The 134523-nt window shown below is 41.5% G+C and overlaps 3 protein-coding genes across 5 annotated transcripts; all 3 read right to left on the reverse strand.

Moving 5' to 3' along the window:
- Positions 1–1026: 1026 nt before the first annotated feature.
- LOC119846415 (suppressor of tumorigenicity 14 protein-like) lies at positions 1027–27791 on the reverse strand. Its single transcript, XM_038380074.2, has 17 exons — positions 27708–27791; positions 27352–27520; positions 26595–26719; positions 25503–25570; positions 24098–24285; positions 23962–24000; positions 21604–21823; positions 20116–20258; positions 17500–17597; positions 15096–15208; positions 13983–14116; positions 13196–13300; positions 12721–12828; positions 7288–7407; positions 5187–5370; positions 3237–3344; positions 1027–1114 (listed from the first exon to the last, which is right to left on the reverse strand). The coding sequence occupies exons 1-17, from the start codon at positions 27789–27791 to the stop codon at positions 1084–1086; spliced, it is 2037 nt and encodes a 678-aa protein (XP_038236002.1). The 3' UTR covers positions 1027–1083.
- Positions 27792–35239: 7448 nt separating this feature from the next.
- On the reverse strand, positions 35240–104364 carry TMPRSS7 (transmembrane serine protease 7). Its single transcript, XM_043510395.1, has 16 exons — positions 104288–104364; positions 77725–77792; positions 75256–75449; positions 74131–74169; positions 71401–71629; positions 67012–67142; positions 63256–63368; positions 54196–54302; positions 46364–46500; positions 45161–45268; positions 43374–43484; positions 42361–42477; positions 38848–39025; positions 37637–37905; positions 36817–36953; positions 35240–35452 (listed from the first exon to the last, which is right to left on the reverse strand). Exons 2-16 carry the CDS (start codon positions 77790–77792, stop codon positions 35282–35284), a joined length of 2109 nt encoding a protein of 702 aa, XP_043366330.1. The 5' UTR covers positions 104288–104364; the 3' UTR covers positions 35240–35281.
- Positions 104365–107760: 3396 nt separating this feature from the next.
- On the reverse strand, positions 107761–119622 carry TAGLN3 (transgelin 3). 3 transcript variants are annotated; one of them, XM_038417473.2, is made up of 5 exons: positions 119499–119622; positions 118837–119018; positions 117765–117939; positions 111062–111164; positions 107761–108271 (listed from the first exon to the last, which is right to left on the reverse strand). In XM_038417473.2, the coding sequence occupies exons 1-5, from the start codon at positions 119554–119556 to the stop codon at positions 108130–108132; spliced, it is 660 nt and encodes a 219-aa protein (XP_038273401.2). In that variant the 5' UTR covers positions 119557–119622; the 3' UTR covers positions 107761–108129. The 3 variants fall into 3 exon arrangements, with proteins under 3 accessions (XP_038273401.2, XP_038273420.1, XP_038273410.1); XM_038417492.2 differs by having other exon boundaries at positions 119350–119558; XM_038417482.2 differs by having other exon boundaries at positions 119381–119557.
- Positions 119623–134523: the final 14901 nt, after the last annotated feature.

Genomic DNA, 134523 nt, shown 5'->3' on the forward strand with positions numbered 1-134523 from the left:
ATTGATAAAAATAAAAAATACTTAAAACAAACATCAATATAAGCCATCAAAATTATTTTTAAAAATGAAAATCTAATTCTGCCAAACCCAAATGGAACACAATGGCAACAACAAGGGGATGCAAAGGAGAAGAGAAGAAGATGAATGGTGACTTACCTCTCTTCTCCGAATCATCCCATTGAACAAGCAGCTGGTCATAGAGCAGTACAAGGACAGTAGAAAGAGATAAAAAGAGGGAATTCCACCTTGACTAGCCCATGAGTTCAAGAATAAGAAATTCATCATTAAGATTCCACAAAGAACCCTAACTCAAACTCCTTCATCGCTATATCCCTGTTCAGCCAAAACCAATAGAAGCCCTCTTATGGCAGAACAATCTCAACACACTGGATCTTACCTATTGTTTTGAAAGGCAGCATTTGTTTCAAAGCATGGGCGGCGGGTATCAAAGGCAGGGGAAGGCTGAGACTCCCCAAACAGCTTTGTGCGGCCCCACCCATGCTCCATTCCCAGGCCCGTTCCTGCTTCCCCGTGCTGTGCTGCAGGGGACTCTTCTCTTAGTGGCCAGCGCCCCAGATTGGGGCTGCAGTTAATGGGGACCAGCCTGCACTCTGGGCCGGGGGAGGGGGCTGCGCCGCCCACCCACCCGGCACTCCAGGGCATACCGCACGCTCATCCGCCTGGTGCTCTAGGGCTGGGGGTGGCCTCTGGGCTTTGGCAAGAGGGGCGGGACTCGGGCAGAAGGAGCAGGCCGGGCCAGGGGCTAGCCTCCCTGAGCCTGGGGTTCATCTGTCGCCCATTCAAAGGATGCGAGTATTGCCTGTCAAACTTACCTCCCTGCTTCTGAGATCCTTATGTTATGTTATTAATTAACCACATTTCCAAAACACTGTGCTCCATTACTGCATTAAAACCAAACATTCCTGATATACAAAGGAAATAAATAATGGTAGTTTTCCTACAGTTTTCACTTTTACCTGGCATGCATCAGTGCCACCATTAAGATTTCCAGCACACAGCATTCGAGATGTAATCAGATCATCATATAGCTTGTTGCAAATACTTTGATTAATTATTTTCACTTTAGCTTCTTGCAGTGTTTTGGCAAGGTAACCTAGAACAATATAAATGTAACATATGCCGGTTTTACAGTTCTGAGGAAAAAGCAGATACATCAGAAGGGAGGAATGTGTTTAGAATCTACCGATCCTAAGGATTACTATGTACTATAGCTTAAATTGCCATTCCCCACACAGCTTTTGAATTTCTGTTACTAATGCTGCTTTCATATAAGGAGGGCAGGAAAGTTTACAACCCTCTGCCATTGTTGCCTTCTTGCATTTCCTTAGTCCTTCCTTTGATAATGATTAGCCAAACCTTGAAGCAGAGGATGGCATGGAGATCTGCAGGAATTATCAGTACAACATGCGACATCCATTCCAAAATTTAACAAGTTTTTGGTTTTGTTCCATGCTTTGCCCTCACTTGAGCTTTTTAATATTTCTGTATTATTTGTATTGAAATTGTACCCAAAGGCCCCATTCAGGTCCTAGTATTTGGCAACCCGCTGCTGCTCCCAGCAGAGAGGGAATCGGGAAGGAAGATGTGGATAAAAACAAACCTGCTTGGACTAGTTATAATTCCCAATGATAGTAGCTGATTGCTAAATTGCATTATGGGCCAAATTTGGCACCCTGCAGAATACCAAACTGGTGTGAGTGTCAACTGTTTCACCATCAATATCTTTCATCTGTGCCACAATTTGTACTACCAGCCTGGACTGTAGGATCTTTTTAGGGCTGGGGAGGTAATTGAAATTATCAGAGGGGAAGATGTTCAAATATTTTAATTTCACAGTTTCAAATTAAGTTGAAATTATATATATATATATATATATATATAAATAAATATATATATATATATATATATATAAATTTTTATTGAAAAATGGACACTGTATAATAGCTGTTTTTATATTATAACTTCACTTAAAGTATATTTAGGTATAAATAATCAGTCTTGGGTTCAGATGTTAGATGAAAGGTATGTTAAGAAAGCCAAAGATACACTGGTAGATAAATTCGGGTCAAATGTAAAACCTTAGATTAGTGGTGGGCAACCTATAGCCCATCAGGGTAATCTGCTGGCAGGCTGTGAGACGGTTTGTTTACATTGCCCATCCGCAGGCACAGCTGCCCGCAGCTCCCAGTGGCTGCGGTTCACCATTCCCGGCCAATGGGAGCTGCGGGAAGCAGTGACCAGCATGTCCCTGCGGCCCGCACCGCTTCCCGCAGCTCCCATTAGCCAGGAACAGCGAACCATTCAGGAACCAGGAACAGGAACAGCGGAATACCCTGACAGGCCACAGGTTGAGATCCACTGTCCACTGTCTTAGATCATAATGCAATTTAAGAGATTAACTAAAAAAACTGCCATCTTGAAGCACTTGAATTCTAATTCTGGATCAGACACAGACTACTTCCTAGTTTGTGCTAGTCTCAACTTCTTTCCTATTTCCTCTATCTATAGAATTGTTTGTGAAATACGGTAGAAATTAAATGAGTTGTACATGTGAGAAACAAGTGCTAATCCAGGGTAATTATCTTTCTAATGGCCTATGACAGTCTTCAGTGCCTAATGGTAGGACTCATAATTGACATAAACTATTTCTACATGCCCGCATTAAGAAACTCCACAGATGTTCAGCTGCACCTGAGCCAAACCACTGAAGTTGCTTTGACAAAGAAGGAATATTCTAGCTTTTAAAAGACCAACCAAATCAGGGGTTCTCAGCGGGTCACAAGGTGGTTCCATGGGAGTCGTGAGCTGTCAACTCCTTGGGGTTGACAGCCCTGACCCCCCCCATTAAATTAGACACACCCCCGTTTTTAATTTATAAGGGGCTTCACAGTCAGCGGCTTGCTGTGTGAAAGGGGTCACCAATACAAAAAGTTTGAAAACCACTGTGCTAAGTAAACCGTGATTATATTTGTTTTTAGCATAATCACATCACTCTTACAGTTTAAAATTAGAGTCAAACTTGCAAGAAACATATCCAGGAAATGAACATACTATTTTCTTTTAGGGCTCCCCAGCCAGTTACATAGCAGACAGTTCCATAAAAAAATACTCTAGGACTGCTGGGTAAACAAATGGGCTGTACCAGCTCACTGAAGAATACTGGTGTCTCCATTTCCAACAGGGCAATGTCATAGTCTGAGATATATTGGTCATACCGTGGATGGACAATAATCCTTTTGATTGATCTCATAGCTACATGATTGCTGTTTTTGTTAATGATCCTTATGCCCATATACGCTTTCCAGCCAGAAGGCACAGAGTATCTGCAAAACAGACAATATTTATAAAATGCCCATCAGATAAACATCATCATGCCAGGTTGTTTGTTTAAGAGATATTTACAATATTTTATGAGAAATACCAAAGTTGGGGGGGGGGGGGAAGGAGCACAATATGAAATCAGTAGACAGATACATCTCATTTTTATTTTAAGTAGAATATTATTTTGCGGTTTTATTCATGGTTTCCAAAGGGATGCTTTCTGGGAGTAATATGACTAATACTTTGCACTTTTCATCTAAGGATCTTGAAGGACTTTACAGGATAGGCGAGTTATCCCCAGGTGACTGATGTGGAGAACTGAGGCACAGATATGTTAAGTGACTTACCCGGGTCTCACCGAGTTAGTGGCAGGGCTGGGATTCCCGGTCAGATTGAGCCAGTAATGATTGCTACAGTTCCAATTATATGGTAACCCTCATCATTTAAGCTTTCTTAAGAAATAAAGTTTCTGTTCCTTCTGACTGAGAACTAATACCACCATTGTCACTGCTGCACCAGCCAGCAAACCAACAGGAACAATAACTCCAACACATAAGCAACAATTGCTCATCTCCATCTCAATGAAGTGTTGACTCTGAAATCTAATAATACTTTAAAGACATGTTATTCATAATTGCAGCTGATAATCTATGCCTATTTTGTCTGATTTTTTTTATGCAAAGTGGGTAATTGTGCTTCCAAGTGGCCAGTTAGATGTATAGCTACCCTTTTTCTGAACATAATTGCAGTAATTACATTGTACAAATCTGAAAAATCAAGGTTCCTAAACGTCAACATTGCCAACTGTTTCACTACTTATTCTGGCAGAATTTCCAGCTGCTCAGATGATGCAGATGGAGTCTGAATAGAATATTGCCATTTTTATCCCTCACTATGACTCTTGTTGTGAACAGAACCCAGGAGTTCTGAGTCCTAGACTTCAGGTATTTCACCTAGCCATCCAATTAAAACCAGGATGGACTACAGCTTGCTACCAACATTGCACTGATGGGCCACCACTCACTCATTAGCTTGATAGGAGGATGGCATTTTAAACATAGAATGGGTACTTGGGATCCATCTACAGTTCAGGAAGTCCAGCTTTCCAAATCCCTCAAGGATACAGCACATGAGTAAGCTTGAGGACACTTTGCAGGATATTATGCATCACCATGCTTGTCTTCACTACACCACCAGCCCCTAACACCAGCTAGTTTCCATACTTTTCCACTAATCTCTAATCTTAATGGTTAGGAGTATTATTTTGGAAACATTTTTTTAAGCTGCATTTACAATTAACTCCATGGTTCAAAAGCAGGATTTACTTTCTGGTTACAGTGGTGGTATAGGTTTCAGAGTAGCAGCCGTGTTAGTCTGTATTTGCAAAAAGAAAAGGAGGACTTTAGAGACTAACAATAATTATTCTCAAAAAGAAAAGCAGTACTTGTGGCACCTTAGAGACTAACAAATTTATTAGAGCATAAGCTTTCGTGAGCTACAGCTCACTTCATCAGATGCATTCATCGGATGAAGTGAGCTGTAGCTCACGAAAGCTTATGCTCTAATAAATTTGCTAGTCTCTAAGGTGCCACAAGTACTGCTTTTCTTTTTGCGAATACAGACTAACACGGCTGCTACTCTGAAACCAATAATTATTCTGGATACTTTATACTTTTGATTATTGGATGAAACGTGCTCTGGGTCTACAAAACATACCAATGAGACCATATGCACAGAACTATGCATTGAAAGTCACTATGCCTGCATCATTGATACATAAATTAATGAAACTAAAACTGTTAAACTAAACTGTGTATACTCTGGATTGTACAACCTGTACTTACCTTATAGAATCAGAGTCCAGAAAACAATGGGCAGCAGATAACAGCCACCTATTTGAAACAACAGATGCACCACAAATATGGCCATACATTCCCATCTGCAAGCTTGCTTGCCAAGGCCACTTTCCAGATCTTGCATCTTCACCTCCAACAATTCTAGATTTTTTTAACAGGATTCTTCCACAAGCTAATAAAGAAAGTATTGAACAGGAGGATTAAGAATTTAATACACCTAAGGCATTGGGCCATTTTACTTAGGTTTATTAATACTTGGTTCTTATACTTTATTCTTCCAGCTGACAATCCCAAAGTGCTTCACAAAGGAATGTTAAGTAACATCATTCCTATGTTACACATAAGATGAAGTGACTGCAAGGCAGGGACAGGTCCTCAAGGAATCCATTTTGAAGCACTTGGAGGAGAGGATGGTGATCAGGAACAGGCAACATAGATTCACCAAGGGCAAATAATGCCTGACCAATCTGATTGCCTTCTATGATGAAATAACTGGCTCTGTGGATATGGGGAAAGTGGTAGACATGATATAGCTCAACTTTAGCAAAGCTTTTGATATGCTCTCCCACAGTATTCTTGCCAGCAAGTTAAAAAAGTATGGACTGGATGAATGGACTATAAGGTGGATAGAAAGCTAGCTGAATTGTCAGGCTCAGAGGGTAGCAATCAATGGCTCAATGTCTAGTTGGCAGCCGGTATCAAGTGGAGTGCCCCAGGTGTCAATCCTGGGACCAGTTTTGTTCAACATCTTCATTAATGATCTGGATGATGGGATGGATTGCACCCTCAGCAAGTTCACGGATGACACTAAGCTGGGGGGAGAGGTAGATATGCTGGAGGGTAGGGATAGGTTCCAGAGTGACCTAGACAAATTGGAGGATTGGGCCAAAAGAAATCTGATGAGGTTCAACAAAGACAAGTGCAGAGTCCTGCACTTAGGACAGAAGAATCCCATGCACTGCTACAGCGTGCCCTTGTTGCTAAGAAGGCTAATGGCATATTGGGCTGCATTAGTAGGAGCATTGCCAGCAGATTGAGGGAAGTGATTATTCCCCTCTATTCGGCACTGGTGAGGCCATATCGGCAGTATTGCGTCCAATTTTGGGCCCCCCCACTACAGCAAGGATGTGGACAAATTGGAGAGAGTCCAGCGGAGGGCAACAAAAATTATTAAGGTTCTGAGGCACATGACTTAGGAGGAGAGGCAGAGGGAACTGGGCTTATTTAGTCTGCAGAAGAGAAGAGTTAGGGGGGGATTTGATATCAGTCTTCAACTACCTGAAGGGGGGTTCCAAAGAGGATGGAGCTCGGCTGTTCTTGGTGGTGGCGGATGACAGAATAAGAAGCAATGGTCTCAAATTGCAGCAGGGGAGTCTAGGTTGGATATTAGGAAAAACTATTTCATTAGGATGGTGGTGACGCACCAGAATGGGTTACCTGGGGAGGTGGTGGAATCTCCATCCTTAGAGATTTTTAAGGCCTGGCTTGACAAAGCCCTGGCTGGGATAATTTGGTTGCAGTTGGTCCTGCTTTGAGCAGAGGGTTGGACTAGATGCCCTCGTGAGGTCTCATTGAACGCATGTCTACTAATCCTGCTCCAGTGTTCTATCCAAGCTAAGGTACAAAGTGGATGCTCTTGATAATACTAAACACACTATTTTTACAGGTATTACAGGTAAGATCTAACTTAAAAGGAAGCTTAAATATTAAATTTACTTTTCACCGCATATGTGACTTCTTAATTTTTTTTTTTAACTTCACTTGGCTTGGACACATCAGTTTCACTTAGTGCAGTATTTTAACTAATTGTCACTTTCTGGGCATCCTCAACTGGCCCAAGATTATTGTGTTTGGGTTGATGATAAATAGAGAAACATGTAAAGGAAATGTTTTCATACAAATATTATCAAGGAATTGTTTTTATTCATATGGGGTTTTATAAATCCTATCTTTTCTTTTTAAATGTATACTAAATTTGACCCAATTTTTGAGCCAAATGCATAAATATATATTTAAGTTTTCTGCAATAATTCACTCGTTAATTAACTTTCATTTAAAATGTATTTCAAATGAATTAAACTTCACATACCACAGTTCATTTCATCAGATCCATCTCCACAGTCTCTTATTCCATCACATTCTGGGTTTGGTTTTGTGGGGCATTTTCCATTCAGGCATTTATATGCATATGAGGAAGAACTTTTATAGGCTGAAAGAAAACATAACTGAGGTGAAAAAATGGAGTATAGGAGCGGAGGGAGGAAGGCAAGCTACTGGAGAGCTGGGCAGTGCAGTGCAGTGCAGATGCTGACAAGCATTACAAGAGAAGCCACGCAGGTATAGAAGTGAAGGGCAGGAGAATCCCTGCCCAACAGGGTGGACAGCCCTTCTGGGCCCTAGAGGTCTGAGGGAAGAGACCCCGCCAGAGGGGAGAGACTGAACTGGGTGTCTGGTCTGTTGCCACCACGCCTGGAGGGGCTACCAGAGACTGAGAGGCTCCCCTTCACATTGCCCCCCCTGCAACCTCCTGGTCAGGAAGGCTGGGAGGAACCTTGCTCTGACAGAGTGTAGACAGTAAATCCAGGGAAATGGGGGAAAATTCTGAGGGAAAAGAGGAATACCCCAGCCCGCTGCTAATCAGAAGCATGGGACCCACCGAGGTGGAGAGGAAGCTTTGTCACATTATTTATAAATATGGTTTGGACAAGGGCATTGAAGGTCATGACCTCTAAGGTCACGTCTGTATGGGGACACTCAAGACATTTAAGTCACCATATGAAGTTAATGTGCAAAAGTCAAAGTGCATAAGTCAAAGTGCATTAGTCCCATGTGGCTGCTGTCATTCAAGAATGAAGTGGCCTACGTTGCCAAAACAAAGCCACCCTGCTTTACCTCTAAATTGTGTAGCTTTAAGGCACTCTATTGCTTTTATTGCATCACCAATACTTTCAGCATTCCGAATACTTCCAACATCTGATCAGCCTGTTGTCCAATTATGTGGCAGTTCATCACCATAAAAGGGGCTTTGGGGGTTTCAAATTTGAGTAAATGACTTGCTTGTATGATAGCACCTCCTTTTCCAGGTACATTTTTAGAAATCCATTACAATTTATTACTTGGAAATCCTTCCAGAAACCTCAGCATCATGCATTTATTTATTATTATTATTGTTTTATGGTAACATCCCAAGTATACTGAGCTATTTGCAGACAGACAAGAGAGTACAAGCAACTCTGCCCCAAGCAACTCACAACCTACAGGAAAACAGAGATTAGGAGGAAGGAATATAACATGTAAGTAGAGCTATTTCTACACCATCAGATTGTTAGTGTTTATAAATATCCTAAACTTTATTGATCAGTATACTAAATGACATTTGTTTACAAGTTCTTATCCTATGCCCCGAATTATGGCATTTTTGTAGGTATCATTGTATTTGTGTAATGACAATTAAAGTAGTCAATGCCTCTTGCTGTTTTACTGTCCTAAAAGCTTGTCACTGTACTGCTTTGCATTGCTGAATGGAGCCAAGTTCCTAGACATTCCTTTTATATTATGTATCAACGGAAAGGGTAATATGTCATATTGTGGGTATTCAACTGTCCGGAAAAACTAACAGAAAACCTATGGCAAGTAAGAGAACAAAGTAGATATTTCAAAATCAGCCACTGTCTGTCATTCGTTAGACATTTAACTGTCCATCTGCCTTCATACTGTACAGCTCTTCCAGTCAAAAAACAAAAACAAAAAAACCACAGAAGTTGGAGATGGAAAATATCTGATTTAATCATCTTGCTCATTCTGGCCTTAAGTCAGAATAGCATTGTTCCCTGTACTATACTTGAGTGCTTTGTCTAGTCCAAATTTTAATGCATTAAAAATAGGATTTCTACTAGCTCTCTAGGGAAACTTTTTCAAATAATGGATACACATATTTTTGTGCATGTCTAGCAACTCGGATGGATATATATAGAGAGAGAGAGATAGAGAGGGTAAAGTAATAAGTTTCACATCCATGAAACAGTGAGTTGTCTGGAGACATGTGATTTCATTTGATTATACTGTGGAATCCCATTCTAGAAAGCACTACTTGCATCAAAGATGTTACTCTCACACATTCTTATAAGCCAAAAAGGTATACTGTTAATGTACTCATTTTATATTCTAAAGCTTCCTCCACATTACTGAAGGACACCAGAGACACACTTGGATTCTGAGACTAGGGCTTACTTTGGTAAGTTAAAAAAAAAAAAGCTATATTTATAGCTAGTTTCTCACAAGGCAGTTTTAAACTAACAATTTACTTCAGATTAATAGTCTTATACAGAGATTGCAATTCAGATACCTAAAAAAAAAAAATCAAACAAAAAGAAATTTACCCAACCATAACTGAGGCCTCTAGCATTTCCCTCTAAACATCCTGCCTGCAGAGAGTCTGTGGTCTTTAGTTTAGGGCAGAAACAAGTGACTCTCTTCTAATGATCCGTATCTCTTTATGGTGGCTCCTGTGATGAAATACACCCCATCACACTGGTAGAAAGGCTAGTGCCAGTTAGGCATGCCTGAAGGACATGCTCCACCTGGAGAAGGGGAGCTCAAAATGGGTAAAGTGAGCACAGAATGGGGGGCGGGAGGAGTTTGCCCACACTCCTAGGCACTGCCAGTATCAAGGGGAACCCAGCCCATGGCTCTGGCTAGCCTTTCCACCTTCCCTTTGCTCCCTTTTGGTTGGGGCAGACTGACAATATGAGCGTGATGCAGGCAAGGAGCCCTAGAAGGCTGCTTCGTGCCTACTACCTGTGGCAGGACCCAGGGACCTGGGTAAGTGAACTGTAATTAGACTCTGAGAATACCCCAGGAGTGATTAAACTCCCACTTGGAGGAGTGAGATTCCCCAGGAGTGGGGCTCCCATGGGGGATCCAGGGGCAAGAGACTCAATGACACTAAAACCAAGCCCAGGCTGAGGGTCAGCTGACCACAACTGCGGGAGAAGGCAGGCATGAAGCCCTGCACCTGATACAAAACCCTGAGACAGAAACAGATTCCACACCAGCCCTTTGAGAGGGGACTTCAGCTGTGATAAACCCTGAGCGCTGGTGTAAATGGATAGCAGAATGGCAATAGCAGCAAGCCAACTAGCAACAACAATTCCAGCAGCCAATGTTGCAGCATTGGATGACCCAGCAGCAGCTGTTGCAGGAGGTTGTATCCAGCAGCACAAATTCCAGAGGGACTTTCTGCAACAGTTAAGACCTGCCCCTACCTACCACAATTCCTGCACAGGGAGGCCCCACAGCGCTCAATCCCCTAGAGGGAACTTTGTCAACTGTGACGTTAAGTAAGATGGGCCCTAACAACAATCCCGAGGCATTCCGAACCACTGTTGAGAGGGTGGCGCTGTTCTCTCAATGGTCTCTGGAACTTTGGGGCTTAGTTTTAGCTCCATACAGGATGGGGCAGGCACAGCTGGCCTTCTGCAGCCTTGACCCAGAACCCGACAGAGATTAGAGTTGGGTGAAGGCCACTATTTTAGACTACCCGGCTATCCGTGAAGATGCCCACTGGCAGCACTTTAAGATGCCCACTGGCAGCACCAGGTGCCTGGTGGTGATACACTGATTACAGAGCATTGCTGGTGGCAGTTGCGCCCAGGCGAGAGCTCTGAGCCAGTCCAGGATGCAGAGTTTGTATCCAGGCTTCCAGCAAGGGGCCAGGAGTGGGTGCTCCAGCATCACCCCAAGTAATTTTCATACATGGTGCAGCTGATGGAGAATTTTCTTGCAGCTGATTGGTCACTAGATATGGGACTGTGCAGCCTCTGTCCGCTCACCAACTAGAGCCATTCCTCGTGCTGGATGCCTGCCAGCAGATACTGAACCCCAGGCATGACAGAAAATGTGTACAAATACCAACCCAGTGACCCAAGCTACCTGCCTGGATGAGGGGAAGACCTCGACAATACACGGGGGCAAGCTTCTCCATGGTCAATTCCGTCACAAAGTTTTACACTTACCCAATGACAAAGGTGGCTGAGCTTTTAGAGTGGTTGGGCCTGGTGCGATACCTCAGCATGGATGATCTTACAAAAAGCTATTGGCAGATCCCCTGGTCTCCATTCTCCCAGGAAGAGAATGTGTTCTCAACCCCCTTTGGCCATTTCCATTTTTAAAACCATGCCATTTGACCTCCAAGGGGGGTGGCAACAACTTTCCAGCACTTTATGAATTGAATCCTTGGACACCGCCACCAATACGCTGGGGCTTACCTTGACAACACTGTAGCCATAGCCGTATGTGGGATGACTACCCTAAGAGGGATTCTGGTTCCCTACAAGAGGCCAGCCTCAGAGCTAATCCTGCCAAGTTGGCCGAGACAGAAGTGTCTTACTTAGGGTATCAATTGGGAGGAGGCCTTGAGACACTGGTGCTAGATAAAGTCCACATATTAAATTCATGTCCCACATGTTGGCTCAGAAGACAGATACACTGCTTCCTCAGTCTGGAAGGATATTATTACTGGTTCATCTCCACCTTTGCACTGATTGCGGCTCCCCTGAATGATCTACTAAAAGGCAGAGACACCAAAAAGGTCTGGTGAGACGACTGATGAGATGAAGCTTTTAACAGTCTGAAGGCATGGCTGGTCTAGGTGCCTATCCTTGCCAATGCAGACTTCTCCTAGCAGTAGTTAATTCGCCAGAGGCCAGCCTGGAAGTGATGCTCTCCGAGGACTTTGAAGGCAAAGGGCACCCAATCCGATATTTAATCAGAAAGTTGTTCCCCAGGATGAGAACATATTCTATTATTGAGAAGAAAGCTCTGGCTATCAAGTGGACTGTGGATTCCCTGAGGTATTACCTGACCTGCTGATAGTTCCTTTTCCCTAGTCATAGAGCATGCATCCTTGTGATGGCTACATTCTATGAAGGACTCAGCCTCCCAGATTATGCAAATACTATTTTTTTCCCCAGGGGCTTGGGACAGGGGAAAACACTCAAGCAAGAAACATTTTGGTTTTTGCAGCAAAGACATTGACTTAGTTTCAATTTCATCTTCAGAACCTCAGACTCTCCTGCACTTTTGGAAGGAACATTCTGGCACTGACAGAGCCATGGATATGATGGTAAATCACTCTCTTCCATCGCTGACACCTTTGATTCTCCAACAATCTTTATTCCCACATGTATAAATACCATCACTCTTTTCTGTTCCTCCAGCAAGTTCATCTCTACCCTCGTCAGTATCCAAAACCATCCAGTTCACCCAGTCAATCTAAGGTTCAGTTGTTATGTAACATAATGGAGAGCATGTAGTGTGATCAACACATGCTAATAGTCTGAAAAGCATAACATGATGCATATGTATGAAAGTTCTAATTATCCTCACACCACACATATAACAATGCAGGCTATTCTATATATTTATCAGATGATTCACAAAAACTTTAGACAGTAAGAAAATGAACATATCCCTATCCCCCGACTCCCCACTGATATCCTAAACTATTTTTCAACACACTTACGGCAATCATTTTCATCACTATCCTCTCCGCAACTGTCGTCCCCTTTGCATGTCTTTGAACGGTTTTTACACTTCCCATCACCACAGTTAGACTCCTCTGGACTACAGCCTGAAGAAGAGAGATCTATAAATATGATGGCACTTCCCAGTCACAGCATCATTCATCCAAGGATCTGAAAACACTCAAGAACACAATATTCTGAAGTAGGCTAAGATTATCCTTTCCATGGTTTTAGTCCTGTCACAGGAAGCTCTGGAATAAATATGTAAAACATTATTGACTGTTTCTTGGAAGGTCTGGTTCTTATGCAATATATATTTTATTTTTGGTAGGTGCAGGGTTATATGGTATTATTGAAGGGTATTATTTCAAGTATTATTCCCTCTGATTGCATATTTAAAAAAAAAGTGTTTTACAGCCCTCCAAGTGCCTTGCTGAAGGTCTGTTTTTAAAAATAGAAATTGAATAAACTTACCACAGTCTAATTCATCACTGCCATCTGAGCAGTCTTTCCAGCCATTACACTGATTATTTAAAGGAATGCATTTTCTGTCTGTACATTTAAATTGTCTAGGACATGCTAGAAGAAATAAAGATAGAAGTAATGAAAATGGTGTGAGGGACCAAATATGCACTGAGGGCAGCAGTACCTCATTTATTTTTGTTCTATAAAATTCAACTAAGGCAAATGCCATCTTTCTTCTTCTTCTTTTTAAAAGGTCAGTGATTTTAACAGGCACTCTGATTTAACTGAATATAAATGAATGGATAGAATGGAGAATTTAAATCAGTATTAACCTTCTTATCATTGTAATTGAAGAGGTGGAAGCCACACAGTTCTGTTTGCTGTGAGCACTAATTATGCAGATGTTTAATGATTTAAATATACCAAGAATCTCCAACTGGACAGCAACACTAAGACTGAAACCTGTAGGTTATCATTACTAGAAAAATTTGTTAGTAACACGAGTGCCCTTGCATAATAACTGGAGCACGCCAGCCTCTAGATTCTTAGGGACAAGGTTTAATACTGTTTACCTGAAAATTTGCTCTCTGTGCCTGGGTCAAGTCAGAGAGACTCTTTTCCCCTCACCTCTGGACCAGACAGGCAGGATCAGCAACCAATCAGATTGAAGGACAACTCCTGTTCATTCCACAATTACTATGAGTTAGAATGTGGAACGCAGGTCTATGAAGCAAGGTTTCTCCCAAAGCTATAACATGGACCCCTTAAAAATTAAAGTGCGCTTGTATCCACTTACGGTCCACGTGACTGAAAGCTTTATATTCAATATAAAACCCTCTCTGCGTGACCAGTTCATCTGAATGGAAATTAATCGCAACTGAATAGCCATATTCCTTGTTTCTGTTGCTTTCAGCAATAGCTTTACAATATCTGTCAAGTGTAGAACAGAATAATTACAACTACAACCCACCTTCACCAAGTCTTTCACTAACACTTTTTGTATGTGTTATGTTACTGTATCTTGCCAACTAAGCTACCCTTACTATTATTACAGGTACAAAACTACTAACATTTAAAGAGGGTGATAAGGTTCGAATAAACATTTACATTAAACATGTGCTCCCAAAACTTATCTTTGGAGGTTGAAAATACAGCGTGTGTAACTTATTTTTTCCCCAAACTATTTTGCATGTAATGAATTTCCTGGTTCTCACTGAGACTGGAAGCCTAAAGTTCTAAAAATATAGCAAGAAGGTCAATATTGCAACCACATCCTCTGCCTTTGGAAAACTAAAAAAGCTTATTTAAGGGTTTTCAGCTCAGTTTTGCAAACCCAGCATTTTCACTTCCTAGATGTGGATCCAAACATTGCACTGCCACCTTGGCTTTTCTCCTTCTGAAGGATGAATGACTGACCACTTCTAATTTTGTTTTCAATAACCAAGGCAAAGAGCAATCATTAAAGAGACATTGGAAACAGAAAACAAATGACAAAGGATCTCACTCCATAGAAAAGAAGCTAGTTCAAGATGGCAGCCAGGAATTCACACCTCCAGTAAAACAATGCTAGATTCTGCACTAAACATCTCTTGAACCACCAACCTTTGTCATGAAATGTATAGATTAAGTATTTTTTTATTGATGTGAAATAGGCATGAGGCTTTTATTACCATTGGTGACAACTATTTGACCTGTTTGCTGCATGGCATAATTAGGAAAATTCATCCATTGAAAGCCTGAATAAAGGTGTCACCATGTCTGCAAAGTTGTATGTTTCTGCACTGGAAGTAGATGGAGAAATCCAAGATTTTAGTAGAGAATGTTTTGTAGAATGACAAATTGTGTCCTCGCTGAGTATCACCAATGAATGTCAATGTCAAATAAAATAGTGAGCCGTGTTTTAACTCACCTAACTCCATCAATTTCTAACCAGTCCTTATCGCATTTATTGGACCCTGGAGACTTCTCTTGAATTTGTATGACAAGGACTTTTAGCGACAACTTATACCCAGGCAGGGGTGCCTACAATCAAAGTGTTAAAGAAAATAAACAAAAACCAAACCAAACCAAGGAGTTTACATATGGTTAATACATTCTGTTCTATTACCTCACAATCAAGTGGTCAGCCATTCATTAATCACATTCCCGTCATCAGATTATAAAAGAAAATACCACCACCACCACCACCTGCTCCCAGCAATAGGCAAGAAAGGTATGTAATAAAAAGGAGATTTCCTAAGGCACAAATGGCAGTTAGACACCCAACTGCTTTGGTCTGTCAGGGAGCTGGAAGCCCAACTGCCATTTGTGTCTTTGAAATTTTCCTCCTAAACCTTTACAGTTAACAATATTGTTGCATAGATAGGGCCCTACCAAATTAGTGGTCCATTTTGGTCAATTTCACAGCAATAGGCTTTTTAAAAAAAGTCAATTTCACATCTGAAATGTCACAGTTTTCTAACCATGGGAGTCCTGTCCCAAATGAGGGTTGTGGGGGTATTGCAAGGCTATTGTAGGAGGGTTGTGGTATTTCCACCCTTACTTCTGTGCGGCTGCTGATAGAGGCGCTGCCTTCAGAGCTGGGCAGCAGGCAGCGCAGAACGAGGGTCACATGGTATTGGGGGGGCAGGGCCAGCCTTAAGGGTGAGGTGACAGTCCAGGGCCCTGTTGTCAGGTGGGGGGGCTGTGGTTCCCCCACCCAAACACTGCCAGCCCAAGGCCCCTTTAACCACGAAACCCCGGATCTGGAGCCGGGGAGGAGCAAGTATGGGGCAAGGGTGTCGGAACCTTTGTAGAAGTGGGGAGACAAGTGCCAGTTCCAGGGGGGGCCAGGAGCCATGCCTCTCCCCTCTAAACTGCAAGCCTTGGGCAGGCTCAGAGAGGCACTGGCAGGGGCTGCATGCCTGCCCGAGGCTTGCAGTTTGGGGAGGCAACATTGCCCCTTCACCCCATAACTATGCCCATGGTAAAAAGGGGGGGCATGGCCCTCAGTCCTCAGTTCTGGCACTGTTGCTAGGGGTGTTCCAGCCGGGGGCTCCTTCCATGTGCTGGGCTCCAGCTGCTAATCCCAGCCAGGTCAGACCCACCTCTGGGAACCTCCCCCGGCTGCAGGAAGCTCTACAGCTGCTGCCTATAATGACCCCTGGGGAGTGACCTGTACAGTGACCTGGCTGGGGAGCGATGGGGACAGGAAGTGGGGTGCAGGTGCGGAGCTTCCCTGCAGCTGGGGGGAGGTTTCTGGAGATGGGTCTGACCCTGCCCCAGGAGCAGCCTCCGCAGGACAAAAGGAAGTCCCATCCCTCCCCATCCCGGCCAGGACTAGCAGCTGGAGCCTGGTAGGATCCCCAGCTGAAGCACCCCCAGCCCTGCCCCTCCCTGGCAGATTTCACAGGGGAGACCAGATTTCACGGTCCGTCATGTGTTTTTCACAGCCATGAATTTGGTAGGCTATGCCTATGCATAGATTATAGTGTTATACTGTCAAGTGTTAATGGCTGCCATCAAGCAGAAGTCTGATCTACAGACAGTTTCAGGCCTTTATGTAATGATAGCCGGAAATAATAGTAAGCCACCGCCCAAGGCAATGGGGCTGCATGGCAAAGCCTATTAGAAGTTAAGGCCAGTGGACTGCAAAGTTTCCCTGGGACTGATTGCAAACATAAGGGGCAAAGGCACTGATCCACATAGATAGCCACACATTGCTGTAACCACAGGCAGAAAGCTCTGAGAAAGCCTGCAGGTAGTGGGAGAAGCAGAAGTTTACATGGCCCTGTGAGGAAGCCAAGAGGCAGAGCTTCTTTTGTGCACATCTTTAGGAAAAGCAGACTTAGATTTCTGAACAAGAAAGCTTCCTCCTGTTTGTTTCTACCAGGTTCAAGCAAACAGGACTATGTGCATCCTTTGTAAAGAAACAGGATTGTACCAAAGTAATACATGTCTTGTATCATCCATTTCTCTTCCTAGTGGAAATGATCCAGCAAGACCCCAAATAATCACTAACTGCTTAGGCCAAGAGGGTAATAATAGGATCTGCCAAGTTAGAACAAACTAATAGGTCTTCTAGTCCAATATTTTGTCACTACCACAGGCTAATTTGTCATCTCCTGCCCCACTTGCAGAGGTACCTAAAGCCTAGTCTGCAGCACAGATGAAAACATCCAATCAGTCGCCATATTTATGCACAATGGTTGCTAGCAGGGTTCTTGGCATGGATTCCCTTGTTTCATCCATAATGGAAGACACATTCTCCCATTTTTACTTCTGATAGGTAAAATGAAAACTTAATGAAATCACTACTATTTGCACACACTTACTCTGATTAGCCAGCTGCAGTCAATGTTTGGTGGATAGTAGCTTGGATAATAAGGAGAGCTCACTGTCCCATTCCAAGAGATGTAACGCCCACCACAGACTGGAAGAGAAAAATACTAATAAATCTACACAGTTACATAAATGGCACTTAAGAGGAGTATTTAATTCACTCTCTGTTCCTTCTCTAAGTATAGACTAGAGATAGGAGAATGGGCCATGACACTTGCCCTCTCACTTCATTCTATGTTCCCAAAGAATAACTATCCTGCATTGTCATCATTCTGGGATTTCCTATCACATCTCCTATTTCTAGATATAATTACAACAATTAACTTTCAAAAGAGAGCAGTAGGCGAATCCAAGTGCTGTTTTCCAGTATTAGCTAAGTAAGGGTATATTAGATATCCATGATAAGAGTAACCAAATATACTTTGCTTCCTATTACAAAGTACTTGCTGAACATTCATTTTGTTGTTTCATATTGGATATGATATTCTTGTGTCTTCAACTGTTGTGTATGTGCATCTACCCCAGCAGCAGAAGTCTTTCAGTGGCAGGTGAAGTGAACATTTCCTCCCTCTTGTATCTACCACACTGCCTCATCCCCTCCCTTCTCCTGCTATGTATAGTGGTTCAAAGTTTTGCTCTCTCTTGTCTTCAGCAGGGTTACACAAGTGCTGAACGAAGTCAGAATAGTATATAGTCCTGCATGCTTTGGGAGGCCCTTAGAACCAGAGGTGCAACACAAATGAGAGATTATATTAATGTATTATTAAGACAAGGCAAAATTCCTCACTCAGTACAACAAATATAAGTCTGCAATAATATCACTGAAGTCAATGACTGACACTGATGTCAAACTGGTTTAAGTAAAAGTAGACTCAGGCCCCTGGCTTTGCTAAGTGCCAATATGGTTGAATACAATATGGTTGTGCATAGCAAATATTGGTACTGCTTCATCCATCTTTCCAAGAATAATATTTCTGCAGTTATACCCCAAGACACGCTTTGTTCATTTCAGTAGGGAGGCCACCTACTGATTTACTGCTTGAAGATAATATAGCTTTTTTGACAAATTAAACAGAAGGTATATTTTAGTAGTAATAGGAAATACTCTTGCATGACATTTTTCACTACTACTATAGCAGACTACATTCACAGGTTTTATTCCTTTCTGGTTCCATCTGTGGGTTATAGAAGGAGTAACAAAGGAAGATCAACCCGTCCATCCGCAAAGAACAATTTTATTCAAATAAAAAGAGAAGCTATTCGACCTAACACTCTCATTTGCAACTTCACTGTGGGAGGAAAGAACAAACATTCTACACAAAGAGGATACAAGAATGGAAAATCCCCCAGTGCACTCTTTGTAAATACAGTGGCCTCCAAGGAGGCATTCACATATACACACCACACCTGTGAATGTACCTCAACATTGATATGCAGAAACAACCTCTCCGAATGGTCATTGAACTCTCTGAGGAGCTTGCCATAGAATGAAGATGGCATTTTTATGATGTTAATGCTGAATCATTAAAAAGTAGATGGAGATCTTCAATTAATTTCATGTAAGCCAAACAGTTTGTGTATCTTTAAGACTTGTGCTGCACTTGAACTGGTGACTGCAAAGCTCCACTTCCTACTGACAATACTTGTAATCATCCAGTCCCTGTCCCCCAATTCCTATTGACTGTTTTCTTGAGGCAATATAGCAGTGTGAGAATTAAGAAACCAAGAGTAATTGTATTTATGTATTATATTTAAAATTGCATTCATTTCCATGGCAAAATTTGTGTGTCTAGTAATTTTGGGTGCCCAACTTGGGCAATCTTGAAGGGGTCCGATTTTCAAAAGTCAGGTGCCTCTGAGCATTTACTTAAAGTAAGACCATTGAGCGTATTAAGTTGGGCATTAAGTTAAGCAAAAACCGATGTACACAAAATTATCTGTCACCTTTGAAAATTTAGCTTTGTAGGGGCTATTCCCTATAATTTATTCGATAGGGACAAAAGACGTGGGACATTAATTCTGTCCATTAATATCTATGATCCCTTATTTATCAGAAGAAAGGGGAAAAATTCAGTAATGGCAAGCGAGTAAATAATTATTGGTATTAGTTTAACTTCAGAAGTGTCTGCAGCAAAATGTAGATGATTCAAGCCATGGCAACTCAAAGTATTCCATGCTAGCCAGACAGAATTGCAAGCTTACCCCATCCACACTCTACCAGTGTGCCTCATACTGGAGCTGGCAGGAGTACCAAGAGATGCAAGATTGTATAGGAGCCTTGTGCCTCTTTACTGAGATTGCCAATGTGCTCTCTTGGGAGTAGTATATGTGAAGAGTAAACATGACATTTAGTGAGTTAGAGCCAGGGGCAAATGCAACCATTAGGAGAGATGGTCTAGTAGTAACCAGAAAGGAAGATTAATCCTACCAAATGGAAGGATCTCAAATCTCATCCTCTGCTCAGCTACCTGAAATCATCTTCAGGGAGATCAGAATGGAAATTTCTTTTTTCCGGAAATAATAACCTCCAAGAAGTAATGTCCTAAATTAATAGTAGCTAAAAGTATGAACTTGCCTAATTCAAATACATAATTGATTTGAATACATACCAACTTTAGGAATAGCTTGGAAGTATGCTTTTAGCATGTTACTCTCTTTTCTTCTGTCCAGTGAGAAGGTGACCAGCATAACATTACTTGATGAAGTTAACCGTATGACAGGAGGACTCCAGGCCCCTGGTACTCCACACCATCTGAAATATACACAAACTGAATTAGATAACATTCTGTATTCCTGTCCCTCTCTGAAATAAGACTGCAATTCTTCCAATACATTCAGCTGAACTTGGCATAACTCCCCTAGACACTTGCTTTTCTTTTATCCCATCAGCGAACTGTTTGTCATTTGTGTTAGCACCCAATACGTTGACCTGTAGTTTCCCAATCTCAGATTTCATTTACTCAAACCGAGGGTCTGGGGCAGTTTTAAGATATGTGGTCTCACTGCCAAAAGGATACTGCTAATAGGTATGTAGAGATTTGCAGTTTTACAAAGCCATCAGATATGTTAAGCCTGTACATAGTGATAGTACCTAGAAGCCAATTAGGCTGGGACTCCATTGTGTTAGGTGCTGTACAAACAGAGTAAGTGACAGTCCCCTGAATTTTGGGGGGTAGACAGAAATACACATTCGGTCAGTGAACAAGTGTGACAGATTATTAGTACCCAATAGAAACAGCAAAACAAGTGAAAAAAAGTATTTCCCGCACTTGAATTGTACATTGCAGATAGTGGGATTGGAGAGAGTCTATCTTTCCTTTTATGTACTTAATTTCTCCCAGTATATCAGCTCCGATTTTTGAGACTCCTGTTGGCAAACATGAGTGCCCAGGTGAGTTCAATGTACTTTGTACGAGATAAATACATGTATCGAAATTAAAATGTCTTCTCTGATATGAAGCTTTAACTGACAATATCACAAGCCTCTTGATACTAACATCAATTGAATCCAAGCCAACACGTTTCTTCATTGCTTTCTAAATAGTCAAATTACTGCTTGTAAAACACGATGGGTTGACAGCCCTTGAAATTGATCTCTACCCACAGAACGGATACAGCATGGACAGTAGTGACACAGAGTTCTCCACAATGCTCATCCTGTGCGTCTCAGTGCTGATTTGGAGGGAATGAGGGACTACTAGTAGGCAATGGGTCAACCAGTCTGTGCCCTTTTCAATCCCTGGCCTCCTTGCTGAGTGCATAAACAAAGGTGAACGTGAACGCCAAATATTAGCAGATACTTATGAGTCCAGATATCTCTTTGATAGGAACTGCAACAAGACTACCTACTTATTTCAGGTAGGTTACCAAAGAGACCTCACATGGTACTGAGTTCTGGTCACTGCTAAACCAGGCTGGATCTTGACCTAGCCTTCTAAAGCTTGTATGTTTCATTATCAATCCCTTGAGCCATGCAAGCCTCCTTTTTAGAAAAAATAAAAATGTGTTCATGAAAGGTCAGGTAGGGGATGCATACAGATAAGATTTGGTGTATATTTTGCCAGAGAAAAAAAAGTAGCTTTCCTTTATGATCATACCTTGTAATGATCTTGTTCTGAAGAGGAAGAAGAAAATCATATGCAGATAATCTGTGTGATGCACAACTCCCTGGAGTGACACCATGCAGAGTAAGGACTACAAGTCTCACAATATAGTTAGAAGGAACACGCAGCCTCCACTGATAAAAAGATTTCTTGGGATTCATCAAAATTAAAGTCCTGTTGTTACCTGGCTTTGCATACAAGTCGAAGGATACCGCTATACAAAAGACAAACTAGATCAGTGTCTGAAAAAATGTAGACAAAAGGGTAAATAAGAAATTAATTGGGGAAATCTCTGTCCAGATCCTCATGAGCAGTTGTCCACATCACTAAAAGACCACCCCAGCTGGCATTCTTGTCAGTCTCAGCAGAGAGAACAAGGACCGAAGGCATGCTGTGATTCATTCTCATACCCAGAGGTGGCCCCCTTTGGGACAAAGCTGAAGCACAGTGGTATGGTAAGGGGAGCTCTGGGTACCCGGCCTGTGAATATAAAGCCTAATTTCTACTTCTGTTAATCCAACATCTTTCACGAATGCTAACTGCATTAGCAAGTGCAATTAGGCTACAATCCGTTCTAACCAACTGAAGAATTATCACAGCAACCAAAGTGCACACAAAAGATGAAATCCTCAAAATTAGGGCTTTTTTCCATAACTCAATAACTTTGTATGTGACCCTCCAAAAAATTCAACACATTAAACCTAACACAACATAACTGATCTCACTGTAAGGCTGAAAGCACATGCACCTTAAGTTTAGCCCCAAGTGAATTGTTTTATTCATTTCCTTCAGTCAATTGGGTCTTATGTTGCAGCATGGGGTTAATTCATTCAGAAGAGATACTCTGCCATCATCAAAATATCTTTCAGGTACAAGTCTCCAGACACAGAACTACTTCTCCAAGACAAGAGACCCTTCAGTTACAGATCCGTGTCCAATAGCTCCCTCTTGTCTCTCACCTTTTATTTGACTCTGCCTGCACTCTTCTCTTTCTTTTGCAAATCTTCAGACTACTGCTGGTGCATTGTTCGTTTATGGCATTACCTTGACTCCACCAAGGCAGAAACTCTATACACACCGACATCTGCAGTGTTTGATTATTGCAAGTCGGTGTCCCCACTATCCCTGCCATCAATCCAACATATACAGAGGCTGCTGCAACCTGCCTTCTCACAAATACTGGCTCCCCATTCATTTCACATTCTTCACAGCTCCCAATTCATCTCACATTCCATTAGCCTGACAAGCCATATCTTCAATTCTTGCCATATCATTTGAACTCTCAGCTGAAAAAACCTTGTCTATGCCTCTTCATTTCTCTCCCTCTACTATTCTTGACACTATAAAGCACTTTGGGATAGCATCGGTGTAGAAAATAACATACAAAAGGATCGCTAATTATAACAGCCAAAATTTTCTAAACTGGCTGTCTAGAGTTAAGTTCTTCAGTATATATTTAAGCAATATATAAGTGGTTTGATTTTTAGGTGCTGAGCAGCTCCAACTTCCAGTACAAGTCACTGGGAGCTCCTGGTTCTCATCCACACCTTTGACATCTACACCTTTGTATTCGGGTTGCTAAATATGGCTTTAAAAGCTGAACATGCGAGAAAGTTTTGACCAGCAATTATAAAAAATACTCTCTCACTTAGTCTATTACAGTGTACTCCTGTTCATCCAATTATCTGTATCTCCACATTACCTGAATCCCTTTGTTGGCCTGCAGCGTGAGATACTTGTCCTCTGCAGCCTGCATCTCATGCTAGGGCACAAGGAAGGAATTTGGATAACACAGAGGTCCAGATAATAGGTCAGAGACATCCCACCCACTTCCCCTCCCCCCGGCCAGGACTATGAAGAAAATCCACCCCTAGCTGTGGAGAAGGCCACCCTGCTGCTGAACAGCTCCTGCGGCAGTGCAGGAAGCCCTCTGCAGCCCCGTTGTCACAGGAGTGAATAAGGCAGGCAGAGCAGAGACCCTGTCCAGGTCTGCAAGGTGGAGGAGGAGGAGGAAGAACCCTTACTGTGGGAAAGGCCACCCCGCTGCTGAATGGCTCCTGCACTCTCAATTATCTGAACTCCCAACTACCCAAATAAAATCCACATCTCCCATGCTATTCGGATAATCAGGAATTTACCATATTTAACGTGAAAACTCTTCAGGGCAGTGACTGTCTACTTCTCTCTTAGTACAGAGCTTACCATAAATGGGACCCAATTCTCACTAGGCCCTTAGACATTACCAGAATAAATATAATTAATAATTATTATCATGGTGCTGCCACTGTTTTATTGTTAGAGAAAACTTAGTTTTGCAAGTAGTAAAGTTGTGTATTTAAGAATAGCAATTACCTGACTTCAGTGTCACATCATAGTCTGAAGAATCTGAAACTTAAATTAAAAAAGGGACATTTGTCAGCTATGTGCGCAAAACACAACCTGAAGGAGTTAAGACTTTTTTTTTTTAAAACAACAGTTAGGTTGTTACCAAAAAGCTCCATTGTTAAGAGATCAAAATCCTCTTCCACAGGAAAGGATTCAGCAGAAGAATTAGTAGTCTGAAGTGTATGTTTTCTGATTATTTTCAGTGAGGTTAGTTTTTTGAAAGAATGTGCTATCTCTTGCGGTGCCCAGAATGTATTCCAGTAGTAAGCTCGGAGACCATCTTCTCCTTCACTGTAGGGGGAAACAATACATTATAAATGGATTTCAGTTGTCATTTGCAGTTTGATTTTGATTAGTTCTGTAGTCTCAGCTAGCATACGTCAATATTAACTTTCTGCACAACTGTTTTGCTACTGCTGTATAAAAAGGTACAAAGCCCTCTTCTTGCAAAGTTCCTCTTTTCCCATAGACTAGACCGAAAGAAGTTGGATACAGGTAGATCCATCACTAAAACAGTTAAGCATGAATGCTGAGAACAATTCCCTTAAAGAGAAAGCCTTTTAAACTGTTCTATAGACTCCTAATTACTTTTTTATTTTATTTGCCATCATGCATTCAAACTCTAGAGCAATTTTTTCCTAAGGGCCACCTATGTGGTGGCTTTTTGATAAACTTTGAATTGTCTTGTCTGCTCCCATTGAAGTCAATGGTAAAACTCCTGTAATACTATGAAGTCAAGTTGCATTTGCCTTTTGAAAAATGCCACCACAAAAGTATACTTATATTCTGCCCAGCCAGAGAACCACATAGTCCCTTGTTCAAATTATTTGTGTGAAGAGGAAAAAATAGTCTGTATGCGTATGTACATGAAGAAGCCATAGCTGGATCAACTGATTTATGTGCATAAAAAGGCAGATGATCATGCCTCTTGATCGCTAGACTCCATCCCAAAATGGCCAGTAGCTCAGTCTTTCAAAAAATTACAGATGGAAATGACTGTAAGACCATTCTACTCTATGAGCTGGTTTTCCTGGCAGGTACTTATGTACAGTGCCCCACCAGAATATACACCTGTATATTTTGTTTTAGGATGTCAGAAAAGGTGTTGCACTGGAAGGTATCTTACATAAACAGGTTATTCAAAAGAGTGGAAAAGAAAGAAAAATGTCTGTTGAAAACTGCTTTGTAAGATCTGAAGTAGGTGGATATACTTAAAAGCAAACCCTTCAACCAGCATGAAACCAATCCACAACCAACAAACTTGGATTTTGTTTAATAGTTTTCCTCAGTAACAAACAAAGTATTGAAAGCAAAAACCTTAAGTATTTATCTCATAGCATTTACCCCTTGGTTTTAAGTATGCTACAATACTTGACTTTATTTCCCATATTATAAAATTCTACATATCCCTCCCAGGAAAGCCATTAAAAACAGCACACAACACAACACAAAACACACACACACACACACACACACACTTTATTTAGTACATCTAGAAAAGGACTTACCTAAACGCAGCAACAACAGATTTCAAGTAATATTTCCCTAACGTAGAAGACTCATATAGTTCTGAAAACTGATAATTAAATAATTAGAAAGCTAAATATAAGAACAAAAGAAATTGTTAAATTTGATTGTCAGCTAATCATAAACTTTTTGAAGTATCATGCCATAAACACTTCACCAGTAAATTGCATTTGAAAGTGACTACAGAGTATAAAGAGTTTCGAGTCAGGTAAGAATGGTAAGCAATGTACACATTTCAACTTCCATTTCAGTTTGAACAAAGTTGAAATGAACTCTTCTTTAGCCAAGAAAAAAAAGTGTGTGTAAGGAAATATAAAAAATTTCAAAACTAGATTATGTGTTTTAATTATTTAAAATCTGTGACATTTCTGGTTTATAATCCAGTCACGGACAACTCGTGTTGGCCATGCACAAAGCAGTTTTGAGACACAAGATTAACTCTGTTGGGAAATACAGGCTAACAGAGGGCGGCTTTGTGCTTAAAGACCTCTGTTAGCATGGACCCAGGAAACAGTATTGATCTCACAAATACAAACTTGAATGAGAAGCGCAAGAAAGCAAGCATTGTTGTGCTGGTAAGGAGTGGGGAACCAGAAAAGAGTGTGTGCAATAATTTAAAATTGTAATTAAAAAACCCACACCCAAGCAGCAACAAATCAATACAGGGTATCTAGGCTGAACAAAAAAATTCGCTTATAGTTCTTTTACAAAAGCTGAATGTTTTCAGCTTTGAACTACCCTTTTAAAAAAAACAACAACAAATATTGCTATTTAGTGTAAGACAACAAGGTTGAATTTGGCTAGTTACATTCCTAATGCACTGTGGCAGTGTAACAGGTTTAATTGTCTCCCATCCACTTGCCCCATCTTAAAGAGGGCACTTGTCTTAAGCTTTGTAACTTGACTCTCTCCCAGACTAATCCTAGATTTTATTACTTTGAAAGAAAAGAACAAATACCCGTGACTCATACCTCAGCTTTCTACTATACCTTTGAATTTTGAAGAAAGGATTTCAATTAAACAAGTGATAAAATATTTTTGAGTTACAGGTTATGTCACCTGTGAGTACTTACATAGTTCTGGATTGCTTCTGCTTGCCTTATAAATTTCTGTGACTTTGGATCAGTGAGGTCACTTGTATAGGTCAAGTTACGTATTTCTACACTTCCACCAATATAGATAAAGGAGAATGCTGGAGCTACAGAAACAGGATCATGCATTAGCAAGGTTAATAGCCTAGCCTTGCTCCAAACGTTCAAGAACCAGATGCTTGTGAAAGAACTGATTTAACCTTGATGTTACTCAACAGAATTATGTGAAAATAAGGCATGTTAATGAATCAAACTATTGCCATTCAATGGCTGAGGATAATACTCAATATAGAATAATACTGTATTTGTAGGGGAGTAGGCAGCGCACAAGTGTTGGCAATGTTGGATTTCTACTTATACATTCAATTTGCTAAAAATCTAAGTTTCCAACATTACTGGCTCACAAGGATAGAAATTTGATGAGTTTAGGCTGGGATTTTAAAAGGGCGAGTTTCTATAGGATCCAAATCCCATTGAAAAGATGACTGAATTGCAATGGCATGCGGGCGCTAACTCCCTTAACTGCAGCCCTACTGCTTATGGACTCTACCAAGTGTCCAAGCACAATCCACACCTTCATGATTCTCGAACTACTGCTAATCAACACATAGTTACTGCCTTTGAATTAACATTTATTCATCAGCCTACTTTTTAAGTTGTACCTGTCCAAATACGGAATGGATTCAGCACTTAAATGGGTATTGAAAAATAAATGGGGTTATTGAGGAATGGCACTTACATAATGAATAGTACAGGACCAACACGAGTACAGTGACTGCTAAGGAAGTCAGAGGTAACATTCCTAGAAGCCATCTTCTCCAGAAATGTAAATTCATCCGCTTGAAGAAAGAATGTTGCACACATGAGATTTCTTTTTGAGGAGACTGGAGATGATGAAAATTCAGACTCTGTTAAAGAAAAACAAGTGGAAAATATCAATATCTCAGACAACAAATCAGGTGCTGTTTTCATTGCCCAATTTATAACTCTTGCTTCATTTATGAGCTATTTTCCAAACGTGAACAGTCAGCTACATCCAAGAGTAAAATATGTTTATTGTGCTTTGTGCAATAAAGCTTAGTTGCAATCTCTTACCTGTCCAGATCCATGTTCAGAATCATTGGGAGCTGGTATGTTGTATACCACAGGGATCCGTTTGGAGGGGAAAGACTGCATCATTATTCTTTAAAGGCTTGCTTCAGACAATTCTAAACATCAAAATCCTGAAAGGAACTTGAATAAGGTGCACTTTTTCCTATTGCCTCTCTCATTTCACCTTCGGTATACTGCTTAAAGAGAGAGCCAGTCTGCATTCAAGGTAGGTGGGAAGGAAGAGTCATCACTGCTGTAACTCTTTGTTTTCCACGCAGGCTTAATAGATCCCTCCAAAGGAATGATAGATCAATTATTCATCTCCTTAGAAATACATGAGCTAGAGAAACTTTCAGTTACTTTTCCAAACAGTGTGTGTACAATAAATGATCAAAAACAAATTAAATCCAAGCTGATCTAAATGCAGCAGCTTCTATTGAACACCTGATAGAAACCCTGGAGATATTCACAGGAATCTGTGGTGCACCATTTCTGAGGAAAAATGGACTTCTACAATTCTAAACAACAATGTAGTGCCTATGTCACAGAACAGAAGTACTAACAATACTTTTCTTAGTGTTCAAGTTTACCTTTTTGGAGTAAATTGCTTTACTACAATTGAAATGAAATTCTGCATATGCCAATAAAGAAAATGTAGGCAGAGATGCTGAAACTAGGAGGTGCTGGGGATGCAGCAGCACCCCCTAGCTTGGAGTGGTTTGCATAACATACAGGGTTTACAGTTTGGTTCAATGGCTCACAGCACCCCCCCCCCATACAAACTGTTCCAGTATCCATGAGCGTAGGGTGCTTAAAATATTAAAGGTCCTGGTACTAAAGTTAATTCAGGGAAAAAGTAAATCCAAAAGTGATTTAGAATGCAGAAGGAATTTGCTTGAATGCAATCTAGTCCCTCTCATGACTCAGGAATGCAAAAAAGAACCACACAAATGTTTCTCTTTCAAGTCCTCCTCCCCTTTCCATCTACTCCCATTTTATACATGGCTCACTGATTGACTGGTATTTGTCTGACTTAAGTTAGAAGAAACTTTCAGATAGAAGAAATGCATTAGGGAAGAAGGCCTCTTAGATTTTCTTTCTTTTTTTTTTTAATAGTGTTAGCCCTAAATAAACTAAACAATACTCATGAAGAAAAATGCATGAGAAGCCTTGTTTCTAGTTTATAGTACCCAATTTGCTGCAGTCATTACTTAAACAAAATTTACATGGATTTTTAATGACTTTTGCATAAGTATGGTCTACAGATCAGGCATATAGCTGGTTGAATGCAAAACAATTCTTAACCACCCTACTAAAGTTCAGCAAGATCCTTGCATAAAAACTAGTGTATGTGCAAACTATTAAACATTATACTCAATTTAGGGAAATTGAGGCTGGGAAGTATGGTGACTTTCTTAAGAAAGAAAAGGAGTACTTGTGGGCACCTTAGAAACTAACAAATTTATTGATGCATCCGATGAAGTGAGCTGTAGCTCACGAAAGCTAATGCTCAAATAAATTTGTTGGTCTCTAAGGTGCCACAAGTACTCCTTTTCTTTTTTGTGAATACAGACTAACACGGCTGCTACTCTGAAACCTGACTTTCTTAAGGTTACTTAAGGAGCTGGAATAGAAATAGGAAGTTTGAATTCTAATCCTTTGCTCCAGCCACTTACATTTGTCCCGTTTTAGGAATTTGTATACTACAAAGGTTCGGGTCCTATAGATTAGAGAAGAGTAAGTTATAATTCCCTACACCGTAATTTATTAGTTGAATGGAGATTTAAGTTTCAGATTTCAAAGATGCAAAGCGCAACGAAGTGCCCAAATCTCATTTGGTCCTCTCATAATCTCCCCTTTAGTGCACTTTTCAGTTCTACCCTGATCATTTATCTGCTGGAGTTTATGCATCAGGTGAATCACAAAGGCATGTGGACATGTGTAAGGAGGCTTCATCAAAGAAATAGGTTTAAAGATTAGGGTTTGGAGAAGAAGGGCAATAATACACAGGCACTACAGTGCCTTAGAGCTAGCATACCATTTAGTGAAAAAACAAGCCTCAAAGCTGCTTGTAATTTAGATATAACCACCACTATTCAATGCCTCAGAGGAGGTATTGCTATTCCACAGCACATTTTAAAACTTCGTTTATGAATTGGTTGCTTCTTCAGAGTACATTTAAGAATGATATGAAAATGTATTATATTAAGGCCCCTAGCTTGAAAGCCTCATAGACTTTAACAGCACTATTCAGTGCACACATTAAATATGTATTTATTAGGGCTGTCGATTAATCACAGTTAACTCACACAATTAACTCAAAAAAATTAATCACGATTGATTGCAGTTTTAATCCCACTGTTAAACAATAGAATACCAATTGAAATTTATTAAATATTTTGGATGGTTTTCTACATTTTCATATATAGTATTCTGTGTTGTAACTGAAATCAAAGTGTATAAATATTTGCACTGTAAAAATGATAAACAAAAAAATAGTATTTTTCAATTCACTTCATACAAGTACTTTAGGGCACTCTCTTTGTCATGAAAGTGCAATTTACAAATGTAGATTTTTTTTTGTTTCATAACTGCACTCAAAAACAAAACAATATAAAACTTCAGAGCCTACAAGTCCATTCAGTCCTACCTCTTGTTCAGCCAATCACGAAGACAAACAAGTTTGTTTACATTTACAGGAGATAATGCTGTCCTTTTCTGATTTCCAATGTCACCTGAAATGAGAAAAGACATTTGCATGGCTCTTTTGTAGCCAGCATTGCAATGTATGTACCAGATATGCTAAACATTCATATGCCCCTTCATGCTTCAGCCACCATTCCAGAGGACATTTTTCCATGCTGATGATGCTCATTAAAAAAAATAAAATAAAAATGAGTTAATTAAGTTTGTGACTGAACTCCTTGGGGGAGAATAGTATGTCCCCTGCTCCGTTTTACCCATGTTCTGCCATATATTTCATTTTATAACAGTCTCGGATGATGACCCAGCATATGTTGTTAATTTTAAAAATACTTTTCACTGCAGATTTCACAAAACGCAAAGAAGGTACCAATATGAGATTTTTAAAGATAGCTACAGCACTTGACCCAAAGTTTAAGAATCTGAAATGCCTTCCAAAATCTGAGAGGGACAAGGTGTGGAGCACGCTTTCAGAACTCTTAAAAGAGCAACACTCCAATATGAAAACTACAGAAACTGAACCACCAAAAAGGAAAATCAACCTTTTGCTGTTGCATCTGACTCAGATAATGAAAATGAATGTGTCAGTCTGCACTGCTTTGGATGGTTATCGAGCAGAACCTTTCATCAGCATGGATGCATGTCCCCTGCAATGGTGGTTAAAGCATGAAGGGACATATGAATCTTTAGCGTACCTGGCACATAAATATCTTGTGACACCGGGTACACCGGTTACAAAAGTGCCATGAGAACACCTGTTCTCACTTTCAGGTGACATTGTAAACAAGAAGCAGGCAGCATTATCTCCTGCAAATGTAAATAACCTTGTTTGTCTGAGTGATTGGCTGAACAAGAAGGAGGACGGAATGGACACTGAAGGCTCTAAAATTTTACACTGTTTTATTTTTGAATGCAGTTATTTTTTGTTAATAATTCTACATTTGTAAGCTCAACTTTCATGATAAAGAGATTGCACTACAGTACTTGTATTAGGTGAACTGAAAAATATTATTTCTTATGGGGTTTTTTACAGTGCAAGTATTTGTAATCAAAATTAAATATAAAGTGAGCACTGTACACTTTATATTCTGTGTTGTAATTGAAATAAATATATTTGAAAAATGTTGTAAACATCCAAAAAATATGTAAATAAATGGTATTCTATTATTGTTTAACAGTGTGATTAATAACAATTTTTTTAATTGCTTGACAGCCCTAGTATTTATGTCTTTGCAGGATTAGAACCTTTGATTTCAAGTTGAATGCTGGAGCTAGTTGCAATTTTTCCTCAATGAAATTGCTTAAAATATGGCCTTTTCAAAAATGGACTCAAATGTTAACTTTTTTAAAAAGTATTTATTTATTTATTTATTTATTTTACAGTTTTTCAACAAACTTTAAGTGAAATGTTTTTTCTGGCAGCTGTCCCAAAAATATTTCTCCCCCCAAAAAATATTTCTCCCCCCATTTTTTCAAGTTTGGGTTTTTTCCTTCTGTTTCAAATTTGCCTGGTTTGATCCATCAGCTTAGTGAAATTTTCCTCTCCCCACCTCAAAGCTAACAAGTTTGATTTTAGAATGTTTCCCCACTTATCAATCCCTTCCTTCTCCCCCCACCCCCTTCCAATCATTTAAAAATATTCAGTGAGAAATTTGGACCTTTATGGGAAACAGAACAAAGATAAAAAGAAAAGGAGTACTTGTGGCACCTTAGAGACTAACGAAAGCTTATGCTCAAATAAATTTGTTAGTATCTAATGTGCCACAAGTACTCCTTTTCTTTTTGCGAATACAGACTAACACGGCTGCTACTCTGAAACCTGTCAGAATAAACATAGTTTCAAATTGGCATAACATCCACAAAATTTAATTTTCATTCTGCAACCAGGTCTAGTAACTATGCCCCATATCAGAATATATAAAACTTGTTTTCACAAAGACAATTATTATTATTAATAAATTACAACTATAATACTATACAATTAATTATTATTAATTACTATTAAGCACTGCAATAGTGTCTAGAGGCCAGAGCTCATTAGTGCTTAGCAATGTACAAATACATAACAATTCATCGCTAATGAAAATATTGGCCTATAGATTAGTATCAAATGTAACCAATCCATATATAAATTGGTACAGGCATATTTTGAGATCTAAACCTTCAGACTGTCTTAACTGGTAATACTCATAGTAGTATTCATTATTTCTTATGGTGGTAGTATCACCATCTAAGTAGACAATCTACAAATGAAGTACTAGTGTCAGAATCCAACCTAAAGTCAAAATGATGGGCAGTAGATTTTAGTATGTCTAAACTAGTTCTGGGATTAGAGTCTTCACCCTCAATATTTTAAACATCTTTTTAGTACATGCTACATCTATATGTCTGATACTTTCAGTGTAAATTCAGGATAAAAGCCTCAGATTCCATTAGATTGTATTCATAACACTTTTTATTCATTCTTGACAAATATCTGTAGTAGCAATTGTGTTCTCAAGAGCTTTTAGAGAGAAAAAAAGTGTCAAATATATGTACAAACACAGTCACATAAGCACTCTTGCAGGGTAGGGTTGTCAGCTGTTTTGAAACTGCAGTTCTCAGCTAGCAGAGCAGAAGGACTTGTTTCTCCCAGTAAATTAGTATACTTGTTCCATTGATAGGTATTTACCAGTAGATGGCCAATGATAATCTCTGGAAAGTGGCTTTTGGAATTCAGACTGCTCGTGCCTGAGGAGGAGCAAAAAAAAAAAAAAAACGAAACTAGTCTATCATCATTTACCCTCTTTTACTCTCAACTCTTCTGCCATGCTTTCCAATGTCAGTCTGGTCTCCTTCACTTGATGTTGTCTTCTTGCTGGAAGAGGTGAAGAAAGGAAGATTAGTGGGCACAAATACTAAGGTGGATGCTACTTCATGCTCCCACCATGCAGGACATCAACAGCTATGGGGAATGGGTTGATTGTGACATAAGTACTGATCTTATCTCCTGCTTCCTGACAGAAGGCGCCATTATTGCTGATTGTTTAGACTATTACCTGGTAATATTGGAGAAATGGGAAGAACAAGGAAAAGACTCACAGGTCACAAGAAAGATTGGCTTGATTTATTTAGGCTGCTCATTGGCCTGGCTTTTCTTTTTGTTTTTGCATGCTTGAAGAGAAATACAACTGCTGCCATGGGTCCCAACTTTTCCTCTTGTTTGCACTAAGACTGGTTCTTGCTCACCTGCTCAGAGTCAAACTGATTGCCATGTGTGGGGTCAGGAAGGAGTTTTCCTCCAGGTCAGACTGGAAATGACCTAAGGTTGTCTTTTTTTTTTTTTCGCCTTCCTCTGCAGTCTGTGGGCCTGGGTCACTTGCCAGGATTATCTGGTTATATCTCACTTAATCATTTCCCTGCCATTGCAGGGGCTTCAAACACAGGTGCACCTTGGTCCCTCCTATTCTCTGCCTGTGGCACATAATAGTTTATGGAGGAGATGGTATGATGGGATAATGTGATTTTGGTAATTAATTGATCTTTAAATATTCAGGGTAAATAGGCCTAATCCCCTGAGATTGGATATTAGATGAATGGGATCTGAGTTACCCAGGAAAGAATTTTCTGTAGTATCTGGCAGGTGAATCTTGCCCATATGCTCAGGGTTTAGCTGATCGCCATATTTGGGGTCGGGAAGGAATTTTCCTCCAGGGTAGATTGGAAGAGGCCCTGGAGGTTTTTCGCCTTCCTCTGTAGCATGGGGCACGGGTCACTTGAGGGAGGATTCTCTGCTCCTTGAAGTTTTTAAACCATGATTTGAGGACTTCAATAGCACAGACATAAGTGAGGTTTTTCGTAGGAGTGGGTGGGTGAAATTCTGTGGCCTGCATTGTGCAGGAGGTCGGACTAGATGATCAGAATGGTCCCTTCTGACCTTAGTATCTATGAATAGTCTAGTCTCCTGTGGGCTGTAATCTCATTTTGGTTGTTGAGTTAGCATCTTGATGCTGGGAGGTGGCCTGCGATACACAGGAAGTCAGACTAGATCACGTGTCTCAGACACGTGACCTGGAGTTATTTCCTGTGGCCGCCAAGCTCTCCTCACCCGCCGCCTCGCCTCCCCTCCCCCCCAGCGCGCCACGTCCCTGCTCCTCTGCCTACCTCCAGGCGCTTCCTGCCACCAAACAGCTGTTTGGCAGTGTTTAGGGCTTTCCAGCAGGGAGGGAGGAGGAGCGGGGAGCCGCGCGCTATGGGGAGGAGGCGGGGAAGAGGCGGGGCCAGGGCCAGGATTTGTGGAAGAGGTTAGAAGGGGGCAGGGAGGGAGCAGAGTTGGTGTGGGGACTTTGGGGAAGGGGTTCGGATGGAGTGGGGCTTCATGGAAGGGGTGGGGCTGGGGCAGTGGGGGGCGGGTGTCAGTGATGTGTCCCTCAGGCCAATGTACTAGTCCTCATGTGGACCACATGGTGATTTAAGTTTGAGATCCCTGGGCTAGATGATCTGGTGGTCCCTTCTGGCCTTCAACTCTATGACTCTTCTGCCAAAACTGCACAACTGTTGTGACTTGCATGGTCATTTCCCATTGCAGTCATTGCTCTGTCCATATTGCTTTCAAAAGTTGACACTTATTCGTCCTAGCATGCCTGTGGTCTACCTTAAACATCCCTTGCACTAGGCTTTCCAGACATGCAAAATACAATCTCACCCTCCAGCTAAACAGATGCCCTGTATTTTCTATTGCAACAAGTAGAATTTGTGGTCATTTTGAAGATAAGGCATTTGTGTGATCTGTGATGCATGCAAAAAAATTGAACATCCATCAACATTTATTAATATGATTTTAATGGAGATAATCCAAATACAATATACTTTGTTGCCATTTGACCATTTCCAGATTACAAAACCAAAGGCACATATTTGTGAATCCACGGAGAAAACTTTGACACCCTTGTGTATACACCAGGGAAATTTGGTCTTCCACAGCCATAACCCCAGCTAACAATGCCAGTCAAAAACCATTTTCCATCGCTGTTGCTTCGACATGACAGGGGTCCCCCAGAATCACCCTAAGAAAAGAATATTTTAGTTTAGATATTCTATGGTAAAAAGAGTAATAAAACCTAGGCAAAATTCCACAGTATATACTTGGGCAACAACTCCATGGAGCTCAGTGGAAATTTTGCTTAATGACAGAAAAACTTGGCCCATTAGGTCTGACTAGGAATAAAAGAAATGAATTCAATTAAATATAATGCAGATCAGACGTATCCATTTGTATCATCTATACAATGTGTTTCAGAGACATGTACTAATTTCATCCAATATTTTGAAGGAAACAATTTAAATGTTGTGTTTCAACTTCACTGTTTTGAATTTTATCTTATACAATACACTAATAAAACAGAAGTCATTTTGATAAGGTCATTTCAATGTTACCAAAACAAAAGTTCAGAAATTTCAATGTTTTTGTCCCAATTTGGAAATTCCAAGTTTTGACTAGCTCTAAGAATCACAAAAAACAGACAGCTACAATTTGCACCAGTGGTGCTTACTCTAGCTTTCAATAGGACAAGGCATCAATGCTGCAAATTGTGGCTTTCCTTGACTATGTTTGGCCACTCACCCACATAGCTGCAGTAGTGTTAATTCCTGATTGGTGGACTGGGGCAAATTCCTTATGTAGGCAAGGCCTTAGATACTTATTGTTTCATTATCACTTTCCAACACTAGCAAAAGGACAGGACAGGTTTATAGGTCAATCCCACTTCCATCCTGGCCAGGACAGGATTTAAAAACACTCAGATTCTGGCCCTCAAATTTTAAAAGAGCAGATATACTCATCTTAGTGCCTGAGCAAAGTGACTGTACAAATGACATTACAGAATTCCATGTTTATTGTCTTTCAGTGACTCCACATCAAGTATGCTATTCACTTGTGAAATTATGCTTGCTTGCTTGCTTGCTTGCACTTCAGCTGTCAACCTTGTAATCCCAACCTGGCATCCAAGAGTCAGGCTAGGTTCAGGCTTTCTTTTAAGTCTTCATCTGTTTGAAGGCAGTATTTATCCTGAAACCTTGTGATCCTGACTTGCATTTGTATGACCCATTGGCCCTGTAACTGAAACTTAGCAAACAGTGCTATTGATGCACACAAAGAAGTAGGTCTCAGCTTCTTCTTTGCTGTGTTGGTTTTGTAGTACTAACCAGAGTAATAATATTTCCTTTCCCACCACTGCCAACACATTTAATGCTAGTGAAGTCAGCACACAGATGGCAGATTTACTGATAAAAACGTCTTTTGCACAGCTGTTTTTCAGAGCAGAACTATACACACATCAAGACAGTTAGCCAATAGTTCTTTACCACTTATAAAGCAACAATGAAAGATCAAAGAGAATGATTTAATTTGAGCTGTATTTAAAAAACCTACTTTGCAGCCATCTTTTGTCCCAGACATCACCCCCGCACATAGCATCCGGGCTGTGATAATCCCATATGTGGAATGACACAATGTTTGGTCAACAATTTCTACCTCAGCTTTCTGCAGAATTGCTGAACCCTGGTCATCTGGAAAACACATTGAAAGAAAGCCAACCTGATTTAATAGACTTCAAAAATACTGCTCATGTATTTGACAGTTAGTGTGTTAGCTTCTGGAGACTCCCTGCCCAACAGTTTAATTCCTGTTGCTCCAGATCTAGGCAATTATCTCAATGCAACCCATGAAGATAATGTATTGTTCAATACAAATGTAAGTTCTATAAAACTTGTGTTAAACAATTAAGTTCCTTTCTTTTAAAACGTACATCCACCTAACACCATAGAAAGATTAGTTCCATGTGTGTTTAATCCAAACTACATAAACACATGAGATTTTTAGTTCTACCTGGTTCTACAGAAACTCTAGCCGGTTGAGTTCTCCAAGCAGGATGTCAAGTTACCATCAGAACGAACAGTCTTAGTGTCTGGAGTTAACCTCCCTAAGACACTTCTAGAAGCTTAAGCCCTTCAGACAGGAAGAACAGAACAAACACACTACAGGGCAGTAGGAAATAAGGAATCCTGCCCCGTCCTTCCATTTGAGTGTAGTCCTGCTTAATGCAGGAAAGAGTGAAGACTAACCAGACACAAGTCAAATTCAACCTTGGAGTGAGCCAGTACAACTTCACTTGAGTCAATGGAACTCATTTTGCATTTGTTTACAACGGAATTCAGTTTGGACCTATGAGTGAATGAAAGTAAGAGCTCACTTGCTTCTTGCCTTTGACCCCAGCCTGTTATCCAGCACTTCTCGCCACTGTGTGTTTTATGTGAAAGTGGAGGTATGCAGATCGGTTGAATAACGTGTTTCATTGTGTCAGGCCATGGCAGGCTTAGCTGTAGCAGTGCAACATCATAGTCATAGTTTCTGCTGTTATAGTATTCGTGAACAATGATTCTTCTCACCGCAGACACAAACTTGGCGTTCCCTTGAGTGTGCATGCCTAAGTGTGCAGTCCAGGTTCGAGGATCGGATAGCCTAATTGACAATGGATTAACGTACAATCAATCTTCAAGACAAATTCTTGGAAACATCTTCATGACACAATGCCCAGGAAAACCCTGGTGTTGAATTATAAAATAGCAATTTTTAAACCCAAAAGAAGAAAACCAAAACCACAAAATATGGAATTAACAGAATACGTGCTGGTATCACATTTTACCCAAAATGCTTTTGCTGCAGCTTCCTATTCCCTTTTTAAGCTTCCTTGTTGTCTTACCTACATAGTAATTCTTTGGGACAAGGACCTTGTCCTCACACCTCCCTGTAAAGACGTCTAACTTGCTGTTAGCAGCACACTGTTAGTAATACCACCTTGTAGATACCTGCATCTAAGGCCTTTTCTACACTTGTGGCAGCATATAGGGTATGTGTAGTTACACGCTACAGTGAAAAGCGGGCTGTGTCCACACTGTGATGCGTAGGTAGCTACACGTGGCTCTGATAGTGGGAATGCAGCAAGACACTAGTCTGCTAAAGTTCGCATGGTAGACATGAGAGGCCCTGCTTGGGCATGTAGAAAGGTGCGTAGGATATATACCTTAAGGTTCTGGCATGTCTTTACCTGCCTAAGCAGATCCTCAGCGGCTACGCTGTTATTTATACTCATGCTGTGAGGGCATACAGCGTACATACTCAACACGCCACCAAAACTTAATTTAGACTATGTGAAATGAAAGGTAAATTTAAAAACTGGACCTCCCAACATCATTAGGATTTCTGTACATGTGAAGTGCAGGGGAATTATTTTTGTAAGATGATACTGGTTAAACCCCCTCATTATTTAATTCATAGTATTAAATGAACTGAAATCAAGTGACAGTGTTCAGTTAAGTCACCCTGTGCCATATCTATCAGAAACCACCACATTCAGAGGTACTGAAAATGCTTCAGGTGCATTAAGTGGATGTCATTGTTTACCTGTTTCCTTGAAAACAATGAGCTGCCGATAGAAGCCACTCCCTAGAGATCACCGATGCCCCACAATAAGCAACTCCAACAAAATGGAGGCTGACTTGCCAGGGCCATTCACCTTCTAGTGCATCAGAGCCTCCTATGATTCGATGGTAGATATCACTGATTTTACTACTGCCGCAGCCTTTAAAAGAAGATTGATAAGTTTATTATTTCTAGGACACTAACACCATCATGTGCAAGGATGCTTCCCAAACGGAGGAAGAAAGAATCCTTCTTCCCACCATCATCTTCAACAAAGGTATCTTGAAATACATTTCACTGAAAGGCCCTGAACCAAAAACCCTGGAGACAAGGGTCCTAGATTTATCTTACCTATTCATGGAAAGAAAAGATGGTCTTGTGGTTACTGCACTGGACTGGGGAGTTCTGGGTTCTCCTCCTAGCTTTGCCACAGACTTCCAGAGCAATTGTGAGCCAGTCACTCACGCTCTGTGCCTCAATTCACCATCTGCAAAGCAGAGATAACCCTTCCCTACCTCGCAGAGATGTTAGGAGAATAAATTTACTGTGGGTGGGTTTCAATATATAAACTAGATACGGAGGGGAGGAGACCAGCTACCATTCCTACCCCCCTCTGAAGTTCCTGAACTGAGCTGGAGGCATCCCTTTTGGAGGAGCTACACAGCATTACTGAACTACTCTAATTGTTGCCCTTCTCTTGAAACGGTGAAGAAAGCAGCAGTTGAGTGGCAGCCACAGTGGGGGGTTTATGACTTGGATACTTGTCCACTCAGGAATGGATTGGGGCCAAAAAAGTTTATTTCACACAGACGGCACATGCAATGGTCAATAACCTAGCATAGAAATCACTGTTGCCAGCTCCTCTAATCTTATGAATACAACAATTTTGGCCCCTGCTACTGGCAGTCTCACAATGACATGAAAAGCTCCATGCATCATGTGACTTATGACACAAGGGAGAAAGATTTCCCCCTTCCCGCCAGGCCCTGTTACCTAGAAGACGATGCACTAAACTACAAATCTATATACCATGAGCTCTCATCCCAGCTCTCCACTGATGAGTGTTAATGTTTCTAGGCATTTCACCACCTCTATTATGAGCCACTCTTTTTAGGAGTTTCAGACCTTTCAGGGGTTAACTATCATTCACCCATCTCAAAGATGAGGTAATTAAGAGCTTGCACAAGGTCACTTCAGAAAGATTGGGGACTAGAACACAAGTCTCCATTATAAGAGAGCTTAGTCTCACCCATTTTGCCACAGGTCATTCAGAAGAAAAATGGCAAATCAGGTGCTTCAATTAGCTACATGAACTATTTGGCTCTGTCTCACTCACTAGCAGTTAGATCACTCAGATGTTTATGACACTCCTACTACTTCCATGCTAAGAGTTCTGCGGGGGCTTTTAAGCTCAAGTGCTAAAGGCTCATGCTTTTAGATCCATCAGTCCTTGGTTCAGCTCCCAAAGATGACTCAAACAGGAGGCTTGTTACATGTCTCCCTCTATAGACTGGTTTACAGCAAAGATAACAGCCTGCCTTCCCTCTCACCAGTTATTCCTATAACTGGAAGAGGTCTGTGGAGGGATCTGAAGGTTGTGCACTTATGGTGTATGCAGGGGTAAAAAAAACATATTTCTGTATCCAAGTTAACATAAGGAGCCTAGGATATTTTATGTAGCAGACCACTGGATTTAGAAATGAATTTGTTGTATTAATATTTGTTTTCCTGTTGTCTGCATTTTCAGTGTGTGTGTTTTGGTTAATGGGAGCCATCACTTTAAGAACGGGATATAGCCAATAGCGTATTTGAAACACAGCAACGTGTGGAACATTCTGCCTGAAGTCCCCTGAGAGGAGTGGAGGACCGTACCTGCCTCCAAAAAAGTCAGAAGTGAGTTAGCAAACTTACCTTTTCCACCAAGCAATGCCTCCTTTTCGAAGATTGTTTGGTGGGCAGCCCTATACAAAAGGATCTTGGCTAGTTCCATTCCCAGCTCCCATATCACAAACTCATTGCCATGCTTTGCATAAGAAGGCAAGCTCTTCAGGTGAGAGATGCTTTTGTGTTTGTACAGTGCGTAACAATGAGGTTCCAACCTTATTTGAGTCCCCTGGCTAGAACTCATTTTAAAAAGGGGACAAAAATAGTCTCAGTATAAATTAGCAGGAGCTGGCAACATTAATTTGGCAGGTGCATTGGGGTGGGCAAGTGGAGTTCAAAAGTCAGATGACAGACAAACACCGTGATTTAAATGTTAAGTGTCATGATTTTTTGGTGTCCAGCTTATGTTTTGGGATTGGCAATACTGGGAGGTGTATGTGAACGACTTGCCAGGTTAAAGAGATACGAATATTCTCTGACTTATATTTGTAGCTAACAGATTGGAAAACAAACCAAGATTCTACTTTCTCATCATGCCAACGTAAGACTTTTATTATTATTGATTACATGTATTGCAGTAGCACCTCGGATCCCAATCACAGAACTGTTGTAGGCACATTACTAACCTAACATGGAACTTTCCCTGCTAAAAGGCGTGAACCTAAACTAAGTAATGGAAGAATAATACAATAAATGAAATAAACAGATGCCACTGAGATAGCACAGATCTTCATTATAGAGCATCTCTTTTTTATAGAGCATCTCTTTTTTCATGCTTTGATCTGAATTAAAATAGTTCATGTTGCCATTTAAGTTCCAAATGGTGCCAATTAACACTTGACCTTGAAAGAGGCAGGTTACACTTCTCAGAGCGATTTGTCTAAGACCACCTGCAAATTCAGGCAGATATTATTGCATTGGTTTAATCACTATATTCCATGCTGTACTTTTTCCTGTGCATAGAGGACTACTATCCTATGATGTCAGCCATGCATCTTTCATTAGCACACAGCTCATAGTAAAAAAGTTAGATTTTATGTAACTTTTCAAGATAACTGTTTATCCTTGGCAGCTCTCCCTTCTCCCTCCAAATTTACCATGATCCTCAGAAAATTCAAATTACCAATGGTTTGCTGAGGCATCCATCCTCTTAATAGGATTGTATCATCATGTAATGGGAACGATATCCTCTAAATTAAGTGACTGAGGAAGCTGGTGCATCAATTAAAAAACTCTGTAGTGTTGGCAAATTTTTAACTCGAATAGATCTGATTCTTTGACTGGCTACCCAACTTCACTCTGCAACTCGCCCTGCTCTTTAGCTTCCCAGACAAGAATCTATTTTAAACCTGAAGATTAAAACCACATGCACAAGTTTGAGTTAAGGCTCCTCACAATACAAACACTTAAAAAACTATGGAAGTTCCATAACAACACAAATCAGACCTAATGTCACTTGATTTCCAAACTTCAACTTATTAACAATGTACTAAACGTGTTCTGAACACACTTACCACTGAGTAGAAAGTGTGTGTACTTTAAATAGGAAAAAATGTAATTTAAATATAAAAAGCTAAAATTTGAAGATTAATAGTTGAGAGAGCCTCTTACTGCAGTTGCTTTCATCACTTCCATCAAGACAGTCTGCTGTTCCATCACACTTTGCATTTTGCTTTCTAATGCAAATATTATCTCTGCACTTGAAAGTTTGGTTGCTGCAAGGAATACCTGAAACAGGAAACAAAATGGAACCATATGCTTCTGGAATGTCAATCCAGCAGCGGGGACTAAGAAATAGTCTCCACTGGTTGGCTAAACCCCCACTACAAACCCCCCCCCCATTAGATATTCAGCTTATACTAGCAAAAACTGAACAGAGTAAGCCATACCAGCAAAAGAAAATTTTCCTCGTATAAGCAGCATCTCCAATAAGACTTTTGGTGACATAGCTATGCTGGGAGGTGTGATTTTTTTTCATGCTCCTAACCAGCAAAGTTATGCTGTAAAAATTTAAGTGTAGGCAAGGCCTAAGTGTAGACTGGAAAACAATGAAAGTCATTAGCAAAGACGTCAATACTTTTATTACAACAGCATAAAATAATCATATTTTAGGTAAGGTGTATTCCAACCTCTAAGTCCTTCATATCTTTTCCTATTCCTTCTTGGGTCACATTAAATAAATGAAACACTCATTTCTTGACAACTCAGAAATATCCTATGAAATTTCACATGGCTAGAATAAAAGTTAAATAGCCTAACACATGGCTAGACTGAAAAAAATATTTTTGTAGCATTTCCCCAATTTTGGTCCTTTGGTGTCTTGCTGATCTGAGAAATATCTGTGTTTCAAACAAAACTATGCTGACTCCTAATAAGACTTACCTCTTACATAGCTCTTTACAGGCATTGAATCCTGAGAGCAGCCTCAGAGGTTTGTTGGGCTTTTTTACAAGCATCTCAGGAAGCTAAGCATCATTTCATGCCTACACAAAAACAATTGTCTAAGGATTTTCATGTTAGAGCTTGTCTATGCCCTTTAGAGTAATATCATTTGGGCCAGATATTCCAACTAGAGTTGGGTAAATGATGGAGAGGAAACATACATGACCAAAAAGTGATCATACTTTTGGTGCAGTTCTGCTCATCTCTGCCATCCTCACAGTCATGTATTCCATTGCAGGCAAGTGAAGTATACTGCATCAAGAAGCTGGCATTACAACTCTCTTTGGGCACAGCTGGAGTAGGAAGAAAGCAGGAGATCAGCAACGCAAATATCATGGCTAAGTTTGGAGGTCTGTGTAGAGTTTTATTAATACCACCACCATTTAAAAGATTTATACATCTTCCTCTATCACCAGGTTCTTCACAAAGGTAAGTATTATTACTGTCTTATGCATGAGGAAACCAAAGAGAAGAACACTAAGTAAATCACTCCAGGTCACAAAACTAGTCAGTGGCAGATTCAGAAAGTAAATCCACATTGGTTGTAATTATTGAGCCTACAAATTTATCCTAACTGTGATCTCAGCTGTAAAAATTGAATGTAAGTTCATAAGATGTCACAATAACCTGTAACAACAAATGATGATACGAAAAGATACAAAAGGGAAACAAAGACTGAATTAGTCCAACTAAAAAGGCCTACTGATATAACTCCAGGACTGTGTTATGACCATGCCTGGTAAACAAGGAAAGTGTGGAACAGGATATTAGGGAACCGATATTGGTGTGTTGGAAACTAAGTCTAGGTGGTGGCCAAAACAACGAGAGGATGGGCTATTCCATCCATTGCTGCTTTTGGGCTCCTTAAAGAGGGAGAGAAGTCACCATGGTTGCCCACCATCTCCTGGGACATCGGACCTTCATCCTCCTAATCTGAAAAATGTCCTGACCAGACTGGGCCAGAGAGAGGAACCCAGATAACATCGCTGCCTCCCCTGGCTCCAGCTGAATCCCAACCACCACCTGGGATGAATCGGGATTAGATTTTAACAAGAACAAACAGCTCCAGCCAATCACAACTAATTTCTTCTCTTTCCCCACAAAGGACAAATATTAACATCTTTAATACCATCTAAGAGACTGTCAAATAAGGGCATTTTCCTTCTGAAACCTCTCTCTAGCTAGAGAGAAAGGAAACAAGCAATAATATTAAAATTAAAGTCATAATACTTTACATTTCAAATGCTTTAACTATTTTTCCTTCTTTTCTTTCTCTTTAATAAAAAAGTTAAAAGGATTTATAATCATGTGTTTACCATGGTACTAAACAGGCGGAGTTCTCGATATACCAAACTCCAACCCTTGTTTAACACTGTTTAAAGCTACACGGTTTCAGGATAATGGTAACAACTTCTACTCTTTGGGCCTGTATATTCCATCTCAATTAATACAGTACACCCTATTGATTTTAACTGTAACTGGTTATTTCCAATCTGATGTTCAGCCATCCCTTCCATTATAGTCTTCAGATAATGCATCCTTAATGACTGAAGGCTAGTGCACTAATCCGCTATATAGTCTGTCCCCATCAGCACCCATTAATGCGCATTTAGAATAAAGTCGCATTGCTAAGATGAAGAGGATGAGGAAGTGGGTGGGACATAGAATGTTTTAATTTAACAACGTCATCCTCCAGAGGAAAATAAACATGACTTCTTTCAGTTATTTTTGGGTAACTGGTTGACCTATATCCCCTTGCTCTTTAATATCACCATCGTGGCTGTAGCAAATAAACAAGGCTCAAAAATTTTTCACAATTGTTTAAGCAACCAAATCTGAATTAATCTTAGGCCTGCAAAAACAGTCTGGAAATCTCAAGTTTTCTAGTACTATCTTCTTTAAATTCCAACAGAAAAAATGTTAACACATACTTTGGGTTTCTGTTTGCAAAAAATAAGTAAATACTAACCACAAAAGAGTTCATCGCTTTCATCAAAGCAGTCATTTACCCCATCACAGCGCTGAGCCTGCTCAATGCATAAGCCAGTGGAACATTTGAAGTACTCAGCTAGACATGCTGAAGGCAAAATGGATAATCTATCAATTCTCTGCTTCCAAATATTTGTAATTCACAACAGGAAAGTAACACCATTAAAATATTATAATAAAACAAAGTAAAATAGCTCATCTTAACTAATTAGCCTCTCAGAGTTTGTATGGTAACTTTTGTTAGTTTCTAAGGTGACACAAATACTCCTGTTCTTTTTGCGGATACAGACTAACACGGCTTCTACTCTGAAACCTGTTAAAAAGTATTGTTAGCTGTGTTATTACTGCCCCCTTAACTTACTGGAAAGCATTTAATGTTAGCCATACTCTTACACCCTACTCTTCACTCAACTTTCACCACAGAAACAAGAATGTCCTGGTTCTTTTTTTAATATTCAGATTCCTTTCTGATGTCCATTTCTGTTTATCCATGTCAAATACAAATATCACTGCAGTATGGACCAGTGTAGAAGATGGGCATAAGAAAGTTTAGAGTACAAGATTTACAGACACAGTCCCTCTCAATTAAATAGATCTCAGTTGGGATTTTTCCATACTATAGCCTCATGTATTTCCCTCTCCCTCACATACATCTGTTCTGTGTTACGCTGCCCAATAAAGATTCCCTATGATTTTACACCAACTACCTACAACTTTGGCTGTTCATAGCTGGCTCTTTAGTTATGATTGCTGCATGGTACAGTATGCAAACCCATAGAAAAAACTGTAAGGTCAGAGTTTGTTAACTGGAGCACTGTTTAATTGAGGGAGCTCTCTGGAGCAGCAACAACAAAGTAACACAGCAGAGACAGGCATTAACAATGGCTTTGGTGTGTGCGGAGGTGACAGAATGGCAAATTTAGCTGACATTTTAGAACACTGTGAACCAGTTGATAAATCTCAGGGTAGGTCATCGACTTATTTTAGGTTTAAAGTCTTTTACTTAAGGTTAGTAAAGAAAACAGGATTTACTTGGAATATTTATTCTCAAGTTAATTCAGTTTCTCTGGAAATCCAAAACTCATTTGTCATGAATCTTAATAAAACTAAACTTGTGATAAATATTTTAATTCAAAAAGGGATTTTATAAACATGCATGGAAAAAAATTGAAATCCATCTTACGTTGGCTGGTGTTGTAGCTCCCATATTCCACCAGAAGCGGCTGCTCTGAAAACTTGGAACTACACTGAAGCTCAACATTAACTACAGAGCTTGCAACATGGAAAACTGTTTGGTGATCAATGTAGTAGCCACAGTACCTAAAAATGAGTGATGATAACCTTAGTTAAAAAGCTGCTTTTGAACTGAAGTGTTTCACATACTATTTAAGTACAACATCGCCGAAGTGCAGCCACCTAGTACACAGTATAGTTGCCTAACAGATTTTAGCCTAGGAGACAAGGGAAAATGAGAAGTGTGATTTATGCCTCACAGAGCAGATGAGACTTTTTTTTTGAGGGGATGGGGGAGAAGAGGTCTCATCTGAAAGACACATGCACATTAAGCTACATAGCTGAATGTACTTCTCACTGAATTACGGAGGGGGAAATCGAACCTACTACACTATTCCCAGCCTCAAGCATTCAAAAAAAAAATCATGGGACTGACTTAAAAATTGAGAGACTTTATTTAAACAACACATTCAGGATTTTTGCCTTATAGGTTTTGAGCCCTTAGGCTCTCACTGCATGCCTTCAAGCTGTTCCCTGCAGGAGTGAGCTAGAAACTTAATTTTCTTTAATGAATACTGAGAATTTGCATGTAGTCTCTTGACTCCAGGAGCTGGGGCTTGAACATATACACCAAAAATCCCAAGACCTGTGATAAAATCATGAGAGTTGGCAACACTGCTACTGGGATTTGAACCTAAGATCTCAGTAAGCCCGTGATTTTAGATAAGGTACGGTGATTCGTTGTGCAGCCAAAGTGCTCGGGCACCATCAGGGAGGAAAAGGGAAATCATCATAAGCCATCTACACAAAGTTCCCATCACTGCAGGAACAGGCTTTAATGGATAAAGTGAACTAAAAAATGATAACACTCCAGATTTAAGGTAGAAAAGAAACTTTTGCAACTATGTTAAACTGCTGACCCAGAAGGTACATATGAAGTGTTCATCTTCATTGGAACATAACTCTTAACGTGGATAAAAGTGCTCTAACTGCATTCGTTGCTATGTCCAGAAGCACCGGCACCTGGCAATTAGGTTTTTAAGTTCCAGAAATACTTTTTTTCTTATTGAAACTGTGCTGGGGGAAAAGGAGAAGCTCAGCATTGTGGATTGACTGGGATAGGGAAAGAAGGCTGCTTTCTTAAATCTTAGTACTATTTTACTATGGCTAGCCTTCTCCTTGTCAGTTTGACCAGTGCCATTTGTAAGAGAAAACTTAATAGCAACAGGCAGCTCCTTAAGTCTCCAGTGTATTGATCATAGAATCACAGAACTGGAAGGGACCTTGAGAAGTCATCTAGTCCAGTCCCCTGCACTCATGGCAGGACTAAGTATTATCTAGACGAGTGGTTCTCAACTCTGGTCCACTGCTTGTTCAGGGAAAGCCCCTGGTGCACCGGGCCGGTTTGTTTACCTGCTGCATCCGCAAGTTTGGCTGATTGCGGCTCCCACTGGCCGCGGTTTGCTGCTCCAGGTCAATGGGGGGCTGTGGGAAGGGCAGCCAGCATGTCCCTCAGCCCGCACCGCTTTCTACAGCCCCCCATTGACCTAGAGCGGCAAACCGCAGCCAGCGGGAGCTGTGATCAGCCGAACCTGCAGACACAGCAGGTAAACAAACTGGCCCGGCCCAGCCCACCAGGGGTTTTCCTGAACAAGCAGTGGACCACAGTTGAGAACCACCAATCTAGACACTGACAGGTGTTTGTCTAACCTGCTTTTAAAAAATCTCCAATGAAGGAGATTCCACAACCACCCTAGGAAACTTATTCCAGTGCTTAACCACCCTGACAGTTAGAAAGTTTTCCTAATGTCCCTTGCTGCAATTTAAGCCCATTGCTTCTTGTCCTATCCTCAGGAGGTTAAGAACAGCAATTCTTCTCCCTCGTGGTAGTGTCTGAAACATTCCACTGCATGTACAGTAGAAAGGTTTGGTAAATATAACAGGACCAAAATCTGAAACAGAATCTAACAACTTAGGGAGATTTCTTATGAGCTGGGTGTCGTGCAGTTAGCTATGAGAGTTGACTTGTTTGTACTGCACCTTTAACTTTCCAGCAGTCTTCCTGCCAACAGGAGATGCTATTCTGAGAGGTAGAGCTGATGCAGTGCAGAAGAGAACACACGTGCTGTCTCCTGGAGACTTAGTCTGTTTTGTTCTTTCAGTTAGTGTGAAATAATTCAAAATGGAACTAGATTATAATTCTGTTCATGGCAAAATAAATACTGGAACCCAAAAACTTCACCATGAAAAGTGAAGGTTTTGAAAACATTAAGAAAATGTTACATTGAAAGTATGTTTGGTATAGACATGACAAACAAACTGGTGGAAAGAAGTTCTCCAAATAGTCTTCTGGTGACCAGCCTAAGTGGCCCCCATATCTTCATAAAAATGTAGCATTCCAGCTGCCCTCTTATTCCTAAGGAGAGGGCAGGAAACAGTCAGAAGGATAAAGGAGGGCATGGATGTTTTGAGAGAAAGGGTACCAAGGAAAAAATAAGTTACCTGGCAAGCAACCACCAAGCCCACATCTACTATTAATATTCAAGGGCTTTTCCCTTTGAAAGCAAAGTCTTTAAACAAGTGGACTGAATGAAAGATGGAGAACTGCCTTGGGTGCACATCTAGTTTAAGCTGCCATCTTGGCAAACAGCTTCTCTGGATTTCTGCCTAGATGCCACTTACTGAATCTGAGAAAGCTAAATCGCCCATAGATGCCAAGAAACACTTAAGCCAGCCCGTCCAGCTGCATTTCTATGGCACCTTTAATCAAAAGATGCCACAGAGGCTGCACATGATCTGTAGACACTGCCATAAAACAATATTTATATTTAGCATGTGTATATACACACACACACACACACACACACACTATATTATATAAATATATATAAAAAGAATGCCATCCATCAGCCTTTTAGATTCATTGTAAAAATAGAGCAAGCTTTTGAAAGTGGAAAAAATTCTGAGCAACATTTAAGCATTGAGGCTCGTCTAGAATTTGACAGTAATAAAGGAAAACTTCCCCAAACTTACAGTTTATCATGAGGAATAATCTGTCAGCTTTAAGGCCTTATCTACATTAGCAAAATGCCCACCATTATCAAGAGGTGATAGCAACGAAACCAGTTGAATTGATGCTGAACGCCTTTAATTTGCAAGCATAGCCAAGAGTAGAACTGTTTCAAAAACTACTTTGGTTAATACCTATTAAACTCAAGAAAGGATCGTAGGAATTATTGGATTTGAGGCACTGTTTGAGAAGGACTAATTTGTAGGCTTGAACTAGAAGTTACATTTTATTCATTTTGTTTATTATGGTACTTCTGTTGTATTAATTTAGGCTCAATATCTGGGCCAAATATCTGTTTAATGTTGGACAGCGACTGGGTTATGTAAACACTTTTAAACAAGGTTTGGTATACAGAGACCTCAGCCAGCTTAATACCATGGCATACACATCGTTAATAATTTTAACCTTTTATTAAAGATACAGAAAAAAGTAAGACTGGTGTTGACATTCACTTGCAACCTCACTGCTTGAAAAACACCAGGACAGCACAGAGTCTTACTTTGAGACCTGGCAAACTTCTAACAGCATCGGGCCTTTTAGGGCACTGCTTTTAGTTGTCACTTTTTAGTCACAGGCTTACAGCAGTGTTACAGAATATATAGGTTGGCCAGCTAAGCCAGACACTTATGAAACAGAAGAAAAAGGGAGAGAGATAGGCAAGAGAAAAAAGAAGGTAGGGAAGGAAAAGAACATATTTAGGTGCACAGGCGGAGAAAAGGGGGCAAAGTCTCACATCTCAGTTAGTGTTTAGGATTTAGCTGAAGCCAGCATTGATGGGGATGTCATGAGAGTCCCCCTCTGGCCAGGATATTTCTCAGGATGACGAAGGTCCGGGGGGTCTCAAGAGATGGTGGGATGGCAGCCATAATGGTGGAAGCTTGCTCTAGTAGCAAATTATTCCCTCAAAGTCTCTTTCAGAACCTCAAAAGGGAGTGATGGGTAGAACTCCCCATCCTCATTATTTTGTCCAGCAATTAGGCCTAGGTTCTGACACACCAATTTTCATTCACTGATCTCCAGTCCCCAACTCCTCTTGTTTACCAGGTATAATCTTAACACTGGCCTTGAGTTATATCAGAAGACCTTTTTGTTTGGCACAATTCAATCAGTCTATTTCGTACCTTTTCCTCCACATCACCATTTATCATTACAAGTTATTGTGACATCTTATGAACTTACACCTCACTTTTTACATTTGAGCTTACAATTAGGGTAAATTTCTAGGCTCAGTTATCACAATAGGACCTGAACCCCATTGTGCTAGATGCTGTATAAACAGATAAGAGTATATTCAATACAGAAGATGGCAGAGAAGTTAAGAAGTTAATCAGTCCACTTCTCATGAGGATTCAAGGAACTAATGGACATTAACTGGTGTCTGTGTGCACCACAACCATCTGCTGTATAGAATGGGAAAAGTTGTTCCTGTGAGGGGCTTTGGTGCAATAAAGCTACCATGCAAAGCAAAATTAAGTATGAAGGAGATTCTGCTCCAGCAGCAAATGGAAAGAGGTGTATGGCTTTTTAAATGGCACAAGAACAGCTATGCAAAGTGTGAGTTGTAAAACCCCAAACCATGTTCACACGGCTGAGCAGAAGGGAGCTCGTGCAAGTACATTGTTGACCAAGCCCCCCCCAGTTCTGTTGTCCTACTACTAGGAGCAGGGACTTCCTGCATTTCGTCAGGGCCAATAGGAGTGCATGTGGTTCATTTGCCACATGCTTGCTAACATCCCCCACAGCAAGAGAGGGCCTGCCAGAATGCGCACACAACAGGAGGTTTATTAGACGTCTAATTCCTCCCTACTAGCTGCTCACAGCTACAGTATATTCCAAGGCCTTACTCCAATCCTCAAAACCATGCCAGTCTCCAGCAGCGTTTTAACCAGATTCACCCAACATAGTTAACGCTGTCATTAGAACTGGTCAAAAGTGCATTTATTTTCCCTCCTGTGGGCTATTTTGACCCCAGAAAAAAAACAGAAAAACCACCCAACCTTGCATTGAAAAACTGAAAATTTTTCAGTTTTTGGCAAAACACGCAAAGTTTTCTATGCAAGCAGACACTTGCTGCAAAAGTTTGTTTAGTTAAACACCTGGTTTTCCTTTGAAAAGCAGTTTCAATGGAAAATTTGACCCAGCCCTAGCTGTAATATCACCAGGTTACCAAGATCAGGAATATGATCCCAGTCCTCACATTCGAAAATTAAACCACTAAAATAAAGTTACCATGGGCCATACTTTAAAAAAAAAATCCTGTGAATCAGAAGGCAAGCAGCTGGACCATAATTATTTTAAAAGAGGTTCTTCATGGAGAGATTCCCACTAATAAAGGCCCACCCCAGCTTCTTTTTCAGATATCACATTGGATATGAAATCGTCCCAGAAGTCTTCTTACATCCTAAATCCTTCAAGGTACTGTGACAATCTGTATCCCTATGTTGACCCTTTTTACAGTTTTGCACAAAGTATGCCTTGTGAGGTATAATTTGAAAACTCATACTTTGCTGATCATTACTGTCCTGTAAAATATGTTTGACAACATTGTATGTAAAGTTATAAAATTCTACTCTATGACACTGCTGAGACACGTTCCAAGTTTAGAAAAGCAGGCACAAACCAGTTCCTCAGAGACGAAAGGCAAACTGATGCCTCAGACAGGTGTCAACAAAATCAAATCGACTATCACCTGGTTAAGAGACCATTCTTTGGCAGGAAAAAAGGATGTGGGCAAGAAATCTACATTTTGGCAAGGAAATAGCCAGAGGTTCCTGTCCCCACAGACTTGGTCTCCTGAACCTCAACTGGAGGAGATTTTCAAAGAAAAAGAGAACTATAAGTAAGGGGAACAGATGCCCCAAAATACTCCCCCCTTTCTCACTGCATCAACACCTTCTAAAAGACAAGGCAAGTAACATGGAACTGGAGGAGGGATCCTGGCTGAAAGGACTCCAGCCAGTAAGACTCCTGAAGCATGTGGTGAGAGAGACCTTTGCTTTGAATTCATTTAGCTTACGTTGGATATTAGTTTGTGGTTTACTTTTTATTTTCTTAAAAAGAACAGGAGTACTTATGGCACCTTAGAGACTAGATGAAGTGAGCTGTAGCTCACGAAAGCTTATGCTCAAATAAATTTGTTAGTCTCTAAGGTGCCACAAGTCCTTCTGTTCTTTTCGCGGATACAGACTAACACGGCTGCTACTCTGAAACCTTTTTATTTTCTTGTAACCAATTCTGACTTTTGCGCCTCATTACTTGTAATCATTTAAAAATCTATCTTTCTGTAGTTAATAAACTTGTTTTATTTTTTTATCTAAACCAGTGTGATCAGACTGAAGTGTTTGGGAAACTCCATTTAAAATAACTGTATTTGTGCATATATCATTTTCTATTAATAAAATGATGGACTTTCTATGAGGTTGTGTTGTTCAGGAGGGAGCTGGGCAGTACAAGACACACATTGCTGGGGGAAGTCTAGGACTGGGAATTTGCTGGTGCTGCTCTGCAGTGTAATACAAGAGTGGTAGGATATAGCACTCATACTGTATAGCTGGAAGTAATTTACATGATGGTGGCTGCGTGTGAGCAGACCAGGAGTGGTTATTCACAGCAAAGCAGTGTAAAAGGCACCCCAGTCTGGAGAATTGAGGGGGACACAGCTGTTCAACAGTCCAAATTGTACCCTGGGGAATTTCACAGGTACTCTATAACTAGTTCAGGAAAAAATGAAGTCCTCCGGATGTCTATTTGATATGGGAAGTACTTAGTGTCCATGTAGTACAGTAACCAGCTTCCATAAAAAGTCAATGCCAGAAGCTTCAGAAGGAGGTTGAGCCTCTCATTTAAATACTTAACTGTATAGGATTATAACAATGGGAAGGCATTTTTTCTAGCTAGTGAACTTTTCATATCCTCAAGTAGGCCCAAACTTGGACTAGTTTCCAAAGCAGGTTCAGAAGTTAAAGTTTGAGTTAACAGCTAACTGGATTTGATGTTCCAGTAAAGCAAGATTGAGGGGGTGGGGGAGAGGGGGGAACCCAACAAGTAAAGAGTGAAGGGAAAGGTAAAAACAAACAAACAAAAAAAACCCCGCAACAGAGTGACAAATGGATGCAAAGAGCCTGTGGGGAAAAACTAAAGAATCAGCAATATTCTAATGACAGGTACATAGTAAATGTACCACACACAGGGCACCCAACTATGCCAGCTTAGCACTTTGGGTAGGGGATGGGGATAGGGACAGAAGAACCACACCTTCCCTAATAAAGTCCTCATGTTACCTGATATGCTTTCACTAGACTCCAATAAGATTCAATATCTCTTTTGAGCAATCATGAAATTAAATTACAGGTTAAGAAGTTGTACAAAAAATTCAGTTTGATTAACCCAGTGAACCCAAAGCTATTTTGCATGGTTCACAGGACATCTGTCTTCATAACATTCTCCCATTCCTATCTCTTACATGAGGGGAGAGAGAGAGAGAGAGTGCCCTTCTCTTCAGCCCAGCTGTTCTTTTAATTAGAAAAATATCTGATTTTAGGTTTATAGTTATACAAATCATTCCAAACAAAGCGGCATGTTACAGATGCTATGTTTGTTGCTGAATCTCTCTTCTTCCCCCTTTTTCTAAGAATTACTTAACCAAGATCCCTCAGTAGCATGAATGAATGTACCGACAATTCCTAGTTTAATAACCATGTGGAAATACTTACATGTGTTCATTAATTCTCCACCATCCCCACTCACAGGCCTTGATGCTCTTCTCACTGATAGTGTAGTTATGAAACTTCAGTGCTATACCCAGGCTCTTTTGAGGAGTCTGTAGCATACAAGCAGGAAAGCTGGTAAAAACATTTTGTGCACACAGGGAATTAAAATCTTTAGATTTGTCTTAACAATTATTATGCTCTTGGGATACCAAGCTACAGGGAAGCACTGGCTTGCACAGCTCAACAGAGAGCACCTGAGCAGGCCTGATGGTTTTTCAGCTGCCAGCAAAAACTCAGGTTGGCAAAGGCCAGGTGCAGCTGCAGGCTTTCCATCCCTCTTAAGCAAACAATCCTTTTATCTTCTGACCATATATGGAATGCGGCTTTCAAACTGAGATCAAAGATCTCTGGCTATTCCAGCTTCATTAGTGCAGGGGCAGACAGCCATGGCTGACTGACAGCTAAGACACTGAAGTACATACTGAGTTCTCCATAACATCATGCTTTTAGGTAGCACATTGCATCCAGAGGATTTCAAAGCATTTTAAAACCCAGATTATGCCTAAGGATATCACAGACATATGTAATCAAAAGAGGTTCCATTTTACAGGAACAGAAGGCAAGTGACTAGAAGCTAGTAGTCATGATCTCATCCCTATCTTTTACTGATGAGAGAAGTATAATGTGGCCACACGCACAGCATTTGCACAGTACAGCACTGACAGTGCTTGGCTAAAGTTAGTTCCTACATACCAAAAAGCAATTCCTGTGTATGTTGTGAATGGCCTTTTGAGTTAAGAATAGTAGGGGACAAGCATGTCCCCTCAGCAGTCTGGAGCCAGTTCACTATAGCTCCAGTTCTTCTCCCTTCATACTTGGTCATTCCAAATTTTCTTGTCTAGTTTCCAACAATATAACAGCCACTCAATCTGTTCCCTTTATCTCTTATTCCTTGCCTGGTTCTCTAGCTCCCTTACTTATCTCCTCCACGTTATCTATATATGCAGTTCTTTTTCACTATTCACAATGCAGTACTTCATTTTATTTGCTTTCTCACTTTTTGCTGACTTCAGTTTGAACATTCTAATATGCACATAAAAACACCACTAACTCCTGCCTCTTCAGTGAGTTACTCCTTCCCTCCCCCCCCAACTCCGTGAGTGTGATTGATGGCTCTTTCTGACGCTTTGATTTTCTCTCCTTTAACTCACTTTAGGTTTCCATCCCTTTCCACTCTACCAATACTGCATTTACCAAAGTTCCCAGTTGTTTCCACGCTTTCTATTGAGGCTCACATCTCTCCTCTGCTTAAGTATCCTAACAGCTCAAGACCAATGTGGAAAAAATCTTAACTCCCTCCCATCACCGTGAAAAAACACCATTGTCCTCCTCAATACACGTTTGAAAGCTTTTGTTTGGTTTTGACTCTTTCCTCCCACATCAAAACTATTAACTCTCGATGGATTTCCTCCACTCTATCTCTAGAGAGTTCAACTTATCTCTGGTTTCAAAGTAGCAGCTGTGTTAGTCTGTATTCGCAAAAGAAAAGGAGTACTTGTGGCACCTTAGAAACTAACAAATTTAAGCTATATCTATATTTTGGCTCTTCCACATGAACCCTGCTCCCAAGCTACTCAAAATCCTACCACCAAAAAAAGAGCAGCTACTTCCCATTCTGAATCTCTTCACCTTACTTCCTCATCCAATTCAAAATTTGTCACCACTTTTAATACACTATTGCTGTGTAGATCACTGCTCTTAGTTATTTCATAGATTCATAGATTCATAGATACTAAGGTCAGAAGGGACCATTCTGATCATCTAGTCCGACCTCCTGCACAGCGCAGGCCACAGAATCTCACCCACCCACTCCTATGAAAAACCTCACCTATGTCTGAGCTATTGAAGTCCTTAAATCATGGTTTAAAGACTTCAAGGAGCAGAGAAGCCTCCCTCAAGTCAACCATGCCCCATGCTACAGAGGAAGGCGAAAAACCTCCAGGGCCTCTCCAATCTGCCCTGGAGGAAAATTCCTTCCCAACCCCAAATATGGCAATCAGCTAAACCCTGAGCATATGGGCAAGATTCACCAGCCAGATACTACAGAAAATTCTTTCCTGGGTAACTCAGATCCCATCCATCTAATATCCCACCTCAGGGGATTTGGCCTATTTACCCTGAATATTTAAAGATCAATTACTTACCAAAATCCCATTATCCCATCATACCATTTCCTCCATAAACTTATCAAGTAGAATCTTAAAACCAGATAGATCTTTTGCCCCCATTGCTTCCCTTGGAAGGCTATTCCAAAACTTCACTCCTCTGATGGTTAAAAACCTTCGTCTGATTTCAAGTCTAAACTTCCTGGTAGCCAGTTTATACCCATTTGTTCTTGTGTCCACATTGGTGCTGAGCTTAAATAATTCCTCTCCCTCTCCTGTATTTATCCCTCTGATATATTTATAGAGAGCAATCATATTTCCCCTCAACCTTCTTTTAGTTAGGCTAAACAAGCCGAGCTCCTTAAGTCTCCTTTCATAAGACAAGTTTTCCATTCCTCGGATCATCCTAGTAGCCCTTCTCTGTACCTGCTCCAGTTTGAATTCATCCTTTTTAAACATGGGAGACCAGAACTGCACACAGTATTCTAGGTGAGGTCTCACCAGTGCCTTGTATAATGGTACTAAAACCTCCTTATCCCTACTGGAAATACCTCTCCTGATGCATCCCAAAACCGCCTTAGCTTTTTTCACAGCCATATCACATTGGCAGCTCATAGTCATCCTATGATCAACCAATGCTCCAAGGTCCTTCTCCTCTTCCGTTACTTCTAATTGATGCGTCCCCAACTTACAAATAAAATTCTTGTTATTAATCCCTAAATGCATAACCTTATACTTCTCACTATTAAATTTCATCCTATTACTATTACTCCAGTTTACAAGGTCATCCAGCTCCTCCTGTATAATATCCCGATCCTTCTCTGAATTGGCAATACCTCCCAGCTTTGTATCATCTGCAAACTTTATTAGCACACTCCCACTTTTTGTGCCAAGGTCAGTAATAAAAAGATTAAATAAGATTGGTCCCAAAACCGATTCCTGAGGAACTCCACTGGTAACCTCCCTCCAACCTGACAGTTCGCCTTTCAGTAGGACCCGTTGCAGTCTCCCCTTTAACCAATTCCTTATCCACCTTTTGATGTTCATATTGATCCCCATCTTCTCCAATTTAACTAATAATTCCCCATGTGGCACGGTATCAAATGCCTTACTGAAATCTAGGTAAATTAGATCCACTGCATTTCCTTTATCTAAAAAATCTGTTACTTTTTCAAAAAAGGAGATTAGGTTGGTTTGGCACGATCTACCTTTTGTAAAACCATGTTGTATTTTGTCCCATTTACCATTGACTTCAATGTCCTTAACTAATTTCTCCTTCAAAATTTTTTCCAGGACCTTGCATACTACAGATGTCAAACTAACTGGCCTGTAGTTACCCGGATCACTTTTTTTCCCTTTCTTAAAAATAGGAACTATATTAGCAATTCTCCAATCATTCGGTACTACTCCTGAGTTTACAGATTCATTAAAAATTCTTGCTAATGGGCTTGCAATTTCAGGTGCCAATTCCTTTAATATTCTTGGATGAAGATTATCTGGGCCCCCCGATTTAGTCCCATTAAGCTGTTTCAGTTTCGCTTCTACCTCAGATATGGTAATATCTACCTCTATATCCTCATTCCCATTTGTCATGCTACCATTATCCCTAAGATCCTCTTTAGCCTTATTAAAGACTGAGGCAAAGTATTTGTTTAGATATTGGGCCATGGCTAGATTATCTTTAATCTCCACTCCATCCTCAGTGTTAAGCAGCCCCACTTCTTCTTTCTTAGTTTTCTTCTTATTTATATGGCTATAGACCCTTTTACTATTGGTTTTAATTCCCTTTGCAAGGTCCAACTTTACTCGACTTTTAGCCTGTCTCACTTTATCCCTACATGTTCTGACCTCAATTAGGTAGATTTCCTTGCTGATCCCTCCCATCTTCCACTCCCTGTATGCTTTCTGCTTCTTCTTAATCACCTCTCTAAGATGTTTGCTCATCCAGCTTGATCTACAACTCCTTCCTATGAATTTTTTCCCCTTTCTTGGGATACAGGCTTCCGATAGCTTCTGCAGCTTTGATTTAAAGTAATCCCAGGCCTCCTCTACCTTTAGATCCATAAGTTCTTCAGTCCAATCCACTTCCCTAACTAATTTCCTTAATTTTTGAAAGTCAGCCCTTTTGAAATCAAAAACCCTAGTTGCAGATTTATTTTTGTTAATCCTTCCATTTAGTTTGAACTGAATTAGCTCATGATCACTTGAGCCAAGATTGTCCCCTACAACCATTTCTTCTATGAGGTCCTCGCTACTCACCAAAATTTAAATCTAAAATGGCATCCCCTCTAGTCGGTTCAGCAACTACTTGATGAAGGAATCCATCAGCTATCGCATCTAGGAAAATCTGAGCCCTATTATTATTACTAGCACTGGTCCTCCAGTCTATATCTGGGAAGTTAAAGTCTCCCATGATCACGCAGTTTCCATTAGTATTTACTTTATTAAAGACATTAAAAAGGGCTCTATCCATATCCAAATTAGATCCCGGAGGTCTATAGCACACCCAAAGCACTATCGTAGGAGAGGCTTTACTAGTTGTCTTCCTCAATGTAATTTTTGCCCAGACGGACTCTGTCTTATCCATCACATCGCTTCTTATTTCTTTACATTCTACCCTCATCATTGATATACAATGCTACTCCACCATCATTTCCTTTGATGCCCTCCTGCTATCTACACTGACTCGCTCTTTGTTTGTTCCCTAATACCTTAACAAGTTCCAAGGGTACAAGGTTAGTTAAACAGAGTTGTTGGGCTTCCATTTTCCAGAAGGGACCAGGATACATTGCAGAATGCAAAGGAAGGGACTTACAAGCTGGAGATCATTCTTTAGTTCTCTGGTAAAGCACAGAGTCTAGTGTCCCTGCAGCTCTCATGATAGAACTCTCTTTTTCCTCTAGATAAACTCCTCCCCACATTCATGCTGGACAATAGTTAGGCTGCTGGTGTACCGAGAACACTAGCTGTCATGCTGACCAATATTGTCTCATTGATTCCTTGTGCTCCCCAGTTTGTCTGTATCCATCTGCTGGCTGATCCTTAGATTGTAAACTCTTTGGGGCAGGGGCCATTTTGTAGTTGTGTTTGTGCAGCGCTTAGCACAATGGGGACCTCGTCTATGATGGGGACTGCTAGGCATTACCACAATACAAATAATGATAGTTAAAATGAAAAAAAAGTTCTAAAATACTTAGAAAAGTGACCAAAGTTTTCCCAAAAAAATGTGGAAATTGGTCTGTCTACACAGTGAAACAAGTGCAACATTTTGAATCTTTTTTTTTTGGTTGTTTTATTTTTAAACCAGCTATTTTCTTTGTAATAACCTGAGCCCAATACTTCCTATACTAAGATCCAGTTTTCAGTTGCTTACAACTTCAAACCTAAACTGTGTGTGGGCTGAAGTTTTCTGTGCTGGAAGTCTGATACAGGCTAAATATTTCTGGCAAAATATTTCAGCGGTTTCAGAGAACAAAAACTAGGGCAAAATGTTTTGCCCATGTTAAAAAACTGACAACCAGAACTGGGTGAAAAAAATTTTGCCAATATTTTAATGATCGAAAAATGCAATTTCAGTAGCAGCAAAACTATTAGTGAATTTACTGAATAGTTTCAACCAAACCAAAAAATTCAAAATATACCAGTAATGTTGAAATGTATAGTTATATTTCAGTATTACCAAAACATTTCAATTTTTCAGGATGGAGTCACAAAGTGGGGGAGGGGGAGGAAGAGGAGGTGGTGGTTCCACTGGCCTCCTTATAATCTTTAGCCCAGGGGATAGGGCACTAACTGAGGATGTGGGAGACCTGGATTCAATTGCCCCCTGTACCTGAGGTGGAGAAGGGATTTTAACTTGTGTTTCCCACATTTGAGAAGAATGCCTTAGTCACTGAGCTATGAGATATTCTGGCATGGGTCTCTCTATTCTATTCTACACAGGTTTTTATATCATGCTCATGATGGTAGTATTTGAGCACCTTCCAGTTGTGAGTTAAACCAGGAGACTGCACATCTATCATGTGGGATTTGTTCCCTCAGGCTGTCTACAGTTTGAGCTATGGGCATAATTCCCAGCTTGAGGAAAGATACCCAGGCTAGTTCTGACAGAACTAATACACTAAAAATAGAGCATAGCCACAGTGACATGCTGCCCTGAGTACGTGTCTCAGACAAGTACTCAGGGTGGATGGCCCCTCATACTGCCACAGCTATACTCTTTTTAGTGCACTAGCTCTGATCGAGCTAATGCAGGTACGTCTCCTCAAGCTGGGAATTACACTCCACCTCTAAGAGTAGGCATTCCCACACTCTCCAGTTGAAGCAGTTTCACTTTGTATAAATAATTAATATGACTGGAGCAGGGACTTGAACATGGGTCTCCCCCACCCATGACTGCTGTAATCTCCAAGCTACAGACTCAGTCTCTTTTCCTGGTGAAGTGACTATTCACTGACATCACAAATAACTAGGACTTGTCACTATGAATCCTGAAATGTACTATGCACGAAGAGTGCCTGCAGATCCATGGATATGAGAGGAGAACACAGAGGCGTTCAAAGTAATATTACTACAATTCAAGGTGTACACAAGACTCCACTTTTATTAAATGACCATCCAAAAAGGTACCTAGTATTTTGCAACATTTGTTACCTGCATTTATCAGCCACCTCTTCAACACAAGTAAAGACTGTGCAGAATCAGTCTGAGATGTTTTAGAAGACTGGCTGAACTGTTTGGAGTTGAGATGATCAGAAGGCAAACACTGTCTACACATAGCTTGTGGACAGGTGTCACTGCACTTCACACTGTTTTGCATTGCTTTATATTTGTATACATTAGCACCGGGGGCCAGATTTTCCAAAAGAGCTGAGCTTCTCTTTAGGCAGCAAAGTGAGTGTTGGATGCTAAGGTGTTGAAAAATCTTGCCTTATGCATTAAAATGAGAGGTGCTTAACTCTGGTGCAGAGGTGAAAGTAAGCCAGTACGGTCCGGTACAGAGTACCGGTAAAAAAAGATGCAGTAGTGTACGGGCAAACTTGCAGCTAATGCCTCAGGAACTTCTGTTTAATGGCATCTTGCCCCTGGTGGGGCTGTTGGTCCAATTCCTACACTGAAGAGCTATCTTTTCTGAGAGATCCATCCATACTGGACATATACATTTAGAACATACCTGGAATAAGAGTAGATTTAGATTTAGCTATTAGATCTAGCAAGTCAGATATCAAGGATTGTTTAATCTCCCTCCCAGGCACATAAAAGTGTGCAGGGGGCACACCAATGGGTGGCTATTAGAAGGGGAAGACCGGGGTGAATGAAGGACAACTAGAATAGCTGCCATGAAATATACAAGATACTTAGAGAAAGTTTTGTCAATTTCAGCCTCCGCACTCTGCAGGACACCGACACCCACAAAACAAAAAGAGACCTGAGCCCCTATGTCCTAAGAACATTTCAGGTGTTTAATTCAATATATAAAGAGGGTGGAATGAAAACTACTATTTCTTTCAAAGGAGGCACAATAGTTTTCTGGAATATCCAGTTTTCCCCTTCAGTCCCTTTGTGGTTTTGTCCATGGGGCTATTTGCTTTCCTTGTGGATCTTTAGTTGTTTTACCAAAATTGCTTTGCCCAAAATAAACCCCGATCATCTGAACACATCTTCCCATGTTCTCCTTGTTGTTTTTTTTTGGTTTTTTTTTTTTGTTTTTTTTTAAAAACAGTAACATTTCAAAGAGGATCTGCAAGCAGTTTGGACATCACAACCATAATCCTCTGCTGGGGAGGGAATAGGATAGATTTGAACTTGGAAATTGTTCCTGATTTTGATTGTATTTTTTGTGTATTATATTATTGAAGATCGCCTCATCCAGGGGGCAGAAAAGAACTGCCCAGGCTTTGGTACCTCCACCCCAACAACCTTGAGTGAAATTAACAAGGAAGCCAGAAATCGCCCCGAATCCGCGGTTCAGACCGCAGAATGAACAGCTAAATTTAAACTGTTCTTATGGACGCAGCAGGCTACCTGGGGAGGCTTCTCCCTCAGCCAGTCCTCCTGCTCCCTGCTACAAGCTAGAGGGGAGCCCCTGCAAACCCTGCTGAGTGCAGGGGTCAGGGGAACGGGGAGCCTAGCCCCGTCGGCAGCCTGGCTGGAGGAGAAGGAGGGAGGACAAGGAGAAAAATGTGACAGTGAGTTTTCAGGCTTATTCCAATAGTAAAGTTTTATTACAGCCAGTACTGATAGTAGTAATAGTAGCTTTATTTTTTATGCAATAATAGGGATCCATGAAGTATGTAAGAGAGGAGGGTTGCTTGTGTTTGGACCGTCCCGGTAAGAAATGTAACTTATTTCCACTCCTGGCCCTGCCCCTTCCTCCTGAGGCCCCGCCCCTTCGGGAGAGTGGGACCTGTACCAGTAAGAGCTGTATTTTACTTTCACCCCTGCTCTGGTGGAAAATGTGATATCAGCTGCATGAATGCTGAGCACTTAGAATCTGGCCCCACATCCCAGGTGAATGGCAGCAGACAGAACACACTTTCTGTTACACAAGTGACTTCACACATGCACATTTTAAATTATTTATGTCTAAGCATTTTATGAATAATTCTTGTTAACAAATAAATCTGATTTAATCTCCTGGCTTTTCAAGTAAAATTCGCAGCCACTGTTATTGCAGATCTGCTTGTCTGTTTCAAGATGCTACTTTCTGTTAGGCCTTTCAGTGGTTACTTTCTAGAGGTGCCAGTGCATTGCATGTATTCAGCAATAACCATTCTACAAGATGACTATCCCATTTCTCAGAAAGCACGTCACTACCTAGCAAAAGCCTCCCTTTGGCCTGCTCTAAGGATTCTGTTGCCTAAATTATGCAAAATGCCTAAAGAAGAACAGACATTACCTGAAAATTCCACGTACAAATGCATTTTGGAGGATAGTAGCTTGGATAATATGGACTCACAATTCGCCCCTCAAAGCCAGTTTTCTCTTTTGTCAATATTGTTTTTCCACATTCTAAAAAGAGAAATATTTTGGTGAGGTTTCACATTATTTTAAATATCCCAGTTTTGGAGCCTGTTGGATAAGTGTCTAAGTTAGTTTCTGTCCTTTGGTACACAACAGGACAACTTAAATGTTCTGTTCTGGCCCACCCACAAAAAATCAGAGGCCAGAGCTGTATAAAAATAGTAGCAGCAGAGTGGCACTGAAAATGCAGACACCGAACTGGCAAGCTCCAAGAATGCTGCCTCAGAAAATCCACTCCATGTCTCTCCCAAAACAAGAAAGTCACCAGATCACATTAACTGTTCAGTCCTCAACAGCTGCCAACTAACAACCTCAAGCCAACACACTGCAGCTCAAACGTAGAGGTGGCTCACAGAAGGCATTTTACAAGACCTTGTCAAACTGATGAGCTGTATTTTGTGTTTGTAAAAAAAAAACAAAACAAAAAAAACCCCACACAGTGAGTTTATGTCTGAAAGTTTACTTTTTAAAAGTTTAATCACTCTGTTATACGGATCTAAAATATTACCAATTAGTATATTTGCAACCAAAACACATCTGCATTGTAGTAGTGCATGAGAATCTGTTTTATAAAGCCCAGAAGGACCACTGAAATTATATTGTCTGATCGCCTATATAACACAGGCATTAGGAACTTCTCAAAATAATAACTGTTTGAACTAAAGCATATCTTGATTTCCAAAATTGCTATTGCAGGAGAATCCACCAGGACCTTCAGTAAGTTGTTCCAATGGTTAAACATCTTCAATATTAAAAATTTGCACTTATTTCCACTCTATGTTTGTCTAGCTTCAGCTTCCAGCCATTGGACTAAGTTAGACCTTCATCTGCTAGATCGTAGAGCCCTTTTTCATCACATTTCTGTTCCCCAAGCAAGTACTTTTAGCCTGATGAAGTCACCTCTTAATCTCAAAGAGAAATTGAAAAGAAATGGATTACTTACAAAGGTCTAAAACCTGCTTGTCTATATTCATTGCCCAAACAGAGAAATTTAAAATGTAAACAAGATATGAAGAGTTAAACAACAAAATTCAGCTTTAATGCTGAATACTTTAGTACTCAACACCTTCAGCCTTAGTATTGCCAGTCAGACTCCAGCCTGTCGGAGCAGCTGCACAAGTGCTAAAGCAGGGACCCAGGAATGCTAATGATCTCAGAGACTGCATTTGCTCTGCCCTGTGCTGATTGGCTGTTTGCTCCAACCCCTCCCTCACCATCTCTTCACCTCAGCTTCACGCCATACCTGCCCCTGCAACATCCCCTCTCTTTTCAGTTTCCTTTTCATGTAACTTGTCCCCTCCTTACTCCCCCAACTCATACCCCACAAGCCAAGAATAAAATTGTGGCACCAACATGTTTGCCACCATCATATCATTCACTCTACTTGTCCATTATACCCATTTCCCCTACCCTGTGTCTGTCTCATTTATATTATGAGCTCTTTGGGGGCAGAGACTGTCTAGTGCACTGTATTTGTACAGCACCTAGCACAATGGGGCCCCATTCCTGGTTGCCTCTTAAGCATTCCTCTTATAAACATGATTAATTAAAATAACATGTCCAAACACAGGATTTGTTTATGTTTATAAATGGACAGTGGCCCTTCAGTTGGTCAAAAATCTGCAGCAACTTCTTGTCCTACCCATAGTACTACACTGTGATCCTGAAAAGCTGCCTGCAGTGTTCTTAACAGGAAGCTGTGAATGGGAGGAATAGTTTACACTTGTGTGCCTTATTTATAGACATTTTTCCATACCCTCAGTAGGTAACACAATCAAATCACCTTTCTGCTCTCCTTGTGCCCTGGCTAGGATCTCACCCTGATTAGACAGAGTTGCTACACCCTTTCCCAACAACAGGCAAATACAAGCACCAGAATTGTCTGGTCTCTGGGATTTTACATAGACACTAACTGGATGCGACCTAGTTACAGTGCCATTCTCCCTAGCAGACACAAACTTAGAACCATTCCCTTCCTGGGCTTTAGTTGAATCCAGAACCAACTCTGAGACAACTGCACTATTCTCAACCATCACAGGCTGAAAGGCCCCTTCTGTCTGCTCCACAGACAAAGAAGACCCGGACACACTTTATCCTTTACCAGACACACAGCTTGGGATCTCAATCCCCTTGTCCCAGCACACAAAGCTGTTCACAGACAACTGCTTGGAGATCAGGGTAGCTCCCGCCATAGGCAAGTCAATACCCCTGACAGACACAGGCATATTTCCTTCACTGTCACAATTCTCCACCCAGCTAACAGGTAAGGTACAGGGACACTCATCTTCCACTCTCCTCGCCTTCCCACACTGCTGACTAGACAAAGCCATCAGCTCATAAGGCTGCCTAGGCTCATCCAAACTTTCCTTACCAAGCACCTTGCCACTCCCAACTGATACCCTGCCCTGCCTGTGTCTCCCCCCACTCAACTGGAGTCTCAGCTCCCACTGTGCTCAGCGCTGCCTTTGCTGTCCCAGCGGGGGTAGGCAGCGAGCTCGCTGCTTCCCTCACTACATCAGAGCCAGTGTGAGCCCCCGCTCTGGTGTGCAAGGGGGCAGGGAGCATCTCTCTGTCCCAGCCAGCCCCAGGGGTCTGGTTACAGGCAGGCAGGTAGCCTAAGCCTAGCAGCTCCTCCCCGCTGCCAGCCAGGTCATCTGCATTTTCACTGACCATTTCCCTCTCCGCCGATTGGTTCCCTCGATTCAAATTCAAACCCTTGGCCCTTACAGGATCAGGGCCTGGATCCTGTCCCAAAGAGACACAGTCACTCCTCAAGGAGGGTCTCGCAGCTGGTATCTTGGAAAACCCCAACGACCAGCCAGCCCCACCCCTCCTGGGTATGCACAGGGATCTGGGCCATAGACAGAGCGAGGGGCTTCATTCCTGGGACCCTCACACAGCTCACCCAGCCCCTCAGCATCTGAAGCTGCACCACCCAGGGCCTGACAACAGTTCTCTCTGTCTCAGGATCTTGCCACCCCAGGAACGTCTCCCCATTGACCATCACCTTCCGCTCCCACTGGGGGTCCGAGGGGCCTGACCCAGGAAACTCCACACAAAAATATAGGTTGGGGTCAGGAGTGGGAGCATGTCCACCTCCCCACCCTTCTGGCTGACAGAGTCTATGGCCTTGAGACCCAGCAAGGGAGCTAGACACTGGGGCTTTTCCGCAGGGTCCCCCTGGTTCAAATCGCCAGCCTGCTCAAAGGCAGTGAGGTCGGCATAGACAGTCACTCAGTTAACACAACAACTCCATCTACTGGCATATTGGAGTATAGGACTTGTGATTAGTTTGAAATACAAGTTCAGTCAAGTTGTTTTCAAATGTACTTCCAAGACTGCTTCACTTAACAATAGATAATCCAAACAAGCATGACCACAGGAAGGGGAAAAAAAATAGGGAAATTTTATCATGCTGGGAGTCAGCATGATAAAAAAAAAAATTCAGAAGAGAGAGAAGTGGGTGCTGAAGCACATGAGAGAGAGATTGAGATGATATAAGAGGTAGAAGAGAAAGAAGGACTAAAAGAAACTGATCAGGAGTTATCCAAATTCATTAGTCAGCCGATGGGGTTTGAGTGGAAAATACAAATTCCATGAAAAATACAAATTCATTTAAATAATAACTTACTTTCTTGTGTAATGACCTCAAAGTACCCGTGAACTTCTTTCAGTTGCTGTATTTTTGTTGACTTAAACGTTACCAGCATCAGGTTATTTGTGGAAACAAATGACATTAATGAGATGGTTGGTTCACAAATTCTAAAGGGGAAAACAGTGACACATGAATAGTATTGTTATTAAAAGCACATCAATCTTGTTATTAAAATGTGCAAAGTTTCCACGGACAACCAAGTTTATAAAGTCATCTTCCGTCCAAACTCTACTTTAAAATCACTGATCTGGCCTCTAGAACAGAGTTGGGCAAACTACGGCCCGCGGGCCACATCCAACCTGTGGGACCCTCCTGCCTGGCCCCTGAGCTCCTGGCCCAAGAGGCTAGCCCCTGGCCCTCCCCCGCTGTCCTTCCTCCCCTGCAGCCTCAGTGCGCCGTGCCACCGGCGCAATGCTCTGGGCGGCCGGGCAGCACAGTTGCAAAGCCAAAGCCCGACCCAGTGCTCTGGCGGGCACGGCTGTAGCACCGCCAGTCACCAGTGCTCCAGGCAGTGTGGTAAGGAGGCGGGGGGGTTGGATAGAGGGCAGGGGAGTTGGGGGTGGTGGTCAGGGGGCGGGGGTGGGGATAGGGGGCGGGGCAGTCAGAGGGCAGGGAACAGGGGGGTTGGATGGGGCGGGGTCCTGGGGGGGCAGTCAGAAAGGAGAGGAGGGGTTAGATGGGGTGGTGGGGGGGCAGTCAGGGGACAGGGAGAAGGGGGTTTTGGATGGGGCAGGGGTCCTGGGGGGCAAGTCAGGAAAGGGGGGGGGGATTGGAGGGGCAGCAGGGAGGTCCAGGGGTGGTCAGGGGACAGGGAGTGGTGAATAGGATAGGAGCCCCAGGGGTGCCATCAGGGGGTGAGAAGCGGGGGGTGTGGGGTGTCGGATAGGAGGCAGGGGCCGGGCCATGCCTGGCTGTTTGGAGAGACACAGCCTCCCCTAACCGGCCCTCCATACAATTTTGGAAACCTGATGTGGCCCTCAGGCCAAAAAGTTTGCCCACCCCTGTTCTAGAAGGACATGTGCTTTCATACTATTTTCTGGTCAGCAAACAGTGAAGCTAGCTCATGGTTTGCTACTATTGCTTTTAGCGGGGGCGGGGAGGTGTTTGGGGGTTTTCCATTTTAATACTGAAAATAAACCAGACAATGCACAAGTACTTCTGATCAGCTGCACCATATTATTCTTTTTAGTTATAAAAGGACACTCCTCAGAAATCTGGCCCGTCAACTCTGTTGGCATTTCAAAGAGCAACACACACATTTGATCCCCACAACTTCTAGTGATACATATGCCCTTTCATATTCTAGTCTTACTCACATTTCCAGCCCTCAAATCTTGCTTTCAAACTAAATATAATTGCCAAAGTCTGCTGTTCTATGGAACTCAAAGCTGAACGAGTCATTCAGAGACTTCACAGGACTCATCTCAGCTGCAGCCATAAACAAAGCTGGTGCTGGGAAAGTTTCCTAAATTCCTTTTCTTATTCGTTAAACATCCCAGCTCTCCTTCCTTTCTTGTCATCATTTGATTCAGCTCCCCATCTCTTCTGTTCAGCTGCTTGACCATTTTGCCACCAAATGTCTCAGTCATTTATGCGATCACCAGACATTCTCCATAACAGTTCCTCCCCCTTCTTCCTCACTCCGACTGACTGACAGAGATTGGGGACATGTCACTTAATCCCCTAAGGTCTCTTCCTTTTCCTCCCTCAGGCAGTGCTGACATTTTTGATTCCCTCTGGATTTTTAAAGACACAAAGAGCAGAATGGCTCAAATTAAGTTCTTATCTATCCAGGTAGGTTAGATTTTCTGCCACAGAAATAAGATTTTTTTTTATTCATATTGACACTATTGAAATGTTTGCCAAGAAAATAATATTTTAAGAACTGGGTATGACAGAAGCCAGTATCCTGGACTCGCCTTATGAAACAAAGATAAAAATTTGCTGAATTAAGTTAAATCCCACTGACCTAAAGCCTAGAGTGGGCACCCTAGCAGGCCCATGGGCAGGGGGGAGAGGACAGGTACCATTTGTGATGCTGGCAGGCCAAATGCCAACACTTGCACAGGCTACAGGCATTAGCTCAGAACTGACAACCTCATAGCCGGAGACCAGGCCAGATCACCTGTATGTGAGTTTTGCTCAAAACAGATATTAGTCTCTAAAGAATGTATTTAGTGTTTAGACTCTATGAAATGCTTGTATGTTGCTTCATGTATCAATCTCACTTATAATTTAAAAATTATAAGGTAATATTTAAGTGTTTGTTCTGAAATTGTAAACCCCACAATCAGGAGAGAAGCATTACCAAAGTGTGAAATACTAGTTTGCCACAGGAGTGGTTATCTCCTGCCCAACGGAAGAAGGCGCATAGACACCATTCAAACCATTGTGGACCAAAGGACTGTTGATTGCTCCCCTCTGCAACCCACGAAGAGGAGAAGTGAGCATGAACTCAACCCATCATCATAAATTCTGAGGGAAGAGAATAAAAATCTCGGACAAGAGGAAACTGCATCTTTTTGGTTGTTTGAACGCTGAAGTGTCAGAGATTCTAAACTGAACTCAGAAATCCCCAGCGGCTGCTTCCTGGGTGCGCCCTGAAAGACACTTTGGATAGACAGATCACTACAACTCTGTCACTCTTACTTTAACCTGTAAATAAGTCAGTCCTTTTTTCTAGTTAATAAACCTTTAAATAAATTTATTACAGGACTGGCTACTGGTATTGTCTTTGGTGTAGGATCTTCTAGAGTATCAACTGATCTGGGGTAAGTGATTGGTCTCTTGGAAGCAACCTGAATATGGTGTGACTTTTTGTTAAAGTGGCCATTTACCACTAAGTCCAGTTTGTCTGGGTGGCAAGATAGTCCCCTTAGACTTCTCCAGTCTATCTGTGACTCCATGGTAAGACTGCTATAGTGATCCAGACGTTCACATTTGTTACTGGCTTGGTGAAATCTAATTACAGAACTCATCAAGTTTGGAGGGTCTGCCTTCTTTTCTGAGAGTATGCCCTGAGGTAGGCACACTCGGTCATGAGCCACTCCAGACAGGGTACCAGCTGTAAGGCGAGCACCTGGGGTGTGGGGGTGGAGACAAGTGAGTGGGAGGGTGGGGCCTCAGGGGAAAAGGGCAGCATGACGGGGGGGGCCAAGGTTCAGGCTCTGGTGGTTTCCCCCCCCCCCCCACACACACACACACACACTCTTACACTTTTAGGATGCTTTCGCCCTTCTGACTCCAGGCAGCTTGACACCATTTCCCTGAACTCTTACATTGGTTAGTGAGACACACAAGAGTACAAATGACAAAACCAGTAAGAAAAACAAATAGTCTTATCATCTTTCTAAGAACCAAACCATTTACATTCTGAAGCCGTTCACAGTCTGGCTGGCTCGGGGAAGTTGTATTGGCCTTTCACAGTTCACTTACAGAAAAAAGTGTAACAAGGATGTTGCCACTAATAGTGGTCTGGTAGCCTGTATGAACTGAGCCAGTGATCTCAGTAAAGTTTCCAGAGGATGGGTATTCAGAATACAAAATCCTCCACCCTTTTACTGGGCAGGAAAAAGGGATTTAAAGGGCTACAAAACTAAGCTTTCCATCTGTACTAGTGTTCCCTCCAGGTCAGAGTTGAATCACTTGAGCAGAGCAGAGTGGGAGAAGCTGACACTGCCCATATTACTCCTGTACTCTATATTATTATTCTAATAGTATCCAGTGGACCCAATCAGGGCACAAGAACCCATTGTGCTAGGTACCATACAAACACAGAACAAAAATATCTGTCTGACCCTCCAAAAAAACTCTGATCACCAACTCTCTCCAGCTACAAAAATTCAAGTACTCAAACTTTTAAATAAGGTATAAACTGTACAATCCTTAAAATACAAATATTACTTTCACTTGAAAACCATAGGACAGCTGAGAAAAGATCATGCAGTGGAACTGGAGTATTGTCAGCAGAACCAAGCTAGCAGTTTTTAGAGCAATGCAAGGCTATCAGTTTTCACACAAGAAAGCAAAGTTTCTTGTCATCTCCTAATTTATTCAAAGGATGAAATTTTTAAATTTCTTCCAGTCTACTCATGCTTCCTGAAAGGAAATAGAAATTCTGTCCAATAACAAGCTGCATATTTTCACATTTTTGCATCTAAGTTAATAATTTACCATTTTCCAAATGCCTTTTCATTAGCAAGACCAGTTTTTCCACTCATTTCTTCATGTAAGATAATGAAGTTCATTATCATCATTTGTACAAAACACAAAACTTAGTGAGTACTTAAACTAAAAAGTAAAAACACAAAAAACCTCATGAAAAGCTTGCAGAACCAAAGAATTCTCATTTAAATATATACATACCGGTAGAGTATCTTACTTTTGATTGGCATCAAGGAGTCATAAATGGTCAGTGAGTCAGTGATGCAGTTATCTGCTTCAATGTGAATAGATGCTATAGAGAGACGAATTAGATGGCCCACTAATGCAATCAATTTGAAATAACAAATAATTCTCCCTGAGGTAGCAGTGATGTCTAGTGGAAAGTGCCGATGCAGACGATCTGCATATAGATCATATATGCAATTTGTTCCTGTAGAAATACCACATTTTCAACATTAATATTGACTCACTGAACCTAGTCAAGTCGGGATTGGGTGGGGGAGAAGGAGAGTGAAACAAGATGGGCAAATGTAACAAGTGTATTCATAAAGTTTCTTGTGAACAGAATATGCCAATATATCCCACTGGCTTTTAAAGCCTCATTTATCCACAAGTCTATGATTAAAGACCGTTATAGCCACAAGAAAATTAGGAGAGAATAAAAGCATGGTGCATGCCAACATGAATAAATATTTGAAGAAGCATTTGCACTAGAAGTACTGTCATTTTGAAAAGCTGCTATTTGCATGATACATTTGACATACACAAGGGTTCACGGGTCAACAGAAAGAAGAGGTAAATTCTAATGGTTCATTGTGAAAAGTTTGCCCAGCCACAAGGCAGAAATCCGTGAGATTTCTGGTCTCCACTGTGCACCATTGATTTCTAAGCTTCAGAACATCTAAAGTGCACTGTTGTATTGCTGTCATTAAGGTTTCTGAACTGAAGTGTCCATCTGCTTAGATATTGCTCTTTTATGTGTTAAAAGAAACAGACTAACAATTCTGCCGGCAAGTCTACAACGCAAATAATACAAATTATTAGGGTTTAGTGCAACATTCCCAAGAAAGCCCCAAATCACATATATAACTTGTCTGGTTTCAGTTTATGACAAAAATTGAAATTTGAACAAAGCTCATTGGAAAGTACCACTGAAGTTTGCAAACTTTAATTTAAGTTAAGATGATCCAGTTTATGTTACTGTCAAGCCCTTAGTTTCAATTCAAAAATCTTTGGGATTTTCAATTTATTCATACCTGAAACTCTTAGCACAATTCTTTAGAAGGAAAGAGGGGGAAGGTGTGAATACAAAAGAATTGGGCCCACACAAGATAATTACCTCAATCTTTACAAATGAAAAGGGTACATTTTCCTCAGCTCAGATAGTTACCCCCTTGAAACATCAATGAAAATATTACTGGAATATTTGTGAATGCATCTGTGGGTGAACCCAAAAGCAGCTGTATTACTATGTTGCAACTGGTAAACCAAATTAAATATTTCTCTTAACATGACGAGTAGCAGCAAGCTCCTAGCAAGGTTGCCAACAAGTCTTCTTTGCAAAAGTGTAAATTATTAGAGCTGAGAGACTAATCAGTGGTGAGTCAATGCAGGAAAAAGCAGATATTTCTGAGGCTTTCAAATGTCCGTGAATATTCTTGAAATATTTATTCACATCAATGATTGAACAACATAAATGTCACATACCTTCAACATAAACTCAATTTCTCTCTCACATAGTTGATTTTTTTTTCAGAATTAGTGCAGTTATTAGTCACCAAAAATCAGTTTTTGATTCATAACAGATGTTCATTCCACCCACTGCCCCCAGTACAAGATCAGCTTTGCTAACAATTAATTTTTATTAATTTCATTTGACTATAGTAATTTTGTGGGTTATTTTAGTAATTGTGAAAGTAAATCATTTCAATAACTAACTGAAGTCAGGCATGAAACAAGATAGCACCAATGCAAGTTTTCCTAGACCACTCTGGCAAATTAATTTCAATGTTCACCTGCAGCCCCATGGTATTCCAGTATCTAGCTTCTTTTAGATACCAATTACCAATTGCTCTCACATACACAGTGAGTGTATCGTGTGGACAGAGGAGGACTAGAACGTGATGTCATCTTTTCCATTCATGTTTAGGAGAGAGAATCTCAAACATCTGTTTGTAACAAATGGTCCTCTTTTTCCTTCTCCCCTCCCTCTTTTCCCATCTAGAGGAGTCACATACAGGACTAAATTAATGCAAGATCTGATCTTCATGTTATTGCCATTACCATGGAGTTGGAACACACATCTTGTACTATTTCAGTCCCATAAATGTCTCCTTTACATACTTAAAAAAGCATGTAGAAAGAACTCTGTAGATCCCCCGTGCCAACTGCTGCTATGGCCTAGAATGAATCCAAGAAACAATCAAGTACATGAACATTTTAGCAAATGAGATCTGAGTTTCAAGCAACTCCGATTTATGGCAAGAGTGTGAAACCAAGTGAGGATCTGCATGGTGTCAACCCCTAAGGTCAGGAAAAACTAAGCAGTTTTGAGCAACTTTTGCTTTAAGTTATGGGATTCATTCAGACACTAAACTCATTATGTAATTTCAGAGGGAACAAAGTGGAGGACAATAATACACCCCAAAAACCTAAGCCCCTGGAGTTTCACACAGATATAATTATAAAGCATATATCGATACTGGTTTGTGATGTCTATCAAAATACCATCAAACAATATTTTCAGAGACAGATTCTGTGCTTGGGCACAAGCAGGACTCCCCATTGACTGCAATGGCAGTTCCGCACATACATGCCACGGCTGAATTTTACCCTTGTAGAACAAAACTGAGCAAATGCACATCTCATTACAAGGGAATAAAACATAGTGAATATTGAAACAAAACAAACAACAACCACCACCAAAATTACCTGTTCCAGTTGTTGAAGAATAATCTGATCGAAGCCCAGCTGCACTGGAAAAGAAATTGAAGTGAACCTGCTCATATTTTACATGGAATTCAAAAAATCTAATATTTAAATCTAGCCAAATCCATATAAACTTAGTAATGACTACACTTTACATATTTCAGCGATCAGTTTCATAATACTCTGCTGACAGTGTCTGATGCCTGAATAGGCTGAGCAGAGAAAGAGCAGTGAGAATTCTGTGGAATAAATTCATATAATTTTAGTAATTCCAGCTCTCACAGTTTTAAGGGAGATTCAACACTGAGAAAATCCGATGCATCCTATAACCTGTCCAATTGCTGATTATCAGAAACCCTATTTGCTTCTCAGGCTACACACCTGCAGAGTGTGCTATCTGGCCACTATGGAGGCAGAACACACAGTTTTGTGTTAGATCTTAGGGGCCCACACTGCTCAACTAGCACATGTTGTAATCTGATTTAGGGCAATGTCATCAGTGAATGCACTGAACGATGCATCACCTGTGTCCTTGTCCTCACTAAAATCTAAAAGGCCCCCAACTGCGTGAGCTGCTGAGCACTCAACTGCCACTGAAGGCAGTAGGAGTTGAGCATGCTCAGCACCTTCAAGATCAGGCCCTTAATACAGGATAGGAACTTCCTGGGTCATCAGTCACATCAGAAGTCTCTCACCGCCTTCCACAATCAGGGCACAGTCCCCTTTCTAGGCAAACATAGATGAGAAAGGTCCTCACCAAAAAAGCATGGTCCTTTGCCTTTGTTCTTAAAAAACCAACAACCCTTAGATTAAAGGCAAACAGATTGAACTAATGTTAGTGTGGGACTGGGATTTGTGTCTTACAAAATCAGGAAGTTCACTCTTATGGTGCCAACAAATTAAACTGAATTCAAACCTTCCCAAAGTTGAGGAGCCTTGGGATTCAGTGCTTCGGTTCATCTTCCACCTGAAATGGGACCTTGATGTAGCTTTTTGCTTTTATCGTAAATTAATAGTGGGGCTGGGGATAGGAGACCTGGTAGTTTTATAACAGTTGCTATTCTAGGATAACAAACTTCTAATACATGAAGTAATTCATTAAGGATGAAGACATATACAAATACTGACCACTCAATACAATGGAGTCCATGTCGACTGCAAGCCCTTGAAGGCTTCCCACTGAGGTCCGGTTGATGATACTTGTCTGAACAGAGTCCTTTAAAATGGCAGCCACACAGTCCTCGCAGAACACTTGGCCTTTAGCCTGAGGTACCACAAATACGATCCAAAAATGAATAAGAAGGCCTCCATTGTTGTTGTTACTGAAATTAAATGTACACATATATTCTGTCATATTGCAATGTTCCTCAAACTGGACATTTACATGGGCTTCTGGATAGTGATTTAGAAGAGTATGGTTCCCATTTTATATCTGGGTACATTGTTTTGACACACTGGGCAGTCTCACTCTCTCTTCAGAAGACACGATTTGAGATCATAAACTATTAGAGTAACTTTCAGAGGGCCCCCACCTTCTATTGAGACAAATGGAAATCTTTCCACCTGATTTGGAGTTGGCTTGGTTCCCTAAGGAATGAAGTAGGAATGAAGGAAAGATCATCTCTCCCATAATGTTATCCTTGAACAACCACTTTGTGGTATCCTAAAACAGTTTCTACTACTATTTAATCCTATCTTTAGGTTTCATAAGAGCACTGAGCCTCTATCTATCTTCTGTCTGAAGCCTGGTCTACATTTTAAAGTTATATCAATATAACTATGTGGCTGGGGTGTGGTTTTACCACCAACTTAGTTAAACTGATACAAGCCCAAGCTGGGACAGAGTTATACTGGTAGAAAGGTACCTTACTAGTATAATTAAATCTGGTCTATATATTAAAAAGTTTTTCTGGCACAACTGTGTCAGTTAAGAGTGTGTTAAAATAAATAAAAAAGAATTTACTTATTTATTTTTATCGCACCTCATACAGCTAAAGCTATTCCAGCAAAAGCCCTAGTGTAGATGGAGATATTCTGGCAAAAAGTGTCATTTTGTCAGTGTAGAATGTTTTTTTCAGGGAACTGGTATAATTCTAAGTTGGTAAAACAACTCTTTTGCTGGAATAAGCTGAATCTGCGCTAGAGAGTTTTCTCATACAGCTATATTGGCAGACTCTTTTCAGTGCAGGCAAGGTTCATTCTCTTTCCCCTACAGGAATAGCTATATCAATATAAAATATCTTTATAGCAGTGTAACTGCATCCACACTAAGGGTATGTCTACACTACAAAATTATGTCAATCTAAGTTACATCAATGTACAACCACCACAGTAATAAAATGGCTTTTGCATGTCCATGCTATGCTCCCGGTATCAGCAGGAGCACTTTACCAATTTAATTGTCAGCATGGGGGTGTGGGAAGGCTTCTGAAAGCCATCAAGTCGATGTAAGCAACACAGTGTCTACACTAACACTGCATTGACCTAACCAGGTCAACCCAAGCGCTACATCTCTCACAGAGCTGGAGTTAAGTTGACATAGCGGGTGCAACATTTTAGTGTAGACGCTTACAGATTTAGGTCAATGTAAGCTGCCTTGTGATGACTTAACTCTGTAGTGCAGACCAGAGCTAAGGGGTTGTACTGCTTTAAACTACACCAATAGACAAACTATTAGTTTATTTCGTTCAACTGGTGCAAATCCCCAGGTAGACACCAGTTCAGTTTAACAGACGCTTATTTCAAGTTAGCTTAAACCAATTTCTAACAGACAAACTAAACTAAAGTAAGCCTAGTTCAAATGGATATAAAACAGTGTATACGGACCCTTTTGCATCGGTTAACTAAATCAGTAGGGTAAATTCACCTCTTTAGTTTCAAGTGGCAACCAAGATTTCAGTTCATGATGGTTTCGCTTCCCCACAAGCCCGCCCACAAGTTCCAAACCCTTGATCTTTGTCTACACAGAAATTTGCACTGGTATAATTCATAGATTCATAGATACTAAGGTCAGAAGGGACCATTCTGATCATCTAGTCCAACCTCCTGCACAGCGCAGGCCACAGAATCTCACCCACCCACTCCTATGAAAAACCTCACCTATGTCTGAGCTATTGAAGTCCTTAAATCATGGTTTAAAGACTTCAAGGAGCAGAGAAGCCTCCCTCAAGTCAACCATGCCCCATGCTACAGAGGAAGGCGAAAAACCTCCAGGGCCTCTCCAATCTGCCCTGGAGGAAAATTCCTTCCCGACCCCAAATATGGCGATCAGCTAAACCCTGAGCATATGGGCAAGATTCACCAGCCAGAAACCTGTTTAGACACCTTTATGGGCTTAAGATGGTTGTACAGCATTAGCTAACCCCTAGCTGGGTTTAAGTGTAACCACGCACGAAGTGGCACTGGTTTAACTGAGTTTAAACAGATTTAGTTTTATCAGTGCAAATGTGTGCATGGACCAGGCAGAACCAAACAACTCTGAGTGAATTTCACACAAAATTTAGTTTGTATGGTGAACTACATTCCCCAGGATTACGGCGTTCAAGCATCATCATCACACCTGACAAAGACATGCACACACACTGCATTGAGTTTTACCTGACATCGGAAACAATGGACTGTTTATAAAATTTGGAGAAGGCAGAGGTTGTGTAAACCAAGTTCATCTGGAAGAGAAAAAAAATGTTATGTGGATGAAAAAGTTAGTGCTCCTACAAGTCAGCTACAGCTTATAATTTCCAGACAGATCTTAAGGAGAATGGGCACGTGCTCAGTATGCTAAACATGTATTAACTATGTGTAGCCATGACTTAACTGACTTAACTGCACCTTCCGTGCAATAACTTGTTTATATTGTACTTACATTTCAGTGTATAGTATATAGATCAATAGTTATTTTACAATCAATTTATTTTATAATTATATGGTAAAAATGAGAAAGTAAGCCATTTTTCAGTAACCGTGTACTGTGACATCTGTGTCTGATTTTGTAAGCAAGTAGATCAAGTGAGGTGAAACTTGGGGGTATGCAAGACAAATCAGACTCCTGAAAGGGGTACAGTAGCCTGGAAAGGTTGAGAAGCCACTGTCTTAGAATGTTCCAAAATAGAGTTATAACTTGGTTTTGCTACCGTATTGTTGGAAGAAGCATACTACACTTCACCACTAGATGGCATATGCCTGAAGTAGTTTTGAGCCCCTTTCATTCCTGAAGACAACATTTAATTCAGCATAGACATGAATGGCTGGACACTGTGGCCATCTCTTTTGGAGGAAGGCCATGAGCTACAAAATCAAGGAGGGACTGATATTTTGTTCATGCCCAATTTATAATGTTAAATGTAAGAAACTAAATAATAATGTCAGGAAACACTAATTAAAAACCTGTAAATCCAAGGGAGTTGTGAATGTTCAATACTTCTCCAGATTAGGCTTGAAGTGATTTATTAACAGTTAGGTCTTTTCACTGAGGGGAAGGAAGGTAACTTGATGAGTTTCCCCTATTTCACTGCCTCTCTTATGAAAGCCATATACTGCAGTGACCTTTGAGCCAGACTGGAAGAACAAAGGGGCATCATTTCAAAAACATGTTACAGAATACAGGGGCAAAAGAACTTCCCCTCCTTACTCGGTGTGTCACATTAGACTATTCCATTTAATTTTCTCTATATTTACATGAACACTTGCCTTCTCAAACAGATAAGATTCAGGTGAAAAAGAAGCAGTCACCACATGGCCTCTAAAACAGATTCTTTTCCTTTTAAAAAGCCCTATTCCTCCTACCCTCCCCAAAATTAAATTCTGTGGAATGGTAAAGATCAGAACTGGGTGTGACAAGGGGATGAAGGCCACTTATGAGAGTGAGACACAAACAGAGCTCACACCTGGATTTAGAACCTCCAATAATCAAGCAGGTTTGTCACTTTTTTTTCCAGGCATGTCTACACTCAAATACCCCACCAAAAACATGTGAAACAGAACAAGTAAGTTTAACTTACCCACTTGCAAGTATTTTGTGAGCCAGATCCTATAATTACCCTCCTCCTCATCATGCTGCTATTTATTACAGAAGTGCAATACATCCATATATATATGGAAATAAGTTGCCAGTAGATAGAGCTCCAGAGCATGTAACAGATGATGGGTTTTGCAGGAACAAGAATACTAGAGATGCACTGCAAATGGCTTCCAATGACTGCTCTTGTCAGCATTGCAAACTCTCAACATTTTATCCTTAGTCTCTCATTATATTTAGTTGACAATAAATAGCTCTTATATGAACATGTAACTATTTCATTTTTAAACGTTTCTGGTCCTCCTAGCTGCAGGAAAAACTGCAATACAGTAACAAAAAGGCTGAAACATCAAAAAGCAAATAAAAAAGACCTAGTGTTACTCTTCAAAATCTCCTGATTTGTTGCAGCCTGATTCATGATTGCTGAATGCTTGTGGCTGACAATACTGCCATCTCTGAACCCCAGACTTCTCTCTCTCTAAATCTTCACTATTTTCCTAGAACAACTGCTTTCATGTCTCCATTTTCCTCTTACTCACAAACTCTTGTGTTTGACCATTTTCCCTGAGTTCAGTAGTTCCACCATACTACAGAATGCTCCCGGTGTGTCTGACTGGAGCAAAGCGTTTTGGGAAGAATATGCTTCTTCAAAACAGGCAAGCATTAGGAGGAAATTAAATGCATTCAATAGCTCTAAGGACATTACTGATGCTGCAGGCCAGGAAACAGTCAACAGATATCAAGTTAATAAAAAGTCTTCACATTCAATATCTCAAGCTTAATATTAAATGGCAGTTCATTTTTGCAGAGTGACCCTAAAAAAGGGGTTTATGGGGTTCCATGTTGGTTTCTTTTCAGTGTCTCCCATATCAAGTACATCCATTAATGGATGCAGGACTGTGTGAAAGGTTTGTAAACTTAAATAGACCCATCCTGAGTTTAATTTGTAACAAACAAGACTCAAAAGAAACCAGGTTTTTCCTTCCTTCCACATGGCTGGTGAAACAAAGGCAGATAGGAGACTAAGGGAGTTAGCCAGCTGATATTCTACACAGAAGCACTCATTATGGGAGGAAAATGGCACGTCACCAACACCACTACTAGCTCTTCATCTGCTGTGGGATCCCCCCACCAGACAGGCATCTTGACCCTAGAGGCTTACACCCTAGGCCAGGGGTGGGCAAACTACAGATTAAGTTGTAATTAAGTAGATTAAACAAAATAAGAACACCACACATCAAAAACGTAGACAGACACAGAATTGGTAAATAAGTTGCCACAGGAACAAAAGGTAAGGAGAAAAAAGAGTTCAGACAAGATGGCAGTTTCTCAAGGAGACGCTATTACAGGCACAACTGCAAGCTATACGGATATGAAGAAAAGATAGGAAGAATAAGAACAGACCAATATGGCTCCATCAAAAAGTGGAAATATGGATAAATTGCTAAGGAGAAATGCAGAAGAATAGCTCGAGCGATAGGGATAAAATCAGAAAGACAAAGGCACACAACGAGTTAAACCTAGCAAGGGACATAAAAGGCAATAAAAGAGTTTCTTTAAATACATTAGGAGCAAGAGAAAGATGCAGGAAAGAGTAGGTCCTCTACTTAGTGGGGAAGATGAAGTGAGCTGTAGCTCACGAAAGCTTATGCTCAAATAAATTTGTTAGTCTCTAAGGGGCCACAAGTACTCCTTTTCTAATAACTGATGATATCAAGAAGGCAAAAGATATTTAATGCCTATTTTGCTTCAGTCTTCAAAAAAAAAAAAAGGTAAATGTTGACCCGATGCTAATATTAACTGTGTGAAGTAACAAGGAAGGAAGGAGTTCAAGCCAAAATAGAGAATGAACAGGTTAAAGTTAGATGCATTCAGTCAGCAGGGCCTGAAGAAATTCATCCTAGAGTACTTAAGGAACTAGCTGATGCCATCTTGGAATTAATAGCAATTATCTTTGAGAACTCTCAGAGGACGGGTGAGATCCCAGATAACTGAAGACAGGCAGACATAGTGCCTATCTTTAAAAGGGAAACAAAGAGGACCTGGAAATGTATACACTAGTGAGCTTAACTTCAATACCCAGAAAGATACTGAAAAAATTATTAAACAATAATTTGTAAGCACCTAAAGGATAACAAGGTTTTAATGAATAGACATCATGGATTTGTCAAGGACAAATCATGCCAAACTAACTTAATTTCTTCCGCTGGCAGGCTTACTGGCCTAGTGGATGGGGGAAGCAGTAGATATATTTATTTTAGTAAGGCTTTTGACACAGTCTCACATCTCATAAGCTAAGTATGGAAATGCAGTTTAGATAAAACTACTATAAAAGGCGGGTGCATAACTGGCTGAAAGACCATACTAAAAGAGTTATTATCAATGGTTTGCTATCAAACTGGGAGAATGACATCTGTAGTAGCGGGTCAGTCCTGGGTCTGGTACTATTCAATAATTTAATTAAGTGACTTGGATATTGGAGTGGAGAGTATGCTTATAAAACTTGCAGATGACACCAAGCTGGGAAGGGTTGCAAGCACTTGGGAGAGCAGAATATTGATCTTCACAAATTGGAGAATTGGTCTGAATTCAACAAGATTAAATTCAATAAAAACCAAGGGGAAAAAAATCAAATGCACAACTACACAAGAAGAAATTACTAGTTAGATAGCAGTACTGCTGAAGAGTATCTGGGGGTAAAGATGATCACAAAGTCAACAATGTGATGCAATTGCAAAAAAAGGCTAATATTTGTATTGTAAGGTGTATTAACAGGAATATTAGATGCAAGACATGAGGAACAGGGGGTAATTGTCCCACTCTACTCAGCATTGGTGAGGCCTCCGCTGGACTACTGCGTGCAATTCTGGGTGGAAAGATGTGGACAAATTGCAGAGAGTCAAGGAGAGCAACAACAACAACAGAGGGTAAAAGGTTTAGAAAACCTGACCTATGAGGAAAGGTTAAAAAACTGGACTTGTTTCTCGATTGAGAAAAGACAACTGCGGTAGGAGCAGGGGAAGACTTGATAACAGTGTTCAAAATCTGTTCAAGGGCTGTTATAAAGAAGACAGTGATCAATTGTTCTCCATGTCCACTGAAGGTAGGACACGTAGTAATGGGCGCAATCCGCAGCTTGGGAGATTTAGGTTGGATATTAGAAAAGAGTTAAACACTGGAATAGGCTTCCAAGGGAGATTGTGGAATCCCGATCATCTGCGATTTTTATAAAACAGATTAGACAAACACCTGTCAGGAATGATCTAGGTTTACTTGGTCCTGCCTCAGAGCAGCAGGCTGGACATGATGACTTCTGAAGGTCCCTTCTAGCCCTACATTTCTAGGATTACTCCAGGTGGCAAACCCTTTATACAGCCAGTGTCATTGCCAAAACTGAAGCTTTTTCTAATATCATTCATGGCTCTGAACTGTTTGCTAACACTGTAACATGATCTATGTTCTTACCACTTGCTGCACATTCTGTGCCACTGAGAGGAATTCTCTTGACTCCTTCTGCCTATATTCCGGGAGAAAGTCTATGTTGGCGACACGAAATAATCCAACGAAATACAAGGCATCTTTGTTTTCTGCTTCAACTGCAAAACAGATAGAGGAAGGTTAATTTCTTTTTTTAAAATCCTTTTTTAATAGCAACTCAGCTAGGGGAAGTATGTAACCCACACACCTTCTGGGTGTAGTGTTCTGTCCCATCTAGTGGCACCAAGACCACTTAAAGAGAGATAAAATAAGTCTGCTCTACAGTCTTAGCTAACAGACAGCTGGATTTTAGCTCATGCAGTAGGGGCTCATGCACTAAGCTTCAGAGGTCCCCGGTTCAATCCTGCCTGCCGATGACCGGGGTCTGTCAGTGTTACACGAGCATTCAAGTTAGCATGGTTAGCCACCATGAGGAGAGAATGCTTTGCATCTCTATAAAGTGACCACTTGAAGTGGCTGATGCTTGGAGCTGCAATGAGTTATTCCAGCAACAGTCATGTTCAACATTGAGCTAAAGCAAAAGTCACTGTGATGCAGGATCCTAGGGTACATCTACACTGCAGTTAGACACCTGCAGCTGACCCATGCCAGCTGACTAGGCCTCGCATAAAGAGGCATTTCATTGTGGTGTAGATGGTCAGGCTTGGGCTGCAGCCCAAGTTCTGGGACCCTTCCACCTCGCAGGGTCCTACAACCTGGACTCCAGCCTGAGCCAGAACATCTACACACAATTAAATGCCCCTTAGTTGAAGCCCGGCAAGCCCAACTCAGCTGGCATGGGCCAGCCATGGGTGTCTAATTGCAGTGCAGACATATTATAAGGGACAAAGGAAAGCATCCTAAAAAACTGTTGTGAATCAATTCATGTGCAATGCAGGAAGAGACCTCGGATCAACTGAGGCCCTAAAAGCAATTTACTGAGTGCCTTCATTAACATACTGATGTGTGAAATATGCATGAGCTTTCAGTAACTCACCAATGAAGAGCCACAGTAAGGTCCAAGTTATAACACCTATCACAAACAGCACCAGTGTAAAAAGAATTATTTTATTTTGAAAATTCCATATTGTTCTCTTTACTTTCCTCGTAGATTTGGATTTGCCATGGTTTTTCCTTGCAAGTATCTTCTTTGCCAACTTCTCTTCTGCATTTACTATTTGGATTGAAATATTTGATACCTAAAACAAACAATCAAACAAAATCAATGTACAGTGAGCCACGGGGAACATTTCAAACAGCGCTTTAGCAAACCTGCACCCAGAAGAGCAGAAATTTTTCTTTTTACATTTTCCCCCGAAGTTACTAAACAAACCCAATTTATTATTAAGTCAGCACTATATCTAGGAACCTCCCCTCACCCCCCACCTCCCGCATGGTGTGGGGCCCAGTTGGGCTAAGCACATACAAACACAAAAAAAGATGGTTCCAAACAATTTACAATCTAAACTGTATGTATGCAACCCACACTGCATTTGTGTATGACCAGCCCCCACATGTGGGGGGGGGAGTATCATTTTGGCAGGAACAGAAAAGTAAAGAGACAGCAGCTACTGCAGCTTAGGGTAGTAGAAATAAAAAAGCATCATGAACAATGTCGCCTATCACAGTGCAATTGTGGATAGAGCTGTGAGAAAGCAAGTTTTGCTCTGAGAATTCTTTGCTGACCAATTCTATTTTGGGGTGGAGCTTAGCAAATAGGTATCAGGAAATCCTTTCCAGTCCCTTGGAGTATTGGTTATGTCCTTACCTTTTTGTGTATTTCAGCAGACAAGCAATAGAATGCAAGGAGGAGCAGCAGAAGGCAGAGTGGAAGCTCAGTTAGGAGGCATTAGCGCAAATTGGGGCAGAGAAGGAGATTGGAGTACAAAACTAAATTTTTCCCCTCCAGAAACTGCCTTTAATCAGAAAAACCATTTTGGGAAGAAATACTATGTATTTTGCTTGTTGCAAATCCAGAAAAGTTCACACTGGTTCTATCTACACCAGAGGTTTGCTTTTCTGTGCAGCTCTGGTTAAGAGCAGCACGCACATCTGTAGCTTAACCACCAGCCTAAGCCAGACTTAATTGGCTTTTCAGTTACAAAAGCAGTTGTATATTAACTTCCCTAATATGTTACTCCTTTTAGGAGAAGGGCTTTTGACATCATTACAGAAGGAACAGATATAATACAATATAAGATCCAGAAAATCGGCAACAGTCAGATAGGACGGGCAGTTCTCACATGCCTCCAGCCTCTTAGGCCATCTTTAACTTTGTTTACCACAGACATAGCAAAATAGGAAGATATGAAATGCCTGTATTTAACCATTAAACATCTAGCATTGAACCAGTCTATGTCATGTCAGTTTCTAAATAATTAGCAATTTTCTATACCCTTATGGAAAAGCACTCCAGGCTTAACAGGCACATCTCTTTCTTTAAGCTATCCTATTGAATACAATAATCGAGAAAGCTTAAAAATAGAAAAAGGATATTGTTGTCTATTTGACAGCTGCAGTCAAAAGTTTTCAAGTAACTAGTAAATGTGGGTGTCCAACACGACAGCTTAAGGATCCTATCTTCAGAAAACACTTAGGACCCATCATCTTTTAAAAAAAAAAAAAGAGTCAGGCTCTTTTAAGATATCAAATAGGACACCCAAAATTCACTAATTGCACTTACAGGTCAAGATTGATTTCTATAGAAGCCTAGCCATCTTGTTCCTATTAATTTCTTTCGGGCCTAACTGTAAAGATGGGCATGTTTAAAAGAATTTTAGTGTCGAAAGGAGATGCACATACTCCCTCAAACTATAGGAATGCATGATGGCTGCCTAGTATTTGCATTGTTAATGAGTGCATGTGTATTCATACTTCAAATTTGATCAGTCTGTTAGCTACCATCATTTTATCTGGGAGAAAGAAAAAAAAAGAACTTAACGTATCAAGCCTTTTGTGCATGGCAAGCTTTTGTGCATAATGCCGGAGCACCGAGTTGATAACAGCAGCGCTAATTATTATTATTTCAAACAGCGCTAAGCTGTATATTTACAATATGATTTATTGAGAAGAGGTATTTAGTTTAACCCAAAACATTTCATAGTAATAGAAGCAATAAGAGTTTAAAACATCATGGATTAGGTTTTCTATTTTATTCACACCATGCATCTTTCTCCTGCTTCTGGTCAATTTTTGCACTATATAATGCAGTTCAGCTAATAAAGCAATTTAACTATCACAATACACTAAATTATTTAATGACTCCTCATTCCCTCCGCCACATGTAATCTCCAATACAGTAATAGCCTTAGTTATACATTTGAAAGGTAGCTATGCTGGATTTCTTTCCTGGAAATAGATTTCTTAGCAGAAATCTGCTCCTTGTCATGAAACCAGTCTATCCCTTTCATATTGTCACATTGACATTTGACATTTCAATTCTGTCAGTAAATGATCATTGCAGTGCATCAGAAGACACACGAATAGATTGAATTTTTAACTCAAAGTGATAAAACAAAATTAACAGTAAAAATGTAGAGGTTGTCAATTTATGAATAGGTTTAACCCTCTATGCACAGTGCACAGGTCTGGTACAATAGTGGAGGGCACTTAAATCACCTACTTACACTTAGGTCATCTTCAGGTTTGGTGGACGTGTGACTGTTTTGTTCATCCATTCTGGAAACTTACTTGTCAAGTTCACACCAGGTTTAAGAGAGATGCTGCACCTATTCCTAGGCCATATTCCCAGCTCTGTTCCAAAGAGAACTGATACTAGTATCCAGGACAACTTGCTAAGGAAGGCATCAATTTACATTCATGAATTTCCAATTGTAATTTCATCTGCCTTGTTGCTCTGTTGTGATCATTAAAAGGACACTATCAAGTAACTTTAGCCCCCAAATGTTTGGGACCGGAGGTGAGGGAGGGTGGTGTCTGTTGTTTTTTGGGATTTTTTTTATAAAGAGTTTTAACAGACTCCTGCAGCATGTTAATGCACCAAAATCAGAATATTGACATTAACTGAAAAAGAATTAGAAACAAACAGACTTAATTAGCTGCAATGAAGACAGCAAGAAGTGAACAGATGGGTAAGTTACATCACTTAAGATACAGAAATTCTTTCAAAAGTATGAAGAGTTATTAGTAACAGGTAAGGATTTTTATTGACAAAAATTTGACTATAGTTTCTAAAAGCAAGTCAAATAAATAAGTACTTTGACTTGGTTTTTTTTAACATGCATTTTGTTTTGTACTGTGATATACAAATAAGTTGATTCAAGTAAGCCTCAAGTATCTTATATTGTTAAATAAAGCAGCCTAAGAATTGGGATTTTTAAAAGTCTCTTCAGGGATAATTTTTTTAATATATATTTCATATATTTTTATAGTGACACTCAGGCAGTGTTTTCAAAACAGTAGGGTTTACTAGTCAACTACAACACAGCATTGGAAGTCCTTAGGTTAGCACAGAGAAATGAAGATTAAAGCATAGCCCATTTAGGTCAACCCAGAACCATTAACAAGCCAAGATATAGTGTACTCCATTTTCAGGCTCTATCCCACTCTCTCCTTTGGGTAGTGACTAAGGAAAGATCTCACTAGCTTCTTCCAGAAGCCAACTCTTATCCCCCACCTCACTCCTCGAAGTGCTTTGTTCCTGAGATCTCAGCTTACCTTCTCTGCTGAGAAGCAGGGAAGTCCTCCTCCATCTGGATCATTGGTTACCAGGTGTCAATGTCCTGGTGATTGGGCTTTCTGTCATCTTCTCGTATTTTCCACTGATATAGGTTGGCCTTGGCCACGGCCATTTTTTCTGTTGGGTTGTTTTTGTTTTTTGGTTGGTGACCAATTCAATCCACTCAGACAGCTAGGCCACACACACACACACACACACACACACACACACACACACACACACACACACACACACCTTTTAGTCTGCCCTGAGAGCAAACAATCCCTTCTCCACCACCACTACCAGGAAGTAATGCAAAATATAGGGGGAAACTGAGGCATACACAGGATTCATTAAAAAATTACAAAAATTCCCATTTGTCACAAGTACCATCCCATTTTCTCTTAGTAATGAAATATTTTATAGCCTTCTTTACAAAAAACTATGGTCTCCTTCACATCCAATGCTATATCTACAACAGCTATCTGTGTTTCTAAATGGTGAATTATTTCAAGACCTGCTGTGAGTAAGGTATAATGTCTAATGTTATAAGTGTACTAAAGAAATCCACTACATCTGATAACATTTAGAGATTCCTTAGATCTTCTTCAGAGATAAATCTCTATTAAAGTTTTCCACAAAAAAGGAAAATTTGGCAAAAGCTATTTGCAAACCTTGGTCAAATTGGGAGAACAGTTTCAACCAAAAATAATAAGAATAAAGAATAAGAATAAGAATAATTTTTTTGAAAAAAATTTAAACTATTTCTTTCAGTCCTTTTTACAACAGCTGCTCACTTAAAAGAAAACAAAACTCTAATTTTTTCAAGAAAGCAAAAAATGCGGAGAGGGGGGAGGGATGAGACGGGGGATGACACAAACCTGAAATGAAAAGCTGATAAAACATGGTTACAGTAAGAAAAGAAAAAAGAAAAGAAAAGTAGTTTTGGTTTGAAGCAAACTGATTTTTTTGCCCCGGATTCTTCAGTTCAGCCTCCCCAAAAACAATCACACACAAAAAAAGGGGCAATTATTCATTAAGCTCTATTAAAAAGACTAGTACCCCAACAGTGGATGGGTAAGGAAGAACTAAGAATTTGACAGACTTTCCAACAACAGTCTTGCAGAAAAAAAGAGTTCCATAGGCAGTGACAATGGATCAGATGAACAATCTATCTAGTCCAGTATACTGTTTCAGGCAGTAACCAGTACTAGATGATTCAGAAGAAAGCGTACAATGTACTTAAAAGTAAGTTTCTTCTCACATCTGTCCGATAGGAATTGGCTTATGCCCTGACGCAGAAATATTGTGTTTCCTTTCTGTTCATTTTCAGCTTAACGTAACCATAGTTGCTTTCACCCATGTAAATTGAAAATGTAAACTCTTGGACTCAATTATGCCTAGGTAACCTAGAAAAACCTTATGGCTTATTACTGCAAACAGGAAGGATGAAGATAAAACTCAATTAAGATTGTTTTCAGAGGTGAAAGTAAGCCGGTATGGTAAGAAAATGTCAACCATACCGGCTGGGCTGCTGATGGGCGGGTGAGGTGCAAAAGGGGAAGCTGCGCTGGGGTTCTGGCAGCGATTTAAAGGGCCTGGTGCTCCCAGCCGTCGCTGCTGCTACCGCCCCTGGCACCGGAGCCCCGGGCAATGCAGGCCAGGCAGCGCTGAAAGGCTGGCTGAGAGATTTTGGCCCAGCCCTGCCCCTTCTGCCTTGCCCAGGACCCCGGCCATCCTGCGTACCAGTAGTCATTTAAGTTACTTTCACCCCTGGCTATTTAGATATTTTAAGTCCTCCAGGGAAGAAGCATCTCTTACAATGTGGTTGTACAACTCCTAGCCTGTTTAACTCCTGATCCACACCTCCAGGAGCTACTAGAATATTAACAAAAAGAAAAGGAGTACTTGTGGCACCTTAGAGACTAACAAATTTATTTGAGCATAAGCTTTCGTGAGCTACAGCTCACTTCATCGGATGCATTTGGTGGAAAATACAGAGGGGAGATTTATATACACACACAGAGAACATGAAACAATGGGTTTTATCATACACACTGTAAGGAGAGTGATCACTTAAGATGAGCCATCACCAGCAGCGGGGCGGGGGGGAAAGAGGAAAACCTTTCATGGTGACAAGCAAGGTAGGCTATTTCCAGCAGTTAACAAGAACATCTGAGGAACAGTGGGGGGTGAAGTGGGGGGGGAGAAATAACATGGGGAAATAGTTTTACTTAGTGTAATGACGCATCCATTCCCAGTCTCTATTCAAGCCTGAGTTAATTGTATCCAGTTTGCAAATTAATTCCAATTCAGCAGTCTCTCGTTGGAGTCTGTTTTTGAAGTTTTTTTTTGTTGAAGGATAGCCACCCTCAGGTCTGTAATCGAGTGACCAGAGAGATTGAAGTGTTCTCCAACTGATTTTTGAATGTTATAATTCTTGACGTCTGATTTGTGTCCACTTATTCTTTTACGTAGAGACTGTCCAGTTTCACCAATGTACATGGCAGAGAGGCATTGCTGGCACATGATGGCATATATCACATTGGTAGATGCGCAGGTGAACGAGCCTCTGATAGTGTGGCTGATGTGATTAGGCCCTATGATGGTGTCCCCTGAATAGATATGTGGGCAGAGTTGGCAACGGGCTTTGTTGCAAGGATAGGTTCCTGGATTAGTGGTTCTGTTGTGTGGTGTGTGGTTGCTGGTGAGTATTTGCTTCAGATTGGGCGGCTGTCTGTAAGCAAGGACTGACCTGTCTCCCAAGATCTGTGAGAGTGATGGGTCATCCTTCAGGATAGGTTGTAGATCCTTGATGATGCGTTGGAGAGGATTTAGTTGGGGGCTGAAGGTGATGGCTAGTGGCGTTCTGTTGTTTTCTTTGTTGGGCCTGTCCTGTAGTAGGTGACTTCTGGGTACTCTTCTGGCTCTGTCAATCTGTTTCTTCACTTCAGCAGGTGGGTATTGTAGTTGTAAGAATGCATGATAGAGACCTTGTAGGTGTTTGTCTCTGTCTGAGGGGTTGGAGCAAATGCGGTTATATCGTAGAGCTTGGCTGTAGACAATGGATCGTGTGGTATGATCTGGATGAAAGCTAGAGGCATGTAGGTAGGAATAGCAGTCAGTAGGTTTCCGATATAGGGTGGTGTTTATGTGACCATCGCTTATTAGCACCGTAGTGTCCAGGAAGTGAATCTCTTGTGTGGACTGGTCCAGGCTGAGGTTGATGGTGGGATGGAAATTGTTGAAATCATAGTGGAATTCCTCAAGGGTTTCTTTTCCATGGGTCCAGATGATGAAGATGTCATCAATGTAATGCAAGTAGAGTAGGGGCATTAGGAGACGAGAGCTGAGGAAGCGTTGTTCTAAGTCAGCCATAAAAATGTTGTCATACTGTGGGACCATGCAGGTACCCATCGCAGTGCCGCTGATTTGAAGGTATACATTGTCCCCAAATGTGAAATAGTTATGGGTGAGGACAAAGTCACAAAGTTCAGCCACCAGGTTAGCCGTGACATTATCGGGGATACAGTTCCTGACGGCTTGTAGTCCATCTTTGTGTGGAATGTTGGTGCAGAGGGCTTCTACATCCATAGTGGCTAGGATGGTGTTTTTAGGAAGATCACCAATGGACTGTAGTTTCCTCAGGAAGTCAGTGGTGTCTCGAAGACAGCTGGGAGTGCTGGTAACGTAGGGCCTGAGGAGGGAGTCTACATAGACAGACAATCCTGCTGTCAGGGTGCCAATGCCTGAGATGATGGGGCATCCAGGATTTCCAGGTTTATGGATCTTGGGTAGCAGATAGAATACCCCTGATCGAGGTTCTAGGGGTGTGTCTATGCGGACATCGAAAATAGGATTCTAGGTCACCACAGAACTGTATCATGTTCATGGGGGTGGAGGGGCAAAAGGAGAGGCCCCGAGATAGGACAGATTCTTCTGCTGGGTTAAGAGTGTAGTTGGATAGATTAACAATATTGCTGGGTGGGTTACATTGGTCAAACTGGACAGTCTCTACGTAAAAGAATAAATGGACACAAATCAGACGTCAAGAATTATAACATTCAAAAACCAGTTGGAGAACACTTCAATCTCTCCGGTCACTCGATTACAGACCTAAAAGTGGCAATACTTCAACAAAAAAACTTCAAAAACAGACTCCAATGAGAGACTGCTGAATTGGAATTAATTTGCAAACTGGATACAATTAACTTAGGCTTGAATAGAGACTGGGAATGGATGAGCCATTACACAAAATGAAACTATTTCCCCATGTTATTTCTCCCCCCCCACCTCACCCCCCACTGTTCCTCAGATGTTCTTGTTAACTGCTGGAAATAGCCTACCTTGCTTGTCACCATGAAAGATTTTCCTCTCCCCCGCCCCCCCGCTGCTGGTGATGGCTCATCTTAAGTGATCGCTCTCCTTACAGTGTGTATGATAAAACCCATTGTTTCATGTTCTCTGTGTGTGTATATAAATCTCCCCTCTGTATTTTCCACCAAATGCATCCGATGAAGTGAGCTGTAGCTCACGAAAGCTTATGCTCAAATAAATTCGTTAGTCTCTAAGGTGCCACAAGTACTCCTTTTCTTTTTGCAAATACAGACTAACACGGCTGCTACTTTGAAACCTAGAATATAAACAATATATTGAGGAGTGAGTCCCACAGATCAATGATACATTGTCAATGTTTTCAGTATTTTGGACACACCTGTTCCTGTGTGTATTTTACAAGCTTCAAGAACTGTGACAAAAGAACCACTGGTTTTATATTTGAGGCAAAGACTGCCAACTAAAGTTGCAAGTGAAACTAAATGAGGCCAAGTCAAGAGGTGTACCAATATTGGTTTGTTTCTGACTTCCAATCTCCCCTACCTCTTGGAAATATTATGAAGTATTCTAAGTAAATTTTACACCTTGTATGAAAACCATACAGCTTATTTTCAATTTTACTCTTGAATCCAGTAGTTGTATGGGAGCCTCAAAATAATAGACTCTCCTTCTCTTCCACTTAAGCTCTTAGTTAACTTGTCACTTTTCTTACTTAAGAAGAAGAGTAAGAAAGAGTACTTTCTCCCCAAAGACCTTTGATGAAACGAAATATATTCTGATGGACAACACCATCTTGACAACTGGCATCTGCAATGAAAAGCTATCGATCCCTTGTCAGAAAGATCCAGACCCTATGCCAATAGTTGACAGAATGCACAGTCTGAAATAAAGCAGCCGACTTACTCTGCAGTTTCCCTGAGTGCTAACAGATCAATTAACTCCACTTGCACAGATTTAAAAAACTCAGTTTGGTTATTTGTATCCCATCATCATTTTCAATTAAGGCAGAAAGGGCAAGTGAGCACATCTCCTAACGAAGTGCCCATTCATCTCTTTGTGACATTCTAAGGACAGACTTAATCAGTTAATATTTATGCATCACTTACCTCTTATTGCGCCCACCAGCTGATTTTATTCTTGGATTTCTCTGTTATTCAGATGAAGTTACATATTTTCAATTGACTAGGTGCAGCAAAGCAAGCAATAACTTGAGCGAAAATGATTGGACCATAAAGAAAGCAAAATTCTGCCCTGTACAGGGTTGGAGAGCTCATCTGAACCTGGTGAGGTCACAACATTACACCTGTGTGTGATGGGGCCTCTTCCCCACACTGCCAGAAAAGGGGTTGAAAGCAGCCCTAGGGAGGCTGTGAAGGAGGCAGCCAGTCAGGGAAGGGCTCATAGGAGCAGCCAATCAGGGCCAGGCTGGCCCATAGAAGAAGGGCTGCAGAACAGAGCAGTTTCAGTCATGCCCTGGAGCTTGAAAAGGGAGGAGGAGTGGCTGCCTTGCAGGCGAAGGACAGCAAGCACCCTGGACCAAACTGTGCTGCAGGCAGAGACCCAGAGAGCTAAAGGCAGCTCCTGGCAGGCGACTGGGATCTGCAGACTGAGGCCCTAATACAAGGGCAAAAAGGGTGCTGGAGCCATTGAAGGAAGTGGCTAGACAGTAGACTGCAGGTTCCCCTGAAATGGGGGAAACAGAGTGTGGCACAGTCAGAGGGCAGTGTCACTGAAGAGGACACCTCAGTCCTGGAAGTGACGTGAGGTCAGGAGCAGAGATGACAGCAGGTAACAGCCCTGGAAGAGGGCGCAGTGCTAATTCCCCAAACAGCCAGCAGGAGGCACTGCAGTGGTGAGTCACGCCCCCATCACACCTTGCTATGGGATTTGCTGCATTTTCCAGAACATAAGAGTGGGATTTTCCAAGGAGCTCAGCATTGCCATGACACCAGCTCAGTGAAGTCAATGATAAAATTCCCCACTCACTTCACAAGAAGAATGTGGGTGCTTTTGAGAAGTCCCCTATAAGATGCTATTCATACTGCCTATCAAAGTCTTTCTGTTATTTCATCTAGTGAAGATGTGCTGACATTCAAGCTCTTTCTACTCAATTGCACAACTTTAGAAAGGTCAGGCCTGGTTGGAACTTCAATAGGAGACAGACATGCCAAGAACATCCATAAGCTACAGGGTGTGGATATCAGTGATTTATTGTAGTGGACTCCCTCCTGGTAAATCAGTACTCCAGACTGGTGTTGGGAGGCACTATTCTGCTCACGCATCCATCACTTGTCAGAAATGAGGTTGCAAATAAGGCCCTAATAAATTTGTGATATTGCAGATCCTGCAATACTAAGTTTCCACCACAGTTTTGACAGTGGAAGCCCCCTGCCATCAGCGCTGCACATGGTGGGGCTCCTGTTATCAGCTTTTCCAAATTACCACAAATAGTAATCATCCATTGTTACTTTTCCACGCTTTGTCTGCAACTCAGCTGCAATTATTTGACAATTATCCTGCAATTCAAGTAGGGCCTTACTTATAAAAGATCCCAAGGCATTTCCCATAGATATCAGAGCATGCACAACATTAGTGTCCTGACCAAACTGTAAATACCTTTTTGCCCCTCTGCAGTTGTCTCTGAAATTTGACTTTTTCACCAAAGTGAATGTGAAATGGCTTTAACATGCCAGGAAGGAAACCACTCCATTGCAAGTTCTGCCTTGATTAAATCCCTGTCCAACTCTGCTGATCAACAGGCCCCCCAGTAAACTCTGAATTGCCTTTTCCTTCAACCCCACCTTCTTTTTGTTTTCTTTCTGTACTCATATTAGGGTGATGGGCACAGTATAAAATCCTATATAGAAGGGAGCTTGTTTCCACGTTAGAATATCAGGTCCTTGCTTCATTGTTTCAGCTTAAAGAATTTGACAAGATCCTGAGAGCACTTACCCATAGACTTCCCATAGAGTTATTTCCCTCAGCTTCCACGGCAGGGAAGAACTCTTCACTTTCGTTTTCTGCTGTCAGGGTGCGAGGGAGAGGGCACACAGCCTGCCATCAGCTTCCCTCAGGAATGCTGTGAGCCACATATATATTACACCAGAGTCAGTGTCCACAGTTCAAGAAGGAGGTTGATAAATTGGAGAAGGTCAGAGAAGACCTATGAGAATGACTAAAGGATTGGAAAATATGCCTTATACCGATAAAGCTAAATGGATAGACTCAAGGAGCTTAATCAGAGAAAAGGTTACTGGGGACTTGATCAGCCTTTAAAGCCCAAATCCACAAGTGAGCTTCAAGTCAATGGAAGGTTGTGGTTATTCCATGTAAGCCTATGTACCTACATGGAGAACCAAAATCAGTTAATACAGGAAAAGTCAGTTTGGCAGAGAAAGATGTAACAAGACCCAATGGCTGGAAGCTGAAGCTAGACAAATTCAGACTAGAAATAAGGCACACATTTTTAACAACTTTGCAAGGGCTGTGGTGGATACTCCATTACTGGGAATCTTTAAAATCAAGATTTTTCTTAAACAAACAACCCATCCAAACAAACAACTCTGTGTATACTCTAGTTCATAGAGTAATTAATCCAGGTAAATCTTATGGCCTGTGTTATGCAGGAGGTCAGACTTGATGATCATAGTAGTCCTTTCTGGCTTTGTAATCCATAAAGATATGAACCCCACCTGAAAAGAAATAGGTAGGGAGAAGGCCTAGATAGAGTTTTGGATAAATTACATATGGTAGCTACCCTTCCCCCAACCACCAGCAGCATCTTCTTGTGAGGTAAGCAGGGTGATCAGAGACTATTTTTGGCTTGGTGTAAAACACTGACATACAGGAGAAAGTAGGACCTAGGGCTGGGGAAGTGTAAAAAGAGCGGGAGGGAAAGTAGCCAGTTCGGTACTTTTCACATGTTATGTACGTTTACCTCTTGTCAGTCTATTCCTGTTTCTCTCTGGTCTGCTTATATAATGAGCTCTGCAACACGTGGACCATCTTAAAATGTGTCTTTACAGGAGAAAGCAGGCTGGGACTGAGACCCAGTTGGTGCCTAAAAGCTAGGCTACCATAGTAGAAATATAGTAGTTCTCATGCTGTTACCCAGTGCTATTGTGTTTGAAGTTATAGACCTGAAGAATCATATTTCCATTTGTATTAACTTTATTACAGTTTTATCAAAGTTCATGCCAACGTTGCTATTTGTATTATACTTTGTGAAACATTTAAGCAGTGACCCACAATATGGCCTCAGTTACTTGACAGTTGATCTGCAAACCAGGTAATGGGTGTTGAAGTTCATGTCTGTTACCTTCTGTAGAAGCTATAGTTCACGGATGGAAAATGTCCCTTTTCCCCCATTTCCACACAGTCTCTATAGGCAAATCCATTGTTTCTGCTCAGCGACAAGTTCAGATCCCTCAAGTATTCCATTTCCAGCAACAGAGGTTCTTTGTCCAGCTCTACAAACGGCTTTTCTCAATAGAACCATTTGTTTGCTTCTCCGCTGGCAAAGCCATTGCAGTGTCACAGAAACACCAATTGGGAATGAGATGATTTTGTTCTCGGCAGAAGATGGTGCATTTCTCATCAGCAGGGCAAGTTTTTTGTTTCCTAACACATCCTTCTGATTTGCACAGGATTTTACCCTCCTTCAGAACCTGGGTGTCGTATATGGTATTCTATTTTTCCTTTAGCTAGCCAAACAAGAAAAGACCACCAAGAGACAGTGATTTAATCAGACATTTTCCAGATTGGGGAAATCAGGTAGCATAGAAGAGATCCCCCACAAGGAAAGTCTTAATCCCTCACTAACATGATCTCATCCCCCCACCCAAGAGAACTATTATGGACTGGGAGCACCAAGGACCTCCACCACACACACTGTCTTCTGCTGGAGTAGATGCGTTGTTGGTGCCCCCTCAGGGAAGCATGCTCTCTGTACATTAAGTCAGGTGTTAGTTACTATAAGATCACCATTTCAAGCTTTGCTTCCACACTATGGGGGCTAGAAAATGTCCAAAAAAACAAAGGCAACTCATCTTCCTCCAGGAGCTGGGGTTCTATGCATGGGCCTATAATGCTTCTGTCATAGAGAGAGACATACATCCCAAACAGTCTGTATCTCAGTATTTTCATCCTCACTAGATGACATATCACATGTTTACACTGAAAATGTTTGTTGGAATGTGAGTTTTGCTCAAAGCCACAAATGAGACTGGAAATGGTTGGAAACCCTTCAAATATTCTAGGATAGCAGAAGAGGCTTACATATATAATATCTGACCATTTTAAGTTTCCATTACTAGAGTTTGGTTTTTTCCCTCCATAAAGGCAGCTGGACCCTCCCTCTTCTAATAGAACACCTAGTAAACCCATTTCTCACCCCTGGGGGTTTTCGGCATGTGCGTCAAGCTGAATAAAGCTGTAATTATGTTGATTTTTGTTAGCTAGACCAGATGAGACCAATATATACCAATAAATGCTTCATTTTACACAATAGCTATTGATGGACCATGCCTAACGTGGAATGCCAGGATAGTCAGTAGGGCCCCAATCCTGCAACAACTTCCATACATGTGTAAAATGAAGCACTTGAATATTGTCATTGAAGTCTACGGGGCTACTCGTGTGCATAAAACTAAGCATATACCCAAGTCTTGGCAGGGTCAGAATCTAGAAGAGAAGGGTGCCCAGCACCTTGCAAGATTATGACTTTGGCTAAGAAAATATCTAACAGTACACAACAGTGGTTTGCATTTCCAGGCACTACCTAGGCTGCATAAAGCTAAAGCTGTACCTTGCAGGGCTGGTTCTTTCTAGTCATAGTTAATTTACACAGCTCACGCTATTGCTATAGTAGAATAGCAACCGTGCCAGAACAGTAAGTACCTCATTTTAAAAAAAGAAAAAAAAATGGTCTCAGAATTAATACCCCTCCTTCTCCCCCCCCCCCCGCCCCACACAAAGTTCTTATCCTGGCAATAATCAGTCAGGAAGCAAGTTGAACTAACAAAGATATTTACAAGCCACATTGTAAGAAACTTTATTTTGTCAGCATTTCCAACAATCATGCTGCCTACTGAATGCTGCTTCTGACAATTCTCTCTGGGTCACACTTACATACAGACACATGGTCTCACTGTATTTTGCAGGATATTCTTCCTTGCTCAAACTGTATATGCAACCAGGTCGATGGAAGAATTCGGCCTAACTACTGGCTCAAGGAGGCCCCTTCTGACATAGGAAGCATCTACTCTACAGCTACCGAGCTGTGCTGCTGTAGTGTAGACATATCCACCTAGCCCTTCCTAGTTTTAGGGTAAAGCTAACCTAAAATGATTATTTAACTACTTAAAATAGCTGGTTTTAGTTATTGGAAAATTTGTGGTTTTCCACTTTTCGTATGGATCTTGTGCCCAATTTTGTTCAGAAACTGAACAATAAATCTAGGAACAGTAGCTTAAACATCATTATAGAGTATTCTCTACATTATAAATTGTTAGTTGTGGACAGATAATCCAGCTGATTTACCATTACCTACACAAAGTGTTTATCTTGTGCATTTCATGTAGCCCTGTCATGAAAGTAACATAAGCAGTTCTCATATGTTTATAGATTGCTATAGTTGAGAACCCAGAAGCAATGCAAACTAACACTTCAAGGAATTGTATTAATTTTTAAAATATGTTTTAGAACATTTCTGTTTAAGATTAAGATACACTATTTATGTCTGAAGCCCAGATTGAGCTGTGTCCTTTTGAACAGATGTCATATCAAACAGGGAACTGCATCATTTTCTTACTGCAGACCTACTGAAAATAAAGCTGTTACTTCCAGAAAATATTAACCACATTTAGAAATAAAAATTCAGTTTTGCAGATCTGATTGGCTTTGCAATTCATTTCACAGAGCCAGTACACAGTCTTACTAAAACCAAACAATACTCAGAGCAATGAAATCTCATTCCTCCATACTTTGAAACAAAAGGAGGCTGCCTTTATACTTCGCAGAAGTACCCCAGGACTATCACTTCTTCAGTTAAATACATCCTAGGCCCATTTATCTGCATCTAACAATCCAATTTATCTGAATCTACTTGACTGCAACAGGAGCTCAATGGAGAGCAACTGCAGAATAAAATTCTTAAGGGACTCATCATAGAGAATGCCTTTTCAAATACAGAACATGTTCCACCATTAAATGAGACACACACATGCTGTCCACAGCAGTGATTTTACATCGTAGTCGTGGGATGGCCGTAATTCAGAATTCGTGCTTAAAAAATACATCATGCATCTAAAAATGAAATTCATTATAGTTCTAAAGAGCTGATTTCCAGCATGACTGGTTTGTTGATCGCTCTTTGGAAAGCATTAGTAATGAATATGTTCAACCAGAGCTGATCATTTTGTTTTCAGTCCTCACACTCCAGGAAAATATTCAAAATACTGTACGTTACAATAAAGGATGCAATCATTCCACTTATTGGGAATCATTTGGTAACAATAATGGCTCAGAATCTAGTTAGCATAAAAACCTACTTCAATGATTTCCTTAATTCATTTGACTGCTGTTTATTCACAGGAAGTTGATAGTAGTTACATTACTGATTCCACAAACACCTAATCTAAAGCCCGGTGTATTTTACATTCATGGGGCATCTCTTAGCCCAAAGCATTTCATATACTCTATATTGTCCATTCCAAACTGCAACGCAGCTACATCTGGTGGAACAGCTACAAGCCAGCCCAGGTCACAGAGTTGGAGGAGAACATCATTTGTTTGGTCACAGACACTTAGGACTACGTATTACTTTTGCAAAATGTGCAACAGGAATTTTTTTATTTTTGGTGAGGCAAAAGAAACAAACCCTTCGTTTCAAAGTCTTTCTGAAAATCCCACAGAGAAAAGTGTCTTTCATCATTTGAGTTAGAGGAAAGTAGAGTTAAATTTATCGGGGTCTGACAATATGATTCCGAAGAGCATAGGTCCTGCAAACTTGTTCCTTAAAACCACTAAAACTATCCTCTCCGATCATATGCTCTTCTGATAGCTGTAGCTGCCATTTACATCTAGCATTTCAGGCCCTAACCTTACCAAGTGCTAAACTTCTCAGACTCCCAGTGACTCCTGAGAGACCTGCAGTGTCTCTGCAGCCTTTTATTTCAGAAATTTCAGCTCTTAAAAGTTTTACCATGACCAACACCACCACTGCTCCGAGTTGGAGTCACCCATCACCATCAAGCAAGCTCCTCAGTAGTAGGGACTGCACCAAGAAATGCCAAAAGAAGTAATGCCTATGGCTACTTTGAAGTATTCTCTGCACCCTCTTTCCCACTGAAAACAGACTTCCATGTGTCAACACACTCAAGACTATTGCACTGCTAGCCCAATGCATTTCATACCCCACTAGACACACATCATGCAAGCCAGGCAAAGTGAAAAATGGGTTCCAATTCCAACCCCCCTATTTAATATAAGAAACATGAAGCAATTAACTGCTTACAATAGCATGCAGACACACTCTCTGAGCCAGCATTAAGTTACTCACTGTCATCTCCCAGAGCTTCTGGCTGATTAATTTCAACACAGTACAATGCCTGTTAAGGGAAACAAGTCCTAGCCACTGAATAGATGTACTATATTTCATGGGATCTACAGATACACGGCTTGACACAGCCACGTTCCACACTGTGGTGGTCAGTCATCCTGGGCCCAGCAATCCTCCATACTGAGTGATGCAGATCCCCAACTACCTCTGTCTAGCAGAATATGGGCTTCTGCAGCACCCCTTACCCCCAGACTTCCTACCTGGGAAACTAAGCCACTTAAAGGTGCAGTTCCAAATATGCCCATAACAGAAAGTTCACAGAAGACCCAGGTTAACCACCCATTCCACAAAATGAATTCTCCCTCATGCTTCTAAATGAAATTGTTGTTCCTAAAAGTAGAAGCAAGTCTCTGGCCACACTCCACTCTCACAGCTCAATAACTAGCAAATGCCTACTGCCTGCAAAACAATCAGTACATACCGACCCCCTCTAGCATTTCAAGGTGTACAAGGATATGCCTAATTAGCTTCAGCTGCACCCAATTCCCCCAGCGCTGGAGACCCTCCCAGGCAAGGCACTGAAAACCCTAGATTTAGTACCACAACCACCGCCATGCCACTGGCTGGTTCAGCAGAGTCTCTTTCTAAGGACACCCTTGGACTGGCAGGTCGGGGGAGGGGTGTCTCCCCTTCAGGGAGCAACAAGGGTAGGCCAATATGGGAAGTCAAACCCTGCAGCAGCAAGTCTCAGAGCCTGGGTCAAGAGACTTTGGCTCATGAGTCTCATGCTGTGGTGCTACAGAGAGCCACATAGACAAGTAGGCTTGGAATCTGAAGCCCAGGGAGTTGGGTGGGTTTTAGAGCCCACACCCAAATGTCTGTACAGCTATCCTTAGCACTGTAGCCTGAGCCTGAATTCAGAGGCCTGGGCTCTGAGACTCACTGTCACAGGGGCTGGTTTGCCATGTAGACATACGACACAGAGGACCATACATTACTATCAGTTTTCTTGATTTCCCCCTATCTCTCTTCTAAACTAGTACCAAACACATTTATTTTTCCTTGGTCCAGATGCATTGCCCTCTCTGAGATACTTTCATGGCCCCATCACCACAGTACGTGTGCACCTCACCATCATTAACACATTTAAGCTCACAATTCCCCGTTAGGAAGTACACTTATCCTCATTGTACAGGTGTGAAGCTGAGGTACAGCAAGGCTAAGGCCCAGCTCCTCAAAGGCAGTGAGGCTCCTACTTTCCACCAAAGTCACTGGGAGTTAGGCGCCTAAATATCTGTGCAGGGCTGGACTGGCTTGCTTAGCATCACAGCAGAATTCTGTAGCAGAGCAGGGAATTGAACATGGGTTTGTCATGAGCCAATCTAGCATGCAAACCCTTGAGCCACTCTTCCTCTCATTCAGCCACTGATCATATCATCATCCTGGACATTAAACATCAAGGGGTGAAGTAAGAAATGTTGGTTATCAGTGACACCTATTTGAAAATGACAGGTTTCAGAGTAGCAGCCATGTTAGTCTGTATTCGCAAAAAGAAAAGGAGTACATGTGGCACCTTAGAGACTAACAAATTTATTTGAGCATAAGCTTTCGTGAGCTACAGCTCACTGCATTGGATGCATCTGATGAAGTAATGCATCCGATGAAGTGAGCTGTAGCTCACGAAAGCTTATGCTCAAATAAATTTGTTAGTCTCTAAGGTGCCACAAGTACTCCTTTTCTATTTGAAAATGTGCCACTAAAGCGAGTCACTGGGATACGTGTTCCTCTCTTTTTAGACCTTGGTAAGACATGAAAGCACAGAATAAAGACAGAAGACACTGCCTGTAATGTCAAAGATCTGACTTCTTCCAAGGTTTGAGCAGCTGGGCCTGGGCTCTCCATCAGTGAATGGTCACAGATCTTTCTCCAAACACTCCTTTCCATTTTAGTCTCATGTCAATATAACAGCTTCTGAGCCTTCACTTCCCCACAATCTCTCCCCTCAGGTAGGCCTGGTATGAGGGATTGTAGTATCAAAACACAGGGACACATCTGCGCCCGACAGAGAGAGAACTTCTCTCTGCTACACAATCTTGACTGAATACCACTACCCAATGGGAAGGAGCCTCACATTCTCTGCTCTGTGAAAAGGCCTCCCCCCGCCACTGACCTGATAACTCATATTATTATTTGCTTGTGTTACAGTAGCTCTCAGAGGCCACACTCAGTCTCAGGGCCCCATTGTGGCACAGAGCACAGTATAGACTCAAGCCCTTAGCCTGCAGTGAGCTTTATATGGGCAGGCCTCTGTTATGGATCCCTTTTGATAGGATTTACAGGGGCAGAATAGATGAGTAACATTTCTCCTAAAGAGAGTCATTCTATATAGATTTCATTAGAGATAAAGGTCACCTCTCTAACACCATTTATAAATCCATTAGGACTACAGACTCATTTATTTCTGCTGCTCTGAAGCAGCATTATATCTTTATTTTAAGGTCACACCTGCATGCATCACTGAAACAGTGCAAAGTGAAAAGAAAAGGAGGACTTGTGGCACCTTAGAGACTAACCAATTTATTAGAGCATAAGCTTTCGTGAGCTACAGCTCACTTCATCGGATGAAGTGAGCTGTAGCTCACGAAAGCTTATGCTCTAATAAATTGGTTAGTCTCTAAGGTGCCACAAGTCCTCCTTTTCTTTTTGCGAATACAGACTAACACGGCTGCTACTCTGAAACCAGTGCAAAGTGAGAGCTCAGAAATCTCTTTCTGGCTGAGTCCATTCCTCCCTTTTCATCCCCCGTTCAATGGTTAATAAATCCCCCTCCCTACATTACCTCTTGGTCTGCTATTTCTCAGGCTTAGTCACAGCTAATCAGTGATTTTTTCCAGGGATGGGTGTAGGGAAATTTAAAGAAAATCAGATAGTTGTTTTTTGTCTCGCCTGAGGGTGATCAATAGCTGGCATTTCCCCAGAAGTTGAGACAGGCATTGTGTTCTCTTTTTTGCTTTTCTAACTTGGTTTTAAACCATGCAAGGTGTTATTTATGTAACTTTGTGAGCTTTGTTAGGTTCGAAAGCATTAGTTAAAAGCATACTGTGCACAAGACGTGCCACAACCAACACTCTGCACCCTCACTCTCTAAATTTGGTGACCTTCAGTCTCAAACACAGATCCCAACTCAGGACAGTCTTGATGGTGCAGATACAATAGATTAATTTTCCTTAACAGTTTAGTTGGGCAGTGAGTGCTAGTGTTTGTATTTACTGGAGCAGGATAGCATGCTTGAACACATCCCCTTGGGGCACAGTATGACTTCACAGGCTAGCTACCCTCTTTCAGTTTTGCAATGATTTATTCACACCTGGGGACTGAGAATAGAATCCTTTTTTTGTGAGGGTCTCTTTTGTTGGGGACACCGGGCATGGCCACTAGGTAACTCAAGGGGACGGAAGACCACGCGTGTTGATGAAGCCCCCTCGCTCTAGGCCCAGATGGCCCCCCTTCCCTTTTCTGCTTGGAGACACTCACAGCAATCACTCTGAAAGTTTGCAACAGTGTATTGCAGGCGCAGACTGGCTGGAGCAAGATTAGGTCAAGCAGGACAGGAATGTTAGATAATGCTGAACAAACAACTCCAAATATGGGGGCATAGATGATAAGAGGAAAAAGGGGAACTGGCTGGTATACCGGATTGGCTATATGGATACTTAGGGCAGCTTGCTATTGGATAAGTATGCTAAAGAATGAATGTATAAAATATGTGTAACTGCTTGCACTGGTGTGCAGGATTTGAGATTGTTGTCTCCCTGTACCGCTTGAAGCTTCAAATAAACTTTTCTACTTCTCCACCCCGTTTTGATTATTGGGCGACGCACACCGGGCAACGAATCCAGCTGTTGCCTGCCTCGGGTTTCTGTGCCAGCAACACTTTTATTAACTCCTTTTACAGAGTAAAAAACCCCTCCTTGCTAGACCCCCAACTCCAACCCTTCTTCAGGCCCTGAGGTTAATACCAATAGGCATCTTCTCCCCCATTCAAAAGATGCTGGCTGTCCTCTCAGAGGTGAGTTAGCATGCAAAACATACTCACACTCCTCACATAGCGAATCCACAGCTCTACTCCTGGAGTTTAGTGATGCTTTAAGACTCAGTAGGCCTCCCCTAGCTTCTCTGCAGCTAGACCCTATTTTGTCAATCCCTGGAAGCAAGTCTTTCTAGAAGCCTCACCCTCCAATTGAACTCTGGTAACCTTGCATCAGTCCCAGGTGCTCATTAGCCAGTTAACTGCCTAAGCAGCTGGTTAACAGTTAATTGCTTACTGGTGGGCCAAAATAGATTTTTGTTTCCCTTCAAGAAGCCCAAAATGGGTACATTGGGCCTTAACTCCCTGAAAAGGCTAGCTAGCCTGTCACTGACTGACAGAACATGTGTGTGACTGTACACACACACACACACACACACACACACAGAGCTACCCTATAGGAACCTAAACTCACTCAGCACTTAAATTTTCACTGTAAAATTCCCTAGGTGCCTAAGTTTCTGCCTCTGGGCATGTATACAATGCTTCACTCTAGGCACCCAGACAGCTATTTCACAAAGAAGCCCCCATGTGAGCCACAAATTAGGTAAGTGTTCACCCATCTATCTTTCCTGTGGGGTCCAATCAGGTAGGCATGCTCAGAGCATGCCCACCGGGTCATGTACCATTCATGGTCTGGTTGGCAGAGATGGTGGTACCCACCCTATAACTTTTAGCTCAGTGGTGAGAGCACCAACCTGGGATGTGGGAGACCCAGGTTCCATTCGCCTCCTTCCCCCGCCCCATCCAATGGGGAGAAGGGATTTGAACAGGGGTCTCCCCTATCCCAGAAAAGTATGCTAACCACTAGGCTATGGGCTAGGCTGATGTGGGTTTCCTCTCCTGTTGAAGCTGTCCCAATGTATATAAATATTTAAACAGAAACTGGGCCAGGGAGTATGAGTGAGAATAATTTTGTAGCCTGGTTGTTATTGCACCCACCTATGAGATGGGAGACCCTGGCTTAGGCATCTAAGCTGCATGACTGCAGGAAAGAGATTCCTAGCTGTGGATCTCAAGCAAAGATAAACACCTTCCAGGAGCCTGGATTTAGGCACGGTCTGGAAGCAGACCGGGTGCAGATCGTGCAGCTGGCCAACGGTGAAGGGGCAGGGGGGTCGGTTGGATCCAGGGGGCAGGGACCTGATGAAAAGGTCCGGAGGGCCTCGGGTGGAGGATGGGCGGGGTGCACCCTCGTGCAACACCCAGTCGAGGTAAACCCGAGCAACGGGCAGCAAAGCGGCCCTCACCTCCTTAAGTACATGCCGGGGAGTATGAGGCCTGGAGAGCCCCATGCGCTGAGCAAGCATCAGGGGATCCAGCCAGTCTCCCCGGTCATAGTCCAGGATGTCTACGAGGGGGACTCCGCCACCTGCACACGGAGCTGGGGGTTGTGTAGCAGGGGCTCCACAAGGAGATCTGCCCTCACGGTGGCCGCCACAGACCTGGTTGCTGAGAACAGTTTCCAGGTCCGGAGGAGATCCTGGAAGGCAGATATATTAGCCCCAGGTTAAGTAGGTCCCTTTTCCCTGGGTAAGGTAATAGGGAAGGTTCCAGAACAATCAGGAATTTTCTGGAAACAATTAAGGCAGACAGGCTGATTAAAACATCTGCAGCCAATCAAGAAGCTGCCAGAATCAATTAAGACAGGCTAGCGAATCAGGGCACCGGAGTTTAAAAAGCTCACTTCAGTTTGTGGTGTGTGTGTGGGGAGCTGGGAGCAAGAGGCACAAGAAGCTGAGAGTGAGAAGGTGTACTACTGGAGGACTGAGAAGTACAAGCATTATCAGACATCAGAAGGAAGATCTTGTGGTGAGAATAAAGAAGGTGTTGGAAGGAGGCCATGGGGAAGTAGCCCAGGGAGTTGTAGCTGTGGCACAAAGTAGAGGATGGGCCCAGTTTCCCTCCATCCCCCCAACTTCCTACTTGATATCAGAGGAGTTGACCTAGACTGTGGATTCCACCAGGGGGGAAGGTCTCTGGCCTGTTCTCTGATCCACTAGGTGGATCAGCAGACACTGTGGGGATTGTTCTTCTTCCTTTTCCCCATGCTGGCCAGTGATGAGGCAAACTGAGTGAATGGCAGATTTGAGCCACGAAAGTGGCCAAACTGAGGGCTGCCGTGAACCTCTGAGGTGAGCAAATCCCCCAATAAGCACAGGATCCACCAAGGCAGAGGAGGAACTTTGTCATAATCCACACAACACACATACACCCCATCCAGCACAATAGGGCCCACATTGCTGCAGTAATATTCAAATCAATAATAAAGCACTTTCCAGCATTAGTTGGTTAGGCCTTAATTGCAGCACCCTTACGGAGACCGGGAAATCTCATTCGCTCATTTTATGGAGGAGGAAACTGAAGTATAGAGTGGTTGAGAGACTTGCCCTGTGTCCCTGAAGGAGCCAGTCTCCCTCAAGATTAGAGACCAGTACCATGTTTAATCCACTAACTCAGGGTGGCCAACCTGTGGATCTTGAGACACATGTGGCTCTCAGAAGTTAATATGCAGCTCATTGTACAGGCACCGACTCCGGGGCTGGAGCCATAGGCACCTACTTTCCAATGTGCCGGGGGGTGCTCACTGCTCAACCCCTGGCTCTGCCACTGGCCCTGTGCCCACTCCACCCCTTCCTGCCCCCTCCCCTGAGCCTGCCGTGACCTCGCTCCTCTCCCTCCTCTGCCAGAACCTCCTACATGCCTTGAAATAGCTGATCTGGAGATGTGGGGAGGGAGGGGGAGGCACTGATGGGTGGGGCTGCCAGTGAGCAGGAGGTGCTTGGAGCGGGGGCAGGGAGGAGCTGATGTGGGGCTGCTGATGTATTGCTGTGGTTCTTTGGCAATGTACATTGGTAAATTCTGGCTCCTTCTCAGGCTCAGGTTGGCCACCCCTGCACTAAATTATCAACTCACATGTGGCCACAAGCAAGTCCCCTCCTTCTGTTTCCTTCTCTATACAAGGAATGCATTAGTTACTTACTCCTCTAAGGTACACCTATCTTGGACCCTCAGTGCATTCCATTAACTGGAACTAATTGGCTTTGTCACTGGAGAGGTGTGGGAAAGAATTCAGTTCACAACAGACTTCTAGCATTTGTCAGACCATTGACGTTATAAGCAAAAATTCAGGCCTAGTGCAGCTCCATTGCAATCCCACCACCTTACTTCAGGAGCTGAATTTGGCTCCAGCTTTGAGTTCGCCCCCGGTTGAAGCTTCAGAAGTAACTCGGCCGTGGAGAAGCAGGGTCACAGATGCAGCAGCAGTATCGTGGGGAATGCCGTTCTGTGCACATGCAGTTTCCAGCAAGCACTTTCTGCATGTTGCACAGCAAAGAGATAGAGGAGCTGGTCAACTAGCCAGCTCACTCCTGGGGGTTCCTGGCACCAAAGTGCTACACGTGGCAGAGGGGTTCATGTAACCTCACTCCTCAGGCAACTTGTGTTGGGAGTTGTGGGCTTTAAAGATTCAGTCTAAAGGATTTTTAAATGTCTTTATTTTTAGAAGATCAAACAATATTGTCACTGATCTGAAGGATGAGGTTACTTGTTGAGATACAAGATTGAGTTTTGTAAGACTCAAATGCCGAAGGTAACAATTCGCAAATAAATAAATACAGAAAACCAGAGTCTTTGCATAGTTCAGAAGTGAACAGTAGGGGGCAGCAGTGTGCAGGGTGAATTGGCACGCAACACACACATCCATGTTCTTAGTCAAAATGTTGCAGCTGGAAAAAAAAAATCCTAAAAAGGGCAAACTATTCAAAAACATGTTTTAGGCTGAAAGGGAGCTAGCTATGTGTTTGTAATCAGATCATGCCATAGAATGCGTGTTCTCGACAGACAGCCATTTACATAATCTGCCTCGGCATCCCATAGCCTGTCATGCCGGACTGCGATGCACCTTTGTTGCTACCCATCTGAAGGCCTATGACATTCTGTCCCCGACGAAGCTGTTCTTCCGAAAACCCTCGCCGATTCTGCTGTGCTTTCCTGTCCAGACACAAAAGAAATATAGGATCAACCTGATTACGCCTACATGATTTTAAAAGGCTTCAGGGCTCTGAAATTGACCCTTCACAAGTGTTCTCTCTGCACTGCAATACTTTATTCTTTATTTCAGCTTCCCATGGGCTACACAACACGGGCAGCCTAACTGCTTTTCTGCACTGCACACCGTGATGTACATGCCAGCCAAGGCCATACCAACACTTTGCACCAGTATTGTGCCATTCATTCTAGACTCCCCAAGTGCGTACAAATATGCTGACTCCCACAACACCCTGGGAGGTAAAATACTTGTATTATGATGTATGACACAGTCATGAGAAGGTTAAGTTGTGTAAGGCTATGGCATCCAGAAGCAGCTAGCAACAGTGTCCTGGCCTCAGGGTATGATCAATGAGACGGTGTCTGTGATGGAACATAATCTGGTATCCAGCTGGAGCACCAGTGTAAATTGGGAGTCATTCCATGCAAGTCAATGGAGCTATTCCTGAGTTATACCCACATAAATGACAGCAAAATTTGGCTCCATTACTTCGAATGCAGCAATTATACCTATTTTAGAGATAAGGCAGCTGTGACAGAGAAATTAAGTGACTGGCTGAAGTTCACAGAATGAGTTAATGGCAGCACTAAGGACTAGAACCCAGGAGTCCTAATTCCCCATTACCACTAGACAAACCCTTGCGGTAATGACAGTCCCTATCTTTTAGCAAAATCTATGTACCATTGCTGCCTTCCCCTGATCCCAAAGCGCTTTACGTGAATGTATTTCAGTAGAACCCAAAGATGTCTGTCTCTTCTAATACAGCTTCTAATACAGCCATGAGTACACAGCGGTAGTTATGGCAAAGGCATTAAGGCTTTGGGCTCTGCTGTTAGATCTCAGGTTGTGGGTAATTTAAATGTGCATTCAGCTTAGATGGGTTTCTTGCTTATGTACCTGTGGGGAGGGGGAAAAGTCATTTAAAAAAGGGACAGAAACCAGTATAAAAGGGCTTGAAATGATACCAGCTGACATATAGCTATATAGGCCACAAGACAGAACAGTGTCACAAATAGAGTCTAGCCTTCACAAGCAAAACTATGATCTCACCCAGGCAGGGAACCCACCTGCTTCTATTCATCCTGCAGGTCAGGTAACCCTGCAATGTTGCATTATCCTGTTTTCATGTATGATCACAACCACCAGCATACTGTCACATCAAAATCCTCCACCAGGAGGCTGCAGTGTTTGGAATCAATTCAGGGCTTTCCAAGGGCTGGATCCTTGAAGGGGCTGCGCACTATGGCCCGCAATGCTTGTAAGTACATGGTCAACTGTTTGGCTGGATTTGGCTGACGGTGCTAGGCAGATTGCAGGAGGCAGCCCCAATTTCTCATGAGACTCATAGACTTTAAGAATAGAAGGGACCATCATGATCATCTAGCCTTTCTGACCTCCTGCACATTGCAGGCCACAGAACCTTGCAGAAAAGTGGAAAAGATCTAGGAAAAATCAGCCATGTCCTGTGGTTTTTCAGAATGGATGGCCCTTGCTCATTTTCACTTATTTACAATTATAAAAGGGCTCATGAGTTCCTACCCTAGACTCTGGGCACCCTCCTATCACTTAGTTAACAATTAACAGAAATCAGATAAACGACTCTCTTCCCACAAAACATTGCTCTTCAAGGAGGGGTGCAAGCCTAGCCTAGACCTATTGAAAAACCAGCCATATTTTCATTTTCTCTCTCTTTCTTTTCCAGAACCTGAAAAGCAAGCTTACTATCTACAATGCCATCTAGAGAGGATTTCTCCCCTCCCTATTTTTATAAATTTTCCCAGCACTTAATTCTAACAGGGATTTGTTTGCTCTTTGTTTTATTTTAATTAAAACCTTGGGAACCAATTCCTCCTTTTATTTTGATTCCTCTTTTATTAATCATGTCAGGCAGGTATCTCTGGATAATTTGTTCATTGGCTACAGAAAGTTGAAATGTGATTGTTAATAAAGACAGCCAAACTGTGAATGAGATAGAAGACACCAAAGGGGATCAGGCATGTTAATAACAGCTGAGTACAGCTACAGTTTATATTACTTAGCATTATTCCCACCATCATATGCACTTCCATGCCCTAGGTGTGCTGCGTTTGGCATTAAGTGGTCAGATGGATAACAAGATCTACTGCTGCTTTTCATTCAGGGTGCTTGATTGAAATATGAGAAATATACATGCTTCTGCTGTCACCAAGGTTTTACTTTTGTTCAGCTCCATTAGGCCTGATTCTCCATTACCTTGCACTTCACTCCAGTGCAAACTGAGTATAAAAAGCCACTATGCTGACCTGGTTCCATTTTACTCCTGACACAAATGACTATACAAAGTGTAAGGCAATAAAGCATCAATGACTTCTAAGGAATTATCAGCGCTGGCGAGTGAGAGAAAATCGGACCTTGAATATCTATGGCTTTGTCCAGATATGAAAGTTCAACCAGTTTAACTTAAATGAGTTTTTAAATCTGTACAAATCCCTATGTGGACACTCTTATTTCAAGTTAAACCAGGCTTTATTCACTTCAGCTTAATTCAATTAAGGACTAGTCTGAAACCTGGTCTACCACTAAAACTTAAGAGGACCTAGGTACCTCACTCAGGACTGAAAAATTTCCAGGACATTTTGGGAAGACTGATCAGTCCCCAGTTAGTTTCCTAAATCCATTTGGTGCTTAAAGGCAGACAGTATTACCACCATCCAACGGCACTTAGCTGTGGGAGGTTTTGCTTGGCAGTTCACCTGTGAAACCAGGAGGGATCCCCTCTGTAACATCCATCATCCTTGGTGACAGCCAAGCTGCCTAAAGACATTAGGGTTCTCTGCACAGCAGCCATGTCCTTCCCTAAAAAGCCAGATATTGAAAATCATTAAAAAAATCTGCTTCTGAAGTAGATGATCTCAGGATAGCAACACTGTTTTCCCACCATCATTTAGTATCTTCAGAGGTTTCCACCCAACATATTAATTAAACCCTTCAATGCCACTGATGAGCATAATCCCTGTTTTGCAGATGGTGAAACTGAGGCAGAGATGTTGACTGATTTGTTGAAGACCATGAGAGGAGTATAAAGCAAAGATTAGCATTCAGAAGTTCCTGCTTCCCAGTCCCATATTTATTTTGATACTGTAACAAAGTAACAGATAAGAGTTTAAAATCCTGTGTGCCTTTAAGAGGCAGGTTCCATTATAAAAACCCATCCCTGCTTCAAGGGAGATTGCTCAAGCACAGAAACATTAGCTGGGTTCAGGAACTTCTGCTTTAGAGATATCACTTAATACAAAAAGTTGAGAGTAAGAAATCAAGAACCATAAGTAATAGATGTGTGCCTAGCAGACAGCAATGGCATTGACAACTGCATTGTGCTCTATTATTATGATTTTATTATCATAGCACCAGTTAGCACATGACACGTTAATACGCACTAATGCACTGTATAAAAAGCCTCATTTTCCCCATCTGTAAAATGGGGATAATGATGCTTACTCAACTTTCTGAAGAGCCTGGAGATTCCTGGGCAAGAACCCTCTGTTAAGAGAGCATATTTCCATCCCTTAGGAACTACTATGCCTTAATTCTCACCAATTTTTGCCCAAGTACCCATCCACTACTTCTGTGAATCCCTTTAACGGCTCCCTATATTGTGCTATATCAAATTCAAGCTCCTTGTCTTTACTTTCATGACTCTGTATCACCTCATGTCTATCTTCTTCCTTCATCTTCCTCTCTGTCCTACTCCCAGTGTTATTCTTGACTTAGTTCTCCCCCTTCATCTCTGTCATGTTCCCACTTTCTCCCATGCCGCCCCTGCACCTGGAACAGTCTCCCACTCCCTGTCCACAAAGGGCCAGATTTTCAAGGGAGCTACATAGGCACCAAATCAAAGGCCAGTTTTTTCAACAGAGCTCAGCATTCCAGCTGCTTGATGTTTTTTCACCAACACATTTTCTAACAAAAAAATGGCTCTTCAACAAACAGTTTTCCCTTTTAGTCAGCATTTTACAGTTCTGCCCCCCACCCTCAAAATTTGCTCCTTCTACCTTTAGTCTCTCTTTCTCTCCCACCTCCCCCACTTTCGTGTGTGTGTGTGCGTGTGTCAGAGAGAGAAAGGAAAAAGGAAGAGAGAGGGAAAAACCAAATTATCTTTTACTTTCCATTTAGTAAAAAAAAAATAAAAAATGCTGTGAAAAAAATAAAACAAAAAACCTTTTTTCCATTTCATTTTTAAAAAATCACAGAAATCATATAGCAAATTTACCCACATTGGGTGCTGGGCACTTGAAAAAGCTTTCCCCATGTGCCCTGTCTTTTCTCTTCCTCACATCCCATTTCTACTATGATTCCTTCCTACCTTCTTCTCCACCCCAGTTCTTCCCTGCAGCTTCTTTCCTGAATAACATTAGGCCTTGTCTGTCTTTGACTGTAAACTCTTCAGAATGGGGAATGTATGATTTAATCTACACCTGAATATTATAAAACATCATGTATCTAGCATCATAAATTGATATAATGAAAAAAAGATTGCTAAACTATACCTATTTCCAACCATTGCTAAGGAAGCCATTGCAAAGCAGTGTGTGTATTCTACATTTCCCTGGCAACATACAGATTAAATTAAGGTATATGACGTACACAAACCTTCAGACACAAAGCATTTGGACTGTTTATGATGAGTAAGATCCCTTAGCTCAACGTATTTAGCAGCTTCCAACGGTGTTGAATTATTGTTGAATAATATTGCCCATTTAAGTTTATTTTAGAGTCCTGCAAATCCACAGATATCTGCATTTGCAGATGAGGTTGTATTTTTACCATTTTTGCAGATCAAGGATTGGATACCAGAAGCTGGGAGTGGGCAACAAGGGATGGATCATTCAATGACTGCCTGTTCTGTTCCTTCCCTCTGAAGCACCTGGCATTGGCCACAGTCAGGAGATAGGATACTGAGATAGATGGACCATTGGTCTGACCAAGTATGGCTGTTCTTTTGTGGATCCAAATATTTGTATCCGTACAGGACTCTAACAGTAAGATAGGATGCTGGGGCAGGTGCAGATGCAGATATATATATAAAAGGTGGAGTGCAGATTGTGGGTCGGATACAAATTAATTATTGGGGATGCAGATCAGATGCGGATCCAAGTTTTTGTATCCTCACAGGGTTCCAGGAATTTTATTCACAGCTAATTTTCTCATAAAATAATTGCCAACCAGTGAGCACCTTTACCACAAACTGAAGCAGCTTTGCTCCTTGCTTAATATAGGGCAGTCTAAGAGGCTGATATAACGTATGCACACACAGAGCATGGCATGAGGTTTTAGCATTCTGGGCCCCCTAAGGTAGCAGATGTACCATATGCTGTAGCAGATGCTAAATATAATGTTGCCCATGTGACACCTCCCCTGGAGCAAGCACCACCGTGGTTGAGCAGAGAAGCAGGGATGGGAAGAAAAGTTGAAACTGAATGAGCTGGATGATGCTGGCAATTTTGAAAATAAAAGACCGGTAGCAAAACGTCATGATGAGCCTGCCTGAGCCATCTGTAGCCTCCCCTGCATCTAGCATTCCGCTTCAGCAGGCTGCCACCAAAGCCCTGCTTTAAATAGCAGTGGGGAGTGGGAGAAGTGACACTGGAGAAACAGATGGGGTAGAGGATGATTGTCACAGAATGAAACAAAGCAGCAGTCAAGACTGGAATCTGAGCTACCTCCCCGATAAGCGTGTGAAGCCTGATGGAGAACACAGGTGATGCGAGCAAAGATGTAATTCTGTGTGGAGACCGAACATTGCTGTGGAAAGAGGGCAAATACAAAAAGATACAAGTAGATTAGGAAAGGCTGACAAGAAGAAGGATGAAAGCAGGAGGCCACACCACAGAGGAATGATGGGCATCTCTTGCTGTCTGACAGTCAGACTGGAGCATCATAGTGAAGAAAGATGTGAGAAGATGTATATTTGGGATGGAAGAACAAGTCAAAATAAGACCTGATCAGACCCAAAATGCAAGTCATTCTGCATTCTCAGCCTCCCCTCAAGCCAAACTCAACAACTCAAGACTTTAAGATGCAGAAAAGTTTAGTTAAAAATCTCTCTTAGGCCCCACACCACATTTGAGACTCCACCACAGGGTCTTACCTGTCTCCCCCAACCTTCTTTTGCCTCTCCTGAATCATGACAATACCACTGGCAGCATCTTTTCTAGGCCCCGCTGCCATTTCTTCTCAACCTGAAATGCCCTTGTGCAATGCACACTGATACCTATGGGACAGCCTGGCCTAGCAGAAAAGCTGGGCACTACCAGTGCTAGAAAGAGGACCTCTAACTTGTCCCGAAGAGGAGTTGTTGGAAGGAGTCCCTTCTCCTTGAGACAAACCTATCCAGAACTCCCTGGGCCTTCACACCAAGTGTTACTATGGGACCTGTGGGATCAGCCTCAGGGGGAGAGAGGGACTATTTTGGAGGGGATCACTGAACCAGAGTCCTCAAAAATTTAGATAAAGATCCAAAGCGGCATCTCTGAACTCTTTGGAGTTGGCTTATTACTGATTTAAGCTACCCAGAAATATACTAGGGGAATGCACTGAAAGGGAGCACGTAGGGTAATCAGGATGTTTGGGAACATAGTGCAGAAAAGCTTCCTGGACCAACACATGCAAGTAAGAAAAGTACTAGAGGGAAAGCAAGGCTTTACCTTGGTTGAAGCAGCAGCCCTGGGTGAAGGAGCCACAGAGGTGAAGTTGGGTGCAGGCTGGTCTACTGTGTTTGAAACAGCCTACCAAGCAGCGTGTGTGGGGGTGTATTTTTGGCTTTCGGTTTTCAAGAACCTTGCAGCAAAAGCTGTTGAAAAAATGTTAATGGCAAAAGGGGCTGTTTATCTGGCCATCCGCCTTTGTCTTTGGTTTAGACAACTCAGAGGATAGCTGCCTCTCAACAGAAAATAGGGTTCACGCTCCTACTGCAGAGGACAACCTGGCAATCTTTTCTGGTATGTGAGATGATACAAATAGGAAGTGAATGTTGGACTTACACACACTCATCTCCTCCATCCTCTGAATTGCAGCATCATTTCAATTTTCTAACTCTTCCCAAGCAAGAGCCTCAACAGTGAAATAACAGGGGTGCCTGAAGTCCCATCTATGGCGAAGGGGAAGACATTATGTAGGACCCAAGACTGGGATAACAAGGGGCGTTTCATTTCAGGACTGAGATGCATTGGAAGAAGTGTGAGGGTGCCAGGACAGGAAAATAAAGGCTGCAGAAGAGGGTTAAGATGCACTGCAATTGCTGCATGAGGAAAGATTGCGTTGTGCCTGCCCACACTAGGTTTGGCTTCATCCAACACAGCTAAATCCACACTTTCATGCATCAAATAAATAAATAAATAAATAAATAGCCAAAATCTTGGGAGAAAGTAATTAGTGCAAAAGAAAAGCAAAGTGTATGTGTGGGGGGGAGGGATTGATTATCTTTATGAACTATTCCCTACAACTGAAGTCCTTTTCTTAGGAAGAACCAAGCTGATGCAGTTTTACGTGCATACAGTTAAATCACTACTGGACACGAAATGCTGCCAAAACACCATCTGAAGTGGGCTAATACTGAAAACAGATTGAGCAAGAACACACACAATAAACTTCCCTTGCAGTAGCTTACTAGACGGTGGAATCTTTTTCCAGGGCAAGAGGAAGGTCATTTACTTCAGTCATTTAAAATGAGTAGATCCCCAATGCACAGTTAACCCAAGTGACCAGCATCCGAGTCTGAGCACCTGGCTTAGCCTTGCCCGGGGGTGAGCATTCCCACAGCAAAGCTATACCTGCAGTTCTGTGTTGCCACTGTTTCCACTCTCGCTGGTGCGTGTTGTGGGGCATAGCCCATGGTGGGGAAGGATAGCTCAGTGGTTTGAGCATTGGCCTGCTTAACCCAGGGTTGTGAGTTCAATCATTGAGGGGGCCATTTAGGAATCTGCAGCAAAAATTGGGGATTGGCCCTGCTTTGAGCAGGGGGTTGGACTAGATGACCTACTGAGGTCCCTTCCAACTCCGATATTCTATTCTATGAACATATGCAGTTTGTTGCGCTGAGATGCTCTAGGATTCTTTCCCAGTCCATTGCATGAGAACTTATCTGTCGTTTGGGAGCATGGGGGGGAGGGGATTGTGGGAAGGCAGTGGAGGATTATCAGCATGCAAGTGATTTTGTCTGCATCCTCACTGCAAAGCGGGTGGGTTCCAGTCTGAGTGAAAGTAAGCTCAGGTTCTAACCCACACTACCCCTGGCTGGGCTTCAAAGCATCTCCAGTCCCAGGATGCACAGGTTTTTGTGTGGGTAGGGGAGAGATTGGGCTAAACCGTGAGCCCAGGGGAACTGTGCAATGAAGATACACCCTAGATTCGACAAAACTCCAGAGAACAAATGGTAAGGAACAACCCTGCAATAGGGTCCTCCATTCAGCCTCCCCTCTTATTCCAGTGAGCGACCATCTACAGCCGATCATTTCCCCCATCCATTGTTTTGTTCTCTCTGTAGCTCCCTTTCACCCCCTCCCCCTAAATCTCAACTCCTGTCTTCAACGACGCTAAGGCCATCTCTACGTCAAACCCTTGCACTGCGCTCTACCATGTGGCGTTAGCGATGCCCCAGAGCACATGGCAGGAGCACTAAAAGTGATGGATCACCACATAGGAGGTAAAAGGCAGAAAATACAAATAGCCTTTCAGAAAGAATCAGAGGTCCATGGGGAAATAATATAGACCCCCTTCTCGTTCCTATGTGGAATGGCATAAATCTTCACAGACCTGAGCTATTGCAAACTCACGGGGGCGTTCTCATGTTTTAGCTGAATGTTTCCATGGTGATCTTTTTAAAGAGACTTTAATGCTGGTAAAAAATGTTGGGTAGACAACTCTGGAAACCTAACCCTCCTATATGTCAGTGGTGATTTTTGGTTTTAGCTAGTCAAGATTAATATAAAAGACTTCATACAAACTGAAAAAATCATATGTCTCTTTCTCTGTTTGGGGTAGTGATTTTTGTGACCCAATTTTACAGCTAAAATTTAAGCCTCACTTTTAATTTGAAACATTCAATAAAGGCTTGTCACAGGAAAATAGAGTTTTTCATATTTGTTATTAGGAGCTGTTGGCTTGGAAATAAGTGGCATGGGGGAACAGTTTGTTTTATTACCTTTATGCCTGTCACAGTGATGGCTTTTGGGTAACACATTAACTTGAAAAGATTCCATTATGTCCTTAGGGTAATATAAATCCCTTGGAGGAGATAATGCACCACCAAAAAAGAATGGTAATGAGGTAAAGCAAACAGAAGCAAAAGATAATTACATTAGAGATTTTTTCCTTAGCCAAAATGCACCATTAGTGGAGATCAAAGCAAAGTAGAATAAAGACTGTGAGCTCATTTTCAATATCATCATTTTTTTTTACCTTCCCATAAATCCACTGTCTGGAAAATATCTGTTGTTCTTACTCCATAGATTTCAGCAGCTTTTAAGAATTGAGAAATTTGTTCCATCTGCTTGAAAGCCATTTTTGATTCAGAGATCTTTGGAATGGGTTCTTTTCCCTTTGGATGTAAACTGTTTATTAACTTGCACAACAGCTAAGAGATAAAAATAGAAACAAAAGTTTTAAAAAAATCAATTAGTTCCAGATCACTAAAGCAGAAGGTAATTTCTGTGTGTTGGATTATGCTGTGTGAAGCTCTGACATGGGTAGAATCTCTCAGAGAAATCATTTCTTAAAAAAAAAAAAAAAAAAAAAAAAAAAAAAGATAGAAAACCACCACTAGTATCAATCTAGTGTATTAAAGTGCTATCAAATGTTTTATTAAATGACACCGATAACCTGATCAAATATGCATTGATCTACTGCAAGAAATAAAACAATTATTTACTAGAGGTTATGTAACAATTGACAGTAGTGGGAGAAAAAAGGAAAACAAAGCACTATCAATTGAAATATTGTTAAAGTACCATTGGCAGAGATTCAATAATTAGCCAGAAGCCAAGTCTTACTGCCCTGTGCAAACAGCAACATTTGTGTGTTTATTTGATAAACCAATGGAATACAACATAATAGCTCTAGAATTATTCCCAAGGAGAAAGCACTAGGACATAATCAAATGCACCAGTCTGTATGTATTACACACACAAACAGCAACACTTTTATTTTCTTCGCAAAAAAGTACAAACCTGATTGTAAAAGCAAGTCTCTTGTTACTCTATGAGAAATTATAGTGAAGGAATGAGTCAACATACATATCTAACATACATATCCCAATACACTAGCAGAAAAATTATTCTGAAATAGCAAAAATGTCCTGATCAGAAGGAAATCAGTAATAGTTCAGTCAATATTAGTATATAGTTGAAAATAACCCATGACCTCAGTTCAATGCAGTCAGATGAAAATACACAGTTAGGGTATAGATGTTAATAGACTAAGATGCATTGTACACATATAAATAATGCTTATATGAAATTAGATCAACACTTACCGTTCCATCCATTAGCCATTTCTGAAAATTTTGCCTTCCAGGAGGTGGATGCTCTATCTTTTCACCACTCTGTATAATAATCCAATCCACTAGCTTGTTCTCTAATTCCAGGTCATATTTCTGTTCAATCTTTTCCTGCACTTCTCGGCTTAAACCATAGCTCGGTCCTCTGTTAGCCATCTCTGGAACAAAAATACCAATTGTTTATTTATAGGGTTCTGATAACACTGATTTAAGTATATACACCAGCCCAAATCTATACATCAATGCAGATCGACTACCAAAAATCAAAACAAAAGCAGGCGTTGGTTTTAATTGTTTTGCAAGGGCAAAAATTTTTTAAAAAAAATAAATCATTTTTCCACAGCCAAACAACAGCAAAAATCAAATTACAGTTTAAATTAAAATAGATTGTCAGTGAGATTTCTGCTATAGCAACAAAGAGATTCTAATAGAGTTTCAGATCAGTGTCATCACTGCCAGCAAATCCAGAAGTACTTTAAAATTGCCTACATAATACTTGCTAATAACAAGAAGACTATACATGGGAACTCAAGGGATCCTTTCAGAGATGCAATCGGGGTGTGAGGTTTAGAAATCCAGAGACCATCGAATGGAAAAGCACTGAGAAATTTAAGAAGAGATGAAGACTGCTGCGATACCCTGCTGCTGCAGCATCGTGATTTGAAGAACAGTGTATTGATTTGATTTTCCTTGCATATGAGGAGGGTCAAAGCAGGGGCGTTGCTAAGAGCCATTGAAAGGCCTGCCTACTCAGCACAGTCAAGGAGGTATCTAATCTGCAGTCTGCTTAAGTGCCAACTTCCCCTGCTCGGTTTTGTTCACTTTCCTGGTCCAGTTCTATTTTACTTCGGTTCGTCCATTGAACCCAGCATCAGAGTAACTGAGCTCCCTAGAGTTAAAAATACTTACAGGAGGACTTGGTTGGTTGGTATCATTTCATTATCCAAATGTAACAGGAACCAATAGATATTGGAAAATGTGGAAAGTTTTTTTCTCCCTGCTCTGCATCCTGTGTGCTATCATCATTGGAGAGCGAAAGAACAAAACCAAAACTCAGGCTGGAGAGTACTAAGTGTAAGTACTAACAAGGATATAATTAGGGGTGGTGAATAAAATTAAACAAAAGAGAGATTGATTAGGCAGACTAAAGCAAGTCTTCCTAGCAGCAAGATGTATTAGGCTGTCAAATAGTCTTCCAAGGAAAAAGCTAGAAGCCCCATCACTTGCGACATTAAAAACATGACTGGACTAAAAATGAACAAATGTGCTGTAGAGAACAAGGACCAGATCCTCAGAGTGTGGGAGTCAGCATGGCTCTGTTGAGCTCTAAGAGATCTATGCCAATTTACGCTAGCTGAGGACCTGACCCTAACACTGCAGTAGCAGGGCGGGAGCACTAGATAACCCGAGATAGGGTGTTTTTTGGTCTAACTGGTATGATTTTAGGGTTTATAAACCAAAATTCTTTTGATTCTTTCTCAAATTACACCAAATTTCATCACACATCTTTTTGTCCTTGCTCTGAATCCATCCTGCTGTAATATGGGCCCTTTTAGACACATGAACTCTGAATGCAAGTGGTTTGTAAAGTCCCAATGTGGATTCAGCATCATCAAGTCTTTTCCAGTGAAACTGTATATTATTTCTTTTTACAGTTCCTTGTATGTCTAGCACATGATTCTCTCCTTTTCATTTCCTTCAGATTCTGAAGCTCTCAGATTTATATTGCTCAGGACACCCGCAGACTTAACCAGATGCAGTAGATGAAAAATTTAATAGATGACCTCATTCATTCTTCTCCAAAGCATTGCATTTAGTGCTTTCTGTTTTGTGCAGTGGTAAATTTAAAACCAATGAAATATATTCTTACATAATTCAGCTGTTCCAGAGAATGCGTTACATGACAAGGCTATTATTCAGGTCCTTTCCATTTCATGCTGCCTCAGGTGCACAGAAGTGATCAGCTACAGAAAACAAGAACAAAGACCTCAAACCACGCCTTAAGAAGGTGGGGAAAAGAAACTGCAGCAGTAGCACAGAAAAAGGAAGAGCAGCATGTGAATTTGGTTGCCTTTACATAAAGGCAATGGGTATGGGCCGTATCATTCACTGTTTAGCCTACTCCTGCTTAAGGGACAGGAAATTCAGGGCTTGAACTTGCTTGGAATCCTTCCATTAAAAGATGTGCATATATCACTGGGCTCTCTGTGGCAGTAGCAGGAGGATCAGTACCCGCTATCAGTGGGCTCCACAGAAGCTGTGTGCCAATGCACCAATGCCAAGCAGCCTTTTGGCTTTGAGGCAGCACAAAGCTCACAGGCTGCGCACCAACATATTCCCTCCCACCCGCCACCCTACCTCCCCAAGCCTGCTCTCAAAGGGGTAGTCCACACTGTAGAAGAGGAGGAGTGCGCTGGAGCATTCATATTGATTGTTAATAAGTCTTGGGCCAAAGGGGAAGTTTCAGAGGACTGGAAGAAAGCAAATGTTGTGGCAGTAATTAAAAATAATTACTTGTGTTGTACTTGGGACAACAGCGAGCTAAGGCAAAATAATGGCTAAGAGGAGACTTGCTTAATAAAGAATTAGAGGATAATATCGGTGATATTAATCAACACGATTGATTTATGGGACAAACACATTTTGTCAAACTAATCAGACTTTTTAAAAATGAGATTACAAGTTTGGTCGATAAAGGTAGGAGTGTTGATGTAATAGACTTTTGTAAGACATTTGACTTGGTATCGCACAACATTTGATTAAGAAACTAGAATGATACAAAATCAACACCGCACGTTGCGGATTAAAAAGTGGCTAACTGATAGGTCTCAAACTGTAACTGTAAGCAGGGAATCATCATCAAGCACTTGTTTATAGTGTGGACTTTCTTGGCCCTGTGTTATTCAATGACCTGGAAGAAGAAAGAAATCACTATGATAAAGTTTACCACTTCCCCAATCTTCATATTGTCTATGAACAATAAAGAGGATGGGTCTCTGATACAAAGTGATTTAGATTGTTTGGTAAAATGGGATTTTATTACAACCAAGTGTAAAGTGTAGTTTGGGTGACTCTGTCCTGGGAAGCAGAAGCTGAAAAGGACTTGGGGGTCCTGATGGATAATCAGCTCAACATGAGCTCCCAGTGTGACACTGTGGCCAAAAGGGCCACTGTGAACCTTGGGTGCACAGACAGGAAAATCTCGAGTGGGAAGGAAGTATGTTACCTCTGCATTTGGTACCGATTCACCTGTGTTGGAATACTGTGTCTGGTGCTGGTATCCAGAATTCAAGAAGGATGTTGACAAATTGGAGACAATTCAAAGAAGAGATACAAGAATTAATAAAGGATTGAAAAACAGGCCTTATAGTGGTAGACTTATAGCACTCAATCTATTTAGCTTAACAAAAAGGCGGCTAAGGGGTGATTTGAGCAGTGCACAAGCACCTGCATGAGGAACAGAAATTTGATCATAGAGGGCTCGTAAATCTAGCAGTCAATGGAATAACAAGATCCAATGGTTAGAAGTTGATGCTAGACAAATTCAGACTAGATATAAGGCACAATTTTATTTTAAATAGCGAAGGTAATTAACCATTGGAACAACTTACTAGCAGTTGTGGTAGATTCTCTATCACTGGACATCTTTAAATCAACATTCAATGTCTTTTCTAAAAGACATGCTCTAGTTCAGGGGTGGCCAACCTGTGGCTCCGGAGTCACTTGCAGCTCTTCAGAAGTTAATATGCGGCTCCTATTTTAGGCACCGACTCCAGGGCTGAAGCTACAGACACCAACTTTCCAATGTGCCAGGGGTGCTCACTGCTCAACACCTGGCTCTGCCACAGGGCCTGCCCCTACTCCACCCCTGCCCACCCCCTCCCCTGAGCCTGCCATACCCTTGCTCCTCCCCTTCCCCCCCCCAAGCCTCCTGCATGCCACAAAACAGCTGATCGGGAGGTATGGGGAGGGAGGAGGCGGTGCTGATTGGCAGGGCTGCCGGTGGGTGGGAGGCACAGGGAGCGGGGTGGGGGAGCTAATGGGGGCTGATGACATATTGCTGTGGCTCTTTGGCAATGTACACTGGTAAATTCTGGCTCCTTCTCAGGCTCAAATTGCCCTTTCCGTCTCTAGTTCAACCACAGCTATTGGACTTGAAGCAGGAATCAATTCAGGGAAGTTTCAGAGTCTGTGTAGTGCAGGCAGTCAGACTAGCCCATCAGAATGGTCCCTTCTGGCCTTAATCTATGAAAATGGATAAATGAACACTGAAAAAATCAGCATTAATTTACCCATTGATTTTGGGTAGGTCTGAGGTGACTGTATGGTACCGAATCTCCACAAAGGAGGAGGATACTGAGGGCAGAATAGTAACCTTTCACCACTGCCACACATACAGTCCTAATCCCAGTTCAGATTCACCACTTTCATGCCTCCCTTTATCCACAGAAAGAATTATACAAATCTAAATGATTCAAAATGTGGAAAATATAAGAAATAGCTAATTTAAATCACATTGTATAAGATCATCACATGTGGAATTCATCTATCAGTTAAAATGAAAAGCTGAATCCTGCCAGTGGCTGACTGTAGGACCTTGAACATTAAAAAAAAAAAAAATCTTTCCCTTTTCCCAAGCCGTAAAATGGGTACAGTACTTATCTGCTGAACCTCATAAAGATTGTTGCAAGGGTGTTAGTGGATGCACCGTGTGCAAATTATTTGTTGAAAGGTATTCTAGAAATGCACAGCTGATGGTACAGTGCAGTATCAAGATTTGTCATCGTTACTATGAAATGGACATATTAGTCATGAACTGTGAAGGCACAGGTAAAATATTCAGCATATGGGTTTTATTCATGCTCTTGCTTTGTTCTACAGCATATTAACATGTGTTCTGACTATATTGCAGAGATTACAAGAAAATCATTGGTTTCAGAGTAGCAGCTGTGTTAGTCTGTATCCATAAAAAGAAAAAGAGTACTTGTGGCACCTTAGAGACTAACAAATTTATTAGAGCATAAGCTTTTGTGAGCTACAGCTCACTTCATCGGATGCATACAGTGGAAAATATAGTGGGGAGATTTTATATACACGAGAACATGAAACAATGGGTGTTAGCATACAGATTGTAACAAGAGTGACCAGAAAAGGTGAGCTATTACCAGCAGGAGAGCAGAGGGTTGGGAGGGGGGAGGACCTTTTGTAGTAATAATCAAGGTGGGCCATTTAGAGCACTTTACAAGAACAGTAGGAGGGGAAATAAACAAGGGGAAATAGTTTTCCTTTGTGTAATGACACATCCACTCCCAGTCTTTATTCAAGCCTAAATTAATTGTATCCAGTTTGCAAATTAATTCCAATTCAGCAGTCTCTCTTTGAAGTCTGTTTTTGAAGTTTTTTTGTTGAAGAATTGCCACTTTTAGATCTGTAATCGAGTGACCAAAGAGATTGAAATGTTCTCTGACTGTTTTTTTAATGTTACAATTCTTGATGTCTGATTTGTGTCCATTTATTCTTTTACGTAGAGATGTGCCAGCAATGCCCCTCTGCAATGTACATTGGCCAAACTGAACAGTAAATAAATTTGTTAGTCTCTAAGGTGCCACAAGTACTCTTTTTCAGTTTTACATGAGGTCTCTGGTCAATGGATTAACAAACAGAGCATTCCCAGGTACATAATAAACATAGTTTATCACCATCACGGCCGTATTATATTCATAGGATTTACACATTAGGATCATCTAATCTGATCTCAGCCCAGGCATTATACAGTTTAGCAATTTCACAGCATCAAGCCAGTAACTTCAGGTTCAACTAGAGCATCTCTTTTACATAGACATCCAAGTCTTGATTTAATTTCTTCAAGTAGAGGAGAATCTGCCACTTCCCTAGTTACATTGTTCCAATGGCTAATTACCCTCCCTAATCAAAAGAGCAAAGACATGACAATATCCAATAGCTAGAAGCTAGATAACGTCAGCCTAAAAGCTGGAGATTTTTAACAAAGAGCCTTTAGTCTTTTCCTCAGGCAGGTAGTTATAGCCCACAATCAAGTCAACTCAATTTTATTACACTGAGCTTCTTTACAGTTTCAGAGTAGCAGCCGTGTTAGTCTGTATTCGCAAAAAGAAAAGGAGTACTTGTGGCACCTTAGAGACTACTCCTTTTCTTCTTTACAGTGAGAAACTAAGGCTGATTTTCCAGGCTTCAAATCATTCTTGTAGCTCTTTTCTGAAGCCTTTATACTTTATCAGCAGCCTTTTTGAAGTGTTGACACCAGAACTGGACATAATATTCAAGTAACTGTCTCACACGCAGTATCTTGTGTTCAGTGGTCTAACATATCTGATTATAGAAAATTACTGGACAGTTCTGATTTTGCTGCCTGAGATGTCATTTGAGTTGTTTTTAAAGAGAAGTGCTTTTATAATGAATATGTCATATATTTTAATCAATCCTCTGGCAGTATGCAAAGGTATTCAACAAAGACAGAAAGGAAGTTGATTGGCTGATTTGTGACATTACAGTTCAGCTAGAGAAGAAACCATATTTCCCATCAGCAGAGCAGAGAGTATGAGACAAGAAGAGAATGGCAGAGCAGTACTTACGTACCAATCCTGGGCTGGGCTCCCAGCTGGTTGTATTAGTTTAAAAATGTACACAGCCAATGGAGAGTTCATGAACAAACAAGTCACTTCACCTGCCTATGATGTGATTCATGTTTCACATTGCCATTAGACAACTCACTCACTTTTGGAAGGTTAACCTAAAATTTAAAACTGGATAGAAGGAACAATGGACATAATTTTGTCTGAATCTTAAAATGTTTCTATTTCAGTTGGAAACCACATAGCACTTTGTGCTTTCAACTCAAAATGAGTGGAGATTTTGGCTGTTCCAGCTTCATTTTCACTCTAACGCCAGTACTGATGGGATGCCAGCTAACACCTCAAACAATAGTTGTCAAAGATAAATCTAGACAGTCTAATACAGGGTAAGAATGTGTCTATTCTATAACTTAAAAGCATTAAACTATCTAAGTTCTCTGTCCAAGGCTTTAACTGACATACCCAGATACTTAGGCCTAGTCTACTCTATGGATTATAATTATTTTGTTAAAAGGGGCACTAAATTATCCATAGCATGCACTGGACCCTAATCCTACCATCCTTCCAGCATGCTATATCAGAAAAGTATGAGGGCTTGCAGTCACTACCACCTTCACAACTATAAAAATGAATTATCCCACAGATTATCACATATTTCTTTCTTTCATGCATATTTATCTAAATTATTATTATAACTGTTCATTACTACTGCTTTCCTTTAACTGTTAGGTGTGCCTGTTTGCATGGCTCATTTCACCTGCAGTGTATGATCAACAATAGCAGGCTATTAGCTTAGCAAAAAACATACAGTCCTTCATGGAGGGTACACACCCCACTGCTCTTCACACTGAATGATAGGTGGGGATGACAGACAATAAAAATGGTTAGGGACCAGTCTTCAGTGACCAGGATGTGGACACGCAGGCCAAGTGGTTAGAGCAGGCACCAAAAGCCCAGACCCAGAACTACACTGAGAGACCAGATGCCAGAGTCACGGACCAGAGCTGAAGTCAGAGGTCAGGAACTGGGGCCATGGGCCAGAACCAGGCAAGAGCAGGGCTAGGTCCAAGCAGATGCAGGAGCTATCAAAGCCATGTGCAAATGTTTTGCACAGCCACTGAACTTCTGCTGCTGCTGGGCTTACCAGCTGTTCTGCTGACCCTTCCAAACTATCAGGTGGTATAGCCAATCAGGCAGCCAACTACAGGCTAGCTGTGGTTGAAGGTTGCCCAGAGACTGGGTCGAGGGTAACTAGACAGCAAATGTGAAAAATTGGGACAGGGGGTGGAGGTAATAGGAGCCTATATAAGAAAAAGACCCAAAAATCGGGACTGTACTTATAAAACCGGGACATTTGGTTACCCTAACTGGTCTGCTGCAGGCCCTGGTTCCTGACACCAATGCAAATCACCTTGAACACCATCATCTCTCTATTGAGTAAGATACAGTTTCAGATGCAGCTTCCCTATTGTGTATAACAGCAAGACTGGAGGGATCCCTATAGCTTAGTAGCTGCAGAGGCATAGCTGAATAGAATTTTTCCTCTTAAAGAGCGTCTACATTTTTATTTGGTGTTAGAGGACTGTGATGCTATAAATCTCAGGTCCTGAACAATGCCTATCTTGGGTTAAGGGACTGTATCTAATCACAATTAACAAAAATGATAGGTAAGAGGCAGGTTCAGTAAAATCTGGCCCACTCAGCCAATAATGAAGAGGTAAACAACAGGCTAAATTGAAAGCTGATAAACAGGATTACATGTATTTATTATTTAACACAGGGGGAAAAAAGGTATGTTGGATGTAATATAAAATCAAAAGTAATGATGGGGGAAGAACAGACAGACAGACAAACATGGCATAAATACACCACATTAATATAAATAAATGTAAATAGAACTGCATGAATGAAACTGAGTACACACAAAACAGAAGCATTCTCTCAATGGCTAAATATTTTAAATACACAAAGGACTTAAGATGATTAAAGGACAGAGTCCAGATCTTTGTCCGTCATTATAAAAGCTTCTTCCCTCACTCTGTGGATTATAGTCACCTCAGGTAAATTTACACCTAATTTTTTCCCCCGACCAGAATTGTTCCTTCTTTTTGATGTACTCATACTAGTTTCTTTGAGGGTTGCTCCTTAGTGTCAGACAGGTAGCACTGCCCCCCATTTTGGAAGACAGCATTAAAAATGGTTTTGTAGATTAAATTTGGATAGAGTCATGAATTTAAACTTCTGTTGCAGATCAGTTTGTAAAGTCAATCAGTCTATCCACCTACTGCACTGGCCAGCTAGATAGCTATTAAAATTCTTTTATAAAATCTATTAACAAGGGATATTTATAGAGGTTATAATTTATTCTTCAACAGTGATTCTTGCTCTATTTTTAGCTCTATCTTGCTCAACTGCTTGCTCTATTTTTAAAGCTGAAAACAATTTCAAAATCATGAATATTTGAATGACCCTTTGTTGGCATATTGGACGCAAATGGATACTGTGTAAATAGTATCATGGCAGGATGAACACATCTATAAGGCTTGTCTTCACTATCGGGGTAACTCGACCTACATGAATAACGTAGCTGGAGTTGATGTAGCTTAGGTCGGTCGACTTACCCCGGTGTCGTCCCTTATTCTTCTTGGGGAGCTGGAGTAGCAGGGTTGACTGGAGCGTGCGTTGCCATCAATTTAGCAGGTCTTCACTAGACCCGTTAAATCGACACCCGCCGCATTGATTGCGGCAGCGTCAATCTCCCCAGCAGTGAAGACAGACAAGCCCTTATTAGTGTCTACAACATACACTACACTAATACATACACTAATCATAATCAGCAAGGTTCCCCATATGAGTTTCTCTGTCAATGTCCAGAGCTCCTTTGTGTTGCTGTGACACCATTCTTAACTCAGATAAATCTGCAGTGAAGTCAATAATCAATAAGCCCAGTAAACCTAATAAAAACTGCCAGAAGTGGAGGACATTTGAAAAAGCAGCACTTTAAACCTGGTGACCAAAACGGTAACATTTAAGATGACCAACACTGATTTTGAAGGAGAGGAAGGATAATGATTTAATTCTTAAAATTTCCTCTGGAAAGAAGCTGATTCTACTCAGACAACTAAGTAATTGTAACTATTTTCACCAGAAATACAGGGAATAAATTAATGATCTAAATCCTCTGTATGTCCTAGCTAAAAAAAATTGGTTATGGTCTAAATATTCATTATTGGAATTTTAAAACATTTCACCTGCAAATAGTAAATTCAAATTCAACCCAGAGTAATGGCACCTAAACGTAGATATTCTGATGACTACAAAGTGAATTTTTTGGTTTCAGTGTATTTCCTATTGAACAAGCATACACATTACAAAAACCCACTACCCCAAACAGTAAGTGGTAACATTGCTTGCAGGAGGAGAAAGGCCAAGGATTGAGTGGGAAACAGGATGACTGCTCATTTCACTTTGAATATCAGATGTGTGACAAAATGTGAAACCATGAACATTTTTTAATAGGCCACAAAGCCAATTTGAAACTTTAAGTGATCCGTTGATCATCAATAATACTTAGCCCTGGTCTACACTACGAGTTTAGGTCGAATTTAGAAGCGTTAGATCGATTTAAGCCTGCACCCATCCCCACAACGAAGCCATTTTTGTCGACTTAATGGACTCTTAAAATCGATTTCTGTACTCCTCCCCGACAAGGGGATTAGCGCTGAAATTGACATCGCAGGGTCGAATTTGGGTTAGTGTGGACGCAATTCAACGGTATTGGCCTCCGGGAGCTATCCCATACTGCTCCATTGTGACCGCTCTGGACCGCACTCTCAACTCGGATGCACTGGCCAGACAGACAGGAAAAGTCCCGCGAACTTTTGAATTTCATTTCCTGTTTGGCCAGTGTGGCCAGCTGATCAGCAGAGGTGACCATGGTGTCCCAGAATTACAAAAGAGCTCCAGCATGGACTGAACGGGCGGTACTGGATCTGATCACTGTATGGGGAGACGAATCTGTGCCATCAGAACTCCATTCCAAAAGACGAAATGCCAAAATATTTGAAAAAAATCTACAAGGGCATGGAGGACAGAGGCTATAATGGAGCAGCAGTGCCGCATGAAACTTAAGGAACTCAGATAAGTCTACCCAAGAGGCAAAGGCCCGCTCGGGGTCAGAGCCCAAGACATGCCGCTTCTATGATGAACTGCATGCAATTCTAGGGGGTACCCCTACAGCTACCCCACACCTGTATCTGGACTCCTGCAAGGGAGTCTCACGCAACAGGGACGAGAATTTTGGGGATGAGGAAGATGATGAGGAGGGGGAGGTTGAAGATCGCTTGCCTGGTGTGCGCTGAGAAATCATTCTCCCCGACAGCCAGGAACTGTTTATCACCCTGGAGCCAATACCCTCCCAATGCGGGCTCCCGAACCTTGAAGGCGGAGTGAGCGTACCTTTGTAAATATAATACACGGTTTAAAAGCAAGCGTGTTTAATGATTAATTTGCCCTGAAGCCTTGGGTTGCATTCATGGCCAGTACAGCTACTGGAAAAGTCTGTTAACATGTCTGGGGATGGAGCAGAAATCCTCCAGGGACATCTCAATGAAGCTGTCCTGGAGGTACTCCCAAAGCCTTTGCAAAAGGTTTCTGGGGAGGGCAGCCTTATTGCGTCTTCCATGCTAGGACACTTAACCATGCCAGGCCAGTAGTACATAGTCTGGAATCATTGCATAAGAAAGCATGGCAGCGTGTGGTCTCAGTGTTTGCTGACATTCAAGCAACATCTGTTCTTTATCTCTCTGTGTTATCCTCAGGAGACTGGTATCATTCATGGTCACCTAGTTGAAATAGGGGAATTTTATTAAGGGGACATTCAGAGGTGGCCATTCCTACTGGGCTGTTTGCCTGTGGTTGAAAAGAAATCCTCCCTGCTCTTAGCCATGCAGTGGGGGGAGGAGTGGAGCGATCATCCCAGAGAATTGGTGTGTGTGTGTGGGGGGGGGGGTTAGTTGGATTTGTGCTGCACATTAACCCAAAAACATCAGCCCTTCCTTTTAAATGGCCAATGTGTCTTTTTCATTTTACTCTCCCTTTTTTTCCCTCCCGCAACTGCAAATGTTTCAATGCTGCGACTAGCATCTCCGTCCCAGAGGCTAGTGCAGATAAGGTGAAAAAAAATGCACTCACAATGAAATGTTCTCCGAGCTCATGCAGTCCACCCACACTGAGAGAGCCCAGCAGAATGCATGGAGGCAGACAAAGGCAGAGTCCAGGAAAGCACAAAATGAACGCGAGGACAGGAGGGACGTGCAAGAGGACAAGCGGTGGGAGCAACAGGAGAGGCGGCAGTGTGATGAAAGGAGGCAGGAAGCAATGCTGAGGCTCCTGGAGGACCAAACTGATATGCTCCGGCATATAGTTGAGGTGCAGGAAAGCCACAGACGGCCACTGCAGCCCGTGTGTAATCAACCACCCTCCTCCCCAATTTCCAAAGCCTCCTCGCACAGACGTCCAAGAACAGAGCTTTTGCAGGTTCTGGTTCTGCACATAGTGCATGATAATGCGCGAGGTGTTTACAATGCTCATAACTGCTGCGGTGATCTGAGCGGGCTCCGTGCTTGCCATGGTATGGCGTCTGCAGAAGAGCAGGACAGCAGAGTTGCAGGGGTACCAGTGGTTAGAGGACCAGTTTTGCAGACCTACTGCACCATCTGTTGCCAGAACACAACAGCTGAGCGGGCTGCATGCTTGCCATGGTATGGCGAGACAAGAGCAGCCGAGCAGTTGCTGCAGAAGCAGCCCTGCAAGACCACCAGGAGAGCAGAACGGCAGCAGAAGCAGTGGATGACTATGGTCATATAGAGGACCTGCGAGGTGGATTCATAGCATCGGGAGAGCAGAGTGTCAGCGGAAGCGGTTGTTCGATGACGACAGTTTGCAGACCTACTGCACTGTCTGCTGAAAGCAGTATGGCGCCCGCATGGAAAAAAGGCGCAAAACGATTGTCTGCCGTTGCTTTCATGGTGGGAGGGGTGACTGATGACGTACCCAAAACCACCCGTGACAATGTTTTTGCCCCATCAGGCATTGGGAGCTTAACCCAAAATTCCAATGGGCGGCAGAGACTGCGGGAACTGTGAGATAGCTACCCACGGTGCAACGCTCCGAAAGTCGACGCTAGCCTTGGTACTGTGGACACACTCCGCTGACTTAATGCGCTTAATACATACAATCAACTGATAAAATCGCTTTCTAAAATATCAACTTCTATAAATTTGACCTAATTTTGTAGTGTAGACATGCCCTTAGACTAAGGAAACTTTGAATGCTTCATATAACATCATGTGAGATAGAAAGCAGAGATATGGGGGTTACTGTATGGAAAATGAGATTAACAAGTACTTGCCTGTGCTGTTAAACTTGAATCTGCACACAGAATTTAAATCATTAGATTTCTTTTACGGCAAGCTGGATCCAATTAGTATGCTACATGCTCTTAAATTATACTCTGTATTTGGCAATGACTGGGACAGGGAGATTAATATAAAGAAATGACAAAGTACAAATTGAAATCATTGTGAAAGCAGGTGAATTATGTTTGATATAGGGAATAGGAAGGTACCTCATACCGACAATAGGTCAAATAATTATTTTTTTTTAAATCACTGACATCAGTTAACTTATTTTTTAAACGCATAAAATGCATAAGATTAGTGTCAGCATACAATATTTCTACAAAGATAGCAAAAATAATTTATTTGGGCAAGTAATCATTAAAAATATTCATTGTCTTGGTGATTATAAAGAAAGATGGAGAAACAAATGCCACAAACAAGTATCCCATGGGATACAGAGGCATTACTCAGCAAGATTAGAATCACTCCAGAACATGTGAGTGGTAAACTTCATGGTAAAACAGGGCATCCATCCAAGCCAAGAGCTTGAAGAACCCATTGAAACATTATCATCAGCAGCTTGTAAAGCTCTCTGGTATCAGGAATCCTTCAACAGCCAGCCTCTCTCCACCGTAACTTTTTTTTCCTTTAGGCATCCCACCATTATTTTCAGTGGGATAGCCTTAGCATGAGTATCAAATATAAATAAGGTGCCAACTTTTTCTTCACCATGTCCTCCCATGCTGCTTTAACCCATCTATGCATGTGCAACTGTGGAATGTAACCTATCATTTAAACCAGTCTCTGTACCAGATGGCTGGATGATAGCTAATGTAACTTTTTTTTTTTTTTTTTTTTAAACAAAAAAGGGGCCAGAGGCAATTCTGGCAATTACAGACTAGTTATCTAATACTGAAATAAAGCTTCACTGCTTGAAACTCTAATAAAGAGCAGAATTATCAGACATAGTTGAACATGATTTGTTGGGGAAGAGTCAATAGGGATTCTGTAAGGGGAAAATCATGTCTCATCCATCTATTAGAATTCTTTGAGGAGGTCAAACAAACAAGGGCGATCCATTGAATACAGTGTACTTGGACTTTCAGAAAGCCTTTAATCAGGTCACTCAATGTACAGGAATAGTCAAAAAAGCTAACAATGTTAGGAAACATTAGGAAAGGGATCAATAAGAGGACAGTAAATATCATGCCATTCTATAAAACCATGGTACAACCACCCCAGGAATACTGCATGCAGTTCTGGTCACCCCATCTCAAAAAGATATTAGAAATGGAAGAGGTACAGAGAAGGGCAACAAAAATGATTAGGCAACTGATGAAATAACTAAATAACTTTCACATGAGGCAAGATTAAGACTGGGGCTATTCAACTTGGATAAAAGATGGGGGGGGGGGAGAAGAAGAGAGATAAGACAGATGTCTATAAAACCATGAAAGGTGTGGAGTAAAATATGCATGTATCCAACTTTTTTTTTTTTTTTTTTAAAAGCAGTCTTTATTTCATCTCTCCTGCTCAATTTTGAAATCTCTAAGACTTGTATTATTTTGTATACTGCTGAAAACAACACACACAAATCCCACTTCACAGGAAGTCATTCTAAAGTCCCTATATCTCTGCTGAAGTAATAGTAAAACCTCCATGTTAAAAATGTTAGGGGTTCGATAATCACGCAAGATTCTCCTGAATAGCTTGCCCCTGTAGTGGCTTGGGGCTCAGTTTACCATTTGAATTCAATGAAACCAGTAAATGCCAAATGATTTTGCTTATAATTGAGGTATAACATTGCTCATGTTTGGTAATCAATTTCAGGCTCCCATCTAGATATACTCATCTTGTAATTTATACACATAGACAAGGGTTCATTTCTGGATGAGCAGGTCAGCAACATTTGAAATGTAATCCACACATGATCCAGCTACTGAGTAATTTATATTCTCAGTAGATACATCTGACTGCCCACCTTTTTGTTTCAGTTGTAACTTGTTCATGTTTGTAATTTATCATGTAGCTTAGGTTTGCCGTCTCTTGAGCTGATCTGGTTACTAATTAAGTGTTCCATTCAAGGGCAAGAATGAGGCAGCCATGGCCTCTCTTCCCTTTTCATTTTTAAACACACATGCTACGATACCTTCCATCCCTATGTAACAAGAAATCAATAGGGAGAAAACCAGATAAACTGAAGTATGGTCAAAATTGTTACCTCACCCAGGGCAAATGCATCCAGCTATCTTTTCTACTAGTGTTCCCACAAATGTAATTACTATGGAAAGGTAGGTTTCAGAATAGCAGCCGTGTTAGTCTGTATCCGCAAAAAGAAAAGGAGTACTTGTGGCACCTTAGAGACTAACACATTTATTAGAGCATAAGCTTTCGTAATGCATCCGATGAAGTGAGCTGTTGCTCACGAAAGCTTATGCTCTAATAAATGTGTTAGTCTCTAAGGTGCCACAAGTACTCCTTTTCTTTTTATGGAAAGGTAGTTACCGCTAAATAAGAGCCATTCCTGGAATGGATGTAAGCCATACTTGTAAATGGGACAAAGTCATGGAGTTGTTGCAGAAAAGTCAAGAGTATCACAAACAGAGATTGGTGAACTGACTGGTTGAGTAGGCTTTCATGCTACACAAATA

This window comes from Dermochelys coriacea, chromosome 1, assembly GCF_009764565.3.
Source record: "Dermochelys coriacea isolate rDerCor1 chromosome 1, rDerCor1.pri.v4, whole genome shotgun sequence".
NCBI lineage: Eukaryota > Metazoa > Chordata > Testudines > Dermochelyidae > Dermochelys > Dermochelys coriacea.

Excerpts from the sequence above, each read along its gene's own strand:
- TAGLN3 (XM_038417473.2), bottom strand. The coding sequence starts at position 119,556 with ATGCAAGGAAAATCAAATCAATACACTGTTCTTCAAATCACGATGCTG. Across the intron at positions 117,940-118,836 it reads AATGGCTAATGGATGGAACG|CTGTTGTGCAAGTTAATAAA; the intron begins GTAAGTGTTGAT and ends TTTATCTCTTAG. Across the intron at positions 108,272-111,061 it reads GATCCCTCCTGGTTTCACAG|GAAAGCACAGCAGAATCGGC; the intron begins GTGAACTGCCAA and ends GTGTCTGGACAG.
- LOC119846415 (XM_038380074.2), bottom strand. The coding sequence starts at position 27,791 with ATGATGCAGTCTTTCCCCTCCAAACGGATCCCTGTGGTATACAACATA. Across the intron at positions 27,521-27,707 it reads CTGAACATGGATCTGGACAG|AGTCTGAATTTTCATCATCT; the intron begins GTAAGAGATTGC and ends TTTCTTTAACAG. Across the intron at positions 3,345-5,186 it reads CTGGACTCTGATTCTATAAG|ATACTCTGTGCCTTCTGGCT; the intron begins GTAAGTACAGGT and ends TCTGTTTTGCAG.
- TMPRSS7 (XM_043510395.1), bottom strand. The coding sequence starts at position 77,792 with ATGAACTTGGTTTACACAACCTCTGCCTTCTCCAAATTTTATAAACAG. Across the intron at positions 67,143-71,400 it reads AAAAGTAAGATACTCTACCG|AATTTGTGAACCAACCATCT; the intron begins GTATGTATATAT and ends TTTCCCCTTTAG. Across the intron at positions 39,026-42,360 it reads AAGTGATGAAAGCAACTGCA|GCTGCGGCAGTAGTAAAATC; the intron begins GTAAGAGGCTCT and ends CTTCTTTTAAAG.